The 144,179-nt window shown below is 44.8% G+C and overlaps 2 protein-coding genes across 2 annotated transcripts; one reads left to right on the top strand and one right to left on the bottom strand.

The window, feature by feature from the left end:
* The first annotated feature begins 9,363 nt into the window (after positions 1 to 9,363).
* Positions 9,364 to 10,919, top strand: LOC146208901 (uncharacterized). The gene is made up of 2 exons (XM_084587333.1): positions 9,364 to 9,563; positions 10,730 to 10,919. Exons 1-2 carry the CDS (start codon positions 9,364 to 9,366, stop codon positions 10,917 to 10,919), a joined length of 390 nt encoding a protein of 129 aa, XP_084443459.1.
* Positions 10,920 to 36,675: 25,756 nt separating this feature from the next.
* Positions 36,676 to 137,043, bottom strand: LOC146208900 (potassium voltage-gated channel subfamily KQT member 5-like). The gene is made up of 12 exons (XM_084596384.1): positions 136,960 to 137,043; positions 112,893 to 113,019; positions 110,646 to 110,821; positions 109,493 to 109,621; positions 96,934 to 97,044; positions 95,891 to 96,075; positions 90,893 to 90,967; positions 84,543 to 84,766; positions 47,440 to 47,513; positions 46,191 to 46,318; positions 44,251 to 44,347; positions 36,676 to 39,313 (listed from the first exon to the last, which is right to left on the bottom strand). The coding sequence occupies exons 1-12, from the start codon at positions 137,041 to 137,043 to the stop codon at positions 38,771 to 38,773; spliced, it is 1,953 nt and encodes a 650-aa protein (XP_084452510.1). The 3' UTR covers positions 36,676 to 38,770.
* Positions 137,044 to 144,179: the final 7,136 nt, after the last annotated feature.

Raw genomic sequence — 144,179 nt, 5'->3', positions numbered from 1 at the left:
TGTAAGCGTCCTCTAAATAAAACGGAGCCCATGAACGATAATAATAATAATTTGTTCGCAGCAAAGTAAAGGCGCTGTATCTGTCACACGTGCTGTGGACACCTGACCCGCGCCATAAGGGAAGGGAGGAAGGTGGAAGGGAAAGCGGGAAGGGTGAGAGGGTTGCCTTAGTGGAGTTCTGCCGAGTAATTACGGTCACCTGGGGATCTTTAATGCGATTCCAGTGCACGTTAAAAATCCCCAAGTGGTCGAAATTACGCCGGAGACCTTGAACGAACAATATTTTGTTTCATGCAGTGCCCTGCAAGCGGATGCGCACGTGCATTGCTTGGGTGCATGTGGCCCGTGTGGGTCAACCGGATGTTCAGCTCAACACTCTTGGTGTTCGCCTATGAGCAGCCCGGAGAAGGGAGAGTATGTGTTCCACAGGACCGTGCTCCGGTTTTTCTTTTCTTTTGTTTTTTTTCTTGGGGGGGGGGGGGGGGGGGGGAGAGGGTACTAGTACTAGTGCCTGAGCTTTTTCCATAGTGTCAGGGAATATTCGACTGGAAGTGGGTAATGAAGACAAAAAGATAAACTCTGATTGAATATTCCACCCTTAGTACTTATTACACATACCGGTGCTGAGTGATCGAACATTTATATAAATTCCTAGGTGTTCTACCTTTGCTGCCCTGATCCTTGTAACCTACGTCCTCCGTACCATATGAGTCCGGCTGTATTGCATCTGAAAAAAATTGCCGACGATTACGTCACTTCCTAATGCGAAATTTGAGCACAGCTTATCGGCTGTTTCACCCTTTCGATAGATTGAGGCAAAGATTTCGAGCAAGACATGTATGTACAATTACAGACACCTTTTTTAGAGCGCAGCTCTTTGGCGTCCGTTCCTGGGTTTCGCGTCGGCGTCGGCGTCGTCGTCAGCCTCGTAACCAGCTCCACCCCCCTTTCATCCCCCCAGCGCTAGCAGCGACCGACTGATACCGCTGGATGCCGCTGACGCCGCTAGAGAGTCAAGATAACGTGACTGCATAGAACACCGTCGCCGCCATGCAGAAAGAGGAGGGGAGGGTCCCCCCCCCCCCCCCCTCCCTGACTGGTGCTGCTGGCGTCAGCAGCATCAGTCAGTCGCTGCTATCTCTTCCCTCCTCCCTTTATCGCGTTGTCCGCTTGCTGCGCGCGCTTCTGCCCCCATCGTTTGCCGCTGGGTGTACACGCCGCCCCCCTCCCCCCTCTTCCTGCGAGTCTCCGGTTGTCAAAGCGCCGGCTCGAACTTAATTCCTTTCTTCGCTCCTCCTCCAATGCAACCCCTGTGCGGTGGCAATCAGAGAGCCAAAACGGTGGCGGCGGATTTGCCTCAATCTATCGAAAAGGTGAAACAGCTTATTTGCTGCGCTCAAATTTCGCATTAGGAAGTAACGTAATCGTCGGTAATTTTTAATTTTTCACACTCATTCCTTCGAAAAACACTCCAGTAGCAGTTCTTGACTGCCATGAAGGAAGCGCTGCTCCAGCTGCGGAGCTGGTTACAGGGACAAAGACGCCGACGCCGAAGCGAAACGCAGGAACGGGCGCCAAGCCAAAGTAGCCAAAGCCAAGGAGCTGCGCTCTAAACGCTAGATCATAGGACCGGTACAGTAGAGAATGCTGTCTGTCGCTGTAGGTGGCTCCTTGCCACGACCTACTGGTCGTACTCCTTGCGCGGGTAGAGTGACGGAGCGAAGAGAGAGGGCGCGCGCTGCTGATGGCTTCGCCGCGGCCCGTGCGAATGCAGCCGACTGCATTCGGCGCCGGCCGCCGTCGGACCCTGCCGGAACGTGCCAAGTGGGCTGGCGGCTGAGCGCCGCTTGACTGTAGAGGGCCGCGGTTTGTCCGTGTCGCCTTGTCGCGCGCGCGCGCTGCGTCAGTGCATAACAAGCTTAGTATTCGCTTAGCAGAAGAAAAGCTTGCACGGCTTGCTGAAATCACCAAAGTTAGGTAAATGCGACGCGCGGGATAAAGACCGGTGCTCCATATTTCCACCTGCCGTGAAGTTTTTAAAAACAATTCACATTCGAAAACCGCTATTCAGGCTAGCTCAAAAAGGAGTTTAACCGTATCAGTAAACTGAAGTATGATGGGACTGCGATCAGATTATGCTCAGCGATAGCACCGATGGTGTGGTCATGAACGCGACAGGGTAACTGACAAGGAAATGACAATAAAAAAATGTTATGTTTTCCTGCTAAGGCAAACAGCGTTCCTTTTTGAGTGGAGTCGAAACCAAAAGGCAATAACGATGTGTATACTGTACAAGACGAGCAGTTGGGTCATGCATCCAAAGGCCAAGTTATCCAACCTGCTTATCGTTGCATGAAATTGTTTTAAACCAAGAACATGGATAAATACGACGCGTTTTGGTACACCGTCGGCAAAGTTCTGGGTACCTTTGACCTAACGGGTATATTCCACGAACATAAACCTACTCATTTGTTATAGTTCCGTTTTTACTACATCGCAATGTGCATGGGTCAGTTTTGCACAGGTGAAACACAAGACAGCGAAAATATGACCGAAAAAGTCCCTTTTATTTTTAAATGTCACCACAGATCAATTCACCTGACTACTGTTATCTCTAAAACCTAGGAACTCGGGGAAAGTTACGTTTCCTCCAGCGGTGCGTGTCACCACGCGTCCGGTTGTCCATTTCATGGAAGGCCCCAAGAAGTTACCTTGCAGTTTCTCTGCTCTGGCTTGATGCGTTGCTCTAGTTGAGGTGTCAGTGCGAATGCATGCATAGGCTGACTACCACTGACCAAGAAACATGTCCCACCTCGTTTGTGCAGTTACACTGTTAGGCTAAGCTGTTTCGTGGGGTCGCAACCACGTGTCCTCGAGCAGGCAGTTCAAACTCGTCCCGGTATAGGGGCTCTGACTCGAGTCACCCCGACCGGTCTTTCAAGTTTGATGGTCTTTCAAGGCCAGCCAACAAAGAGAGCCGACCAGTGACTGATCATTACCTTCTGCAGTGTTTTCTCGCCAAAAACTATCGCAGGGGAATCGAACCAGTCGGATTCAAACCCGGATACTCGGGCTCAGTAACCGAACCTCTCAATCAATGAGCCACCGCGGCATGTGCTTTAGCTTGCTATAACCAGATTATAATGGTTGAACATCCTCCATTTGAGGCTGCAGCTCCTAGATGGCGCCACAAGGGCGGTGAACTTTTTGGTGGCTTAAAAGCAGAGAAGTGACATAAGGTTAGTAATGTAGGAACAAAAATTTAATAAATAGAATGATGGTTTAGTTAACCATTCTAAATCAATAATTAAGATATAGGGAGAAAAATGAGCATGATAGCTACTGCTACCACCGCGTTTCAAAGGGGACGCTCCTATATTCCATCCATTCCATCCATCCACTTCAGGAGAGAAGACGGTACGACAAAAGTGAAGCTGGATAGTTTATTGATATATGACTGCGATGGACCAATATAAAAAGAAAATATTCATAGCGCTAACAAAAAAAAAATGGCTGTGGCTCAACTTGGTTAAGCCGGGAAATTGCGAAAGCAATACCCATGGCTACGCCCTCGCTCACGTGATAGTCGTGCTGTTGTGGTGCTTGTGTGAAGCTTGTTGTATACCCTGTGCTGCTGTGGTGATCACTTGGCTATTCTATGTACAACTAGTAGTGAAACTATAATCGCTGCGGCTGTGAGGATATACTCGCATATACACGCATAACCGAATGGGTTGTTAGTGAAACGTCTGCGAAATTCGCGCGTGGCCGCTTCAAACACGTCGACTCTTCTTTTGTAGTCAGCACAACGCTCTTCACTAATGTCTCCATCGGTTTGAATCAGGCCAGCCCTGATGAGGGAACTTTCGCGCTGCTTCTTTAGACGCTGTTCTCGCTTTTCTGATGTTTCTTCAGCACGTCTTTTCCTCTTGCGTTCGTTATCCTTAATCCGCGATGGACGTTCCTTCTGAAGCCGCTCCCGTAGTTCTTCGTGGGTTTCATGGGCTCGTCGCAGCCGTTTAGTCAAGTTCCAACGTTCGTCACTGCTAAGAGCTGGCTCCATCTTCACTGTAGACAACACTGAGCGAATAAGTCTCATCATCAACTGAAGAGCTCGCACGTTCTCGCCGAGCCGCATACTGGGCACGTCGCTTAGCAAGTCTTGTTTCACGCTCTTCCTCTGCCTCTGTAGCTCGCCGCTCTCTTTTACGCGCATTACGACGAGCTTCCCTAGTGGTAGGCGGCATCGCTGCAAAGCAATGTTAAGCCACTGGTGTTTGGCACTTCTACTGCTTTCTAGCGACGTGAGTCGAGCCTAATCTCTTCAGCGGAACGCCAGAGTCGCGCTCCTAGCGGAGAGCGCAGGAGTTAGGCGCCGGTGGTGGCACCGCCGCGGCTTGCGACGGCGCGAGTCGGTCGCCCTTCCCTTCAGCGTGATGTCACACATGACGTCACACAGAGGTCAACTAAGGTCAATGGTGGCACCACCGCGCCAAGGCAAAGGCTGAAAGTGCAAGTAGTATTGCTTTCGCAATAATATACACTCACTAATAGGCACACAGGAATGGCGCTGTGTCTATTTTTGAGCGTCGATTTGTTAGAGCTGTGTATCTTTCCTCTTATGAGTAATGCACCAACTACCGCAGCAATTCGCTTTACTTGGCCAATAGTAAATCCTGATTCAGTTCAGTTCAGGCGTTCAGTCGTGTCCGACTCTTCGTGACCCTATGGACCATGTCACGCCACGCTTTCCGGTCTCTCACTATCTTCTTAACATCACATAGCTTCATCTGCAATGCCTCGAGAATGCCATCTAACCATCGCGTTCGCTGCCTACCCCTTCTCCGGCGACCCTGATTATTATCCTTATTTAGTGCTTGCGAATAACAGTTTACCTTTTCACTAGGATCTAAAGCCATATATATTAATATAGATTATGTCAGGCACTATTTCATTATAATAATTACCCGTACTAATAACTTATCTAAAGTGTTCAGTGTGAGTAAAGTAAAACATTATAATTCAACATCAAGCCATATATCGTTGAAATATTCTAGATGTGTTTAATCCAAAATCAAACTCTTATAAGCCACGAAGAAGCTATGTATAACCGAGCTGATACTCGTAACTTGGTTCAACCCTGATTAAACCGCCAACAATTTAGTTTACCTCGTGTTTTCGTGCTATTAGCGCACTACTAATATGTATTAAATGCTGTTTGTACAGTTAAAATGGCAAGTTGTCGCTTAAGCACCGTTGGCAACGCAGAAATAAGTGTCGCTGTTTTTCAGTGAAATTTCTTTGCTCCCAGATGGCATATGCCTGACTGCGAGTGAAGGATATGCATCCCCAAACGCATATCGGCACATGCACCCTTCCTAAGACGGCGCTTATCAGTAGGTGCGAATAAATTTTGGAACTGCTTTCGCGGCTGCAAGCTACGCGAGCTCCATTTGATGGAACAGAACAAACGTTCTGTAGTCCAACAAGCAACAACTGTTCGGAAGATTATGCTAGATAATCGCCGGTTACAAATCGATCCTTGGCACAATGTAAGATACGTAAAACTTAAAACCAGATCTCAAAATAAAAGGAGTATCAGTAGGCGTTGCCGTACCTTCTTGCTTTAACTTGCTAGTAATCAAATTCGGAGGCTTGAAACTGGGTCTGGCGTGCAACCTACTTTGCCGGCAAGTGGTTTAAAATAACCCCGCTTTCGTAAATGCTCCCGTCTCTCGTCAATCGATTGTAATTTCTCAAATTTGATTGTATCTTTACAGTCTCAAGTTTAACCTCGAGGCTCACGCTCTTTAATAACTATTAATAGGCAATGATGCATTGTAATTGTAAACATTAAAAGAAGATGAATACTATGTCCTTGAAGAGAAAGAGTAGATTAATTAAAAAGAAATTGGGATGCCTTTATCGGACCGTGTTTTTTTTAGTAAATATTCAAAAAGGTTATGTACCAATCACCCATTTTATTCTCATTCTAGGCTTCCCATGAACAAGCGACATGTGACCAATATATAAGCAATGATGATTGAAAACTATTAGTGATACCACTGTGAAAATTTATATCTGACTGTTTCCATGCTATATCAAACCATTCTATAAATTTCATCAGTCTAAGTCGAAAACTAAAAAGTTCCCTATCGAACCCCTATTTCTCCTTAACAGCCTGCAGCTTGGGTTACGGCGAGGTAGATGTCATTCGACAAGCCATGATTATCACCCGAGTTTTATATATTTGCACTCAGGTGTCTGCCGAAGAAAAGAGGTGATCTACTTAAAAAGGCAGCCAACACATAACCATCGACGTTGCGACTGGCTCGTGCTAGTTTGCAGTTTTTGCACCCACATCTGCCTTTTCTTCGGGCTATTGGCAATGCAAAATGATCGAAATGACACATTATGACTTTAATGTCGGTGTACAAAAAGACATGCAACAATCCTGCCAAGCTTTTGTTTTCATCATCACGCACTCCATGAATATCCGCAATGGGTTCTTACACTGCAAGAGCAGAGCGTTGCGCTATACAACCACCGAGTTCTTCGAGTAGGTTGGAGGCTACATCCAAGTCTCCAATATTTCCAGACTATAATTATAAAAACATCGTCTACATACGTCGACGAAGCATCTAAAAAACAGCCCGCAGGGTTTCGCTTTTTGGCTATCGTTCTTACACTTGCTAGTGACAGCGCCCAAGAGTTGCGTCGATTTCGTGATCATTTTTCATATGACTGGCAAATAAAAATAGACAACAGACGAGGGTGGGGTCAAACCTCGCGTAACAGTAGTTTTAAACCCTGAAGCCAGGCGTGGTGCCGATCTCCCAGCTAAGCGCGGCCACAAGTAAGCGTAGCAGCTCTAGCTGTACGGAAATGTACGACCGCATTGCCCGGATTCATTACCCGTCACTCTGGTGCCTTTTGTTTTCGGTTCTGCATCTCACCATCGCACATTTATGGCACTTCATTAAGGCGAAAGGTTACCTGGCTATGTTAGCGTAAAAATGGCCACAAAACGTGCAACTAGAAAGTGAAAGCAATACGTGGAAGCAAAATGTAACGTGTGATATGATGTCACATTATGATGAGACTGGTAGTCATGAATGTGTACGTAATGAGAAATGGTATATGAATGTAATGTCATACCTAATCGTGTCATATGACTCATTATAATTTAGTTATGAGTCATAGTCACTTGTCATTAGTCAGTCAGATCGGAGGTCCAATTTGCATAACAGTGGAGTCCATGACTTGTGTAAGCCAATCAAAGTCATGGTCATGACAACTGTCGTGAAACAAAAGTGCGGAGTCACGACACGCAAAAATGTTTAGTAATGACACTCAAATGTGCTTAGTTATGACAATATAGGAGCTACTAAAGAGCAGCCAAAGCGCATGCTTTCCCATTGTCAAGCTGCCTCTGCCAGCAGCTTTTTTCCCACGTCCTCCCATCCAAATGTACGATGGCAAAATAAAGGTTATTATTATTATTATTATTATTATTATTATTATTATTATTATTATTATTATTATTATTATTATTATTATTATTATTATTATTATTATTATTATTATTATTATTGATTGATTGATTGATTGATTATTATTATTATTATTATTATTATATCTCGAGTGCTCTAAATGTTTTTCAAGCTCCTTAGGGGTTTGGTGTTACATTGATCGGGCTATTAATGTTGTAAATGCATTGAAATGTTCGAATTTCGAAAGCGAAGCTACGACTTGTTTTTCATGCAGTCTGAATATACTTCTTCATAACCTAAATTACGGGCCATTGAAGGATCCTGTCTCACAGCACTCCATTAAGCCTATCTTGTGCCAACTGCATTTACCCAGTGAATGATTTAATTTGCTTGTATCTGCAGTGCATGTTGTTTTTATACTATAACGGCTCTATTATGAGTGATTTTGAAACATCGAGGAATATACATTCTACAGGTTGACATCAGTACTAATCTATAAAATGTTGCAAGCAACGTTATTTGTAATTGTGAGACAGTATAAAATAAGAGTATTTCAATATATATATTCACAATAATGGAACACACATTCTACAACATAATGTAATTCTGTCAGCGATTCAAATCACATACTGATAATTGGACAATCGACTCTAACTATGCAAAAAAATTTTAACTGTGCGTTCTATGGCACTCAAAATGCTTCCCATTATACAAAACCTATATTTTTATGCATAACAATATACGCAAATTTTCTAGTATTAAACAAATTGATTATTAAAAATTGATTTATTCCCGCATAATAAGTCACATAAAAGGTTTTGTAGTATGTAATACCTCTGCATCAAATAAATACACATCCAATCAGTGCATACCATGCCAGCGTACCGTCACCTAACATTATCCATTTTTGCTGGCTTCAAGAAAAAGGAAATAACATTCTCGGTGAGAAATGCAAGTAGTTTCGCCTTGAACCTAGGTACAACAGTTCATAAACTGAGTTTTCATTTCCCTGATAAAAGCAAACCCGCAACTTGCGCAGAAATGTGTGGCGTCCAACACGCGAACTTGAAACCGCTAATTTGCAAAACAAATAACAGCTGCAACGGCCAAACCCCACATGCATATGAGGCCTGCTACGAATAACGCGCAACCATAAAGCTTGCACAGCCATCAGAATGGGTGCGAATCTAGCCGATAGGCCCGTTGAAAGCCGGCAGCATAAAAATAATGGTCAGTAGCCAACATACAGCGCAGTGCAAAATTAATCGTCGACAGGCCATGCATGGTTGCAGGTCTAGCTCCTCATCGCGCGAAGTATGCCCCCCAATGTACTCGCAGCCTCAGTATGGCTGGAACTAGTGTGGTGAGACCGCATCCTCGTTACGGCTACTGCTTAACGTGGGAGCTAACATGCAAACGATGTTGTTTTTATTGTTCTTGCACGGCACGCGATTCTTAAATGGGCCGAGTAAGGCCAGAAAATGAAATTGGCGTCGTAAAACGTGCTTCGTTCCGGGCTCCGTCGAAGCTGCGGCTGGAAGATATTTCTCAGCGCGTAAAACGCACCCGGCTAGGCGGGGAGCTGCACCTAGCTATTTCGAGTCCTTCTTCGTTTTCGGCCCAACTCGGCTTCCTCTTCACATCTGCCTGCTCGGCGGCCGTGACAGGAGGCAGTGCTCCGCCGGTCGCCCTTGTTCCTGCTTCCTCCGCTCATCGTCTCCGGCTACGTTTGTTTCCCGCCGTTGTGGACGTTTCGGCGCCAGGCGGTTGCGCTCCAGCGACTGGAGCGAGGAAATGCGCGCGGGTCGCGGAAGGGCGGTGCCGCCTATAAAGCACCCTCCGGACCTTGTCGACGGCGGTCAGGGACGTGATGGCGAGACGAACGGGAGCGCTGCTGGTGGTGCTAGTCGCGCTGCTCCTGGTGGCACCCAGCTCCCAGAAGAAGCTACTCAAGCTAGCCATGCTCATGTCCGGTGGAACATCATTCATACCCATTCCGATTCCTCTCAGCAAGCAGGTGCAGCACACCAAGTTCGTTCCCATCAACATGCCGTACCCCGTTCCCGTGCCGTAAGTGGCCCGTACTTTCTTATTACTATGGCCGGCATTACTATGGCGGATGACGAGGTCTCCTTCATTTTCCGGCTTCTGAACTGGCTTCTTCCTTTTCTAAACCTAAAGTTGGAGAATGTAAACCTCGGTGGCGCTGGCCGCATTTTAGGGGAGGTGAACGACAAAAACGGCTGTGTATTGTGCGATGCTAGGGTATGCTAATGAACCATAGCTCGTGGATAGCCAAACAGCCTTCGGTGGTTGAATCTTCAAATTTAAAATAGAAAACCATGGTTGAATGTTTCTATTCGTGATGCTTTCGCCACAGATAAGAACGCAATGTGATTATGAGTTTGGTTTAAATTTCCTACCACGACTGTACCATGCCTACAATGCCTGTTGTCTTTGTCAACTATAATTGTGTCTGTCCTGTGCACTTTCACATTGAAGATGAATCCAAGTCGGTATACATCGAACACTAATTCTTACGTCTGTTCGCAAGCGGTTACATTGATCATCGTGAATTATGCTGATGCACGTATGAAGCATTGAGCAAATCAGACGCCATAACCGAAACCCGACACCATTCGGAGATTCTTTCTTTCCGTGCCACGAGCAGTGCCAGAGAGGTATCTAGTCCAAAGAGTTTTTGACAAAAAAATTTGATGACTGAAGCCTGTATGGGCTGGCATTTCTAATGGCCACAAGCCAGGCCTGATTCTATAAAAAAGAGCGTTTTACCCGTCTAAGCTGAGTGTCGACAAGGCCACTAGGACTGCGCTTATGTTGACTAGCAATTTGTGACCTTTCCGAGCACCTCTAAAAGTAGGCCAGCCATGTCTACGTGGTCACTTCAGTATGAGAGCATAGACATTTATTCGGGATTGATGAGGACGACAAATGCTCCATGTATCTGCCACCATCAAATTTGGTCTGAAGCAACCTTAGCCTGGCTGCCCAGGCAGGAGGTTACTTACTCTATGCTAGCAACGCGTCGGACAGTAATCTCTATTTGAACTGTATCAATACTGGCCTCTAGTAAAGAGTGTTGTCCCTCCATAGCACAGAAACAGGTTCTTATTGTTCTTCAGAAGTGCGGCTATGCTTCTGTGTTAATGAGGCTAAACAACGGAATGATGAGGGAGAGAAGGCGCTGTGATTGAAACGATGTCTCCTCTTTTCAGGGTGCACACACACGAGCACTTGAATCACGGCAGCAAGCACGCACACATCAACTACGACCACAAGCATGAAAGCTCCCGGAGCAATGTTGTCGTACTCGACGGCGATCACTACGGCGGGGGACACTACGGCGGGGGACACTACGGTGGAGGACACTACGGTGGAGGACACTACGGCGGTGGCTACTGGTGATGACGGCCTTCGGTTCCTCGAATTCCTGCTCTTGTAATTGCTCCATCTGCCCTTCACCACCGATGCCATATTCGCGACCCACTTGTCAGGGGCACCACCTTGCTCCAGGGTCAATGTCTTGGCAAAAAACGACAAGGTGAGGGCGTTGCCGGAATACAATTGCTGACCTCGGATGAGAAACGAATAGTTCCTAAAATAAAAAGATGATCCACTTCTTCTGACACAAAGAGCCGCAGAAGCAGAAAACATAATGGCGTCAGAAAGCATGTGCTTTAGTGCTAAATAGTGAAGCTCTCCTTAGCTTATTTATTGCGACGCGACCAAAACATCTGCAGCTAATTAAGAGAAGTTATTTACTAGCCATTTTTTTCTGTTGGAAACCACGAAACCTCGCCTCCCGTGGCGGTGTGATCTAAAGTCAAGAAAGGAGGCATGTATTGACCTGTTCGCACCCGGGACAAGCCTAATCGCTAGCACACATGCAATACGCAATGCATCGCATTATCGAACCATTACGCGTCTGATGACGCCTTCATGAAACACCGATGATGCCTCGCGCAGTTTGCAATGCATGGCACCAGTACCAGTACCTGAAGTGTGAAGGACGGGACAAAATATTTTGAAAGGTGTCACAAAAATTACAAGAAAGAAGGGACTTATACTCATGCGTATTTCTCCGGGTTTGGGAATATGTACAGGAGGATGGGGAGAAATGATGGATGTCGGATTTCATAACATGTCGCCCGAAATGTGCCTGTAATGTCTCTCTTTCATCACTGTCCATGATTTCGCCATTTTGCTGCCGATTTGTAAATAAATATTCATCAAACACTTGTCTAATTGTCTCCTGCTCATTATTATTCGCGCGGTAGTTGCAGCCGCGACAGGACTGCCTAGAACGCCTCCACTCTAAAATCACATGCAACAACACTTAAAATTACGTTTAAAGATGAGAGATGTCCACTGTACTTATATTGTAATAGAGACACAACGAAGTAGGTGCGTTCGCAATTCGTACTGAGATAGAATCTACGAAAAAAACAACAACAAAATAAACGGAAGAAAAGAAAACAAATGCGCTTAAAGTACACAGTCGTGGTCATTGTTTGCCTTAATACTGTGCTCTTCTGATAAACACTTTGTACCAGAAGAATTAAAAAAAAAGCAAATAAAAAGAAAGAAGCCCTGCAATTTTGTCAGGGTTCTGCCAGCATTGGCTCTATGAAGGTGTAGAAGGAAGTAGAGAGCACTCAAACCCAACTGCATGGTTCGGTTGTCTTTGTTGGTTTTGATCCAGCGGCATTTTGTGACTACTTCGGCGTACATTAACAAGGGTACTCTGAGCTGTTTGCAGTCCTCGCGGAGATAACACAGCGTGAAAATCATTCGCTGCCACAGCAATAGCAACTTCCGAATTTATAGAACAAGTAACGAAGACAATTTGTCAACAATTCGGAAAGCTTTATATGCTTAATAATGTTATATTTTGATAAAACTAATGCGCAGCTGCACATTCTCTGCCCCTGTCGGGATACACATCACGGTACGTCCTTGGCAGGGGAGATATCAGCTAGCGCAGTTAACTCAGTACAAAGTACTCCGATAACTCAGTACAAAGCTTGACTTACAGAACATGCACGCTCATGCCTCAGTGACAAAGGGCATCGCGGACAGCGTTGTGAAAAATTATGTCGACGTTTAAGTCAATTTGTGAACGAAATACAACAAAGTTTGGGGCAACGTTGCGTATTATTGGTGCAGGCTGATGAGCTCGTTGTCGATGTGGTAGTGTCGAGACTCAAACGATGACGACACAGTCACTGATCTTCCTAGCCGCCGATGCTGTAGAAGTACTTGGGAGCTAGTCTAGCTCCTCGCGGCTGAAGTCACATTCTGCCAGGTAGTGGCTCCAGCCCGGTGCCTTGGGGTTGTTTTAACGTGATAACCCGATAGCGATAAGAAAATCCGGTGTCGGCGTTGTGGTTGTAACACGGAAATAAAAAGTAAGTAAATAAATAATAAATGTTTTGCGAAAACCTGCGCAGCCGAACATGGTACCTTCGTCGGGCGAGGTGAGAACATAACCACTCCGCCACAGATCACATTCCTTCTCTCCGAACAAAGGGGGACCCATGATATGCATTGCCTTATGACTGTCAGCTATATTAGGTGCGTCGTTAGAAATAAAATAATTATGGCAGTAATAGTTAAGCGAGTATTAAAGAACATTTCCGCTTTGCTTATCTGCGATGCGGTGTCACTGGAACATTCCTTCGATGGTATGGCAATGCCGCATGAGATGGCGCGAGCCGCCGCCCGATTCAAAGCCTTATACATCCTACAATAGGGTGGAAAGTTGGGCTGGTTAGTGAATTATCGTGTGACTGAAAACAGTGCTAACACGACTTGTGTTGCTCTCCTTTGTCTTGTGTTAGCGCAGTTGTCACAAGACTTCACACATTCCCCCATTGTCTTCAAAGAATTTGGATTTAAAGACAGCGGAGAAAAAAAAAGACTACAGACTTTAAGCGAGAAGAAATAAACCAACGGAGGTTTTCTGATTCGGTTTGGCAGTTAAAATCAAAGCAGGAGTGAAATGTACCCCTAACTAAACACAAAAAATACAAATTACAGTTCTTGACGCGGCTGGGTGGCGCGAGCTGCCGTCATCCGTCTAGTCGTCGTATGTAAGCAAGCGAAGTGGACGTGCTTCTGTAACATTCTGGAACGTGTGTGCGAAAGCTATCGCGTTGAACTCATTAAGGCAAAGCTTAAACATCCTCCAATTTTTTTTTCAATTTTCAATGTTTGTGCCGTGCTCAAGTGACTTTGCGACGTTTAGTTGCGCTGGGCCATTTCACAGGGTCCCCGATGAGCCAAGCTGCGCATGCGCGAGGGGCGAGTGACGTCACACGGAGCACAGCTGGAGAGTCGCGTCGGAGCCGCCGCTGACTCCTCCGCTGCGCGGGTGACTCAGAGGTGCCGCCGTCGCCCCGCACCTGCGCATGCACCAGGAGAGAGAGATATCATAAGGTGGCTGCAGTGTCCCCATAGTTTTTTGTTACCACAAGAAGACCAGCCTCAAGACAGAACTTGTCCGGCGTGAGTGGCAGCATCTCCCGCAGCCCGTCTTTATGCCACTTTGATGGTTTGTTACCATAAGGCTGCATTTCCCGTAAGCTTACTTGCATGTCTCGTCGGCGAAGTTGAGTGAATTGTTTTGCTTCTTCATTCTCTTCAATGACTACAAATATGGAGCACTTTCGACTCTTTAACCTGGATGGTCAGAGCTTAGCAAAATGATTAATACTCGCGCCTTCACTCTATTTGCCTAAGCTATATCACGAGGTCACAGCGATACCTTGCGCCGCTAATTCAATGTGAATTCGAACCGGTAGAGTTTGAATCCGGGTCGTCAGCTTGAGTGGCCAAACGTTCTGATCACTCTGCCACCGAAGGGAGGGCGGCCTCCGTGACGGTGGGTGCCATTGCACCCGCGCTGATCTCGGAGGCCATGGTTGAATCTCCGCTATTTCTGGTGGCGGCTCTCAGGTGGCGCCACATGTGCAGCTGAAGTAGAGCGCTCCACGCCCATAGCCACAGAACGTTTACGACATTTTGCCTTCGCACGATATAAGAATTGTAGACAAGCAGTTTTGTTGTACATGAATAAACTGGTGCTCTATCTATTACTGTCCATTACACTCTTCTGGTAATACCACGGCTCTCGTACCCAGCTATAGAAGGCGTGTCCTTCATATTTATTAACGAGCCCTTGTTCCCCTATATTTACTTTCTGGTTTTACCGCGTACACGGGCAACTTCTTAAAACACCTTGAATCGGGGAGTGAACAGTGCCATCGGAGGAGCGCAAGTAACTAACCTGATGCATGTTTGCTTCATAATGTCATGAGGGGACTGGCCCACAAAAGAGCACAAAAAGTGTGTATTTTTCTGGTTTCACCTTTCTGTTAAACATTCTCCGCAATTCACCCAGCCTTGTTGCTACCGCGATACTCCGAAATCGTTGGCACGTGCGGTAGAGTGGACTGCCCTAAATATTTCACAAAGCTTTAAAAAAATTATCACCATCTACGCGAAGTAATTGTGGATCTGGGCTTCTTTAGTTTAACACTCATCTTTCCTTCGGAACATGAATTGAATATCCGTCTAGGAACCAGTATGATCTTCACGCACCTTCAGATGAAATTTTCCTCACCTTCGTCAAGTTGTTATTAAGTGTCCGTGCATCGCTTCTCAACGAGGTCTCTTTCACATCCTTCCAGACCAAATAGCTGCGTAGTTGTTCTCGTCCTAGGTATTTAGACAATTCCGACAGGTAATAAAAAAAAAACATCTTGGCAATCGCACATAGAAATAAATTGCACTTGAGTGTGTTTTCTCTCATAATTTATTTTTATAGGCGATACCAGAGGATCATCTTGTATCGCGCCCGTAGACCAACTTTAGATAATATATACCAACAGGAAATCACCGGCTTGTAGAAGAAACGAAACCACGTTTGCGCATTTAGACATTCGCCAGCTAGCCGCTTACGAGCTTTCATACTCTAAATAAATATATCTGGGGAGTTCCTGGTAGAGATTGGAAAGGCATTGTGACCTGGTGACCAATCACTCTGGAACTCAAATTGCCTCACTTATTCCTGGAAACAGGTAAAAGAATCTGTGCAATATTAAATGTAATGGCTGCGCTCTACTATAACTTTGCATCTTACGGGAAAAAACGGCTATACTGGAACGTTTACTGCACCGCAATAGGCCTGCCGTGTGTCGAACTGGACTGCAATAGGCCTGCCATGTGTCGAACTCTTTCTCAGCTAAGGCACTGCGGGTTTAGGAAAAATGAACCATGTTCCCAAATTTCGTCACAGTTGAAGTTTATTCCGATAATGTGCTCCGAAGCCTATATCAGGGAAGAACAATTTTTGTCGAGTTCTGTCATGTCTCTTGGTAGAAAATTGCAGGAACAGCGATTAGTTTTCAGAATACTAGATTTATGTTCATCCTGGATCTTGTGTTTGCCATAGCAGATTTGATACATGAATATTTTCATTGTGAAGTTGTAGGAGGTCTGTCCGATCACGATGCCATCTTTGGTAGATTTTCTGTTTGTTGTTCTCCTAAAAAGCTAGGGTACAAAGTTGTCAGAGATTTTTCACATGCTTACGACGATGGTATTCTTTCCATACTTGCCGATTCCTTTCATGATTTCCTGCTTTTTAACCAACTTTGTGGCGTGGAAGTGATAATGGAAAACTTTTACGTGATTGTGTCTGAGTGTATATCAAAGGTTGTACCGAGCAAGTGTGTGAAACGCAATCCAAAATATCCTTGGTATACCAGAGAGATAATACAGCTTATCTGTTGCATAAAGCGACTTCGTCGGCAATCCCGATTCAAGAAAGGTAACCAGGTTTCACTGCTGTGCACATTAAAGACAAAGCTGAAAAGTAAAATGCATGAGGCTAGAGACCTCTATTACAACAATACTTTGTCAATATTCATTAAAGAAAACCCGTCAAAATTTTGGAAGGTAATCAATTCACCTTCTCCAAACCGGTGTTCATTCATTATTGAAAACAAGCCCTGCTCTGACGCTCAAAATATTTCGAAAGCCTTCAGTATTTATTTTAAATCTGTCTTTTGCATTGATAACGACATTGACCTTTCCTTTTCCCAAAGTTTTTCACCAGTAGCTTTCCAAAATAATGAAATGTTCTGTTCTGGAATTCATAACCTCTTGAGTAATATAGACACTACCAAAAGTCCTGGTCCGGGTAATATCCCTGACATGTTTTTGAAAAGGTGTTCACGTTATCTAATAATTTCAGTGCTCACTCGACTCCAGCAAAGCACCGCGGATTTGGAAGGTCGCTAACATTGTTCCTATTCACAAATCAGGCAACAGATTTCTAACAATAGACCAATTTCATTTATATCTACCTGCTGTAAACTGCTGGAACATGTTACTCAGAAGCACATTATTGAATACTTAGCTAACAACGACATCCTTTCAAAGCATCAGCATGGCTTTCGTGCAGGGTTTTCTATACTGTTACTCAGTGAATTGAATTCACGCATGATATTGCCACCTCGCTTAACAATCGGGAGCAGGTTGATGTCATTTTCATTGACTATTCTAAAGCTTTCGATAAGGTAGGGCCCCAAAAATCTGTCTCCAAACTTCGTAATTTTCTTACAGGCTCTTACGGTGATAAATTAGTTGAATGAATTATAGATTGCTTGTACCTCAGAACTCAGTTTATTAGCTGCAATCAAGAAAAGTCATTACCAGTTCACATTTCCTCGGGCGTTCTACAGGGTTCCGTCCTGGGCCCCCTTTTATTCATAATATATATCAATGATGTCATTCAAATTTTTCTGACACTCTTGTTAAGCTACGTTTGTACGCTGATTATTGTGTTCTGTATGGCAATGTTTATAATGTTAATGATCGCTCTATTAAATAATGTGGTCTCTTCTTTTTATGACTGGAGTAAAACTTGGGAAATGCAGATTAATTTTCAGAAAACGGTGACAATGGCCTTAAAAAAAAAACAAAAAAAAAAACATTACATTTCAAGTACGGCAATGCAGAGCACACATAAGAAAGCGTCCACGAATTCAGGTACCTTGGCGTAGTATTCTCCCCGAACCTTATATGCTTAAGCATGTTGATAAGGTATGCGAAAAATCATTACAAAAATTAGGCTACCTAAGAAGAACTTCCGGTCAGGCTGGTTCTTGAATACGCGTCGGTAGTGTGGTCACCTCACTTTGTGCTAACAAAGATAAACTTGAGTCGATACAGAAAAAAAGCGATTAGATTAATTTTTAACCGGCATAATCACACTTTCCCCCCTCACAACATTACCATGTTTTATCATTGAATTCTCTCGAGCATCAACGAAAATGTGAACGGCTTTAATGCTACACAAAATTGTGCACAAATCGTATTTCTTTAACTGCCCCCATTTCATTGACCAGCCGTTCTGCCCGTGTGACCTGCTGGACGGATCTCATGAACATCACACCAATCCGATCTTTCCACGATTGTCATAAACTGTCTTTTTCCCCGCACACAGTTGAGATGTGGAATTCACTTGATGGTGTGTTGCGACAGCTTCCACCGGTGCAATTTGTCAAACAAGTACCTTTTAATGTGTTATGATTTTATTTTTGTATATGTAAATCACTCTTGCTATGTCTCGAACCTGAGACAGCAGTATCTGTAAATAAATAAATAAACCACAAACTCAGGCTGCAGCATGGCAAGCAGCAACTTCTCGAACAAAGATTTCAAAAGTGTCTCAGGCTGCAGGGTATTAATAAGGTCACTTGCCAAGTTTCGGTTTTTTTTTTTTTTGCAGTGTTTTAACGTCCCAAAGTGGCTTAGGCTAGCTATGAGGGCCATTGCAGTGCACCAAGCTATGAGGGCCATTCCAGTATAGGGTGCCAGAAATTCCGACCATCTGGCGTTCTTTAACGTGCAGTTGCATCACACAGAACACGGGCGTTTGCATTCGCCTCCATTGAAAATGGTCGCCGCAGTCGGAGTTTGGCCCCACGTTGTCGGGTTGAGTAGTCGAGTGCAGTAACAAACTCTGACACCACTGCGGGACAATCTCAATGCACTAAAGGCGTTGATTATGAAGTAATTGTGGTACTCGTGAAGTATTTCATTTTAGGAGTGTTTTGAATACTTTCACTTGTCTTCCCACTAGAGAATAAATCTAATTCGCCCGTGTATAATTCGTTTGTGTGTAGGAAAGGCGAAAGCCTTTTCTGTCTAATGGTCGAAATTTCGCGTGTGCGAGGGCTGTGCGCGAGATTCCGCGAGATGTGCTCTCCTTGTCTAGCGTTCTTGGCATCTCCATGGAAACGTAGGGTGCGTGACAAAGAGCTGCGGCTGCTTGCGATGTACCGTCAATCCGCCACATAGAACGGACAGTGCAAAGGAACGCCACGCGACAGGCGCGGTGGTATGCCGTCCAATCTCACGTTTGCAGGACTGCAGCGAACGCATGACAAGGAAAGAAAATTTCCGCTCTACGGCACCAGCCCGTACCTTACTAGAGAAATGCATACATGGGGCGGGGCGCGCGATGTATCATATGCAGCAGCAACGCTCAGGCTTTCGCGTTTTCCCAGCGCAGATTCTGCAGTGCTTTCATATTTTTTTTTGTAATAATATAGATGGTACTTTCGCTCAAAAATAGTAATTTTCATTCATTTCAATTTTTTCTTGAAATAAAGAAAAAAAAGTAATGATGTAATTCATTTCGTGTCCACTTAAAGTATAGAACACAATCATAAACATGCTCTGGGCATTTACACCGCGCTGCTGTAAGATCTCTCTTTGGGAAACGGAACACGGAGAGTTCAAAGTTGCAACTCGCTGAAGGGATGAGAAACTTTGCTTAAAGAAGCAAACGTGAGTGTCAGCCATACTGATCGCTGGACGGCTCTAGAATACAGATTCAGAAGTGGATGAGAGTGCGGTAACATGAATTGAGGTGTGAATATGCGTGTTTCTTCAGTAAAACTGCATCAGTTGCGGGTCAGCTAGCGCTCACGTCTGTCCGTATTCCATCTTCGCACTGTTCTACCCAAAATTAACGCGTTGCAAATTTAGTTTAACTGAGCGTTAAGCCGTTCTGGTGCGTTTCATGTGCATTCAGATCAGCTGCAGTGCCAATCTATCAGCAGCCAAGACACCAGTCACATTAAAACAGACACTGTGAAGGGAATGAAATGTTGTATTTTACAAAATCTCAGCAGATATTTCACATTCGCACAAGTTTGGAAGCTGCACTTGCATCATAAAAACAGGCACACAGCGACCTCCACATTCAGAAGGCGTACGCGGGCGTGTCCTGGGTAGCATACAATCTGGAGCTCGATCATTATTACGAACTTCCAAACAACCATCATTCACTATAACGAAGCGAGTTTCACTCAATAACATGGCAGCTGCAACACCATGGGTGTGTACTGCAAAACATATCTGTTGTAACATGGTACACTCATAAAGGTCAGTGCACCGCGGTTAGGATCCACGCAAAACAGAAATGGAGCATGCGAACAGTTTGTGGTTGTCAAATAAAAAGGAAGGACGGTAGAGACAGAGTACAACCACCGTGCGCACAGTCAGTAAAAGAATATTATGAGTCGTATATTATCTGTGCTGGTACTCTGCGATGAAAGCAGCACTGAACAATGATTCGTTCCCTTAAGTTTCTTTGCGAATCACCACAGGTGCGCGCACGCCCAAAAGATTCAAGATGCATTTATACGCTTCTTGAAATCCATGTCACACAGGCGTTTCTAAATATTATCAGTTATCGATATGAGTTTATCTCTTCAACTTCGGTGTGATAAGCCTATGAATGCATTTACTCATCTTGCTGCCGTGGCCACACAGGCTGCACAGGCCCCACAGAGTATTGCAGACAACTAAAACAGCAACAGGTAACCTTACACCATGTCATACAAAGTGTTTTAGCAAAACCTACTTAACCCTAATATAGTACTGAAATGTTTGGTCCAGTAGAAGCGTCGATTACATTCACAGCTTTGGGAAGAAATAGCACGAGCTTTCTTTACATGGCGTCTGGAAAATGCTGCAATATAGATCGCAAACCTGAGAAATTTTCGTGATAACATCAGCGTTCGTCCTTGCAGACTGCCAGAAGATACGCAAACCTTGTTGCAACTAGTAGTAATTATAAGTTAAGCGCATGCCACTGACCGGATACTTATGATATCATGACGAACTAGAAAGAAATGTCTTGTGGCTTTATTGGGATCTTCCAGAGAGGACGCGCTTCATGTATTACACCCTAGCTTCTGCACGGCGCACAGTGATAAGGCGAAAAAGAGCTTCTGCATCATGACTGATGGAGAAATAGAGGGCAGAGTTGGACGCTAAATCTTCAAAAAGGGTTTGACTGGTTGCGTTTCCACAGCCAGCGAAACGTGGTTTATTTGCACAGTTAATAACATTTACCACGGGTTCTTACGGCCGCTCTTTCTGGAGGGAAGTTAATGCCTCAGAAGAGCGCCTTTAGGTCACCTAAAGAGTTTTTGTCCTCGGCTTCAGGGGAAATAATGATAAAAAGCACCGTTGCTGTAGTTTAAGCGGACAACTTCAACGCCAAAAAAGTATGGTACAGTCACCCCCAAATACATTCAAGGGCTTTCAGATACGCTGCATGTTACCTAATTAGGATGATTTCAAAAAATGTGTGTGATAAGTTTGTGTTAGACACCCCAATATTTGCAACCGAACACGCTTACTTCATTAAACGAGCAGTTAGCATGAATGATACCTACGTAAGTCGCACATTGCGACGCAACTGTTCGTTAACATTAAGTAAATAAAAATTCTAAAATATTCATAAGCGAGTTTTTTGGTTCCTTGGACTATTCCCTCAGTGTAAATTGCTCACATTTCTAGTGAAGAAGTTCTAATTCTATTGCGCTCTACAATCCTCAGCTAATGTTTTTGTTCCAGTTACGCTCCTTTGTATTTACATTCTTCTCAACGCCTCCGCCGCTGTCTATCGGCGACCGAACAAAAAGGACTGTGCATGACAAAAATAACTTAAGCGCGCGTAGCAGGGCGAAGTGCAGGAGTGCCGAAGCACAAGCGCCCATTGCAGTTTGGAACCCTTCGGCCTTAATGATGGCACCTGAGTTATCTTCGTGAGCCGTCCACATCTTTATGCACTACTTTACAAAAAGTTACGCATAAATCTTTATTCGAAATTATACTAAAGTACTGATTTCAGGAAGGCTGCCTAAATAATTCTGCTCTGTATAACTGACGCCTTGATGCGAAAACATCCTAATTCAAGGGGCTCATCTCTTTGTGAGTGCCGCGGTCACTTTTACAAATGCCATTTTTGTTGGGTTTCTTCTCCAGCATTAAACTGCATTTCTTTAACTATTATAGGGGTTAGAAATGTATGTAGGGGTCGAACGGAGCATTGGATTAATGTTTTCTGGCCGAACAGACCCAACTCACGATTATCATGGCCAGTGGTATTCCTATTCACGAAGCGCTGTTGTATGGTGTGTATAGGGATATTACAGCAAGGACCAGATAACACAGGAACAGCTAAAGTGACATGGAGCCTAACCTGACAAACATAAACGACTTATGGGATGAATAAATAGTAGCATGGAAATGTAGTTCCACTAATAAAGCCTATGTTCAACTAGAGCTTTGATCCAGCTAAGTAAACTAAATGGAGCATTTTGCTTTGAACTAGTTCGAAGAATGGCACGGTTTGAACATGAAATAGCGCACGAAACTTCGTACAGGAAAGTGGAGGTAATACACCTAAACGGCGATGAATATATAAGATAAACTGGTGAACAACATTACGTCGACGTTGGACGGCTGCTATATGTGTAGTGTTCTACATATGAAAGCTCTTAGTTGCAGTTCTCTTAAATCTTGGGCTAAGTACAACAGAAGCAGAACGAACCGTGAGAGTATAGAAATAAGTTGACTAAATAAAAACCTAAGGTCAGCTCTCCATCGGAATGGCGCTCAGCGCAAGAAAACCTGTCAATGGACACAGACGGCTACTGAAGGGTTCATCATGCTGGCTCCGCTTTAAGTCACTAGAAACGTGCGTCCAGAGTGAATATTTAACGCACAGAACGCTGTACACTCTAACAATGCCGCTAGCAAGCTCACAGGTCAAGAGTGACATATGCCTGGCTACGAACGGCACAGTGAACGAAGTATCTTTGTTATGGGCGACAGGTAATGAGTGGATCACAGTGTGAGCGCGACGTAGGACTTCAGAGACAAAGTCCTAACCTCGCATGTAAACAGGCTGCACACGCAGCCGCTGTAGTCGGACATCGCCGCTGTCTCGCAAACCTTTGGAATACCGAAGAGGCGCCTTCTTTTTCAATTAATCAAGAGCGGGCCACGCGATCAATCATTTGTTTCCATGCCGGACTGCGGCATGAATTGATTTTGTTTCCTAGCCTCCAGTCCAATAAATGGACGACGTTTCGCAAAAACGTTGCCGTGGCGGACACGGTGGTCGCCTTTCATCTTTTCTTTGCCAACTCTCTCAATTCCGGTTGCCTTGCGCAGACACACATTTTCCATTTGCGGAGCACTCGAAATTCCTTGCAACTTCCTCACCTTCGCTATGGTTCGAACATTGTGACACTCAAAACAGTGAGTGGGCATAGCACGAAGCAGCACGACCAGAATCACCGGCTTTGAAAGTAATTCGTGATGATGTATTAGAAGGCGCAGATAAGCCCTACAAGATTAGCAGTTGAGACTACGTGATATCTGCAAACGTTCGAAGAAGGTTATCTTGTGGTTTTGCACTTCCTTCAGCAAAAATCGCTCGTTAACGTAGAGTATGCAAGGATCACCCATTATACACCACCAAACAGTCATACGACAACACGCACGGCCGTTTCTTCACAAGCAGGAAACCTGCGCAGTCGCCTAACTAGGACGACATCAACGTAAAACCGGTGGTCTTATGAACGCTACCTTGCAAATAGGGAGATGCACCTGTAATTTCACGCCGTGTGGTCGTTTTTCCTGCTCATACGTGTAAATTCGTCACTAAGAATTCCTGCATCCAGGTACGTTTATGTGTCATGTAAAGACACATAAACCAGAATGATTTCTCCTGTGTATTTTAGAAAAAATGGAGAAATGTATCCGCATCAAGTGCAGAAAGAGGAGAACTAAAACAGCCACAAAGAAATAAGAAATTGGCGATGGATGTCTTCAAGCTGCAAGATAAAATGAAAAAGCACAGGGATTAGTGATTGAACTGTGAGATCGTGATCAGCACCCACTGCTTTATGAACCGTCTAAAGGACTTCACCTACTGCAAATAAATTTATGTTGGACCAGCAAAGAGGTACACAGTGCTCGAATTCGCTCTGAAGTTGCAATAATAATCATGAAGTCAATTGAATTTGCTCACGAGGGTCAAAGCCAAGTGTGAGCGACAGTTGGGAAATTGCACGAATTGGTTAGGGCCCATTACGAGAGTAAGTTATTATGCCTTGTTAGAGCTATATAATGAAACATTAACTATTGGAACAGTTTGCGTATTTACTACATTCGTTTTGATGCATCACGCGGCAGATCTCACACCTTTGCTTTTGCCATAAACCGCATTGCATTCGCGAGGTGACGTCACCGGTGTTACTACGTTATAATTGCGAGTGCACGCTTAAGTCCCTTCGTATAGCTTGCTTGTGGTAACAACTTTCGTTGGCGTAGTCACGCCAAACGGAAGCTGAGCGATGGATCTCGATGCTGCTCCTCACAAAGCCCCCCAAGCAGCATCGAAGTTGTGGCGGGTTCTCTCTATTATCTGCTCTGTTAGTGATATGCGTCACGGATACTTAATAAAGAAGATGTTACAAAGTAAATGGACGCGGGAACAAAACCTACATTCATTATTCGACCAGACAACTGCGGTCAAAGCTTTATATGTCCTGAGTCATGATTGCATCCCCTTTTCTATCCCTTCTCTTTTAGTCGAGAAATGCGTAAGGGATTCACTTCCGCGCCTCTTCCTAAAGCCTGCATTTCGGTCTGCTATAGTTGACTGAACCTACATCTAACCCTATAGGCGTTCTTCCAGCCTTTATAAATGCAGTTTATTATGCACGCTGAAAACGAGTGATTGTGCTGAGTTGTATCGCAACTGGTTCGATTACTCGGTAGCCCGTGTAGTGGTCCGTTGGTCCCTTCGCAAATTGTTAATTTGCAACCCTGGTTAATTTTCGCACAGCAAAACATGGTCAGCAGAAAAAAGTCGGTGCGGCAAAACAGTTCTGAAGAGTTATTTCACAACCATCTTTCCTGCCTTCTTTGGCCGGCATAGAGTAATATTTCATTAAGGAAACTGCACTGCCCGTTTAACATGGCGCGCTCTATAGCCCTCGGGCAACACGTTATCACGCACGAACTGTGCGCAGTCATCAAATCAAAAGCGTGTGACGCATAATTGCATCGACTGCGATATGTTCCGCAGTCAACGCAATCGAGTTCATGACAATGACGGAAATAATCCACAGCAAACAAATATATAACATTGGACGCTTTCAAACTTTAAATGTACAAGTTGGTCAGTGTTTCTCTATTTAAAGGAGAGCAGTCCCGTAACAGTTACATAGCGCGTGCTTCCCAGCCTGGTTTATCTCCACTTTTTGCCATACGGGGACGCAATAGGAGGAGCACTGTAAAAGAGGGGAGAAACGCGAGTAGAAGCGGTGGTCAGCTCTGTTAATAACGGCAATGGTTGGCTCTCCTGATGACTTCATCAGGCACTTAATCGCTTCTTGTGAGCTTTGCTGGCACAAGCAAGCTCGATAAACCAAAATAGCTGATCTTAATTGAAGGGATAAAAAATATAACGGTCACCACGGCCGACGTTGATCGCGTCTTTACGTGGGTCGGGAGTGGAGAGAAGTGACGTTAGAGCCAAAGTAGTCACCTCAAAATGCACCTAGCGTTTCTTAGTACCTGAATAAACCAAAATAAACTGTCTGCCGTCACTTTCTTCTTCCTTCGCTCTGTTTACTTTCAGGTTAGTCATCAGGAAAATTGGTTACGGTGAATTTGGGGTAACCATTTAGACACGATAACAAACCGCGCATAGCTGCTACTTTGTCATTTGGCTCTAGCCTATCAGCCGAGTATTGCACTAGCGAGTGCTCTAACACCCTGTCTCTGTAAGCAATGAGGCTGATTTTCAGATGTCAGTGCAGTATTGCGCGAGTGCGGCCGCATATATTTCCTAATCGCTAGGTGAAAACTGCAACTTACAAGCTACATGCTACACTAGCAGCAGGTATTACAGTCTGTACAAGATAGACATTAGGTGAAGTAAGATTAACCGGCCAAGAAGACGCACACAGGAAAAATCGACACAGAAAGAAAGAGGAAAGAAAGATAGACATTAGGGTAAGTTGATTGCAGATTTTTCAAGATCTATTACCTTCCATACGCTAATCTGGACCCCACTGTCTAATTGCTTTGGCATACAACCCTAAAAATGTTTAAATCAAAAGTGCTTCACGAGGCGCACCTGTACGCCAAAAAGCAGCTAATGGGAAGCATATTCAGGAGAAGCCCATGCTTTCTACAAATTTTGGATCCGTTACATAAGTATGACGCATCATTTTTTTTTTTACATCTAAAGCGTGGAGAATATTGCTTTGTATCTCGGAAGAGCATCTACTGAGTTTTGTCCTGTGCAACTGTTGAAAATAGGCATTATCTATGCGGTTCCCAGCATATTTTAGATTTAGTTCATTTTCAGCAGGTAATGCGATTTCTGCAATGGAAGGAACCCCAATTTCTTAAACCTAGCTTTCACATGAACTTTTTCGGCCTAAAAAGTTGGTCTGGATGTAAAACACATCTATTTCAGTTAGCTTTTTTCATATTACCTCTTCTCTCATGAATGACGACTGGGACCCTGCTTCTCAGGCGGAAGTTTGAGAAGAGGTTAAGCAAGGCTAAGGCCGCTCTGTGTAGTTCCCGCACGAAGCGACCAGCAAGCTAAGCCGACCACATGGCTAAGCACTTCGCCTCTCATCATGTCTTCATTAAATCTTATCTGTGGTTTTTCTAGCAATAGCGGCTTTCGTTCGTGCAAGCTTTGTGTAGAGGCGTTATACAGCTTGCTGCTAACATAGAAAACAATTAGCACAACAGGATAAAAGGCCCAGAAGTATCGCCCTAGACAAACTAACGTAGCAAGGAGTGCAGAAGAGGGCAACGCGACTGGCAAACATATAAAGTGCTGCTAAGGCTTTCGTTCGTCGATTTCCTAAAATTGGCAGCCTCTGTGATAACATTCAAACACAGATCGGAGCCTTATTTTTATAAAAAGTTGAAACCAAGCATTGCAGGAAATTTACGTTAGATGAAATAAAGTACTTTCAGCTGCTCTACTTTAAAGCTCTAGTTATGTCAACTTGTACAAACAGATAGTTCACGATAGTTCCCATTTGTATGAAACTGAATCACGGAAAAATTATGAAATTATTGCTTTCATGGTTGTCTATTGCTCGCGCTAATATTAGAGGTCGGGCTGAGAGGTTAGTACATTTGTGTGGGCCAGTCGGTGAGGTATCATGCAAAGATACAGCGCAGAGGAAAAAAGGATGGCAAGGACAATAAGACACAAGGAAAACAGGACTAGCACCGACTGCCAGCTCAGTAGTGCAGTTGGTAGTCTGCGCTAGTACTCTTGCCCCTGTGTCCTGTCGTCCTTGTTTCCTTTTGCGCTGCCCCTCTCCATGATGGCGGGCTGAGAGGTTTGGCAGCTTGGCCGAGCTATGAGCTAAATGTCGCAAGGCTTGCAGTAGCTCCGTTGGGCATGAGTGTAGCGAGGTAACAATTTTGGACGAAAAATGGCGAACCTTCCTTTCCGCTGCCCGATTCCAGCTCTGGCGAATTGTCTTCTTTAAAACAGATTCAAGCATCAGACGCGGTATTACGCCCGACAAAGGAAAAAGAAAAGGTAAACCGTTGTCCATGATAGCACACGTTTTTATATTGGTACAGGTATAGGGTCAGTGCACCAAGATCCAGGCACTACTGCAACGCACACGTTTCCTTGTTCTCTTTTTCATACTGCGTCCCTTGCATCTTCGCCTGATATATCGTATCTGGTATGGGGTAGGCTAATATTTTCTGGCTTCATTTCGTATGCACCTATTTCAGAGGAAACATAAATTACTCTACGTCGAAACTGTTTCTTCAAGAACAGAAACAGAGGGCACGTAAGACTGTTTAAGTTCTGTGAAAGGGAAGGTATGAAAGCCTCATCGCGAGTTTGTATTCGAGCGACTGTCGTAAGCTAGCCTCCAAATTTACTAAAAGCTGTATATTCTAATTTCAACCAGAAATCGAATGACACAACGGAACAACGGAACATGGTACGACGGACGGTGGTCTGACAACTGTTAAATGAAAGTGAAGGAAAGGTTTAGCATGAATAGTACATACGTTACCGGTTAAAATTCCCGCAGGAAGCTAGCAAAACTACTCGACTAAGAGTTGCGTACCACGTGACACGAGAAATCAGGTGAAACCGATCGGAACGCTCCAACAGTCGCATCACATTGCCGATACAAAATTCCACTGCATGACGAATTTGGCTTCTCAGTTTGTGGTCCAAATGTCATCGTTCTTAAGCTAGCCTCCAACGTGGCTATCAGGCGAACGATAAATGGAATACAAAATGACAAACACCACCGTGAACACTGCACAAAGAACTGTTGCGCAACCATTTTGGTACGAAATCACGTTATATATTTGGTTACACTTCCTGCTGGCACTTCCTGCTGACACTTCTGTTCTGCTGACACTTCTGTCCCCACTTCCTGCATTAGACAATCAGGCTTTCGCCTTAAAAAGCATTTGGCTTAAAGTAGGAGAAGGGGCACTTGGAAGGCTTCAGACCGTTATTCTGCACTAGTTACGCACTGACACCGAAAACGGAGTGCTGACCCGTGGTGTCAAAAAGCCGAGTGGCTTTCTCGCCTGCTATTGCCATTAACATGTCTGCGTCTCCTGCGCGCGTATGTTTGTACCAAAACGAAATTAGGCGCATTCGCAACGCCAAGTAGTGCACTTATCGCCGTGCACGATTTCTCGCCAACGTTCACTGAAATCACTATGACCGTCTGCAACTGTCGCCGAGAAATACGTCTGATAGTTATAGCCGTATCGCCCACACTGCAGGCTCCGTCACTCTTTCTTCTTGTCCCCACCGCACTTTCTGCCTCTTGCATTCCTCTTTTCCTCCTAGCGGGAACTCTCTCCTTCTGTTGAGTGCAGCTCATTGTCTTTCCTGCTCCTGCTTCTCCTCAAACTCTCCGCTTTGAAGGGCCGTTAACTGTACCACATCCCTATTGAATAAGGCTTGGCAGCTACAGCGCTCCTTCAAGTCTGTCCTACAATTGATCGGCTACAGCAAGGGACTATTTAGGCACCGCATGTCGGATTTGTTAATAATCAGATGAGAAATCCCAAATTATATTTTCCGGCGATTCTTCGGACAAATGAGTGCGCGCTTTCAACCTATTATCACTTGCAAAAGCCTCTTTCACACAAAGGTGTAATAAAGCACCTCGATGTACGGCTACCTAACGACAAGACCCTCAACATGGCCGGGCTGGTCCCTCATACGCAAGCTCGAGTGACATTGGGGCCAGGCTCAAGTGGCTCCACCAGGACTCAGTAGTTTAAGCCTAGCGCGAGCAGTGAATCTACAAAATGGGGACGCAAGGGATCACTGTCATTGGGACGGTCTAAGGGACGGAGGTCTAGGTGAAGGATAGTAAGCTCGAAACTGAGACTGTATGCAGGGCCTCGAGTACGCCTTTCATGGAGCATTGTGCAAAGTTTTAGTATTGATGAAAATAAGAAATACTAGGAAGTACGAGGTCTAACGTAAGGCAGCTTCAGGCCGATCGTTTGGGCGGCGGCAATGGGTGTACGTTTTCTGCAGTCACTGAACCGGGCGCTTCAAGGGTAGTTGAGTACTAAATTACTGACAATTAAAAGTGACATACTTTTTAGATATTCGACAGAAAATTCAAAGAAGAAGTTGAGTCTTCACAAGGCTGTGTTGACTAGCGCATCCATAGGGTACTTCCGCCCCTGTTAGAAGTGGTAGAGTACGGTGATTTGGACTTATATGGTCTCTGAGAATGCAATACTAAACTTTTGTGCCCAAACCGCACAGGGTGCGAATACGCATCTTCGTACGGCAGAAAAACCAAATTTAAGGACCTTTAAAAAAAAAAAGCACACAAATTGCAGAGACTCAAAAACTGTTATCAAAATGCCCTTATGTCGTAGTTTCGAAACTTGTAACTGGCTTTCTGTAACAGTAAATTGTAGGCATATTTCTTAGTCCCCGGCGCTGCCGTACGAAACTTACTATTGAGCTTTTTTTCTTATAACGAGGATTTCTCACTGCTGAATCACTTCTTCAAGCCCGTCCTACAATTGGTCGGCTAACGCCAAGTAACTACATTAGGCACCGCATGTCTGAATTGTCAACAATCAGAAGAGAAATCCCGTAGAGAAAAAAGCGACGACTGCATAGAATGCAAAAACGAACTATCTGTGCTTCAAAGCCAACTCACGTACGTAGCGAACATTTTACTTTTTTTACAGCGCTACAATCAATCACCATTATGTTGGACCCAGTTAAATGATCAGACACTAGCCTACTAATCGCGATAATTGGACAGATTTAACGGTGCACGGTTCTCTAGTTTCTACAAAGGCCCATACGGTTAATCATCACTTTTTAGGCCGGTTAGCAACAGCAAAGCTTTCGTAGTAGATTAACACAACGCTACAACTCGAAACAAATATATATTCTGCCTGTCATCTCTTTCTTGGTTAAATTTTGTTTGTGCATGAGTACATGCCTTAACTTCAGAAAAGCAGTAGTTGTTGCCTAGGTGCTGGCGCCACGCCATCTGGTGACATGTACGCGAATGATCGGTGACGAAGAAGCCAACCAACGATGGTCAGCGGGAAGGTAAAATAACCTACGAACAGAAAATGCAGGTGTATAAAAACAACAAGAAAGTTCGAAGTATTTAGGTAGCGAGAGTGAAATCATAAATAGACTGCACTACGAAAAGCATTCGATGGAAGAGGGTACGGGGCGGAGTGTGTGTGTGGGGGAGGGGGGGGGGGGGGGTAACAGTTTTAAGAGCGGAGCTCTTTACACCGGCTGCTCAGTGCCAAAAACAAAATAGTGAGGGGTTTCGTGAAGAAAAGATACCGCAGTTGCAGCCAACAATCCAGAGTAAAGATTCATTACTGCGCAATTATATCATAGCACTAATTATACAAAGATGAATTGGCATTCAGTTTCGAATCATTCGTTGGTTCGTTTCGCGCTATTCTGGCTGCTGTCGTATTGAGGGTAGGATGTTTGAAAGCGCACTCTAACAGCAGAAAAAAAAACATTTTGACGGGTACAGAACTTGAATTGAAGTGCCCTAAAAGTGGCAACCTATTTACATCCCCCAGCACTGGGGCCTGATAGTGTGAAATCAGCCTCATGTGTGGAGATTGATCTGAAGGTGCTTCCAGACAACCCAGCATTGTTCTAGACTCCGTTAATTCCCCGTGATTTGATAATCGCTTCTGGTGGAATAAAATGCTTTGGGCGCCTTTTTTTTGTGTGTACAAATGCCAAACATGTGACATATACAGCGTTCCGTGGCCGAGCTGCAGCCTCGTTTTCAAATTGTTTATTTATTGTAACTTATCTGTCTCGATAATATCAAAAAGCATTTACCTTACCAGAAAATAAGATATTCAACTATTCTTAACTTCCTACTTCAATATTTTAAGAAACGTTTAGAAGTGTGCTACACTGATAGAACTCCAGAGCAATTCTGTTACGACTATAATGTATAAGCGATGATAACTAGCTTTGAACAAATGGTTTATATTTAACGTTTATCTTGCAATCGGCCGTGCGATTATGTGGTTCATTATGCTCGTGGCTATTCTGTCGCGACGCAGTCAGCGAAAGTTTCCTGCTCTTTGTTTTGGTTGTAAAGGAAGACAGGACAAAATCCAGTAATGTGATTGAAGTTCGCGCAGCCATTCGCTCAGTCACCTTGCCTTCCCTGCTGACACTAGACGACGGGTGCACGGCTATGCGCGTAGAGGTTTCCAGTAGCTAATTTCTTTTCCAGCAACAGAAGTGTACTAGTCCAACATGTATTAAGCACCTGGGGCCGGACTTACAAAGCTGCCCCTCGCGATGGGAAACACTGGCGCGCATATCGCTTCTGCCCACTTTCCTGACCGCCAGTTCTAGCAGCCGAGAATAGGTGCCACCATACATGAGCGCAGGTAACGTCGCTATAATTATTATCCTCCATATTTTCCTTGAGAGTCGCAATAAGTAATTCTGTAGGTTTCACGGCACTAGAAACGAAACCTAGCTGTATTTTTGTTTTCATTGCATTCTTGCGGTATTATGAAGGCGAAAGTTTTCAATCTTTTATTTTTTCAGGAAAAGAGGGTTTCCAGACTATTATTTCGTAATAAAAGTTGCATAATCAGGCAACTTAGTCTGCAAAATCTGAATATAACGTGACCAATATGTAACATATTTGCAGTGCATACAAAAGGGGCATGTATTGTGGCATCATACGGACAAACAAGCTGGACATTGTTTCAGTGAGGGCTAATATGGCGAGCAGCATTCAGGCATGTTGAGAAAAGCACGCGAGGAACTGGTAAAGTGGTGCGGAAAGAGTAGTCGTGGTGATGGGACAGTGCAAGAGCACCAGGCTTGTCCAGACGGGCGTTATTCCCGAGAAAAGATGACTAGCAGGTGCCCACGGACGGAAACACGACGGTACAAATATGGAGGCAAGCTCGCAAATATAATCTCAACTCTTCCTTGCCCCAAGTGCCTGTTGGGTGCACAGCAGCGCATATGACGCCGGTTGCAATTTCGCTATTCACAACTTGGTCCAATAGTGGAAGCAATACGCGTCCGTGCAAGACTCTTCTTTACTAACCGGTGTAGCTCACATACCTCTCCGAGCAGAAAGCACTGAAATGGGAAGCCATTTTGGCTCGAAAGTCGAACGAACTATTGAATACGTCTGAGTTGATGGCAATCAAATCTAGAAACATACACTGCAGGCATTTAATACACAGTAAAGTTCTGATTTTGGAACGCCAAGGAGAGAAAAAAAAGAGAGCGGCTTACGACAAAAGAGCGTGTCACAGTGTGCCACAATAGCACAGTTTCAATCTGCCTTTTACAGACGGTACAGAAGCAACCGACTTGCAAAACGAGCGAAGGAAAGGAAACGTCTCCGCAGACTCTCATTAAGTTTCATAATGAGGTCCGTGAACATACGACTGCAACTGGTTAAAGGCGATTTCAAATTTACGCGGCCAATTTTGAAAAGACCCATTCTTCCACCCTTTCTTATTGCGCGCGATCCTTACCTCCTTGCGCATCGAAGGACGATTAGGGAGTAGAAAAAGGGAGAAATGGAGAAGAGATATTTGTAATGTGGACCATTACGCATAACGATGACAACGACAGGTGATTAAGTGAAAACAATGAAGGCCAGCTCCACCTGTGCGCTGCAAACATTGTTGCAGAAAGTGCTTTCTTCAGGTACCATGTACGCGGCGTCAGCAGGTGCAGGAAATGGGATTGTGTTCCGGCTGCACGCTGCTAAGCTGTGGAGCCCTCAGAGCCTGACCCCTCCTCCTCCTCCTCCTCTTGACACTTTAATCTCACGACGATCCGGTCTTCAAGCAGCGCCATCTCTGAAGAAGCAAAAATGTATCTCCTTGCTTCCTCGTTTAAAGTAGCAACGCGAGATGATATTCCCAGTGGAAAGTCTCTGTGCAAAGTACTACCGCAGGGGCGTGTATGCGGATGCAGGGAAGATTTTACACGTGCTTCGGCTACTTTCGGTCCGTGCCGGCGACTAAAGATCGCCAAAGAGAGAGGGACGCCCGATTGTGTAGCCTGAGGCACAAAAACACAGGCTCGAGCTCTGCACTTCGTGGCCAGAGAGGTTGCTGCTAGCTTCTGCCCTAATGTTTCCTCATCGAACGTGTTTCGCGCCCTCAAAACAAGCCTGTTGCGTTCTGTGCTTCTTTGGCGATTCTATTCCTTAATTAGTTTCTCTCCCGTCTTGTCTCGACTCATTCGAGAAGCGTGCATCCGCGATCACTCCAAGACGTTTCTTTCTTGCAAGCCGGAACTAGGTCGCTCGAATGATGCACTGCGTGACGCAGTATCGGGGCCCTAATGTACTACCCATCTTGGTGAGTGTGTAGTTCACAATTAGGGCATTAGTCAGCTGAATTGAACTTCTTGCAGACGTCTATCATTTACAGCTCTCGTTTGAAGTGACATGTACGGTGTCCGTAAAGTAGTTGAAGCTAACGCGTTTTGAAACTTCCACCAAGGCTTGACTGCATCAACCGCAAAAAGTATAAGCAGCAGCGATTCTTTACAACAGTTCAGGCTGTTCCAAATGTCTCTGTGCAGAATAATGCGCTCTTTATCGTTTATTTCCTAGGCTAGCATAAAGTTTTAATAGAAATGTCAGAGACCAAATTCAGAGACATTCGTTGAGAGGTTCGGCCATGATATTAGTGCTCCGAGCATAGATCTCGTTCCAAGCTTCCACGCAACACTTGCTCATCGAATGCTTTGTTGCTGCCTCTTTCCGCATAAAAACGACATTGGATGTCTGCCACATAAGCACCAACGATCACCAAATCAGAATGAGATTTCATTATAGCACAGCCTATAAATAACTGCGCTAGGAACTGCACTTTTGAATGCTAGCAGTGCCTGTCGCTGCCTGGTTTGAACAAAAGAGTGCGTCCCTTGCGCTGTTCAGATAGCAGTGCAGTGTGATTAAGTTAGATACCGTAGCCTCCAGGAAAAAAACACTGCAAAGTCTCCGCAAACTCATGGCCGACTGCGGCTATCGAACTGGAGAAAGGCTGAAGCAGAACATACAATATCTACGTTTAAAGTGCTACCTTATTCGTAACGGGCTCATAAACTCTAAGAGTATACTTAAGAAGCGCACAAAGAATCAAAACGAAGAAGGGAAACAAAACTTCGTAACTTAGTTTACGCAAGTAGCTTCAAACACTATTTAACAGAGGCCCGATACTGCATTATTTAAGGCACGTTCCAATCATACTTTCCGAGCGAAATTGTGCAAAAGACCGCTAAAAAAAATTATTCGACAAGCAAATCACAAAGTAGCACCGCATAACATCTGCCAGGCTCACTACACCTCGAAATGTCGCATGGCCCTCCATATTGCACGGCCGTTGGTAAAACGTCTCGAAGGACTAGTGCAGTAACTGTGCTCGTTTTCTTCGGACCAGCAGGTATGACATCTGAGAGTCCCTGCGTATAATTAGATCACCGCGGCCGCGGCGCAAGAACTTTCTTACCCTCACGTCAGTGTCAGCACTAGGTTAGACGAGTGGCCTTGGCTAGATAGGAGGTCAGCAGCCCACAAGACCATCGACTCATCAAGAAGAAATTCCGTACAATGAATTAAAATTATTTCCGCAAATGAGGCGAAAGTAACTGGGTTGCTTATCTAACACTTGTGAAACGCCCAGCAGGCGCATAGAATCATATGCGTTCCTACGCTTACCCATCTCAAATAATTCTGACCTTGTGCGGTGCCCTCAGTTGTCAGCTTCCAGTCATTATGCACAATAATTCGGCGCCAGCACCATTGCTAGAATCGTGGAGGTGACGGAAAAGTTAACGTCATATAGTTATTGAAAATACGCTGATTACAGTGTCGTGCGTCTTGAGACGGTGCGATGGAATAAATAGAAGAGGATCTAACGAGCGAGTTACAGCCTACGACGTATCGGTAATTTCAGGCTCAGCGGGTCGCCACAGGCACTAGCGCAGATGTTTTTGAAGCGAAGCTGAAAGCTACAATAATAACGATGGTGATTTTATTTTATTTATTCCAATTACGCATCTCCGTCGTTATGTTCTGAAAAGAGTGAGAAATGTAAAAAGACAGCCTAATATTAAAGCTCATAGTTTCCACTTTGGGCGTGGGCTATCTCAACGCTGCTCATATTTTAGAAACGACAGTGTTCATTGCTTCTTTTCTGGTGTCGCTCAACAAAAATCACTATATTGTGATAGTGAAGATATCTGATACATATGCAATAGGAGGATATTTAGGTAGGGGGAGGATCACAGACGGACTTCTCCCGCAACAGTGCAAACGCTTAACATGTCTTAATCACTGCCATATTTTGGTCCATTGCGGAAACCAAGCCGTGTGTGTTATGATCCATGGCCAGCCAACGGATCCACGCAAACAAGCATCCCTTCAGTTCACTGCTGGCCTTAGGTTAGTAAGGCGACGAGGAACACTAGCAAGATTTCGACATTTTCGCTTTCAACGATGTGCAATTAGCAACTTGAAAAATGTTTCACAATTTCTAGGTCCTAGGCTTTTTCGGGGATACCCAAATTTTGTGAAACCCCTTGTTCGCACAGTTGGCGTGAGTGCTCCTTTGAACGAATTCCGCTGCAGTTGTTAGGAACAGACCGCTGCTGGCGCGAGATTGCGTGCGCAGGCGGGGTATTATTGCACGATACAGATCCAGCGTAATTATGGTAACGTTCGAGGAAACAAAGAAGAAACAATAAGCCTTTACAGACCGAATAAGCCATTCCAAGATAAATTAGACCGATGAGCTGAAGATTTGTGACTCAACGTTATACTGGAAGACACAGCCTGCCCACCTCGACGAGAACCATTCTGACCTACAACGCCGTGGTAGTGTGTCTATGAAGCGTGCAACCAATATATCGTACCTTCCTTCTAGTGCAATCTGGCGGCCAACGAGCGACGTCTGTGCCTATGGAGTTGTGTAGTCTTTCTGAAGTGCTCTCAGCGCTAGGACAATGTCAGTGCAGGATTCCATGCCATCGTGTTGCCTTGGCACTACTCAGCTTCATTTCGGCGGCGGACTTCGCGTGTTACGACACGCATGCGCAGATGCGCCCAAGAACACTGAGCTATTTTTTTCCTCTCTCTCAAAACAAAGGAACAGATGCTATGGAACTACCAATGAATCTGCCACATAAGGATTTTAAAGGTGGCATGGCGGTTCCATTTCAATCAAGCTTTACAAAAATAGCCAGTTCAAAACAGCTTAAGGTAGATGGCAAGAAAGCTTAGATGAAACAAATTGTTAAACAAGACACTTGTACAATGTGTATGGCTCCCGCCGTTCGTCCAGATTCCAACTTGCAGCATGCGGGGTCAGTCAACAGCACGCGCTTTGCCCAAGATACTAAAGTTAGGCGTAACACTGAGCCCTGGCAAAATCACTCCGTACTCTTCGTAAATTCATGGCGGAGCCAGTGATAAAGACACATGCCAGCAGCGAATAGGCACCACGCATAATGCCACACGATCGGCATACGCAGAACCATTGCTCTGCCTGCTTCGGCGGGGGGCTAAAGAAATATATGTGTATTCATATCTGGAAAACTATATACACGACGTGGGCTCATTGATACCACAAATAACAAACATACTGACCAAAAGGAGGGCGACTAGGTGTGGCACAAGCTTTTAAAATAAGGTGTCGGACTTCAAAGAATAATGCCTGAAATAAGACCTTCTGAAAGCGGCAACCAGTATCAATGTAGGCGTTTCTTTCTTCTAGCTGGACCCCAGCTTGTTCATAACCGAAATAAAAAATATGCGAATCACAACATAAACGCAACATTTCTCTGAAGAAGATCCCCGCGCTATGAGAATTGATGGTACATCAGAATAACCTTGTTTGCAAAACATCCTGCCCGCTGTTGAGTGCTAGCTCGGGGTCATATTTAAATTCGCACGGGACATTATTTTTAAAGTTCGGTAAACTGGTAAAATGCTTCAAATCAGGCATTTTGTCAAAGTGTGGTATTGCATTTTCATGATCCTGGCACTTCAAGAGCATCATTAACCACACTCCAGGAGGCACAGTGTCGAGTGAGGGGAGATGCTGAGCACACCGCTGGAGCTCATGGGTACATAGTGAAAGCACAATTAAAACCTGAGCACCGGCATGGTAAGTAATAAGAGAGTTGCACGAAAAACTGGAAAAAATGAAGCGCTGCCGATTCTTTTCGTTGTTCATCCTTTTGGTCTTTACCTATTCACATCAGGCGCTCGTGACATTAGGGCTTGCATTAGAAAGCGTCTTACCAGACCCACTCTGAAATTCAGGCTGCGATTGACCTACAGCGAAAGAATCACCAGAGAAAAGAACGCGTACATTATACGGCCTCAATGTATACCAATGTCTCCGTTAAACGAATTCAACTCAGCGATAAACGACAACCTAATTTTTAAGCCTGTTTTATAAATGGCGGAAATATTTCGGTTTCAGACATACTGAATAGGCACTGAACATAATACAGAGGAACGGAAAACAGCAGTTAGAAAAACAAATAGGTCGTCCTTATCACAAACACACATCTCTATAATTGAATATCTGTGCATTAGCTTTCGGCATTGACAAGCACCATCATCACAAACCATTCAGGCTATCGGAATGTTTGGCTGTGTGTAGTTCCGTGTAGCGCACCAACAAGGCTGCAACTACAGTGAGCATTGCTTCTGTGTTCTTGCGCGATTCGACGGTCCAGTCTTGACCACCATGATAAGAGCATCATTACGCGCGCAAGTAGCGCGTAAACATTCAGGACAATGAGGTGCAAAACAAAAAGTGCTGCTTGCACTAATGAATTACCGAGGACACACCTCGCTATATTCTAAATGTAAACTTTGAGAAATAGTATCCATAAATTTTACATAACAGCTGATTTCATCTAAACAGAACTCTTGAACGCTGATCATACTTTTTAGGAATCTATTGCAAGCTCTTTGTTTCCTATAGTGCACCTGAAAGTTGCGACATCTTCGCAGAAAATCAGGCTAGTTCCACGGAACAATCAGAATTGGCAAAGAAAGACATTGGGAATCACAATGCAATCTGCCCCGGACACGTCAGACTGGCGTCGCGGTCGAACAAGTGAAGGTGCTCATCTTAAATATCGCGTTGTCACGGGCCTCCCGTAAATCGCGTCTCAGGCAACAACGTGCGCTAGGATGCGTGCAGGGCTCGGTCGCCGGGTGGCGCGAGCGCCGACTTCCGATGGCGAAGATGGCCGCCGGGAGGCGACGTCCCGCGTCCCGGCCCGCAGATCAGGCGGAGGACACGTTGTGTAGCGTGGGCCTGAGGAGGGCGGCCGTCTCAGTCACAGACACGGTGACCACGCTCACGTCTTCCTCCTCGGCTCCGCTCGGCTCGTCGTCGCTGGCCGCCGCGCTCTCCGATGTGCTAGCCACCGACGAAGAGGCCGCCGCAGGTGGAGGCCGGGACTCCATCGCAGACCTCTGCTGATTGCGGCGCCGTAGCCGCGCGCCCAGGTCGGAGTTGCCGCGTTGCATGACGGTGGGCCGCTCGAACGTCTTCGTTACGGGCGTGTTCGGCTCGCTGCACTGCTTATCGACGAGCGCGGGCCGCGCCACCGCCTGCACACTCGCCGGCTGGGCAGGTTGAGTTGGCGGTGGCGGAGGCGGCGGCGAGGGCGCCATCGACGGCGCTGCCGACGGTGGCGGCGGTGGCGGCGGCTGGTGACGCAGGCTGAGCCCCGGTGGAGGCACCGCGGGCACCGCGAACAGTCGGGCCCGGTCCTCCACGTACATCTCCATCAGCTGGTCCAGCTTTGACTCGATGTCCTCCACCTGCAGGCCCATAATAGGGATCAGTGCTTGTGACTCGAGACTCCATGATGGGTGCTGGGACGAACGCGCTGATCTTTCTACGCGCATGCCTTTCCCGAAAGTAGACGCCCTGAACATGCTAGTGCTCGAATGGGTATTATGTATGTAAACAAGAGACAAGAAAGAAAACAGGACGAAGCTTTCCTGCATATTGCAAATTAGATTCTGCAAAAAGGTTAGTCTACCGGAGCACTACATAGAAGTGGGTAGATGGAAGTGGGATGGACAAGTGGCCGACGTTTGTCGCCGGTGCCATCGTTGCACACCTTGGTTCCGCGAAACAAGGCTTTTGGTTTGGACTGGTTTGGTTTGGTTTGTGGGGTTTAGCGTTCCAAAGCGACTCAGGCTATAAGGGTTACTTTAGTAGAGGGTTTCGAAAATTATCCCACCTGGGCTTCTACAACGGCCACTGAGGCCGCATAACATATGGACGTCTTACTTTTCGCCTCCTTCCAAAGCGGCCCCCGCTGCCGGGATTCGATCCCACATTCTTGGACACAACAGTCGAGCGCCCTATCCACGGTATCACCGCAGCGGGTTAGAAGACTTTTGAAAAGAGTTCGCTTCTTAGCCTAGCAGAGAACTGTATAAAGCTTACTACACAAAGACAGAATTTGGCTCATGCATCAACAAAGCCTCGGTCTCTTGAATCGACGCAATGTTCTCTTAATTCGATAGACATCTGATCCACACACGCCAACATGCCAATGTTATGTTCATGCTTCATCCTGTCTGTTTTCTTCCTTGCGCGCGGTTGCAGTATATATTCAAATACTAACCGTCAACTAGCCTGCCTTCCCCTGTTACATCCGAAAGTGCTAGCTGATCCCCACACGACTTTCTGGCCCAAAAAAGCAGCACTTCCACCATGTGTGGGCCCCATTTTCTCACCCGGAAGGTCCTGCTTAAACAGAGTTTAATCTCGTCGATTCCATGCATCAGTCACGGAGTTGCCATGAGGTTAACATAATCTATGTATCCACTCAGTCAGAAGTAAACACTGTACAGTGAAGTTTGTGCATTGAAAATGAAGCAGGCCAGTTATAGCCCCATTTACACCCTTAAAGAAATGACCGATGGAGGAATGTCGTTTTCTTTTAATTTAAAGACCTGATGCTTACGGTGGCTTTAAGGCTGCAGAGCACGGCAGAGGGCCAACCCAGTAGGTTAACCAATTCTAGCAAATACGGTGCGCATACACTGTTATGTTACGGCATTCTTTATTCCGAAAAACCCTGCATTTTTGTTTCTAGAGAATGCTAAGCATAAGTCGAGCGAACACAAACCACTCTTAGGGTTAAACTACATGGAACACATACGCTCCAAAACATAACTTTAAAAAGTCGCGGTGTTTCAGGCTGCAGAGAACCCTCCGCGACAAGTGAATAACAAGTCTTCGGTTCTCCCCAGCAGCAAATAACGGTTTCTTTTCCTACTTGCTCATTACACTTATTTCATCAAGTTAAAGATTGTTCTTACAAATTTCCCGCTTTCATTATCCTCATGCTTAAAAGAAACATTAGTTTATGCTTCCAACACTGCGGGGACTTCTAGTCGCCGGTACATAACTTTACAGTCTTATTAAGTGGCAGCACTTCGCTTAACCACGGTGTACACTTGACCTTTGCAGCTTTGCTGCTGCGGCGCATGGTACCCATCGAGTAAGAGCAGGTCACGCGAGCAATGACAGGTGCGGCTTATTCTTCAGGGCCCTCTTGTAATATGGCACCTTGCTACTCAAAAAGATCTAAACTGCGAGTGATAGCATCATTCGGCTTTTGGTGTTTAGTTTATCGTCTCAAAGGGTCTAATGCTAAAGAGGATTGCAGTACAGGAGGGCTCCGATAATCTCGACTACCCGGGGTACATGCACTGACATCGAACCGCACATGGACGCCCTACTTTTCACCTCCATCGAAAAGCGGATGCATCGGTCGGGATTTGTTCACACTTCCTTGCGTTCAGCAGTCGAGTGCCGTAACGACCCAGTCAGCGGCGAGGCGATGAGCAAAATATAGAAACCACTCAAGCGTATGACGGAACAGTGTTAACAGCGCCCGTCTGCCGGCTTCCCTTGTGGAACTTAGATCGCGTATACATAACTGCCATCTGATAATCGCTAGTCTGGTTTGTGCCTCTGTTATCCCACGCTTGCCACCCAGCTCGCTAATGAACTAAATGTGTTAATTACCGTTTTAGTTCTCATTCTAGGGAGCATGTTTTATTTGCGGAATTAAAGCTCGTCCTCCTAATAGTATAGAGAAGAAATAAATTACTTAAACACGGCAGCGCACGTTACAAGACCTACCGATGTCAGTCTGATTGGCGGCTTCACATTGCAACACTGCGAAAATTGAGTTCGGCGCAGATCACACGGCCAATTCTGAAAAACTTTTATTAGGGAGTAACGTCACATTTTGTTACACCATCTCACTCAATTCGCATAAAAAATCGCATACATGCCCCATATAATTGCATAAGATCTCATAATTTCTTGTTCATTACCATAAATTATGGGATAAACACCATATGAGAGTCTATGCGATTTGATGAGATTGTGTGAGGTTATTGCCCCGTAGAACTTTTAGTTTTGTCAGTAGGCCGACTTGCTAGCAAAATGAATGCTCGCATTGGGTACCGAGCGAAACTTACAGTGAAAAGTATCGCGCCCGTCTAGCTCACTGGTAATGCTAGCGGAGTGAGGAAAGCTCTCAGAGGAGATATCTACATCCCACGCGTTACGGTGTGAAACCGCCTATAAGGTTGGCACTTCTGGGCCTTGTAACCAGCACTAGAATGTTTTAAGACAATATTTTTTTCTCACCTATGCTATTTGGAAGAGACTTTCAATTATGCAAATACAACGTACACCCTAAAATGAAAATAAAAAAAATAATAACATAATTACTCAATTAGCGAAACAATTGAAGCAGCCTTCCCCTTATCTGATGTCCACCGCAGCCCTAAATAAAGCCGCAGGACTAAAATGAATTCAAAGCCAGTTATCTGTGTCTTAAAATTTTGGACCTTCTAAAAAAAGCACCTGGCATGTAAAGCTGCACTTCGACCAAACCGTATAAACCTGCCTGCGTGGTCTAGGTGCGTGGATGGGATCCAAGAGCTCTGGAGAAATGCATTCCAATCTCCCTTCCCTACACAAGGGGGAATTCGAATTCGGTAGCGCCTGACACAATGACCTTGTCATGAATTGCCGTGACGCCGCACAACCCAACGCCTATTTCACGTCCCTATCAATTGCCAACTAGCACTTGGGGAAGGCACAGCTGTGGTTGTTCGCCCGCTGCGCCAACGCTGCATTTTAAAATAAGGCTATCGTGCTAAAACAGGTACTTTCACAGTCTCGTTAGAAATGCTGCGGCTGCTTTCAACCTCGGTGATCGACACTTAAGGAGTTGGGAATAAATATTTGAGGTGCGGACGGGTGGCACCGTCTTCTTTAAGCTTCTCTCGTCGTCGTTGCCTTACATCTCTTCACCAGTCGGAGATCACTTCATCAATATTCCATCTAAGGAATAAAAAAAAAATTAAAGGGTCTCTTGGAGGTCTCCTAACAGGAGAATGATGAAAGCCTACCCTTCCTATCCTATAATTCGCCTCCCATCGTTATCCTCTTGTCGGCATTCGTTGCAGTGCTACATATAATTATAATTGGTTTACACGAAAGGAAAGGCGCAGTATCACACTTTCTCCGGCAAGTGTCAGTTTGGACGGTATTCCATCGCTCCTGTTGCGTGGCGTTCCTTGGCGCAAGTTGTTGTAGTGGTTATTTTATTTATATACAAAAGAAAGGAAGAGATGTTTGGCAGCCCCGGAATCTGCTATCTGATATTTGAAGCATCTGAACTGGGGCGGCGGAAATAAAGGGATAGCAAGTTCAAGTGTGGCATTGCAGATGGCAGGGACGCATCGCGCCTCGGCCAATCAGAACGCCGCGAAAGCGGGACATACTTAGTCGACGACAGCATGAGCCTAAAAGACTTTCGCTTAATTAATTGGGGAACATTGAAGCCCGCCTTTAGGGGCACGACGTGACTGATTTATCAGTGCCTCTATGGATCCCTTTTTTTTGGACATTTTTGCAACTCGCGTGATCGCTAATCTGTTATCCGTGACTTTGTAATATCTCACATAATCTTTAGCATAGAGGCGTAAGCTGCCATTATACATACCAGGCCATCCTAAATAAAAATAAAACCACACTTAACCAAAGCATACGCACGTCTCTGCGTGAACACAGCGGAAGCGCGTTTGACTTCTGGAGGATTGAATTCTCCTCGCACTCACATCTTAAAGCAAAAAGTTGAGTTGAAAACCTGCTGAATCGATTATGTAATGCAGCCGCGTGCCTCCGCGCAACCCTTCAAGCAATCAATGCCCGTCCATACCACCTGCCAACTGCCACCTGCCAAAGCCTTGGCCGTAAATTTTCGCTCATAACGCGAACGCTAACTAGGCTGGCGCCGTATTTCTGGTGAACAGTGTTTTTTTTTTTTTTTGCGATTTAGTGTTAAAGTTGTGCTCCGACAAAGACATGCACTATAGCAAAAAAAAAAAAAAAGGAAAAAAGACCGCACAGTTCGCAACGCACGTGATCATTGCGTTAACCCATAAACTTCAGGCAACAACATCGCTCAAGTTGTTGAACAACAGTGCGAAGTGCCTGCGTCTATGCAGTATGTGCACTTTGGAGCCTTGCAAAAGACATAAACGAGCACAGGCGCGAGCAGACCATGATCGCTGTAGAAAGGAGAGAAGCTGCTCCGATATGATCTCGTAGCATTTTGAACGCTTGGGCAGACAGCAGTTCGTGTAACCTTAGCTTAGGCGTATAACCAGTAAGCTACCAACAACGTGCAGACACCCAAAGTAATACTTACCGCCCTTTCGACTTTGACAATCCTAGATGCGAGACTAATCTTCGATTCGTAAACATCCTTCGCTTTGGAGCCAACTTTTCCGAGTATTTGGTCCAGTCTGTAGGTAAAGAAGGAAAATAAACCCACGGTACTCTTGCCAAGTCTCACAAAGCTAAAGCACACGGGAGTGGGCGCCAAGCACGATAAACTGTTTTGATAACTGCTTGGCGAGTAAATACCAGGAGCAATAAATAACGAGGAGTTCGCGCAATCACACTTTATTTCTCTCGTATTCTTTGTCATCTCAGTTAGCTCACAGAAGAAGCTATTGCACTCAACCGCGCCGACGCTCACCTTTCCACCTACCGCATTACCTATTGCACCACCATGGTCTCTTGGCCTCTTCTGACGACAATAGCTAACTCCACACAAAAGAAGAGACCTGCTGGTCCTGTCATGGCATTTAAACCTCTCTTCGCGGCTCTCCCTTCTCCATTCCCCGTTCCCACCGCACCATGTCTCGGCAGAAGTGGCGCTCCGTTCCGGAACTTTCATGCAGAAACACCATTCTTCAAAGATCGGTTGTGTTGTTTTTATCGCAACATTAAAATTATTTCACTTTCGCGAATCAAAAAAACCTGTTATTTGAGCAAAAGTTGTGATTTGCGCAGCTAGTATGCATAATCTTAGTGCAGCTGCCGGTGGTGAATGCGGCGCATTCCTGAAATATATCTAATTTCGGCGACATCAGTGCATCCATTCCTGCTAACTTTTTTCTTCTAGCACTTCATATTTACTCCTCAAGTGTTACAGCTTAGTCGCCTTAAGTCGCTAGCAAAATAAATTCTCGGTATGTGATATCTCGTAAAAGCATAGTCCGTATAGCACGGTGCTCGATATTGTAACTTGTTCGAACTATATGGAGAGTGTTTGTACGATTCATTACATGGGAGAAATTCATTATTAGCATCTTTGGAAAGCAGCACTGCAGTTAAGGAAGAAAGCTGTATGGCTTACACAGGATCTTCGTAGTGCAAGAAAACTTTGTTCGAGTCCGAGGATCGAACCCAGGACCACCATCCTAGTGGTTCTACCAAGTGACTTAACCACGGCTGCTAAGAAGCCCTTGTTTGCTAACTTGGCAGGGAGAAGTCGAACCGAGCAATATGAAGGGGAAGGAAGATTGTCTTACGCGTTTATGGAGACCTTCAAAGGAGATGTTAGGTTGTAAATAACAAATTATGGCGGTATCTACAAAGGAGAGCTGTGAAGCTTCCACAGAAACTTTGCTGTCGCCAATTCTGTCGTTCGCCAGAATTTCAAATCAGGTCTACAGTTAAAAGAAGGTGTTCATATAGCTTGGTTTTCGTGCACGTTATTGCATAATCTCTGATCTATTTCAAAACTTAGTCCACAGAGGAGACGTCCTCTGAACACCTTACACCAACATCGCTCACGCTTTGAGCTGTTCACGCCATACACCTTTCCCCTTTATCCAAAAAGAGGAAGTGCACTGTGAAGCTACTGAGCTGCTGCTGAGATCTTTGGCGCCGAGAGTGCCAAGTGACATACCGCTGAAAAAAAAACAACACAAAAAATGACTGGTTTAATCCTGATATATACTGGCACACATATCGCCCTCCCTTGTTGCTGATAGGGACAATAGTGCTGTGACAGCTGCTCCCTAAGCTTATTTTCAGGCTACTCCTGACATGCGTGTCCATTTTCCGGACGCAAGTTCGCTGCATATTCCAAGTAAAAGTTTCAAATATGCTTATCTGATTGTGAGATGCGGTGTGCCTTGGTTGTTAATAATTTCCGGCACTATATAAACTGACAATCCTAATAAGCAACATAGCTGTATGTGCTACGAAATATCTCGGATTGTAGTAAAAGTAATTAAGGATCATAGAAATGAAACATCAAGTTAGTTGCACTATAGCATGATGGTCGTACATTACCTGAATTGGATATTCTTAGTTCGTCCAAGGAGATCAACGTGACCCGCTGAGTATTGTTCGATGACGTCTTTCACATCATAAGGCTTCAGGGCCTCCTTAAATTTCCTCCGCGCTACAAAATATTTAATCTGAAATACAAGCAGGTAAAGAAGGGAATCAATTATGTTTGTAGAATTTTCCAAGAACCTTACTATAATAACCTCTAAACGTCCGTACGTGTAGAATGTAGCTGATCTTAAATATGAGCAATTGCTTGGGGCTCGGGTACTTAATTCATTTCGATTCTAATAAGTATCTGTAGTACCCGACGAACAAAAGAAAGCTGCACGAAAGCCAAAAGTCATTTGTGTCAGGCGGGTGTTCCTGCTATCTGTTGTAGTCTTCTGAAACACGAATATTCATGTCAGCCTGATGGGCGCGCATTGAACGTAACCGCAATTAGGGGATCACGCTTGCCCAAAGATGAGCCCGAAGATATTAGCAAAAGGGTATAATTTGGACAGTGGTTATAACTACAAGAAAGGCCCCAGCCCAAACCTAACCGGGCTTATATTAGGTAACTGTAATGAATGATGCCACTCGATACGTTTTAAGGGCTATCGACACATAACATACCTCTAAGCTAGGTTGCCGAGCCACACGTATTCACGTGTTAACCATTGAGACAAAAATGGTCACTATTACAGCCCACAATAGTGTTACCAAAGAGATCAGTTTCGAACGTCAGATTAACAGAGAGGTACCACTTCCCCTGCCATAACTGTCCGCCGTATTGTTTTCTCGCTTTTCTGCTAGGTACTACAAAAGCTGAAGCTTCTTAAATTACCTCTAAGAGTAAAACAGAGCGAACCTAAGTGCGCCACCCATCACTTGAAGCACTGGTAATTCTCAGCGCATCGCAGCTTTTTAGTGAAGCTAAGTGGCGGCATCGAGACACAGGACTTGGTTGGCTAAGCAAAAGCAGCAAGTGTTGTAAAAGAGAAACGGCATCACTCGCCTAAAATTGATGTCTCCTGAAATTATTTGTAAAAGGCCTGGGTTGGAATACACAAGCCACAAATGCACTGCAGACATACAAAGTCATCTGCCAAGACTTCTAGCTATTGAAACTATGCTAAAATTGCTAGTGTTCAGAAGATGTGACATTCTACATGGAGGGCCAGCATGGTCACAAGACTATTAACTCAAGTGGTATCACAAACTGAAGAAAGTTGATAATATCCAGCAGCCATAATATTTGTCTTCTTACCTTCCTGAGCGATCTGATGGCGTTTTTATGTTGTTTCGTGAGCACTGTAAGCCTGGGTTCTTCGGGCTCTTCGTCTGCAGTGGTACAATGAAAAGAACACTGGTCAGATGACTGTACTAAGTGGAGAAATGTCCATACATTCTATATTTTAACAAAAAAAAAAACCCCAAAACAATGTATAATTTTTATAATAACTACAAAATTTTTACAATATAGCTGCAAAAATTATTTTAAGCAATCTGTCCTCGCTAAAGTAGAACAGCTAGTATAGAAAGGCATAAACGCGATCAGTAAAGCATTGTGACCAATTAAGTTCTCATTGACAAAATGTTCTTGTATACTTTCCTGACACGGATATCATTAACTGGAAATCGAAGCGTCAACTGGAGTGACAAGAGAAATGAAAATAGTGCACGTAAAACGCTAGCATGTAATAAATGTGGGTGTCCTGTGAAGTTTAACACTAGCTCTATTGCTTGAGCTGATAGTTTGGATTTACCAGGCGACTTTATTTATCCCGCTGGCATCTGGAGGCTAGAGCGACTTTATCTTAACGGCTTCTATTTCTTGTGCAGAAATAATCTTGTCAAGGATCGTGCACGCTGTCAAAGACGGCCGCTAAGTGCCGATCGTCGACAAAAGGCCTTTAGTTCGTGCTTCATTTGTTTCATTGCTCTACCACAACCATGCCGTGAATACGTGCAAGGCTAAAGCAGACAATCTTTTGGTGTGATCCCCTAGCTGACGTACACATCAGTCAGAAAAACATCTGCCATGAGGATTTAGCGACTAGGTTTTTCGTTTAAAAGCTCTGTCAATAATAATTCGGCAGGCTTGCTCCTTTTGCACTGTTTTGAAATGAGGCCATCTAACAGAAAGAACAAATGTGGTATCACAGCGCAAAAATTGCTGCTCCTCTTTCAATAAATGGCAGCTGCCTATAGTTTCTGGCCGGTTTGTGCCTTACTACTTACATCTGAGCATGGGCATCATGTCAGTAGCCCTCATAATTGATAACAATAACATGTAGATATATCTCTATTCGTCAAATATATGGTGGGTGTTTTCACTTTCCCTACGGGTGTTATCACCTTTCAGGACACAAAGGGATGCACCCAAAATGCTGTCATCAAAGAAGTACGTTTCGGCCCGCTAGGTCATTTGCACGTCCACTGACAAACACTGGAGGAAAAGGCTCGGAAATGCATGGAGTTATATTTTAAACATGTGCGCCCTAGTGCCGTTCAAAACATTTCAGGTAACGCTAATGCGCTTCTGAAGAAGTTTGAAAAGTGGCAGGAAATAGCCGCAACTTCCTTCTTCACCCTTTTCCAAAGGCTTTGAAGCTATCTATGCAGGTAAACGAAAAAAAATTCACAAAAAAATCTCAGAGAACCAGAAGAAGTCAGGCTGAAATGTGACTATTTTTGCGAAGTTCATACTAGGTTTATACCACAAGCAGAAGCCGAGATGCTCATGTCATGAACGGCGGCAAAGCACCACAAGCACTTTTGCGAACGCTTCAGGAACGAAAGCCGCTTGAGAGAGAGGAGAATTTGCGCCGCATTTTCATGCAGGTGAAATGAGAAAGCAGCTGTGTGTGGGCCATGCCAGCGGATATTTAAGGATATGGTGCTCAAAGTAAATCCGAAGCCCCCGCTACGCCTTCGGTGACGGCCTGTGACATGGAAAAACCATCATGCTAAAATAGGCCCGTCATCAGAGTACCGGGCAGGGGTCAAATAGGAGATCAGCCGCACAAAAGGAACTGGCAGAATGCACTGGCCTCGTTCCATTAAAAACTAGAATAAATTGTCCAGCCCCGTTAAAAGCAAATTTTTTTTACGCATGCGCTTAAACAATGTTCATTTCTTCTCTTTTCTCGGGGTGTCGAACAAAGCATACGCAAATTAGTTCTCCCACTGACAGGTACGATATATAAGATATTTTTTTTTGTTGCAAAGTCGCATCCAAGCGAAAGGACCAGCTCATCGGCACCTTCTACTCTTCATGGAAATTGGTAGCTCTCTTGAAAATCGCACCTTGCAGGAACATTTTAAGACATCATATATATTCGGGTAACTTCGCAAACCTCCCTTTCCTTTATCGTCATCACGTGATCTCTGCCACAACGCCCCATCAAGGCAAGTCAACGAGAATACCTTACCTTTCCCACCTCTCAGTACGACGCAAATGAGCCTTCAGGGACGCCGACATCATCTACCATTGACAAAGTTAACTGCAGTAGCCCTTGCTTTAAAATTCTACAGAAAACACCTCATTCGAAGATTCTTCACGCTGCATGCAGGATTCTTGGATTATCTGGGTCTTCCTAGAGTGCTCCTATGGTTAATATACACGCTTTATGGTTTTCCATGCAGGCGTCTGATGTTTCCGTTTCCTCGAAGCATTACCGATTCCATGCTTGTTCGTGTTTTGCCATGTCATTCCATAAGCATCTCGCCTTCAAAAATGTTCTCAGCTCAAAGCAACATTGGCAAGGACAGCGAGCGAACGATCCCTAGACGCTGTCTTTCAGCTTCAGGTATCTACAAAGCGTCTAAGCAAAACCCATGAACACAGAATGAAATGAACTTTGACAGAAATCCCTGATAGTAGGTGCTTGAACAGTATGAGCAAGAAAAAGCGATCTGCGACCGCTGCTAAACATATCAAACCCGCTTTCGTGGTCTGCCTTTAATTCTGTAAGAACTTCGTCTATTGATTAACTCGCTAGCTGAAAGACGGGGTCTGTGTCGTGCACAACATTTCAGCGTTTTCTTCTTGCTTTGAAAAACAATAAACGCGTTAAATATTGGTCAGGTCATAGCATAACGCCTTCCTTGCCCTCAGAGGCACCCCTCTGAAAACGCGACAAGGTGAGAGGTGCACAGATATCTACAAAAAAGAATTTCCGGCAGCTTATAGGTTTTACACCTTAGTTCTTTGTTCATATTTAGATGTTGCTTTAGTCTGAGCAAAAAAACGAGATGCTGCTGGGTTACTTTGTTTCGAACGTGCATGTGCGCCAAGAATGAAGGCTGGAAATAACTGTCAAGAAAACATCTCCATCGGAGGTAATGCAGCAGGGAAACAAAATGCGAACTGGGTGCTTCGAGCAACATGCCGATGGTCAGATAAAAAGCATGCTCTTGTTGAAGCATCAAAGAGCCCACGATTCCAGAAAGTGATAAGTGCTCGGAAGCAGCAGAGCACATCAACACTGGTTGATATAGGCGCTGTTCAGACAGTGGAGCAAAGGATCTCGCACTGTTACGAAATAATTTCTGCATTCTCTTCGAGAGAGTCATTCGTCAACTTCTCTCTGCGACGAGCTTCTTATGTGAGTGGGGATCCGGGTAGGAAACACAAAGTCCCAATAAGGCGCTCGCACTATAAGGGTTTGTCTCATCTAGGAGCTCTGGCAGCGTATTGAGCTACTTGCGGTCAGGATTGCTTTAGAACATCATTATTGCAAAGCGTGCAATTAGTCTGCTGTGCTCTTGTTCCCGAAATGCATGTTTATAATGAGAAGTCCGAACTGCCCTAAATGCAGAGCATTCATTCTACGCTGTGCGGATATAGTTACCGCCAAGTCGACAGTGATCTGTTAGACAAACGCAGCACACAAGTCCGCAACTGATTATGAAGACCAGACTCTGTCTGCATTTCGTTTGCGTCTTAATCCACGAGGACGCCATGTAAGAAAAAAGAAAAACATCCTATTCACGTTTTGAATATCTAAAGGCCAGGACGTTTGCATCAAATATAAGACACACGTGATTACTTGAACCTGAATAACCCCACGCCAGTTTTATTTCTCCACACGGTTGCTATCACTTCAATCAGCAACCCTAAATTTACCCTTCAGAAGCCCCTGTCCTACAATCCGACACCGAGTGCTCCCTTAGCTGAAGAAATTGGAGTTTTGAACAAATTCAAGCCATGCAATTTCCGCAATTTTTCACAATACATGGTCACTGCATCATACATTGCGAAACGAAACAGCAGTAGTGCGTACATGAAAAGCGGAAGAATAGTCGTCTTGTAATAAATAAATCTCAGAAACTCACTTTTTCGGCAACTCAAGATAAGCGACTGGCTCTCCTCATTTTTATGGCGCATGGAATCAGACCTACCTACCAAACTGTATGTTTGTTTTTTCTAAAGATATCTTTGTAAGCTCCTAAGTTTCTTTTTGTTTACTTGAATTCCTATAAGAAAAAAAGTACCAGCACACATTATAAATTACAGGCTGAAGCGTATTTATTTTATAGTCCAGCACGTGTCAGCCTATGGATAGTATAAACTTTGTTGGCATTGGTATGCCAACACACAGTGATGTGTGTGACCGATTTGCCCATAAATATTAGCCTAACGTTGATATGCACCTATGATAAGAAATGGTCACGTAGACCAATGTGCACTAGTGTATGGATCGCTGATATATTTGGAACATTCTTTGAGACACAATGGGTCCCGGATAGCAGGACTAAAGGCACATGCCCTGTTCCTTCGAGGGCCGTCTCCCATACGCTGGACGGCAAGTGCAAATGATGTATTGCAATTTTATGCAAATTCTAATGAAAAGTAAACTGATAAAACACCAGCAAAACAATTACGCATATTTGAAATATATATATATATATATATATATATATATATATATATATATATATATATATATTTGTTCGCCATGAACGAGGACAAAATATGCTCATGGCGTTAAATAAGACTTCTTGAATCTCTTAAAAATCTCATGTGATCTAAGTCTGGATTCTTAAAGCTCCGAGGTTATCTAAATCGCTGCATGATAGCACGGAAAGATCGGTGGGTCTAGCAGAAAGTTAGGCTCTAGATACGCCAGAGTTTCGATACCATAACCAGCTCTTACAGCGGGTAATTTGTAGAAGCTACTACATGCACTGTTCTGAAGGCATGGGTTTTACCCTCTCCAAAGTGTTCATCTCCTGCATTTCAAAAGCACCGTTAGGTGCTTAAATTGACAAGCATTCTTTTCGTACCAGTTTTCAGGATGGGCTGCAAGAAAATTGAGTAAGCGTAGATGAATTAAGTCTATTCATTACTGCAAATGGCAGGGCATGAGAGCTGTACTGAATGCCGCGGAAGAAAGTTTGGGCCATAATGGCCGAGAAAGCTCCTCAATGTAAAGCCTTACCAGCTGGTGAGGATGTCCATCAAGAAAGAATACCGCGAAAGAAACAAAGGAGCGCAATTGTAGGCTAGCTCAAAAGCATCTTAAATATTTGAGAAGAAAGTTGGGAGTACGTGCCTGCAGCATTTTTTCTGAAAAGTTCACGATGTAGACTTACCCGTATAGGCCATTACGTGCACAATGAGGTTTTTGGCTACTTATTGTACATTTTGTCCGGACAATATTTAGTTCAGCGCATTTTCATATAATCTCACTCTGCTCAAGCTTGCCATTCTAGTGCGCCCTTTTTATGAAAAAAGTGATAATTTGGGTCTGGAAAACAAAACGAAAAGGTTGAAAAAAGAGCGTCACACACACGCAATAACAACACAGAGAATTTGTCGTGCCCTTCCTGGAAAAGTCGGGCACCAACATATTGCGTGAGCGCTACTAAGTGCAGCATGTTGTAATTACATCAGTAGATTGAACACACGCGCCCGCCAGCATCCCGCAATTCCCTTTGCCTTGTGCGTTTAATCAGTTCAGCTGAGATGACGCTTTCTTGCGGTGGATCAGGATCGAACTACAGCAGGAACTTGAGAACGTGACCATTGAATAGGTTGCACACTGCACTCTTTAGAGACATAGTTTGTTTTATATAGCAAATCATTACAACGACTAAAGAGACAGCCTCGAGAAACCAGATACAAACTACCCTTGGATCAGAATCGCGTCGGTTGTGAGCCTGTTTTAAAGTTCTTAGGCCATTGTAGAGTAGTGTGCCATGTATGTGAGGTCTAACAAAAAGTTCTCAATGATGAGAACGTGTGACGCCTTTATATGTGCATCTGCTGCACTGCAGATATGCGATGCCTGTCTGTCATCGCCTCACAACTGTGTCCACGTACAGGTAGGTGACAGCGAGGCTTTTCAAATTTATAGAGATATCGATAACAATTTCTTGTTTTATGCTAAAAGAGCCATGCTGATCCTGACTTTTACAACCCTACCACTACCGGTCTGCTTAACGTTATACATCGACATCTACATTTCACTAACGCTGGCCAAACATTGGTTGGATGTATGCCCACAGGCGCCTTTCGACAGCACCATTAAAAACTTAGACCGCAGGCATAGGCGGGTCCTGTACTGAAGCGCAATTGGTGGAGAGCTGCTGGCAGGTTCCAGCCTGCAGTCTCAAGAATCTCGTTTGCCGTAGTACGTCTACTGTGTAGTGCATCACTACGAAGTGAAAATAAAAATAAAAGCTTTCAACAGAAGTTATTACGCGAATTATACAACACGAATAATCAAATATATGAGTATATTTGACTACAAAAGAAAAAGTGTTCTTTACATAATGGTAATCAGCAGAAGTGTGTGTGGCCATTGGGCTCCAATAGAAAAAAAAAACAGGTATTACGCTCAAGAAAATCTGGGCACACTGCCTTACGGAAAGTACAACTCGCGTAAATCCCGAAGTGCTGTTGATGCGCGGATAAGTGACTGTTGCTGAGAAGTCTGTTCGATTCTTTCAGAAAGCAAGCACAGATTAAAAGCGGGAAACAATTTGGTGGACACCTAGCGAATAACTTTAAATGCTTAATTTTATCGACAACTACATGTTGTAAGTTGTATGGAATGATGTACAACCCTGCCACGAAGCTGTGTTTAACATAGTGACTATTTTGGATAGCTCGTGCAAGTCTAACATATTGGACCAACGAAAGACATGTCAGCACATGAAAAAGAAATACATGGCAGTGCGCTGTGTACCTTTTCATGTGCTTCCGCTTATTTTGCTGGTTCAACACATTTGTTTGTATCTTTGTTCTTGTTCAAAGTCGCCAACAGGCAGCTTTCGCACTTTCTGATGGAAGATGCGACCAGGTTTATCTCGTATGATCGTAGTCGCACGTAGCAGCTTTTAGATTGTGAGTTGACTTTCAAGTTGCTTTTGCCTCTTTTTCTCAAAGGTTTCCTTCCAGCTTTAAATTCACAGCAACCTACAGGGGCAAGGATTCTGCCCTTCGACGACAGCCGAGCCGGTACTGATATCGCCGCATCCATGCTATTGAGTTCTTCACGCGTAAAATGTAGCCTAAGCATTTTATTCGAAGCTTTCGCTGTCTTCGTGAGTCTCGGACTGCCGCCATCAGCACGTATTATGTAGTGGAGGTGCGCTACCACCCGGTTGCGTGTGGCCGCTCCCAAAAGATAGCAAATGAATGCTGAACTATTAGGCTACGAGTGCACCCACAACCTTCGCCGCAGACAGCTTCCGAGCATCATTTTTAGAGTAAAATAAATTTTGTACAATACGAAGACACTTCAGAACCACGGAATACAGACGGCGATTGCTGTCGTATTTTGGTTCACCATGCATACAGCACGACGCAGAACAACGATCAAGACAGCATACAACACAAAGGGCTTGTGGTGTGCGTGCTGCCTTTGTCGTTGCCCAAATTTCTTCGTCGCGCTTCATGTGTGAAAGCCTGATGTACAAACATGTCCACCAACTGGTTTTCAGTATTTCGGTGCGAACTGTTCAACGAAATCACTTTGTGCATGCATATAAGACGAACGACACCATAATATTACACAATGCAGACAAATTATCCACCCGCTCCGGAGCGCCTAATTTGAGCAACTGGCACACGGCACCTGTTTCAAGCAGTATACATGTTGACATGGCTTCCCAAGTAGCAAAAACAATCCGCCCAGTATAGCAAAGTGTTGTTAAAGTACTGGGCCTATGTAGTCCGCACATTCTCAGTGCACTCCCAATGTCCGGTCGATGGTTTTCGCTGCCTGCGCTTGTAGACCTTTATGCTTGTCAAGGCATAATCGAAACTCCTTTTAAATACAAAAAGACATGGCCGTCAGGACGTACAACAGTCGCTGCTGTGCTTGCGCCTAGGCGCTAGCATGCATAGGTTTCTGGACCGTGCTGACACCAACTGGCTGTTTTCTTTCTACCTATCTCATGCTCTAGACGCCAGTGGCACTGCGTCTGCGCGGCCTATTGGAAGCAAACATCGGTCCATGTACTAAGGAATACTCCGCCTAGAGTGCTGCGCCAAATGTTTAGCGTGTGAATTCATGATTGGAATAAGGTTGACGTTTTGATGCCGCATGATTTCTTTCCATCACAGATGGATTTAGCAACAAGCGCACTTAATGAAATTTTCCTCACAGTTCCATGAACCACCCGGTTTTCATGGAGCTGATAGGGTTGTAGGTATTTTGTCTATTGCTTGTAAGAGAAGGATGGGTGAAGCTAGTACAGTCACATCACATCACGTCACAGTCATATCACGTAACGTAACATCAAAATCATAGCCTTTCGATTAGGCCTGTGCTTTTCATAAAGCGGAGCAGTGCCTGGGAGGCCTTCACCGCAGACGGTCGTCGTGGCCAGGGACCTAAAATCTTAATTTCAGTCAATGGGCATCCATCTAGATGATCCAGCGCACGGCATAGACACTGTCTTTCCTCACTGTATATGGGGCACTAACAAAGAATGTGGCCTATAGTCTTGTCGCGTCCACAGTTTGTACATGCAGGGCTGTTTGCCATGCCTATCATAAAAGAATAACACCCCTTTCCCCCAGTGGAGGGAAGCAAACCGGTTTCTTCTTCTTCTCCCTCGTTGTAATGGCACATACCCACAGTGGGGGATTGGCCAGAATTCGTTGTAGGTGACATAATATTTTTGATAATGTCGATTTGACTGTATGATATAGATAACCTAATAATCCGGTAATAATAATAACCTAAATATTAATAATAATAATAACATAATAATAATAACATAATATTTTTGATAATGTCGATTTGACTGTATGATATAGATAACCTAATAATCCGGTAATAATAATAACCTAATAAGCCGGTTTGTTTTACGGGTTAACCTCCCTGCCTTTCTTCCTCATCTTCCTCCTCCTCCTGTCAATTGCTTATTAGTGTTCTATGATAGAGCTCACCCGGCCGCGTATTGCCATACCATATCCCGTAGGCGCACTGGAGCAGACGACGCTTTCAGTGAGTTAAACGGCGATTGTTGCTGGAAGATCTCTCTGAACGCAACCTAAAAGTAACATACACTCACTGTAAATGGTGATTGTTGCTGAAAGATGTCTCTGAACGCAACCTAAAGGTGACATACACTCACTGAGGCAGAAAATGATTGTGGGGAAGGTAATTGCTTAGTGTAACTCTTGTCGTACCGATTCTTATTTAAAGGTGTCATTAAACGCAACCTAAAGGTAACATACACTCACTGAAGGCAGGATATAATTACAGTGAGGGCAATTGCAAAAAAAAAATATTCCAAAAAAACATAGAGCACAGGAGTCGAACGCATGTTTAATGGCATCAGTTAAAAGAGGCGTGGTGTTCATCTATTGCGCCACCAAACCTTTTTTTTTTCTTTATTGCCGACTTGGACATTCAAAACAAGACGATGAACAATAAAACGTGCCGAAACTTGAGGAAGAAGTTGCGCCACCAAACCGACGAGAACGGTGGGCTTTAAATATGTTCTTATTTGTTTAGACAATATATCCACTATTTGTCGCCTGGTGGCGCTGCTCAGAGGAATCACGCGCCAGAGCGTCGTCTGCTCGAGTGCTGCTACGGGATATGGTTTGCTAATACGCTACACGACCGTGATTATGCCCCTGTTTGCGATGTCAGTAAGTGTAGACTTGCCAGCGTGACACATTGTGGTGACGTCATGCATGACTTCCCCGCACGGTAACCAATCACAGGAGAGCGGTGTGAGATTTCAGGCGCGAAACCTCGCAGCGTTTATCTATGTAAAAAGCCGACAAAGAAACACCGAAACTACAGTGACCGGCGCAGACTGTTTTAGTTCCTACTCGTCATACACAAATTTCTTCGCGCCATTCAGGCCTCAAACAAAATGTTTTGGCTCAGTTTAAACAGTACATTTTATGTAAAGTCAGGCGTATAGAAACGGTGAAATGGGAGAGAGACAAAGTATGCATTCACCTGAGGCAGAAGTAGGTATTAATCAGCCTTTCTACTGGAAGGCCAACGTACAGCCATGTGCAGACCTCTTGCAAGAGTGCTCGACTCAGCTCCCAGAGTGCGAAAGGAGACACGGGCAATGGCAGCCATGGCGCGAGGAGAAACTAAAGAATGAAGCTCTGCGTGGCAGTAATAAATGTGCGTCATGCACAAGGCAAGGAAAGTGCGGAAAGTCAAAAACAAGTTCAACTTGCTTCGTGAAGTGAGGCGAAAATTCAGTGCCCGCTATTCTGAGCCGCAGCGACTCAGCACGAATAGGGATGTGCATAAAGTCACAGATCTTTATTTTTCACTTATTGTTCGCTATTGCTTATATAATGTATCAACGTTGTAAGCGCGCTACGACACATGTGAACTTAGCAATGAATCGACTGATTTTAAAGAATTGCTGCATTCAACAGGTATTAGAACAATTTTTTTAGAATCACATCCCCAAGAAGCAGACCTCTCAATTGAATTTATGCTTTTATTTTGTTAAACTGACGAGTAAGTGCTTATTGCTCCTGATATTATGACATCATGAAGGCTCGTTAACTACAAGAGCGTACAAAGGCTGTCACATTTCAAGCCCAATGGTTTTAGAAGAAGCGTAAAAAGCAAGTGTGCGAGTGCTCTTAGCTTACCAATAAACATTTCTTGCTTCCCAAGCCTATGAAAAAAGCCTCCGCAAAGAGTTGTGGAGCGATGAGACCCTGTACTCGAAGAAAAGGCAAGTATATTTAGGAAATCGCACGCAGACGCTACTAAGTGGAGAGGACACAAAACGTAGTCGCTTTCCTGGAACTGACACTAAATTAGCTCGTATACAATATCCGCTTACGGTTTTGTTAAACCCATTGTTGCAAGAAAATGAGAAACTTAACATCATTTTGCCTCAGCTCGCGCTGTCTTCCGAGATAAGTCAACATTTTGGAATGTGACCTAAAGAAAGAAGAGGAGACTAGTTTGGCTCGAATATACTAAACATATCAAGAATAGGGGCATAAAATTTGTTTTCTGTTCTAATATGCTGCTGCATAGTCCCTTGGTGAGTATATTGCAATTGTGGTAGCCCATGACCTTTACTCGCAACAGCGTCTATTACGTTAGAGACGCGCCCTTTACACTAGGTACTCGTTATGAATTGATAAATATGATTGAAGCCAGAGTCTAGTTCAAGTTCCTTCAATGAAATCTTACCTCTTTCCAAATTACAGAAATCGTTTCCTGCACTCTAATGTAGCTTTCAGGAAGCAACGTAATTCAATACCATCACAAACACCTGAAACCGCATTTTTGGACAGCGCGCAGGCGTAGTATTTTCGTACTGTCCTCTTAGCTGCCTTCTGCGCTCGTTACAGTGGATTGGTTTGAAGCACTAAATATTCTGTGATGCGGCTACAAGAACTATTGGCTAACTCTTCTGGGCGCGTTTTTCGACGCTTTCTCAGTGGTACAATCTCAAACAGCATCCCATTTTGTTTATAGAATCTATTCATATTGGACAGAGTTGCACTTAATAGAAGATATATCTCGTGCTATTTTATTATTGCTGTGCGCCCAAGTTCTTCCGCGTATAGTTGTGGTTATTTAATCATTGTAATAAAATCAAATTTATCACCAAGCATCTTTTTCTTTGTTTCGGCCAACCTACGGCAACTAGAAGAATTGTCGTCCTGCGCTTGCACCTATTAGCTAAATGTACCAGAAAAAAGCAGTGCGAGGCGCTTCTCACAATACATCGCAGGAAGCTAGAAATCTCCTATGGGGTTGCTTGTGGTTATTTTGTTTTCGTGATGCAATCTTATATGCTAAATATTGTGGCTATATTTGGCGTCAGAAAGAAAAGATTTGTCAAGATTTTGCTGGCATAGCTACCGTTTTTCTTTGCTCACTCTTGCTTGTAAAGCTGGCGTCGCTAAAAGGAGCGACCAGCCAACTTGCGCCAATATGGCCATCGCCTAAACATGCGACCAAGATAAAGCGATTTCTCAGTGTTGTCTGCTTGCGATTGTACGTTTCATGCTGCTTTTTTGTTATTTTTCTCTGGCAGCACTGTTCCACGCTCCTCCTTGCTTCATTGGCCTGGTCCCATTGCTGCCACCGTAGAGATGGTATTCAACATACCATGCATAGCCTATATTAAACGCCCACTTACTACTGCGCGCTTCGAGCTAAGGAACATTGTCAGACCAAGAGATCATGTGTCCCTAAACACTAAACGCAACTACCATTACTTTCAGTTGCCAAGTATTTCACTAGCCACTGTCCACATTCGCGATATATTAGTACTGAAAACAATTCCTAATTCCTTGAATGAACGAACATTGGGGCTACATACTCAACCAGCCAAAGGACGAGACACAGGAAAGAAGAGGACAGGACAAGGCTGGACTAGCAACTGAATGTTTATTGATCAGAAGAAAACAACGAAGACTCCTTCCGAAAAGCACGCGCCCAACCCAACCGGTGGAATGGCAGGAAATTGGGAAGAAGATGAAAAAGAAAGTTCATAGCCAATTCAAAGTCAAGGCCTAACTAACGACTTTTCTAATGGATCAAATACCTTACAATGAAGGCTGACCGACGCCTTAGCCACACACTTGTCCTCGGCTTTAGCCTTGACTTTGAATTGGCTATGAATTTTCTTCTTCATCTCCTTCCCAATTTCCTGCCATTCCACCGGTTGGGTTGTGCGCGTGCTTTTCGGAAGGAGTCTTCGTTGTTTTCTTCTGATCAATAAACATTCAGTTGCTAGTCCAACCTTGTCCTGTCCTCTTCTTTCCTATGTCTCGTCCTTTGGCTGGTTAAGTAGGAACCCTTACCAACGTGCCCAGTCGTCAACCTTGTTGAATTGGGGCTAGAGATGGCATGGCAAGTCGTGCACCGTAGGCAATTCGGGGCACGCACTACTTCTAGAGTCCCAGGGCGCACCTTGTAGCCCAAGGCTGAGAGGCCATTTCATGCATATGCTGCATTCCACTGTGTGCAGGCTCGAGAAAAAGTGGTCGCACAAATATGTGGTACTGACTTTGACTGCTTGTACTCAGGTGCACAAGAGGCATTTTCGAGTCATTTCAGTGACAATAAGCACTTATACTCAATAAATTATATGATGCAGCGAAATTCATGCATAAAAGAAAGCTTGAAAGCACACCGCGACTGCAGTGCAGAACGGCCGGTCCGACGGAATGCAGTCTTTCACAGCTGCGTTGCCAATTAGGCAACCACGTTTTTCCCGTTAAGGCAAGAAGCGCTATTTAGAAAATTATTATTGGTAACGTGTTGAGCGGCTTAAAACGGCTGAGCATAAAGGTGCTTGGAAAAGTGCATCTGCAGTTCATGCGGATGAGATAATGCGAATATTTGCGGCTGTCGTGCTGGAAGTGCTTTTCATTCTGACGAGGTTCTTTTCATGCTTCAGTGAGTGATGAACTATGTAATTAGAGAAGGGCCCGTTGAATGTGTTCCAGTATTATTCGTGTCAGATAGCGACCATACTTCTAAAGTTCAACGTCCTCAGTTGACGCTATAGTCAATCAATGCCCAGAAAAAGAAAATGCACAAGGAGAATCGAAGAGGGGTCTCCAAGACGTTTTGCCCCAAATTGTATTTCATTGATTGAAATTGTATGCAGTTCACAAATAATGCACTCGAATAACTGAAGAACCTATGCTAGTTCTGATTGTAGTCTCCTTTGACTTAAATGGATTTGCGCCATGGTTGGAGAAGGGCATGCACACCATCTTTGTAGAAGCATTTTTCTTTATGGAGCCAGGAGAGGCGACAACGTCCGTCCTCAGACCAGCTTCAAACCAAAAGGCTCGGTTGCCAAAATTGACTGGTCTTTATAACCCTTTTTGTACCTTTGTGCTCCGATGGATCACATTTCAGAACGAAGAGGATGGCGCTCGCGCACTGAAGACACGGCTGCTCCAGAAGAAAAACTTCCGGTACTATGCGGGACCCGTCGCCCTTGCTCCACTGCGAAGCAAAGCCATGCAATTTGAGTGAGATTATTTAAAAATAGCACAGCTCCGGCAGATGTGCTCCTGTGGTTTTGTTACTTGCATAAAGTGTGAAGAGTGTTCAAAAAATAAAATGAGGGGCAATACTTATTGAATACTGCGAAATGAAAAAAAGAAAATGATACTGCGAAATGAAAATGATGAAAAGAACAATGCAGTGTGCTGAACGGTAGTATCCTGTCACAAAGGTACGATGAGCAACGGGTGAGTAGAGAGATTTCTCAGGTAAGCATGAATTTCCCATCCGGCGCGATGACAGCACTTGGCAGCGTTTGAGGGAAGCACAAAAAAAAAGAAAACTTCAAGCTCAGCTTGCGTTCAGTTGAAAGATTATTGACTTGATATGAAGAAAAGTGCTTTATCCATCAGTGAAAGGACGTGTTCATGTTTGACACTATCGACGAAGGCAACCCGCAAGGAAGCTGGTGCGTATGTTAGGTGTAAGCTGCATGAAGCATCTTGACAAGCGATTGGGTGACCACTTGGCAGTAAAACCCGAGAAGCCTTCCCGCACTTCGCAGCTACAGCAGCATCACGTTGTTCGGCACCATCTATAGTGCGAGTCCAAACGCCGTTTAGACCGTAGCACATCAGGACGCCGCTGAGAAAGTGGAATGTCCCGTTCACGATACTCGAGTTCCTGGTCGGAGGATTTATTTGGAGCATATTCCTAATTATGGTGATTGCTAGAATGACCATTCCATAAGGATCTCTCTCGAGGGAAAATGGTGTGTTGTTAAACGAACAGCGATTGGTAGCGATACACTGAAAGCTACACCTCTTGCTTCTGTCTGGTAGGTTAGCCATAAAAGTGTTTTATTAGTGCTATTTCGCAGTCACAATATACAAAGCCTTCTAGGTCATTCATTTTCTTTTACTGTGGTCTGAAACTCTAGACTAGAAAAATAAACCCTGTTCCTGAAATGACACAACCTATCACAGCGGCAAAGTTCAACCACCGGACAATATAAAATTGCTACGTTTGTGTAGGATATCTAAAGACAGCTGCTTCATGTCATATTACACCTTGCGAACTTGTAGCCGATGAAGAGACAATGCCAGAAGTTTCCGGCTTCTCAAGCCGGGCTTGAACCTGCATTTCTCATTTACGCACTATGCTATAAGCTCGACTCAATACCCGAAGCAATTTCTTAATTTCGAACGCTTTGGCACTGTTTATCAATTTTCATCATTTATTCGCAAAGAGAAAAAAATCCTTATGCTCTTTCAAAGGAAGCAGTTGGTGTACTCGCAGTGAGCTTTGTCTGTATGAAAATAAACCGGCGCCTTTCTTTTACTCCGAAGCGCAAATCTACCTAACCACATCATGAAACTTGCTCGAAACCTTACATATGTGTTTAGTTCACTAGAAAATTGTCTTCAGAAAATTCGCTAGAAAAATTGTGCTTTTATTTTTTCTCCAGAACCAAAGGTGCAAAATGCGAATGTTACAAAGTTCATGCGATAAAAGTTAAGTATATGCGCACCATTTTGTGTCATCGCTTCTAATATCTTATTTTTATATGGTATCCTAGCAGGGACCGACACGTCAACCACAGGCCTAAAGCGTTTTTTGTTTGCAATTCCATTGACAACTTGATCTGATGCTGGTATTGTCGACATAACTGAATATCTCCGGCTATAATCACCCTTTACTCAAAAATTTTCAGACTGAATCAATCCGTCACGCAAATCAGAAAATTCAACCTCAGTGTCTGCATAGTTGAAAACAGCGTAGTGCGCAGAGAGGTAGTCACAACCTAGAAATATTAGAATTAAGCCATAGCTGCACGACGACCGTACAACAAATTCAACTGTGTACAGAACGTCCTGACTGTAAACACGAGCTGTACACACGGTTAACGACTTGTGTGGCTGCGGTGTCACAGTACGGAGAAGAACATAGTGATAGAGGAGTGGTCACTTCACGTGGTGAACGGTAAATACGGGCAGAGATATCAGAAATGGCGGCCGTGGTTTCAACAGTTAAGGGCTCGTGTAGCAACGGTTTGGACATATATATCGATCACATTGGTAGGCGACGGAGAAACACTTGCAAATGTGTACGGACGCGCCCTTTTTGCCTCAGGGACTGTGCTTAATTGTTTTCTGTCGGAATAGGCTTACACCGGCGGCGCATCGGTGACAGCAGGCATCGACGAAGTCGAGACCAATGTGAGGTGTGGAGCGAGCGGTTAGGGATGGGTGCTGGCGGCGGTGAGTAGGATGTCTGGTAACAAAGGGTACAATGCCAAGGAGCACAAGAGGCTGCTCGTGGAAAATCACCAGGAGGAGTCGTGAGACGTTGGCGGTGGCAGGCGATATGGCCTGTGATGCCGCAGGGGCGGTTGTGTGGTGCGCGCCAGCGGGTAACGGCTGGAAATGATGGCACGACAAGTGGTACGTCAGACGTACCATCTGTCGAGACACTATTGAGACAGTAAGTGCATTGAGACTGGTAGGCAGCTTCGACATATGCGAGTGGCGTAGCCACGGGCTTGAGCTTGGGAACAGCTTCAGCAACTTGATGCGGTATGACATTGCGTAGCAGTAGTCAGCGGAGATGACGAAACCGGGATAATTCTTGGACCTTGTGCAGTGACGAGGAATCAAGGCCAGTAGGCTTGTAAACTTGACAAGGGCTCATCTGGTCGCCGAGCGAGGGTGCATTGTCGTCGTAGCTGGTCGAAGCATTGGCACTGAGAAGTCACATAGCTAGGTGACAGTGCGAAGACTATTAAAAACCTCGGAAATGCGCGCTCTTCTGTCTGTTCTCTTGAGTGTATGCCTAGTTTTGGGGCCTCAGGCATCACACTGGCAATGGTCAACTACATTCACTGTAAGACCTGTATATGTCTCACCCGGAGAGCTGCGCTCTCTAGCAAGCGTTGCTCGGCAAGAAACTTGCCTACCGTTGGGCGACCGAAAACATCCGTAAAGCATGCTTTGAATGTGGTCCAGTTAGGCAGGTCCATTTCGTGGTTTGTGTGCAACAACTTGACCACTTGAGTTAAATAGAAAATAGCGTTGTTGAGTTTTAGCACGTCGTCCCATCTGTTATGCGTACTGACATGCTCGTAGGATAGGACCCATTCTTCGTCATCCTGATCATCGGTGCCACGGTAGACGGGAGATCATGTTGACGCATGGGCCCAGCACAGATGACAGAACACACCAAGGCCGCTGGCACTTGGTCCCGCCTTGCTCATGATAAAGGTTTCTTGACGCTGGTAACTTGCCGGTACGAAGCAGGTTGCTCTCGCGTGTCCAGTTACCCAGCAACAATCACCAATTGTAAGAGGGGGTCTTTAGTTACAGGATTTGATGGTCCGGGCACACAGCGCGCTGTGTCCTAACCAACACACGCGCTCTCGGCTTCCAGCTCCTCGCCCCCTCTCTCCCGACTAGCCCCACAAAGCTTCCACATCGTCATTTTGGTGACTACAAAGCCAACAAATATCCGTTTACTGAACGGTTTCTGTTATTAGTCACGCACATACTTACCAGATGTACTACAAAGCATAGTGCAATGTGCGGCAGGTCGTTGCGGTGCACAAATCAGGTAACAAAAATTATTCTAAATATGACGAGTCTGCTGTTGTGCAATGTTCGTAGCATGTGTTTCGCAAGGTCGAGTGGTGGCAGACTCCAATGCTGCACCCTTTCTGTTTGGTTTGAAAGCAACCGCGATATTAACCCTGCAAAGTGGCATCTTTATTCACTTCGAGAAAAATGTTTACAAAGTCTCGGAAAAGCTTTTGCGTATCAGTCTGTAACGTGTGCTTGTATTCTAAGGTACTTGCTCTGATCAAACAGCGTCCTTGTAATCATCATGAGTTTCTATTAGCGGAATTGCATTAAAGCACTTACCAACAAGTCCCGATTCTAGTAAACGACTTGCTCCTACATGGTAATATTCGCTTATCTGCACATAACATATATGAGGGCAAATAAAAACTACCAAACTGTGCTTTGTATCATTTAGTTTCACAAAAATAGGTGTCAACGTGCGCATGACACTTTTATAGTTTCTCTATTTTCAATGCAGTTGGTTCATTCACCCACAGTCTTGCTCATTGCGTCTAAGCAGAAGGTTTTAAGATAGTCGGCAAGCAATGTCTGCGCTGATGCCTGCAGGTGTATGGCCTTGAAAAAAAGTATTATGATAAAATGCTATGGTAAGTTCTATCACTTCAAATCCCTTACGAAATGCGCTTTCACGCCTGCTGAAGTGCTCGCGATTCCTCTTCCTTTATCGATCGCCGCCTCATCAAAGCAATAATGGAATATTTCTTTATCCATGACCGCAATGCGCATTCGCACGCTGTGGTACTTTTGTACTTTTTGACAGCTTCGGAAGAGGAAGAAAATGCTAAGATTTTTACTGCCTCACTAGTTGGCAGCACAAGCACCAAATGCAGATGAGAAAACGCTTTCTACCGCACTAAGCACGGTTTCTTTCTTGGCGAATTTGCGATTCTGTTGTCCGGTATACTCTACGCACCTAAACACTGCTCGTATACACGATTCTCATCCAGACGAAAAAATTGAATACTCAGTTTGGCTAATGTGTTTACTAATATCTGTTATTCATAACCAACATTGTTTTCCCGTTCAAGCCGCCATTGGAGTCGGACACCACGCACTGAGCTTCCAACTTGATGTGCGAAAACGATTTTGACACACTTCATGTGGCCTTACGCGTGCTTGCAATGGGCTTCTTCACCTAGTCGATACCGATGATTATTTTTCGTTGAGTACCACTTGGTCACAGTAAAAGACAAGCCATTTTTAATGAGTGTTTTAGTTCGTTTATCGCTAGGCCACGTTGTTTGCAACGCGCGTCTCCAATTTTCAACACAATTTCATACTTGCTCCTGAAGAGTGCTCAACCAGATTTGCACAAACTTATTATAATGGCAGCTCAGATCAAATCCTTTCCTATTTTTCATAGATCCTGAAACCTTTGGATTGAACACCTCCAAGCTTGTCCAATGTGATATTTACGGTCACTCAAATGCCCTCTATTTATTTGCGTTTCATTTACATGACAATTCATAACTTTTTCCAAGCATAATGGGCAAAGGCGAAATACAAACGAATGATTATATGCTATGTACAAAAAGCATTCGATACTGAACTTTTTCGCAATCACGCAAGAGCAAATTTATTTTATTTATTCAAAATACTTTATACATTATTCAAAATACTTTAGTTCGGAGCACAGTGTAAGGAGGGTAAAAAATAAGAATGTGTAGGTACAATACATTTTAAAGACGTCGCCACGAAAAATAATTGGAAAGAGCTCGTTAAGTGGTTAAAAATATTCCCAATGGCCATTTTGAAACTTCGACCGCTAAAAAATCTCTTCTCGCAGCAAGTTTCATTGACAATCGTTTTTTGCTGGACAGTTAAAAATTAAGTTTTTTCTCCCTGAAGAGTTAAGCTATAGTTGTGTGTGGCTCACGTTTTTTGATTAAAGAATGGTGTGACAAACTGATAACGAGATGCCTAACATTCCATAAATCATACCGTGGTAAAAGTTTCACCCAGCTATCATTCATAGGGCATGGATGAGTTTTATTTGTTCCACATGCATGAGGATTGGCAAATGAGAATTCGTGTATTTACCGTAGATCAAGGGCGCCAAATCCCTTGGAACTTTTACCATGCTACAGTTTCCGCTTAGTAATAGATTCATAAGTTCTTTTATAATTTTTTTCCAGCCTGCCCGGATGACTCCGTGGTTAGGGCGCTCGAATGATATGCCCAAGGAGGCGGGATCGAATCCCGGCCGCGGCGGCCGCTTTTCGATGGAGATGAAAAGCAAGGCGCCCATGTGTTGTGCGATATCATTGTGCGTTAAAGAAGCCTAGTTGGTCGAAATTTCTGGAGCCCTCCCCTACGGCGTCTCACTTAGCCTGAGTAGCTTTGAGACATCAATTCAAACCACTAATTTCTTCACAGAGCTTGGTGCTCCTTTCAGCTTAAGTCTTAAAAATCCCAGTTGTTTCATTGCGATGACTTGTTCGTTTGATCGTTTATTGTTACGTTTAAGTACTATTAATTTATACCTTTAGTTACAGGTGTAGCATTGAGAATGTAGTCGATATTTATGGGCGTCCTCTTCCTGGAAGTACGCACAAATTCCCATCCCAACAGATTCACTGACATCACGCGTTGGTTACACCATGACGCAAAATCGTAAATAAATAATAAGCAGGTTTTGATTTCATCAAGAGCGAATTTCTTTAAATAGCATGCAATAATCGGCGAAGCGGGTACCCAGAACAACGTCAAAGTAGACCCAGTCAATTATGTACAGAAAAGCAACGGAGGACCCAGCTCACTCCATTGAGGAGCATCTCAGGAACCATTAGGTGGAGGGGAACGAAATCCGCCAATCTCCATGTGCTGCGCATTGGGCCTAAACTGTTCAGCAATAAAATATATGAGTGATGTATGCATTCCAATTGTTCGGATGTTATTTATTGTGACAAATCTTATCTAATATCTTACTAAAGTAGAGATATAAAGCGTGTGCATGTCCGGGCTTTGCTGATATTGTACTCTGCGTTGATTTTCAGAAGGGTTGAAAACCCTTCTCTGAAACCAGGCTAACATGTACTAAGACATGACTGTATATTTAAAGCTCACAGAGGGAACAAACTACGGATATAGGATGGTAGTTCTTCATCAAAAAGAAGTCTCCGTTTTTGCGGATAGGCACAATTATGAGTTTGAGAAAACTGAGGGCAATGAAACAAACAAACTTACTAATGTAAACTTTTTTCAGGAAACCAATGATTTTCCATCACTGAATAAGGCTTTAAAATATATTTAGCCATATCACCAATACCAGGAAATTCCACTTCGAGTCCAAAGAGCCACTTGACGATGCTTTCATTAGGCATCACACTAACAGGTTTCCAAAAATAATAGCAAAGTCAAAATATTAACATATCATCATTACTGAAAAACACGGAATAGCGAAGAGAATTAAAGAGTGCCGCCATTGCTTCTAAATACGAAATCCACAAATGCCTGCTGAGCATACTTTACAACATTATTCAGGTTTTCTCGCCTTGAGTTTTTTTTTTTCATAAACTTTTTAAAGCTTTCTTTGTGCATTTTTCAAACCCCAGTGTATTTTGACCATCCGAGAGCGCTTATTCTCATGCGAATCTGCAATGTTTGTGTATTTTTGTTTGTTTTTCGTTCTCAGATGCCCTCGGTACACAGTACAAATCTCATCTGATGCCTGCTGGTGCAAGCGACGTTACTTACCTTTTCTGAAATTCTTGTTCTGCATAGTAATATCTATATTTATTCGGGAAGGACAATGTGTATTTCAAATCCATGACCAATCCTAATAAAGTGCAGGGAAAGCTTATTACTGGTAATATCGTAAGACAGGTGATTTTGGTGGGAACGTGTTGAGAAAACCAGGCTAGGTTTGTTTTCCTTTCGAGGATCATCTGAAAATGGGTGCTGCCATAAATCCTATGATGCATCACAGAATTTAAGGGAGTCATGATATCTAATATGTGAGCATGAACTTAATATTGCAATCAATTCAACATAGGTCAATTATAACTTTTTGAAATGAGAGCTCATTTGGTGCAGAAGATATTTTTAATTATTTTTATTCTTTCGAAAGCAGATTGCTGGCCAGGCAACCATTGATCGCTGCTGATAATACAAGGGCATATCAGCGCCCTATCACCTGTTATTCGACGTTCACTGCGTTAAAGTGTCTGCGTGCACGCGGTGGATGGCGGCCGCTCATAAAACGTTTCTTTACAAAAAAAAAATCAAGAAAAAAACGTGTCTGCAACTTTTGTTCGGAAGCGTTCGGAGAAACGTGCGAGTTTAACGTCACTCGAGCCGTTTCTGTAAAGATTGTCGAGGAGACCAAAATCAGTGGGCCAATGCTGTATCATTTCAGCATGAAGCATATTATTCGCATATTGCAGGAGTTGCCTCGTTTTACTAGCCAGAACCCCCATGCATGAAAAGCGACACTTCCAGTATTTGCCCCACTATGCCTATGCTTGTCACAAAAGAAGGGGTGGTGGCGTTGCGTTGCTGACTGACGAGATATTGCCCGCTGCTCCATAAAAAAAAAAGAAAAAAAAACAACTTAAAGATAAATGAGCCCAAAGCGACGTTGCAGCACACTTTTAGGCATTGCAGAAGCATAGATAATTGTGGGATGGTGCGGCATCCTTGTTGATGCTTGAGTTGCTGGTGTATATGCATGTGCGTGTTGGTCGAACGTTAATTTTTTTCCACTGGCAAAACCTTTTTGCGAACCCACAGCCGGTCTGGCCAGAGTGCAAGACCGCCATTCCATGTCCAGTGAACGAATGTGCGTGCCGCCGCCACTGTTGCAGCACCGCCATGGAAAAATCCAACGTGGTTTAAATGCTTCTCTGTCGCACCTAGCAACAACTGCAGCCTTTATCGTTTTCTCTCACCCGCAGCCGCACGCGCGACTGGTGAGCTTTTTAAGGATCCATTTCTTTCAATGTTAAGAAGATGATTCGTCTAGACACTTAGAGTGCTTCAAGGTTAATATGTATAATTTAGAATTTAATCTCATAACACTCACAGATGATTGCTCTGATTCCGTGGATTCCGACTGTACTCAGTGTGTTTGTTTGCATAGCCTAATACTGCACAGCATAAAATACAAACTTAGCTCTCATTAATAGAAATATTCTGTTCTGTTTTGCACCATTTGCAGATTTATTTGTTACATGCACACCGTAGGTAAGATTCCAGAGTCGCCAATATGCGCAGACCTGCCTGCAGATATTTGCCGATTGTTAACACTGCGTAGGACCAGCGCTTCGAGCTAATTCTGCCCGATTTGCTCTCTTTGATATCATTAGTACCGGACTTAAATTTTTCAAATTGGAAAGCGTGCTCACTGACGATTGGCATTTATCACAGCGGCGAAATTTGTTGTCCACAAGCTGCGCAGAGACCTTCCGGCTGTCTTAAGCATTGCTCGTCCTACGTCATCACATCGGCAATTCCCGCTCGGCTAGCACGCGTCCAGTGATGTAGGTAGTTGTCTATTTAGGACCGCTAATGCCAGAACTACGCTTGGTGGTCCCATGCGAGTGCTAAATGCTTCTGAATGCGCTCTCCGCTACTGCCGATGTTGCAGGCTGAACATGCTAACTTGCCACAGAACGGACTGAAAAGCCGACGTCGAATGAACTTTCCCGTGGAGGTGCTTGCATGGAGTAGAACGCCATGCCCTTGAAAAAGGGAGTGAGAGTGCTGAGACCCTAGAGTTGCTTACCTGCATTAGAACCTCAAATCCTACATTAAAGCGGCGATTACACATTTGGGAAAGCACACCGCACAGCACTGGCAACCCACTGCAGATTTAGTGGCCTTAAGCCACGCTGCATGCATCCTCTCCTAAATACCTTATGGGCTATGACTTCCCCTTCACATAATAACTGGCTGTATTGCTGATAGCTAGAACGGCTATCTGGGCAAGACCGCAAACGACCAGTGTGCAACGACGTTCTGCTGCTAGCCCTGCACCAAAGACTGCAGTGCGCTATAAAACCCTTTCTAAGATTACGTGCTAAAAGATTTTCAAAGAACGTAGAAGAAGATGGGCACACTATGACTAGAGAGCACATGCGTATTGTATAAATATTCACAAAGCCAAATGTGATTCAATCCTACGACCGATTACTGAAAGCCTAAAGCTTCACACAAAGCAGGAAACGAGCTCCCATCTTTTGCAGAAGTGTTTAGTATTACTTCGTGGCAGTAGTTTTAACGAAGCCTTGACTGCTCCCATGGAACGTCCATGCAGGCAAACAGAATGTGCTTCAGTCGGATATGAGCTTTCAACATCAACTTCTAGACTAAAAGTTGCCCAAGTATCGCATTTTATGGTCGTGCTCATGACTTTCACTGAGCATATACTGCTCGACTATTACAGCACCCTCCTTGTTATTACTCTGGAGATGCAGAAAACATCGCAATTATTCACATTTAAGCCGAGAAGTTTGTTAGAAGAATCAGATACGCAACTCACAGATCAGCTTATATTCGAAGATTTATAAATATATTTCAAAATACATGACCGCAACTCGATACAACTGGAAAATATGTAACGTAGCTGTATGTGGGAACAGCAGCCGTCCATAACATGTGCCACTGACCGCGATACTAAGCTATCGTTAATGCTCGTCTGTGGTACAGCACGACAAAGTCACTGAGAATTTTAATCCACTTTGGGAGTGGTTTGACCAGCAGCACAATGTCCCTTCATGTCTAATTAAGGAAAACCACTTAAGGCTTTATTGTGAAAAAGCTCATGCATAGACTTAACATGCTAACTTGTTATATGAAGACAAGGGAGGAAGATATCTGGGCCCTGCACGCAGGACAGGATGCCTCTTAGGACAATTCACCCGTTGCGCGAGTTTTCTGCGTATGAGTCAAATGTCCCCTATCGACCCTTGCTAGGACTACTCGGTACGGCGTTGCTACACGCCGATACTATAAAAACGCACATAAAGCTCTGCTAAAATTTGGTCGCCGCTGCCATGTTTTCGTGTAAACTTAACAGGAGCCAACACGTGAGCGCCGTCAAATGTTTTGCGAAAAGCTGAGCCTGAGGAAAAAAATTTCACGAGTGTCCATTGCTGGGCAAAGCAATGCCAAGTAAGCAGCAGTGAAGAAGACAACGCTACTCGTTCCAGCCCTGTCTTTCGTCCTCCTCGTTACCCTGTACAGGGTCGTCCACCCTTACGGTATACACGCGAGGTAGTGGTCGCTCTCTTCGAACCGCTTCCACGTCCAACACAGACATACATCGAACATACACAGACATGCATCGAATGTTGGACGTACAGGTGCTCGAAGATAGTGGCCATGCATTCGCGTTTTCAACGTAACGCGCGACGAATGCATAAAATATACATTCCTTAGTCAGGCTGCTGTCTTCTTCCACTGTACTTTTTCTTCGCATCAATAAAGTGGTAGTCCTAGCGCGATGTGTTGTGTAAGTTGTCTTCTGGACACCTGTCCACCGTGTACTCTAGCGGCTCGTGCACAAGGCGGACAGATGAAGTGAGGCTGATCACCACAATGACGATAATTATTATATTACGTATTATTTTTCCTTGCAGTAAAACTTCGCTCTCACAGTCAAATAGAACCAGCCTTTAATTTCTGCACTAATGTCTGCGATTTGGTTCAGTGCACGAGAGAATTACTTTTCTCGATGCGCAGAATGTTTAAAAAGAGCGCCAGAAAGATCAAACCGGTGTTTGAAAAATTAACGTTTTACATCCCTTGTTACGTACACTCTAGGTATTTCATGCATGCGTCCGCCTGACTTCGTCACTGCATTCGGTAGTGCATGACCGGAGTGAAGATTGGACCGCGTGCAATTTTCGACTGCGTGCGCTCCCCTCGCAGAAAAAAAAAAGCGAGCGCGTTGCGAAACGCATAATTCGTGAAAACTAATGAGATGTTCAGTGGTGAAGGAGATATACGATCTCTATTTCGCATTAATTATCAGCCCTCCAGTTCCAATTAAGCTAGAAAACAGCAGAAGAGGCGAGCATATTCACTTGGTTTTTGGTGCTTTAAAAATGCTTGGCGACGGTAGTGACAACGTCAAGGGAAAGAAAACTAACAAATAAATGCAAGTTAAATGTTTTTAAAAAACAAATGTAAGTTAAATGCTTTGGGCATCACACCATTAAAACAGGAAAATGCATTTTAACTACGGAAGAACACCCAGAAGGTTAATCATCTTGCAGAGTTTCTCTGCCGAATCACATTTCTGGTAACGAAGACATACAATCCATTTCAAATTCGGCTGGCTATTATAGCGGTCTGTCGAAAAAAGAATACATTTGTCTTTCTTTTCAGTTATCTGATTTCCATTTAAGCCGCATCAGCGTTCTCTAGCCACGTCCCTTCAAATGTATAGTTACGCAAATGCCGTTCGTCTCCTTTCTGCGCATTTGTTTGTGAGCTTGCACATTAGATGGGGATTATTCTAAAGGCTTCTTGCGCTCAAAGGTTCATCTTAATCTACGTGTCATACGCTGTGCTGTGCAGTAAGTTTTTTATGTCCACATGCATTTTTTACAACGTAATTTCTGGTAGCACTTTGCTGGCAGCCGTCGCACATTCTCCGAATAAATTCGTACCATGTGCGTGACTAGAAATGTCAAGGCCAGTCAGCTTCGTTCATCTGAGTAGCTCACAAGATGATTAGAAAAAACAAGGCTGGGCGAGGCAGCTTCTCTTGTCCATATTCAACAGCGCGAGAGAAAAAAACGAGGACAGAGCAAGCACAACGAGCGCTCCGTGTTTGTACTGCCCCCTCTTTTTCGCGCTGTTTAAATATGGATAGCACAAGACATAGTTGTCCCATTTTTGCACTCTTTTACAGCCGAGCACACAGGTTGACATGTATCGTACACAAGTAATCTACCACTATTTATACTGACCCCGTTGTAGGCAAGTTCTTTGCCAAATATAGGTGAAGTGTGGTAAAATCGTTTTCTTCATTTAAATATTTTCTGATCGTGATGGCTTGATGCTCTAACATTCTTAAAAACATGAAGTTACCTGAGATAGCCACATGCTGATGTTTAACGAATGATTGTTTGTTGAATGCTGTGTGGTGTGAGCAAAGCTGGCCGTTAGGGAACTAAATTCCTGATATCAGACGTATGCGACATTTTCTGCCTGGAGGAAAGTGACTCGAGACAGCGAGGTTTAGGCTAAGGTTCTGCATAAACTTAATAGTGCAGGCAGATGGAGGCTAGGCTTCCTACAAGCTACTTAAAATACTAAATACCGAAGTGGCAGCCCTAGAGACTCCGCCTCATCTTCTACAGCTGCCGAGTTCGATCTCCGGTGCCAGCGAGTACCTATGAACCTTCTAGTGTGTAGAGTATTTCCTGCAGTCTGGCGCTCAGCATTTTTCGGGCAATATGATTGGGAAAAGGCTCTCGGAAAAATGCATTACCAGCCCAGCCAAAATATCAAAGCCAAGCTACTCGCACGACTCTGCTTGTGCCGTTAGCAAATATGTATCGTAAGTGCCGACCTCGTAACGTCACTTCTTGCTTTCTGCGGAGAGGAGTCTATAGCAGCATTACTCTCGTGATCATGGTCTCTGCACCGCATTTCACTGGTGACGCACGCTGGCATAGGCTGCCGAAACCAGGTCCCGGAAAGAGTACAAAAATTTACGCCTGTCACCCGGCCTGGTTGTTTCTTTAGCATGTAGGCTTGTAGGACACCAAATCCTCTTCTCCCCATGCAACAAACTTGTGTTTACGGCCTTCCTCCGCTCATTAAAGCAGGTGCGTGTCGGCAACGGCAGAAGGGCCGCTCGTTCCACTGTTTTCTTCCCCCAATAGTTTGCGCCACTCAATATATGCAAAAAGGCACGTTACTTAGCACTCACACGCAGACGCATGCAAATACACGTGAACAGTCAGGCATACTCAAAACCACAAAGCAGGCAGAAGGCAGTTGTTGTTCATGCGTCATGCATACGGTGCAAATGTCCAAGAAAAGTACTTGACGTAGACATGGTATGGACAAGCTTCATTCAGTACAGGAGCTGGCACCGCAATGCTAGCGACAAAGCGAGCAGATGGCCCTCGTCAGTGCCCCTTATGAGCCATGTACTTCATGCCCCTCCCACACTGGTCTTTAAAGGCGACACACTACACATTAACAGGTGCTCACTACTGGCATTAAATGACGCCATCTAATGTGCATCGAGAGCTCAGGCAAGACTCTAGCTCTTAAGACTGTTGATTTAAAGAGCTATTTCATTTCTTTTCTCTCCTCTGTGCTCACTACGCGCGCAATAACATGTTTGTCTGTTAAATCTCTCTTCAGCTGTTATGCGACAGAGTAATGAAATATTTAGAAAAATACTAAATAAAAACTGTCTCAGCGCAGCCCTAAGTTTAGAAAGAAAAACATTACGTTGCAATGTAAGCACAATTTTTTTCATTTAACGGCAAAACACCATTTCTCCAGAGCGGACAATGATGGGCATACAGCGTGAAACTCCGTTATATTATATAGGTCGCATAAGGCGATGATTTGAAGTGAAAACACCTCTGTGCACACAATTTTAGCACGCAAAGTTAGGCGCAATGCTAATGGCTTTAATTTTCGACAACATAGAAACATAACCTTCTGCAGATGTATTTTGCTCATTATAGCGTTACCAGCCTGTTTTCTTCATGCATTCTTGTAGCCAAACCTTGTTGAAAGACTGGTGAACATAGCAGTCAAATGCCGTAATAAGGTCACGCCAAAATAATAGCGAATGTAACTACAGCGGCTGCCTTATCCAATTGAATAAGCTGCACGGTCCTATGAAGACGGGATGAGGATACGCCGCAAAGCTAATAACTTCGACACCTTGGCAGTATCACACATTATAAACTTTTCGAGAGCGTTACATTCCTCATTATTGTTGAAAAGGGCCATTTACTTATTTTCAAAGACCTAGAATTAAATTTTACGAAGACAAATACGGGAGGCCGTACGCTAAGTTTCTCCCCAATGGGGTGAAATCACGAAGCAATACTATGATTTGAATACACATGTCATGTCTGTTCGGCTGCTTTAAATTAGTCGCATCTACGGGGTCAATAGCGCACCGAACACATGGGAATAAGTTTTTTTTTTTATAAAAGCCTCACTCCTCCTAACGCTGCCGAACATTCCAGTCATGTCTGCGTTCGTATACGCGGTTTATTACTTTAGAAGAGAACACCGATACCTGACTAAATGTTTGAAATAAGGAAGCGCTAAAGGAGACGTCTCTACCCTGTAAACCCCAAAATGCACATCAACACTGACGTATCACTTGCGCATGGTAGCGGCGCAAAGACGTGCGCTTGTAACACGGTTAGCTTTGTTGTGGTACGTGGTGGTAGTGTGCAACCTCAATGACACGAGTGGGTGAAATGTGCTTCTGGAAGAGTGTGCCTGTGTCCAACCTGTATCTGGAGCCGACCTAAAGCCAGGAGACAGGGCTAGGAACGGCGGGTTGGTGAATTCTTTCTGCAGCAACACGCAGAGGCCAAAAGGAGTGGTCCCGTCTTCGGCGCAGCAATCTGCTCAGAGCAGGGAACACGAAATGCACTCAGGAATCCGCAGCAGGAAGCACTGCAATAACACACTTGCCCCAAGCACCACGAACATGCACCACATACTCCTCGGCACCTGAACAATGAGGCACACAGAAACAGCGCAAGCACCAAGATACACCAAAGCGAGCACAAATAGGCGAACATGCAGCAGTCATGCCACAGTGAAAAGCCCGCAAAACACAGCATAAAAAGCACGCACAGCCATGTTATGCTGACCATCTCAGCTCACATTTGCACAAGATTTACACATTCTGGCCCGCTGTCCGAATAAGGCTGTAAAAAAAGATTAGCGGTGGCGACTAAATGGGCACCCAAAGAGTGATATTTTCATTCAGCACTCTTCTTTCAGCCTGTAGCAAGTGGCTTGATTTGGTAATAAAGTTTAACGCCTTAATGACGATCAGACTATGATGGTCTCCATAGGGTAGGGCTTCTGACCACTTGGGGTTCGTTAACGCCCACTAAAATAGCGCAGCAAACGGGCGCATTCCTTTTGACCTCCGTTGGAAAGTGGCCGCAGCGGCCATGGTCGAACCCGAGATCTTGGATTCAGCAGCCAAGCTTTCCAACCACTCAGCCGCCGCGGTGGGGCTCCTTGGAGCACTTACTGCGTCCCATCTGTATTATAGTTACACGCATAGATACGTGAATATTGAAGATGCTCTTGTTGTTTGAATAATTGGTAAGCCAACTAACCTCCGTGAAAGCAGGTGACGGTGTCAAATATCTTAATATTTAAGTGCAAGGACTTATGTCCTTGCACTTAAATATTAAGCGCCTCCCTGAAATGCAGCTTTCCGGCTTGTACATACAAATGTTTTTGCGTCCGAATATAAATTGCTCGCCGATAATAACATCACAGCTATGTTAATACAATTACAAGTATCTACTCTTAGCGAGCCTGTGATAATTAACTGCTGCAAATAGTTCTAAAGCATATCTTTAATAAAAACGCTATATTCCCGATGTTTGAAATACCCATATTACGATAAAAGCGGCGGCGTAACGAGATTAAAACAGAAGACCACGCAGCATAAAAAAAAAATGATTCTGTAAGCGACTGGGAACAATGGCCTTTACCCGTATCCTGCGACATACCTCTCCTTCACTGCAGAGAAAACGGTATCACTACCAGTAAGCACATATCTCGATCGTAATGGCCCTGCGAACGTGCCTGAAAGCCCACTTTTGTAATGATAACGGACTGCGCCGAAAGTAAGCCTACTTACGCTTCTCGTAGTCTGATCTCCTATTCATTTTTATTTAAGCTAGGCAACCGCTACGCTTGGAATTTCCGTAATTCAAACACCTGGTTGAAATGCATCAAGCTATGCTACCAGAATGGCGGCAAAATAAATCTAATACTCTGCATTCTAACTACACTAAGTGGGTGCCAGAATTGAGCTCGCGATTTGTAGTCAGCAGTCGACAAATCCACATCACTTCTGTAAATTGCGTAAAGTTGGCTGTGATCGCTGCATGAATGAACATGATTGTGGTTACCCCGGTCCGAATAAGAAAAAAAAAGAACCGGTCCATAACACACCAAGTAGTACCACTGCTAACACATGGTACTCAGTGTCCTCCTGTACATTGCTCCCTTCCGCTATCTGCTTCCTGGGAGCGATAAAGAAGCACGTGACACGCTCACCGCAGAGTGCCGCGCCTTAGCCAGTGCGGCGGCGTGCACCTGCTGAGAACGGGTTTCGCTTTTTGTTAGCGGACATACCAAATCTTTCGCACTGCAGCCTGGATAATACTGTTAATATTAATATCGTTCACAGCGCCGACAAACTCTAAAGAACTGCCACTTAAAGAAACAATAAATAAAAACGAAACGCTATTTTACAGTTTACCAGATAGCTAGCGGATATGAGATATTATAGTTTCTATATGCCTGCAAGCTGAAAGAGAATACTGAGCCGAAAGAAGTAGGTAATTTTAACGAATGAAATTGCGTAAATTTAAATGCTTATAACGGTTTTCGCGGAAACATTATGGGGGACGCTTAAGCTCCGCTTTTAAGGGTATAACGCGACAGTGTAGGCTGCCAACCCGCATTTAAAGCCCCGCTTTATATAAAGGTACAGTGTCGACTACTTCTAACTATAACACGGTCGCCGCTTTTAAAGTGCCATTGCGTCCGACCTAGCCGCGCAATGAAGCTATGTGGCCAGCCATTCGAAGCGCCTCTTCCGCGTCCCTCTGTGGTTGTATCGCTTTGTTTCGATATGAGCCCGAGCCGGACGCAGTGCTGGTCTAAAAGCAGCTAGAAATGGTTGACCCTGTACCTGCGTGGCTTAGGATTAACGTGAATGCAACTGTCCTGGCCAGCTGATTCGGATATCACCATCCCACATAAAAGGAGAGAACCCAGTTCGTAGCTTCTGGCAACTGTACGTCCAGCCACTCTACGTGCGCGTCCATGTTAACTGCTGTCTACCGCCCACCAGGGTCATGCTCGTGGTTTTTCGCTCACAACCCCAACGCCGCCACCTGATTTTCAGCCACCGGGGCCTTTAACGATGTCGCGTTAAAATGGGACCCCATGAAGCTCATCCCTCATCCCTTGGGTGAAAAGCCAAGTACGGTTTCCTTAACTGCTGGCTTGCACATAGCATGATTGCGACAGCGTCAAATTTTACCGAACGAAACATTAATCTCGTTTTCAAATGCTGAGACACTGTCACATTGCCCAGTCTCGTTACAGTAAGTACTACGACAGACTATAGATAGAAAGCGTGGTTTCTTCGCGCAATGAATGGCATTGTTTTGACACTTTCATTTTGTGCGACGAGGTAGATTCCTACGTACGTCTTCAGAGCGAGTCAACTAAAGCACATCTATAAATATTTCAAGGAGAAACCCTTGGTACAAAAAAAAAAAAAGAAATAGCATACACTTTACAATGTGACGTGAATGTAGAATAGGCTGATGAGCAATTACCGCATTTTTCATCAAACAGAATAGGCTGGCATGGACCATTTATTTAGAAAAGGCGCACTAGCGCCATGCTACAGCTACTACAGCCATGCTAACGCCACCCATGGGACGTCATTAGCGACGACGCAAGAGCCGGTGCACGCCAAATTCTAGGCGAGGCGGATGCGGGTCCGCAACCAGTTTTTTTTTTCTCGCATATCGTTGGAAGACACATGGCACGAAGTCTCCTGTAGGGTTCACGTACTGAAAGACTAGAATGATGTTCCTAACAGCGCTTTTTCTGAGAGAAAAATGAGCTGCGTCAAACGTGTCCAAATTTAGTCCAGGAACAAGGAGCTAATAAGGAACTGTCGCCAGTGTAGGACTAAAAAACGTGTAAAAAGTTCACGATGCTGGCTAGCTGGCTGGCTCGCACTTGAAATGAAACTTGCACATTCCCTCTCCTCATCACTGGTACAATAGTTAAAGGCCGCGCTCTCCAGGATATACTGGTGTCCTTTTATTGCCAAACCCACGTATCTTTAACAAATAATTGTACAGTACAAGGCATTAAGTATATACGGTGGCCGGTATTCCTAGCATCATCTCTACATCGTCCTTCACATACCTGTAGTTGTCTGGTGATCCCCAACTGATTTCTTAATTTTCATTGCTTCTGAGGCTCCCCTTACTTCGATGTTTGTTATAAGCGGAACGTTTGAATCATACGCACAACTGCCAATTTCATTATCACCCTGGTTACTTCGGCTGTTGTATAGCTCAATGCAGAACTTTCAGGCTACGTTTACTACCTTACCGATACTGGTAATGACATTGCCCGCTTTATCCCTAAGTGCATATATTTAATTTTAACTCTTTATACTCTCCTCAGGACCACTTTCAGGCTACGCTGTTCTCTACATCATGCTCCTTTTTTCCCAGCATGCTTTCTTACTCCCTCACGCTTACATTTGTTAACTTTGATAGCTTTGTCACCTCTGTCCTGTTTGTGTGGATAGAAGCTTTCATATTTTGAAATTTCTCAATTAGATGTTTCGCATCCTTTGTCATTTATTGGTTCTTTATGTAACCTTGACACCGGCTACCTGTAAAGCAAACATGTTAATGACAACTTAAATAATCGGTCACTGCTTCTGCACTAAGGTAGTTCTCCTCGGTTAAGCCCGGATATTTGTTCTACAGCAAGGCTCTGATTTCATTTGATTTACTTCTTATCGTCAATCCGTTAATGGACTTCTTTCTAGCTAATCGGTTCCCTTTCTTTAAATCTGAAGGAATTGGAGCTTATTATCCTATTGCAACCGTATCGCACTTTACATATACTTCTACATCCAACAGTGTTTAGAACACAATATGAAATATGTTTCGTTTTAGTTGCCACATTCGGCCTCTCCAATGTCTACTTTTTCCGTGCAAATAACTAGTGCTTGGTATTTCTAGAGCAGGTGCCATAGCTGCCAAATGCCTGGTCCCCACACGGTTTTTTGCCTACCTTGGCACTGACGTCTCCGATCAGTACAATATACTGTGCTTTTACTTCACTCACTGGCGATTTTACGTCTTCCTGGAAGCTTTCAACTACCTAGTTATCAACATTAGATGTAGGCTCTTAGGCCAGTATGACCTTCAGTTTAAATCTTTTATTAGACTTGATTGCAATGCTTGCAACTCTCCCGTTAATGCTAAACTCTCAGCATGTCACCAACGACATACTTATTAGCAAACCCGCGCCAGTTCCCATCTGCTCGCTAAATTTTGACAGCAGAATATATATGCTCTATCTTTAAGCAATTATGTTCCACGCAGCCTCGACCACAAATTAAAGACATCGGCGTACCGATAACTCACCGAAAATATGTTCGAACAACATTTCACGTTTACACAAAGGGAATCCATAGAAGCGGCCGGAACGTAATGTGGTTTAAGTGATGAAACGAGCTCCCTAAAGTACCAGTTCGTTTTTTATTTTTAAAGTAATGGGGATCTAGCATTCTCTAAGTCAAAAGCCATCTTCATTGTATCGAGCAAGAGAAATCTACATTATCTTTCATTTTCAGAAAACAAGTAATCCGGATTGGCGCTGTCGATATATAAGCAAATCTATTATAACACTTCCTGCGTTTTTAGCGGCTTAACCCTGCACCTCGTGGTAGCTTTCCACTGTCATGTAATTGACGGCAAAAAAAAGAGCTGGGAATAAGAGAGAGTGGGATTAAGCATAGTGAAAGTTTGCGACAGCTAGTAGCAAGTGGTTTCGCAATAGAAGCTTAGCGAGATGAAATGAGGGCAGTTGAGGGGCACAGCACAAAAAAAAAAAAAATTGCCCCTTATTCTGTCACACTCGGGCTCTTTTGAAATATCTTGAAACTGATTAATTCGCGAAGCTGATCGCTTACCACTATTTACAGTTACCAAATATGGTGCTTTTAAAAGAATGACAAGCGTTTCTCAGCCACCATGATAACGGCCCAAGCTTCCACTTGGACCTGCGCAATATCGCTGCCTGTAATTCCACGACACACTCCTTCAGATCTGCGTGGTCGAAACATTTGCTCTGTCGATCACGTGCGCAAAGTACAAGATTTTTATCAAACGGAATAACGCCGTTCTATTCATCGTTGAAATAGAATTACGCAAGCCACGCGGCAACAGCGCCATATAACAGCCTGGGACGTTACTAGCGAGATGGCGCGACCATGGCATACGTAGGGTGAGCACATCACCCCTCTCTTGGTCGTAACAGCAGCAGGACCATAGAAGTCGGTCCCCGAACATATCCCAGACACATTTAGCATACCTCTACAGCTCACTGCTACTGTCTAGCGCTAGCGCGCCATCAGCAGCGCACGCGGTAATTGGCCCCTCTGAACCGAATATGCCGGGCCATGACGGGAACTTGGCGCTATCTGGCGCCGTCGAGGTCATTTTCATACGCGTACTGATGAGGGCAGTAGCGGTAGACGGTACAGGTAAGCCGTAGCGCTAAGCCAAACGTCTCTATTGTGAAGTGGAGCGCGTGCGATGTTTCAGAGCGTAGTGTAACAGCTACCACAGTAAAAAAAAACATTGTCGGGAATAAAATAATGATCTCGGAGTGGATTTTTTATACGCCACACGCTCATTTAGAAACAAAAGCTGAGATATCCAGCTAAGGTAGAGTGTGTTATCTTCTATGCTCGCACGTCGGAGCCCTGTGCTGTAGCTGGGGGCACCGATTAAAGAAAACCCGTGATAACTGAAAATCACACTGTAAATACTACGTCGCCTCCGTAAACACAACTTTAGGGTACATTTGCGGCAGTATCCACAAGCCGTCTGACTAAATACGTTAACATTTTATTACCGCCTATCTCACTAAATTTCTTAGCAAGGAAATCCATGCTGCACTTTTCTCATCCTGCCATTCAATGACGCTTTACGGTTCGTTTCTTTCCTTCGTTCTCTTTCTCCTCCCTTTATGGGATTGTGTTCTGCGGTATGATATCTGCTCAGTATGGCGCATTCTGGCCATTTTTCTTATTTAAACTTCCCCTTCCAGCAATGCCCAAACTTGGCGGGCAAGTGCTGGTTTGAATGGGTAATTAAAGAAAGAAAAACAAATAATCAACAAACAATATTCAGTGAGGAGAAATGATACATCCGAATATTTCTGGATAGCAGTCGACTACCCATTAAACTCGGACTGTTAAATATTTCGTGTGAAAACGCATGCCAGTTTGATAAAGTAGGCAATTACTCGATATTATAAAGATTACACTTAGCTGGAAGGCTTCGTCTCCGCTTCTTAACTACCTATATCTGTAGAAACCAAACAAAATATTTAAATGTAGAAATATCACTCCGAAGAAGCCTGCGGAGGCTAGAAATCAAAATGTCTACTCATAGTCGGCAATGATGCTTCCCACATAAACTCTACCCACTCTAAAAATACATTTTTTTTTTTTTGGATACGGAAGTAGTTTCTCCATCCAGTAAATGGTAAGAGCTGAGAAGTAATGGCCAGTGCAGCTCTAGGTAGGACACTGAATTTTAAAATAAGTTTGTTTCTTATAGCAAGCTGTTGAGATTCACGACTACAAGGTACTAGCAGTCTTTTGGCCCATTTGACCAGCGAAACGAAGGTACGTTTTACACTCATTGTAATTGTGAAAATTACTGGCATGCATTGAAGCTTGTGCTTTAGCATTTTTGGCACTTTCCATTCTCATTTTAAATTGCATTCTCTTTTGCGGCTGAATAGCCACAGTAAGCAAGATTGTTTTGCCTTCTCTAAACTATGCCTGAGGTGCGAAGGAGTGACGCTCACCACTCCGGACAAGAGAACGGCGCAGCATTACTGCAAGTAACAGAAAAGATGCAGCGTCAGAGACACTGAGTGCTTTAGCAAACCATTGCATGATCAAGTATAACGATCACTTGACTGCATGTTGTTTAAAACGCCTTCGTTTTAAACTAAGGGAAGAAAACGTCCAAGGCTAGGAATTGCCTCGCGTCAACGACTGTTGTGCAATGCAATGGAAACAAAAACAGCCCCTGCGGGGGCCTTGTGTACCGGGGCTATAGAAGGCTGTGAGATAGGGCGTCCCCTGTTAGTAGTGCTGCTTTCCGTGTCACAAAAGGGAAAGAGAAAACAATGAAATTGCTTTTAAAGGGTTATTAATCAGCTGACAATACGCTTAACAACAATTTGTTTACGCACAGCATGATCCGCTCGACATTACTGTGAACGCCGCGGGAGGAGCCACTCACCGTCCGAATTTCGCTTCGAGGCATCGGAGATGTCTCTGGCGACGCTGTCCTCGCTGAAGCTGGCCGGAAGCCTCCCCGAGTGCATGACGTTGTCCGCGCTCGCGTTGGAGTCGCAGTGGTAGCGACTGCGGGACATCGGGGAATGCAGGTGCGAAGGAGTGGCGGGCTGTCGGTGCCGACGGATCGTGGACAGCCTGCTCACGAAAGACGTGTTGTGCTTGAACCTGCGCTTGCCACCCAGCAAGAACGAAATGTTAGCCATGTGTTGAAATAACAGAGCGGCTCACAGGGTGCGCCAGAATTGGTGGCCGCGTTTTATATATTTCACAAGTCCAAACGAAGAGTGCGACGCGCGCATGACATCAATATACGAAGTGTTATTGGTTCCCGCTCTGGGCAATCTTATTCGAGTAACGTTACAAAATCTATGGCAAGTTGACGCTGAAATGGAAGCAAATTACCATCAGAGGGGCATTCAAAAATAGGACAGAGCGACTTCAAGAAGCATCATTCGCGCTGACATGGGCTCGCAGCCTAGTTGATTAGACTTGCACATCTCGTCCATTGCGACTTTCACCAGCACCTCTAAATATGATTGGCGATAGGCAGGCACTTTTTAGCGGCCAGGATCATACATATTCTGGCGCGGTTCTGAGAAAGCTGATCAATGTAAATACGTAATACCAATGTGAAAGATCATGCAGGAGGATGATAAAAACTTCCCTGCAATAAGCCCCACCGGTTGCCTGTCTTTCTGTGTTCGTACTGCTCGGCCTTTTTATCGTCAGTATCTTGGCCAATCAACGAGCCCCCATACTCCTTAAGTAAACTCTCAAAATTGGAATCTTCGCTCTGCACCCATTTCAAAAGAAGTAAAAATTGGATTGTTTAATTCGCAAGGCATTTTATTAAAAGAATCAAGCGTTAAATATTCTTTCAACTGAAAACCTGGCCCAAGTGTAACACGGGTAGTTTCAATGCCCATTGCATACAATCGAAATTTAACGTAATGACAACACTGAGAACTCGTTGGTCACCGACTCACTTGGGAAAGAGGAGGAAAATAACTGGCCAATGAAATCGTCCGGACTATTGAGAACTGCTCCTTGCCGTTAAAAAAAAAGGACAAAACTCGAAGTAAGCTGATATGATTTACGATTCGTCACGAACATTTAGAATACATTAACCACTCCACAGACTCCTTTTTTTTTTTCGCTGTGAATATCACAGCCCCACTGAGCATCCGCTGGTTAAATGTAAAAATAGAAACGACGGCGCTCTGGCGTGTCCTGCATTGTGTTTCGCTCGCTTTCACCCATTTGCATGCTGTTTGGCCACCACGATCAAGAAGTGCCCCACCCGCATTAAAATGACACCAGCCGTGGACGACATACAGATTGCCACTGAGCTGTGGTAACTTACGACTGCGAGAAAGGAGGGCTTCTGAAGTGAAGAGACGAAGGTTACATCGTTGACCATCGTCGCTTCACCTCCACTCTTTCTGCATCGTGCCAAACTGTAATGTACCTAAATAAGCTTTCTGAATAAAGCTTCACCATCGCTCTCTCTGCATCGTGCGAAAATGTAAAGTATCTAAACAACGTTTCTGAATAAAGCTTCAGTCTTAAACAGTACGTACTCCAATATTCGGCTTCATCATCCCGAATATAACCCATCGCGAGGCAAAGGCCTCCAATATCCATACAATGTATCCCCCTCCCTGTGAAGGCTGCACTCAAATAATCCCAGCAGAATTCCTAATCTCATCTAGCCACCTAACCTTTTCCTGTCCCTAATATGCTTGCATTCTCTTGGAATCCGGTCTCTTAGCGCTATCGATCATCGGTTATCTCGCCTCCATACTACATGTCCCGCCCAGCCTTACTTCTAGGCAACGCATGCCCTCTAATACACCTTTTTTTTCTTGGTTTCCAATAGAATGTCAGTACTTTGTGTTCGTTTTCAAGCACTCTGCAGTTTTGTCGCTTAACGTTGCATTTATCATTTTTGATGCATAGCTCTGGACGCTGTCCTTTTAACGTCAACCTTCTTCGTTAGCCGCTACGTTTCTCCCTCATAGGTGAGTACGAGTAAGAGAGGTCTCTTATATTACGTTCGTCAAGGACGTAATCTGCCATTCATCACGTAGCCCATTTATTAAATGAGCTACATGTCGGCTTCGGTCTTCTAGATATGTTAGGATCTGCGGTCACCACTTGTCGTAAGATGAGGCATTTTATTACCATTCCCGGCGCCTCACCACCTATCGTAAACTGCTGATCCCATCCAATGCTTTTGAATATTACTTTAGTCATCAGCATGATCATGTTTAGGCGCACTACCTTGCTTTGCCTGTCTAGGCCATTAATCAACGTTTGCCATTCTCCCCCTCGATTTCGTAGAAAGGCAGAGAATCACACATTAATTAAATTTTATCTATTAGCTATTATCCTTCACCGTTACTAAACACGTCGAATAATTAGGCGATGGATACCACTAGTAAGATCGTCTACTTTCTTAATGTCCTTGCTTGTGCGGAATGACCTTCTTTAAGGAGGACAATGGTTGCCATGGACTATCTCAGATATCTTCCGGTACCTTCTTATGTGGCTCTACACCTGGTTTTGCAATCCGTGCACTAGTTCTCAAGTTTCAACTGAGTCATATGATTTCTCAAAAACCCATGAAACCAATGTAAACGTCTCACTACATTACTAGCATTCAGACAGTTCTAATCAATATTGCTAGCCGCATCACGCTCTGTCGCATCGCATACTAACTATTCAACAATTACTGAAAGTGACCGTATGGCAGCGGCGCATATCGATGGCCATCAAAATTTAATTCAGTGTAGCGTGCATTTGTTTTCTAGTTGACTGCGTGCTGTAAAAATGAATAAATTTACATATGGCGATCTCAAATATGAAATGCACTGCGAGTATATAATTTACTAGTTTAAGAGGGTGCATAAACAGCCAGCGAACGTATTCACGACGCCTTCAAGATGATGGCTTGCATCTTTTTTATCTATGGGTCATCGTAAGGTTTTAAATTACAAGAATGGGCTGTGCTGCGCTGCTTCGCTGTGTCTGTTGGCTCCGTCCCATTTTCTTTTCTTCTTTTGGGACCATTGCTGTTTTTTGGTGTCGAATATGAGCACAAATTAGAGTAATCGCTTTTTCACAGCACTCCCTGCTGGAGAGCAGACCACGTGCGTGCTTGACGATGTCAACGCCCGTAAACTGATCTACAGAGAGACGTCCCCTGAGCGTCAACGAAATGCGTACGATTCACGAAGCTGACAACGATCTCGCAAACGAGCTCACCCAACTAATAGTATTCAAAACTCGGTGAATTTCAGAGAGAAGAGTCGTGATTCGTCCGCATGTGCGCCAGCTTGCAGGCTCCTCTTTGTGAAACTGGTACGCTCTCTCGCTACAACTCCCCTCCCTTCTGTCCGTCGACAGCAACTGAACTGTCTCTATGAACCTTCGAATCAAAAGAAAATACTAAGCTAATATGGCCATGCTTTCTTACGAAAAATATGACCGTACAGCCTTTAAACATTGCACGAAATGCGTGCTGTCCATCACGGTTCACGCCTTCCCTGCTACACCAATGAGTAAAGTAATCAACAGAAATTCGTAGACAAGATACCGACCTGAGAGCCAACCAATGCTAAAACCAAAACGAAATAGGTAGCAGCCTGAGCCAGCGAACAACGGAGTTTGTTTTCGAAATCCGCAACTGCCTCTCTCAAAACAGCTTAACGCCGCATCTTCGCTATTCTCCTTTAGACTTTTTAGTGTTCTCGAAGCCCTTCTAGAGCCCCGTCCCACTTTGTTGTTGCGTGCCCCGCGCTGGAAGCCTAGTTCGAAGAACAGAACGGCAGTGCTGACGGGACGTCTGCTCGCCCTGATCACGGTGCTAGCATTGCATGCGATAATGTGATAAGACGCGTGATTAACCGTCGGGCTGCCTTCATGTCTGGCTTCAAAAAATTTGATTTAGCGGATTCTACTTAATTTTTCCTTCCTCCATGGCTCGCAGTCATACGTACAATAAGGCTAATTACAAATAGTTAAGTAATATTTAGAGAACGGAGTTTTCACACAAAGAAGTACGTTTAAGACCCCCAGGACAGGCTCTTAGAGTTCAGGCACCGATAGGAGAAACTCTAAATATAGATGGAGTGCAAGTGAATTTATATCCGGACATCTGCACACGATAAACGCTGCAATATACAAAATGAGGTCCACTAAAAATGTCAAAGTTTACGAGCACTTTTCTCAAGGCTACTCGCAACATATATATAAGGCCAGTAGTATGCTTCAACAGTGCAAAGGGAAAACTCCCTCTCTGCAACATATATATATATATATATATATATATATATATATATATATATATATATATATATCAAACCAGTCGTATGCTTCAACAGCGCAAGGGAAAACTTCATCTCTGCATCGAAACGTATTTGGAGTAAACAGTGTGATCGTACTTGTTGCAAACACTTCTGGTGGGACTGATGACGAACAGTCATGTTGAAATACAACGGCTGAAAACGCTTATCCATTTGTTCAAAAGGGAGCTCGTCAACTTAGACGCCAAAGAATAGGCCGGTCATGCTGAAATATTAACAGCGAGCATTGAATGTATTCAAGCAGACCCTTTAATCACTATAATACAGTTATCACTTCTTTAAAGAAATCAGGAATATGGCGTCTAAATTACAATTCGAACATGAAAAACATGAAAAACATGGTGTAATATGGTGTAGCTATTTTACGTATACACGATATCTAAAGAATTAATAAATACGCCCTGCAATGTAGACAGCGCTTTGCAGTTGGTGGCAAAAGCCACACTACGACCTCCTAATGGTGCTTGCATAGGTGGCTGTGAATAACAGAAATACCAGGCATGACAAAACTAGCCGCCCAGTGCTGCTCAACGTTGAATATCTTGGCATAAATTAAATTAAGTCTTAACCGCCATGCGTACAGCGTCCAAGATAGTTACCATACAAAGAACACTTCCATAGTGACGTGCTGCGGACTAAAGACGTCTGCGTTTTGGCTAACACTGACTGTAATTCTCGCGAAACAAAGTGCTGTTGGCTAGAATTTCGAAGCCTCTTAAGAGGCTGTCCTGCAAAGTAAAAGACGTAATCCGGCTTTTTTTTTTTTTTTCTGCTTTAGCAGCCTAATGCAGCAAGCTTACGCTCTGTAATGGTAGGGGACAGTGTCAGGAAAATGTAAAACGTTCGGCCGATGTGTTTCGATGCATCATTTTCCCATCCGGCATTGGTAGAGCGTTGACCACAACGAGTTAAAGTGGTTGTCTATTACTCTCACGTGTGAAAACTCCAGCTCGACTCAGTGCCGAAATGCATTTGAAAATGTGCGACATCCGAAAACCGAACAGCATTGTAATTTGAGGCCGCGTTTAAGCAATATACGGCATTTTTCAGCGTCAACGTCAAAAATAGTAGACACTGACACTAAAAACGCGCTTTTATACCCAGATGTAGCTGGCAGCGTGTTTCCTTGCACAATGTAACAAAATTGCGTGCCGGAAAGGGCGCACACCTGTAAATAGCTGTGCATAAATTAAAAGAAAACACATTTTCGCCCTCATGTACAGCCGGCCAAATATATAACTGGCATGCGTGACAGCTCCATTTTCTGCGATTCCGAGCGTTAGAGTAGCTAACCTGCAAAAGTTCTAGCATACGCAAGGGCTTACCATGCCCTTGCGTAACCTTGACTTTCTGCAAGTTTAGTTGTGCAGGAGCACAAAAAAAAGCGGCCGTCGCGCGCGCCAGTAAACGATTTGGGCGGCTGTACAGCACAGTCCACTGTTAAAGGGAACATGACATTGCGTGGCCTGAACGCTTTGCAATACGCTGCCGCCGACCACTGGCAAGAATGGACGGCACCAAGTGCATGGTCGGAAAGAGCAGTTGGCCGTGCTTACTGCGCATGCGCCTTGTACGATCGTTTATAGCTGGCTTTTTCCGAAGTGCTTTGTAAAGCGCAGCAGCAACGCGGCCTCATGTTGCTTTTAACAGTGGATCGTACTGTACATACTAGAAGAAATTATCACGGCTAGTATTGGGACGAGGATATAACACATGGTCGCTCAGGACAACAGAGTGGTTTGAAAGTGAAGCCAAGGGGAGCAGGGGGTGGCAGAGAGTGAGGTCACCGGGTGAGATAAGGAAGTTCGGTGTAACGAGGTGGTCGCACATATGGCACGACGGGATTAATAGGACGGATGTAGGACAGGTCTGTGATGACGACATTCACGGGCAGGGCGAAAAACCGATCGTGCCGTGTACTCACAGGATTCCAGCACCGGGGGCAGGCAGGTCCAGTCTGTCTCTGCGCTTTGTGCTTGTGAACGACCCTGAGGCATAGCTGGAGGTGGGGTGCAACAAGACAACACCACACTGTGCGGCTGTGCAGAACACCGTGAGGCGCCACCAGACAAGTGCTGTGAGCCAAAATCTAGTTCTCCTTAACTGATTACGCCGCCAGTGAAGAGAAGCTCTATGCAACCCTTTGTATATTTCGTGTTGAGAAGCAAACCACATTTCACACTCGATTTTTTTTTCACCCCAATCTTACGTTGCGTCCATAACCATGCAATTTAAAAATTATTTTATATTAAAGTGAGGTGAGAATAGATGGGAATAAAACATCGAAATATAACACAAACAGCAATAGGAGTAAGAGTTGGGCAGGAAATTAGACCACCTCTTTAATTGCTACAGGCATGCGATTTTATTTTACTACTTATGTTTTATTGATGGCGTCCTTTGCATTTGGCGTGCGTGTGTACAGTGCTATCAAATTGCGTCAGTGTGCGAGTGAAGAAGAAGAAGCATGCAAATACACAAACCAAATGTGCGAGTGTCATCTTCGGCGTTGTCAAAAATTCGCGTGCTTTCACGTTATATGCTCTAAGGTCTCGTCAATCTTCACCATAACATTTTTTTCAAATCTTGTGTGCAGGCTTCTGAGGATATGACTTTTAAAAAAATTTCCGCATTATTCGGTTGTCGATAGAATAACTAAATCTTTAAGTGAGCGCTTGCCCCTCGTGTTTTGCCTTAACCTACCCTTTTGATCTGTTTATTCTTGTCATTAGCGAAATTTTAGTTACGCAAGTATGTAAAAATACACATCAGTTAAAATGAACTGCTCATCGCTGGCTGTAAACGACAAACATTTGAATTGCAGGTTTCGTGGCGTCGACATCTTAGTTGTGGTTCTGAATAGTTTAAGTTTGCCTTGTTCCTATGTGTGCACTGAAAAGCATCGCCTTCACCCTAATACAAGCAGGCAAGTAATCAGACTATTCAGTGCACAGTGCTTCAAGAGAAAATATTCATCTCCTTGTGACAAAGCATCACCAGAATAACTTACATATCTATAAAAAATCTAGCCTTTAATTATCGTCATCTGAAGTCATAAGGAAATGCACTTAAACACGGTAAATATAAGGACTCATAGGCACTAATTTTATAATTGTCTTCACTGTACCCTCATGTGTAGACCGTAAAATAGCTACATCGTAGTCATTACCCCGCGTGCAAGGACAATCGATTACTGTCTGATAAACGTAATCGCACCGGTTTAAGTCCCCTCTTCATTACAGTTAAGGTCTGCAGTATACACTGTAAGAAAGTATGCGGAATACTAACATTTTAATTCGTGCTCTGGAACAATGTCTCATACTTTTGGAGGCAGGTTCACATATGGCAGCGTTGGCTGTGGGTTGTGTGTGTTAGCCACTGCTCAAAAGGGTTTGCAGAGCGTATGCTGCGCATTCATAGGCAAAATTCCGCATAGAATACGGAGGTGACGAGGATCAAGGCAAGACAGAGACAAAGAGCGGTTGCGCCTCTTTTCCTGCTGTTTTTGTACAGTTTATGTAGGTTTTTGTAGGTTTTATAGGACCGCCTTTGTAGGTTTCGGTAGTTTATTTTTTGTGCACAAGCTATTAGATTCGTTAATTTATAGAACGAAAGCTAAATAAATCTGCTTTTAAGCTTGAGAAAAGCAAAATCTAATAAAATAAATTGACAAAGCTTCAAAATGTACACTTGTACTTGAAAAGAAAAACTTCAAGGACACTTTGGCGACTAAAATGATGAAAGGCGAAAGCTTGAGTGCTGCATTCTGCTACGCGACTGTTGTGCATGTAGCGATGAATGCTGCTACGATCGTAAAGCGAGCGACTGCTCTTTCACATTCTGCGAGTGCATTTATGCTCCTTGTATCTTAGCAGTTGTTCGACGTTTACTGTTGTGTGGTTGATTTTACCGGGTACGCGGCATTAAATAGTATTGAATTGATCAATTACGCAACTGTTACTAATTAGTAATTATTATTTATTAGTCATTAATCAGTAATTGATCCTTGGCATACGGGCCGCGACATTCATTGGTAAAATTAATTAATTAATTACGCAACTGTAATTAATTAGTAGTTAATTATTAGGTAGTCAATATTAATAATTGCTTAATAATAATAATAATAATTCTTTATTATTCAGTAATTAGTCATTGCTCATTTATTGCCATATGACCATATAAGGCACGCACTCGAGCATACTGTGCTGGTGCTCTGTGATTAGTTTTGACCTCCATGACGTCAACCCGTCTCGACCAATCAGAGCCGCCGCAAAAGCGTGACACTTGCTGACGACAACGATGAGGCAATATCTCGCTTTAAAATAAGTGTTAAATATTTTCTCGAATATACGAAGAGCTTGGCCTCTTATTGGCTGCTATCTGTGTGAGAAAACAGAAGCTTTAAGATGAATAGTATTTTTGGCACAAAATAATAACTGGACACGCAAAGTTAAGCCAACGATGGAAACAAAACTAACCGTACCACGCGGATGATTATGTTCTATCCCGGTCTTCGTCGTCGTCACTATCTTAACTTAATTTTTATGGTAGAAGGAGCACGTTCAGATTATGTGCTGCTCGTGGTGTACATAAAATCAAGCGCAAGCAAGGCGAAATAACGATATTTGCGACGTTTGTTGAGCTGGTCATATTTGTTTCCGACTTGGATTCTACCGCGCTTTCGCAACGCGTTCCGAAAAATGGCGCCTCGAGGGAAACATCAGCATGGAGAACGAAACTTCAGTGGTTTTATTAGATTCGAGACAGCGCAGAGTGTCCATGAGAAACGTGGAAGGCGCCGAAATTGGCATGGAGGACATGTTTAACAGATTAATAGATCTAATAGATGTACGACCACTTTCATAGGAAACGAAGAAATGAGCGTGAATATCACTAACCATTACTAAGCTCTCAAGTGTTCACTACGGCTTCATGAGATAAAGAAACTCGGCAACGGGAGGAGTGCCGTTTCAAGTGATATTTTAGACGTATTTGTTATACAGAATACACACAACTGCGTTAGTGATACGTGAGTGAGATTGTGCAGGAGTGAAGTAGATTTTTTCATGCTTGTATTTTGGTGTATGGTGATGTAGGTACGCACGTGCTACCAGACCTGCCGAGAACGTATATTACGCACATGCCCCGCCATTTTTATATCTCGTGGTAACCGCCCCTTAATAAATCACATGCTAGCGTGCGATCGGCCCAGTTATGTCCTGCTGCCTGTCGTGTTATTCAGCGCATTTCCTCATGACTTCATAAAACCATAACTTACTTACTAACCCTAAATTACACAACAAATATTGCATTATCCCAAACTACCAGGGTATTTATAACTCGTTCTAATTCCCCAATGGACACCGCCAACATACGACAGCACTGGTTACGATGAAGTGAATGCAGATAGTATAATTTAATGCAACCAGACGGATGTAAAAAATCATATATCTGTAAGCAAACTTTATCGCTTCTTATGCGCAAATTTGATTAGTAAACACTCGGAACCATATGGCAAATTTCTTATTTTGGGGTGCAGATTCATTTCAGCCACTGATGAAAGAAAAGAAATGGCTATAAAAATATAATTCCCCTTTCAAAGCGTTAGGCCTGACGAAGTTCGCATAGCTCACGCGGTATCTTACGGCTCCTTACAGGAGGCCTCTCCCGTCATGCGGTTGTCATGCCGTTGCTCCTACTTACTGCCGAATAAACAGGTGCTTTAGCCGCAGATTGGACGGAAAGCTAGGAAGTTAGTGCTTGAGTTGTGAAAATATAGCCCTAGCGCGAAGCCACTAGAGCGAAGGTAGAGACACGAGAGCATTGTCTCCTCCCCTTTCGTAATTGTCGTTTAGCTATAGTGATATGTATTCTCAACCTAAAGTAGAACGAGAGAAAGAAGATGGCTACACAGTATGAGAGTCCTGAATAAGGGTAGAGGGGCCTTAGGTCGCAAGCCGAGCCAACATTTCCACAAATGAACTTGTCTTCGTCTGGGCAGCGCGATCATCACTGGTGGGTGGTTTCAATAAAGTCCCACAGCTCAAGCATATTTCACAAGGAAACGAGTAGTTTATAGGCGTATAGTTCAATATGAGTTAGATGTGACGTGTGAAATCAGACGTGATGGTCAGTTACATTCGCGATCATACGAAGCTTACGGCACTCCAAACATGCTTTATCGCAGCTGTGAGTTGCAGGCCATGCAACCGGGAAAAAATCGTTGTTTTCTTGCAGACCGCGCAAATCAGCAACATCGGCGTTTTGAGACACACAATCTATTTTCATCTAGCTACAGATCCTGAAACCGCTGCTTTCTTACGACAAACCTATAGAAAACTTCTCTGTGTTGTTATTTTCTTCAACACTGCGCCCATTTAATAACCTCTTTAATAATTACAACAAATTTCCAAGCTTAAACTACAAAAAGGCATAAACCAAGCCTCAGCCTATCGACCAAAGTCTTCAAAGGAGAACGTCTTCATCTGTTGTGCAGTTTAATATTAATGTTTCAAAACTTCGCAGAGAAAGAAAAGGGTATGACAGTATAGGCGCGGCCATTTTACGTGTCCCTGCGCAGACTGTAAGCTGAATGCAATGAAGTTCTAACAAGAGCTCAAACTGTACACTTTGGAACCTCCTAGTCGTCTGAGACAAACACAGGCTTGTACTTCGAAGAACCGTTCACCATTTATTATGAACACGCGATATACTTGAAGGCAGTGCACACTTCTGCGACAAGCTATACTGCCAGTACATAGATAATGCTAGTTGCCGCTTTTCCCTGACTAGACGTTAGCGCTCATAGTGCAGTAAGAACACATGCATCCCACACAAAATATTCAGTCGCATGGGACAGCCAACAGAAAATTAAGCACTGCCTCGATGGCTTCAGTGCAGCGCCTCAGGCGCCTCCGCTTACGTGGGTGGACTGGGCAGAGGGACCTGATGAATCTTCCACGTTGCAACGGACATGGAATTTTCATCGGCGGCGTAGCACCTCCATAGGCACTGGATTAGAGTAGCAGCCGGCACACGCCGTCGGATCATGTGCTTTTGTCGCTGCTGCTGTTGTACTTTGAGCGCAAATCCAGACCCCAGGATGCCCTGCAAGTAGTCAGGCCAGAAGTCTCATCCAGGGCCAACTTAAAAGAAAACAAATGACGTGCCAGTCCGAGACAACACACCAACTCCCAGAGACGCTCCAATGAAGACCCTACCTCCCACATCTTAACCGGGTAATCCGCAGGACCTCCCTTTTAGCTCACTTTCGGGACATGATGTAACTTTCAAAGGAGGATCTCCGCGGGAGGTTCTGTCGACTCCCCGTCTAGATCACAAAAATACCTTCCCGGTAGATTGTTGCCTGAGATAATGCACCATACAGCACGAAAGCGAGTGAACAAGAGCAGCACAAAATCGTTACGAATTCCAACAGTGGGAGGCATACAGTATATATTTAAGGGCAGATCCAGCAAGTTACGATCCATGCCGGCCATGCAATCGTAAGAAATGCCACATTTCCCACTCTTAAATCCGAGGCTATCGGCGTTGGGATATTTAGGCTGCAAGGTCGATCGTGAATAAAAAAAAAAGAGTAGGTGGAAACGACCATTCTGAGGCCGTTTTCTAATTATGCTGTTCTTGACCCGTACCACTGATCACGCACTTCTTATTCTTCTCACAACTATTGTCAACTTGTTTGCCGAGCATGGATTAAAGCCGATACAAAGAAAGCACGTTAAAATAGTAATCGCGCGCCGGCCGTGTGGTGTGTCCTCCATGGTGGCCTATGTACAGACTTTGGAGGAATTAAGGTTGCTAAGATGATAAATTGTCTAAAACAGACATGCAAATTGAATACCTGTGCGCCTTCTATCGTGCTAGAGCACCTACAACTATTTTATGACGAAAGAGCTCACAGAGTGATGCATATGCGCATCAGATAGCCGCGTAGTTACTTACAGCAGGGAGAGCGAAGAAGGAGATTCCCATGAGAGCACAGAAAGATGCAATCAACTTCCCGGGCCACGTGACGGGCACTGTGTCACCATAACCTACTGTACACAGGGTGATCTGTAGAAGATTGAGGAAAAACACGCAACACTTGTCAGCTACGTAACATGCACGTGCAATGTGGACACTGCGCATGCATACATGTCGCAGCTCCGTGAGACCCTTCACAGGCCTGGTGAGGACACCGGCGAAATAAGGTTCAGTGAGAGGTTTCAAACTAGACAGCAGTAAACATGGGAATTTCGCGCCATAGACAACCAGACGCAGAAAATAAGGAAGCAGCACACAAGCACTAGCGTAACAGTACAGTAGCGTGATAAGCTTACCGATTTGGTCTGTTCTGCAATGTGCTTAGTTAAGAAATATTCACTGAAGTGTGGCAATAAAAGTCAATGCTTCGTCAAAGACAGCCAAGAAAAATGCTTCCGATGCACGCTTTTGCTAAGCTTTAGTCAATGCACTGTGTCGCCTAGATCGCAACCAGGGGTCCAAAATGTCTCCCGGCCAATGGGGATATTGTGCTCATGCAGGTCGACTTCAAAGACATTCGGTCACAGATTTAAAGCACCGTTCTTATCAAAGAAGGATAGGGTGATATATATCCTGTTTTAATTACGACGAATCGCGTTTTGTCGTACATCTATGACGCTGACATAAGGACCACTGTTCCTTTTGTTGCCCCGTCTTAACACTTCATCGCCGATCCGTCTGTTCCGCGCGACATTTTTAGTGATCTATTGCATCAGACATTGTTGATACTTGTAAATCTAGTCACAACCTATCTGTCTGTTAAGTTCAAAATGGTGCAATGTCAACTAACTAGAGCCACAGTATTTTTTGCTGCGAAACCACTGCTGATATAACTTTCATTAATTGGAGAGCGAAACAAAAAGAGGCTGCCAAAAACATTGAGGACACTGAATCTCCACATTTATTGTTCGATACAATGAGGATATGATGAAACACGCAATGGTGTGACGCGGCGACAATATGTATATATTGTCGCCGACATGCAGGACATGCAGTGCGAAGAGAGGATAACCGATGGTCGCTTAGGGTAACAAACGGAATTCCAAGGGAAGGAAAACGTAGCAAGGAGCTGCAGAAAGTTAAGTGCGCGGATGAGGTTAAGCAGTTCGCACGAGTCAAGTGAATGCAGCTAGCACAGGACCAGGTTAATTGCAGGAATATGGAAGAGGCCTTCACCTTGCAGTGCAGTGGGTATATATTCCGGCTGATGATATATACATATATATATATATATATATATATATATATATATATATATATATATATATATAAGCAGATCAATCAAGGGGAAATGAGGGTGCTCGTTATAATACACGAAGGAAATAAGCCAACAGTCAGCGAGGCCAAGGAAAGCGTTGGGGATGGTACTTTGTCTTTTTTTTTTTTTTTAATGTTAGCCAGACCACCAAATTTTGATGCTGCATTTCCATTTCGGCAGATGAAAAAGAAATCACAAGAATTGCTAGCATTTTTTTCGCTGTTCATACGTTCTATCTAACTTCTCCTCCTTGCCCTGGTGTATCGCATACGTTGATGTGCCGAAAGCAAAGCAAATGTGATGTATTTGGTCGTACATAATCCTAGTAAACATTAAAAAAAAAAAAAAAAGACAAAGTACCATCCCCAACGCTTTCCTTGGCCTCGCTGACTGTTGGCTTATTTCCTTCGTGTATTATAACGAGCACCCTCATTTCCCCTTGATTGATCTGCTTGTAGCTTACGGGGGTCTCGGTTCTGGCAGTCTTGAAGCCATAGGTAGCGTAAGAGGGTTCTAGCACAGCTTTCGCCCTCGCTCTTGATCACGTTCTACGTGACGCTGGCGGTAACAAAGGACGTCCCACGTCCGCCGCTATGGCTGAGGGTGGCGCTGGTGAACACTCTCAAGGTTCGTATACAGACAACATAAATACCCAAGAAAGTAGCAGGGGGGACAGCGGCCGATGTAGCTCAGTTGGAAGAGCACCGGACGCGTTATTCGGAGGTCGTGGGTTCGGATCCCACCATCGGCACGTTGTTTTTTCTTCTACTTTGTGTCTAATTATCTTTCCCCTAAACAGATTACATTACTGATTATCCTAGTAAACATTAAAAAAAAAAAGACAAAGTACCATCCCCAACGCTTTCCTTGGCCTCGCTGACTGTTGGCTTATTTCCTTCGTATATATATATATATATATATATATATATATATATATATATATATATATATATATATATATATATATATATATATAACGATTTCCGCTAGTGGCTTTCATTGGGGATCGTCGTTTGCATTCATGTAATTTGCTGCTGCTCGTTTAATCAATACTGCACGCATTAGTGTCTCTCTATTTCACGCATACTCAGCAGCATGCAGTCGTAAGCTACCAAATTACAATAACCAAGCCCCAATTTAACCAAACCGTATCAACGTGGATAAAGCTCGAGCTTTACAAGAAGCGTGGTCCAGGAATAGCGTGTCTGATTCGGGATGCAAAGGTACGAGGCTGAATTCGCCCCAAACCCATATCGTAAATTTTCTTGTCAGTGCATATCATTTGCTTTATATAGTCCTGCCGCTTTTTGCATGGCCTCAAACACTTAGATCAATCCAGACTTTATCGAGATGCCGGTACCGCAGTATCCTCTGCTGAGTGATAATCTTAACGCTGTCGTGTTTAAAGTAAAGCACTAGGCGAGTATAGTTTGCCAGCTCGTTATGTCTCGGTCGCCACCGTTGGCCGAATAACAAACCAATATTGAGCACCAAGCGCACACCCGCGTCAGAACGGCGAGTCACAAGCTATTGCCTCTCACATCACTCGTATGCTCGGTAGTACCGATTCTGTGACCCTTGTTATACACTCTGAGGGCCACCTGATGCATGACTCCAAAAGAAAAAAAAAAGACGATGCACGAAACAGACACCACAGGAAGAACTTGGGCAGCAAGCTTGAGGCAGAGCATTCTCCCATTGTTGTCGACACAGACATCCCCTTTCATCGCCCACAGATTTCATACTTCTGCGGCGAAACAATCTAGCCTTCAGCATTTCAGGATCCGGTCGCGATTTGCCAGCAAGACCACCAAATTTTGATGCTGCATTTCCATTTCGGCAGATGAAAAAGAAATCACAAGAATTGCTAGCATTTTTTTCGCTGTTCATACGTTCTATCTAACTTCTCCTCCTTGCCCTGGTGTATCGCATACGTTGATGTGCCGAAAGCAAAGCAAATGTGATGTATTTGGTCGTACATCATATCCAATGAAAACATCCTTCTCATGTGGTGGAATGATAGTGAAATGAGGTTTCTTTGACAGAGGGTTTTGAGTGGTCAATGCAAATATATGCTGCCAGCTTTTTTTCCGCGAATATAAGGTGTTAGTGGAATTCTATTAGAACGCATCAGGACACGCAACCCTGGCTTCAATGCGACATCACGTTGTGATAACAGAACGATGATACAATCAAAATAACACTGCATTTACGTATTATTTTGGAAAACAAAGGTCAGAATACGAGTGCTTCATAAAATCAGCGTTTTTCTGACGCAAAAAAAAAAAAAAACTAGGCGCTACTCAACGCTTATAAATCACAACCCTAACAACAAGACGAGGCTGAAATGCCTCAGAAATATGCAAAAAAAAAATTATTTCAGATTAGAAAATAATCATTCTTGCTGTCCATCGTCGCAGCGCTTTTCGTGTGCCGGTAACACGGTCGTTTTAACACGCGTATTCTAGAGCAGCATAAGCAAGTAAGAAAGAAAATAAACTCTCCGAGCGCACTTTGTTCTAGGTGATGACCCGAAAGAGTACTTTTGCACTTAATTCTTATTTGTTTCTTCACTTCCTCTGCTTCTCCACCAATTTATACAAGCACAGTTTCCATGTTGGCCCACAACACTGGTTCTGTTGATGGGGGCTGTACCATGACAGCGTGTGACTTATTTATACGAACAGGAAAGAAAAAAAAAAAAAGAAGCAGAAACAAGCCCTCTTTCCGGGCTCTAATATCCTGGCTTCTGTCTTGGGTCGCGAGCTCGGTCGATACTCATAACAAGCACCAGCGCCAAAGAGGCAAACAGGCCCGCAATTAAGCCACGCGCTCATATTGATCCTAGTGAGAACAAGGCTGCCATGAAAGAAAGAATCAAAATCTTCTCGAAAGAAAAACATGACTTCCGACCTGATGAGAGTGCCTAGTAGAACGAACGCTTAAAAAAGCAATATGCAGAACACCATTATTATCACACTGGGGCGTTCTTCGAGTAAGGGCTTGCCAGCCGAGACGTGCGTAAGTGTGCGCAATGTATATTTATGCGCACGAAGTAATCATGTATTGCGGTGTGTGCGCAGGAGCCGTGGCTGTCGTAAGAAGGTCAACGTATTCCTCCAGTCTCTGTCCTGTCAAAACTCTCGCTACGCTCCATGTGCACCACTGGGAGCAAACTAGAAATAACATTTAACTTCTCAGTGAACTGACTTTCCCGTCGATAACTACTCACTATTATTTCTCCGGCTTGGCAGGTTCAATATCATCACGTATGTGTGAGAACTAACCGATAAGTAGCGGCAGGAGTGCTCCCCGGATCGTCGCCCTCTAAAGCTAATAACCTCGGGGACCAAGTTACTGACAAGCACCATCCGTTATCGTTGTAGTCACAGCAGTGGAGCCTTTCAAACATGCAGATTAATTTTAAATAGTAAACCCAGATGCTTGTCAACGCAAAATCTGGGAAACGTTGACCAGTGTTTGGCAAAACGAAAAAACCGGACATGAGGAGAAACTGACAGGCGCTTTCCGCTTGGCGATAGTCCGCTACGTGGTTGCTTGCATGCCAACGCTAAATGCTTGGTTAATATGTACAAGAACGGTTCCGTCATCATCTCTGTACAGAGGGCTATGGCCACATCTTGAAAAAAAAAAAAAACAAATTACTGCATTTAGACGCAGGAGGAAATGTTGACAAACTTAGTGCCTATGCTATTTCTTGCTTCCTGATTTGGCGTTCTTTCTGGTGCGTCGATGCTTGGACGCAAATACTACAGTGTATGCTCAGCTTCGAATCGAGGCACATGTTTCTTTATCTCACTCAAATCTGCAGTACTGATTTACATATCGGTGGCCTCTGATGCGACGTAGGCCAGACATTCTTGTGCTGGAGGATGCCGATGCTGAAGGGGCCACCAGGGATAACTAGTGAAACGCGATCGAAATCAGTAGGTCAGGATATAAAACATTTTTCGAGAATTCTTGAGTATTCGAAAGTACTTGACTCAGACAAACAGTGACAATTGAGAAGAAGAAAAAACAGGACCCAGCACAACTATCAAGTGAACCTTTCTCTCTTGCTTCCTTTCTTCTTTCTTTCTTTGAAGAACAGCTTTCATCGAAGAACAGAAATGCGTATTATGATGACGATGCGAAGCGGTCGCTACCACAGGACAACGCGCGCTTCTCTCTTTAAAGACATTTTTCCCACTCGTCACCGGTTAGCTGTCTGCAAACTATCTCACCAGAAGTAAACACTACCGATGGTGTAATAACCCAAACTTGTGCGCGCTTGCTATAAAACATGCGTCCAATATTTTCTGCCCACTGAATATTTTGTAGCTAGAAAATGCAAGTATTTTCCTCAGAGTCTGGCTTGCAGTTCTCGCAAACGTACATGTCGAGCTGATCTAATGTAGGTCTCTTTAATGTTCCTGCCAAATCCCATCGGGACGGCTGCCTGTATGTTCTACGAAACTTGCATCACACGAGAATCGCATACTGCAGATAACTTCTTTCAGCAACTCATAAACGGTCTTTTATGCTTTACACCGTACGAACCGCCACCCTATAAACTCATCATTGTGGTATTTCCTCAGTCTCAATGATTTTAGCTTCTTTTGAGTGGAGAAGACGAGCGCCAAGCTTTGCATGCTAGCCACACAATAGTGCGGTACAATATTAAAGGACGCGCAAAAATGCCGCCTGTTCTTAATCTCCCGTATACCCTACGGCGCCAGAAGGTGTTTTCCTTTCTTTTTAACTCTTCAAGCATTTCTCAGCTGCAGTTTTAATAAAATGAAGAGTAAAACAACCTCGAGCAGCACGCACGCCCAACTATATTGTCACGTCTCGGTAGAAGACCAAGGAGAACCTAGCGATAGATGGTTTGAATGGTCGACCAGAACAAGTCTTGTGTTCAAGCTTCTTTCACTTCCAGGCTCGCGCTTGTCGTCATCTTTTGCGTCGTCTTCTATGCGGCATTTGCCCCCCTCCTTAGGAAGCATCGTCCCGATGAGAACAAAAGGAAGTAGGAGGTTAAGGTCAGACTGAGTGGTATGGCTTCATACGCACGACGTGGACGACGTCAGCTTGGTGCTGGCGTCGCTTTGATGTCGACACCCCGTCTGGCATCACCTCATAAGTGACGTCGGTTAAACGTCGCTGAACAACATAGGGTCCAAAGTATCGTCGCAATAGTTTTTCGGAGAGTCCACGGCGGCGAATAGGTGTCCAGACCCACACTTTGTCGCCAGGTTCGTACATTACATGCCGGTGTCTCTGATTGTAGCGTTGTGCATCGTGCTCCTGCTGATTTTGAATCCGCACACGAGCTAGTTGGCGAGCTTCCTCTGCACGCTGAGCGAATTCCTCGGCGTCCTGGTCGAGATCATCGGTGTCGGCATTCGGGAGCAACATTGCATCCAGCATAGTTGTTACTGGTCGCCCGTGAAGGAGGCTGAATGGTGTCATGCGAGTGGTGTCTTGGCGGGCCGTATTGTAGGCGAACGTAACGTAGGGAAGTATTTCGTCCCAATTCTTGTGGTTTACGTCGACGTACATGCAAAGCATGTCTGCGAGGGTCTTATTGAGGCGTTCCGTCAACCCATTGGTTTGAGGGTGATAGGCAGTAGTTTTACGGTGACTGGTACCACTGAGGCGAAGAACGATTTCCAAAAGTTCGGCCGTAAATGTAGTTCCTCGGTCAGTTATAATAAGTGCCGGAGCGCCATGCCTCAGGACAATGTTCTCAACGAAGAACCTAGCTGCTTCGGCGGCGGTACCCCTTGGCAGAGCCTTGGTCTCCGCGTAGCGGGTCAGATAATCAGTGGCGACAATTATCCATTTATTCCCGGCTGTAGACGTCGGAAATGGTCCCAGGAGGTCCATGCCAATTTGCTTAAAAGGTGTCGCTGGCACTTGAAGAGGGTGGAGTAGGCCAGCTGGTTTTACAGGGGGTGATTTACGGCGCTGGCAGTCAATGCACGTACGTACATAGCGTTTCACTGTCGCCGGCAGTTTTGGCCAGTAGTATCCGTGCTGTACTCTAGCCAACGTGCGGGTGTAGCCTAGGTGACCGGCGGTTGGCTCGTCGTGGCACGCTTGCAAAACTTCAGTGCGGAGAACCGATGGGACGACGAGCAGAAAACTGTTTCCCCCAGGACGGAAGTTCTGCTTGTAAAGGACGTTGTTGCGAATAAAAAATGAAGAGATTACTCGGGCGAAAATCTTCGGCACAACCGTAGTTCGCTTCTCCAAGAAATCAATAAGAGGGAGCAATTCCTGATCCTCTCGCTGCTGTTGGGAAAGCGTTGCGTCATCTATGACACCTAAAAACGCAGTGTCTTCATCGGTCATAGTGGAAGGTTCGACCGGCGCTCGCGAAAGGCAATCTGCATCTGTGTGCTTCTTTCCAGATTTGTAAATAACTGCCATGTCAAATTCTTGCAATCGAAGGCTCCAACGCGCGAGTCTCCCTGAAGGGTCCTTTAAGTTCGTCAGCCAACAGAGAGAGTGATGGTCGCTGACGACTTGAAACTGTGTTGGGAACTTGGCGACTGCGGAGAGCTTTTCAGGATCCGGCCGAACACCTTCTTGGCTGACGACGTGGCCTAAGAACTGCAGCTCCTCGTAACCGAAGTGGCACTTCTCGGGTTTTAATGTGAGGCCCGCAGATTGTATGGCCTGAAACACAGCTAGCAAACGGAGTAGATGCTCTTCAAATGTAGCCGAAAACACTATCACGTCGTCAAGATACACCAAGCATGTTTGCCACTTAAGTCCCGAAAGCACAGTGTCCATCAGTCTCTGAAATGTTGCTGGCGCCGAGCATAAACCGAACGGAAGGACTTTAAACTCATACAATCCGTCGGGAGTGATGAATGCTGTCTTCTCCCGATCCCTCTCATCCACTTCGATTTGCCAATATCCACTTTTCAAGTCCATCGACGAGAAGTAACGTGCATTTCGTAGGCGATCTAAGGAGTCGTCGATGCGAGGGAGAGGGTACACGTCTTTTTTGGTCACTTGGTTGAGCTTGCGATAGTCTATGCAAAATCGTAAGCTGCCGTCTTTCTTTTTAACAAGTACCACGGGGGAAGCCCAGGGACTCTGTGACGGCTGGATAACGTCGTCTCTAAGCATTTCGGCCACCTGGCGCTGAATGGCTTCACGTTCTTTCGGAGCCACACGGTAAGGATTTTGTCGAATCGGGCGAATCGAGTCATCCGTGATAATTCGATGTTTTGTCAAAGGCGTTTGGCCGATCCGCGATTCTGAAGCAAAACAGTCTCGAAATTGATCTATGAGATCCAAAAGGCGGTCCCGCTCTGAAGAAGATAGATTTGGGCTCACATCAACGATGGTTACGGGTGTCTTGCACACTGATCCTCTCTGTTGCAGTAAGCAACAGTGCTGCGCATTTGGGAGGCTGTCGAAAAAGGCCACAGTTGTGCCTTTCGGAATTTGCTGACGCTCGTCGCTGAAGTTTGTCAGCAGCAGTTCGGTATGCCCATTGGTCAAGTTGACCAGCCCTCGAGCTATAGAAACACCTCGGCTGAGTACCAGGGTAACTGCCCGTTCGGCGACGCCATCGCCTGTATGCGCCACGTCGCATTTCACTTCAACAAGAGAACATGATCTCGGAGGTAATGTCACCGTCTCATTGGCGACGCGTAAGGGCAATAGTGGTACTTGCGCATAACCAAGGTCTTCATGGTTATTGGTGAAGGCAACGATGCTGTCACGGATGCTGATTACAGCCCCATGAAGACGCAGAAAGTCCATGCCCAAGATGAGGTCTTTGCAGCAGTCAGGGAGAATAACGAAGCTGCCAACAAACACCGCGTTTCCTATTCCTATCCGGGCAGTGCATTTCCCTGTCGGTGCCAGTAGCTGACCCCCAGCACTTCTTATTACTGGCCCAGTCCATTCAGTTTTTACTTTGCGCAGGGTGTCGGCCAGTTTCTGGCTAATAATTGAAAAATCTGCCCCGGTATCCACCAGAGCATGTACCGCCAGCCCATCAATGGAAACGGCGAGGTCAGCGCTAACAAAATTATCTGAGTTGATCGTCCCTTTCGGCATTTGCGGCGGAAGCGCGGCAAGGTCGGCGCTGTCAGCTTCGTCGTCATGGCTGATCATCTGGTACGGCATTTTCGGCGGTAGTGCGGAAATGTCAATGTTAGCGGCGGCGTCAGAAGCCCGGGTTGTCGGCAATTGCGGCGGTGGTGAGGGTTTCGACACTTTTAGACTGGTTGCAACCTCCCCTCGCGAGGTTGCAGCTCTTAGTTTCCCCGGTGAGGGCTAGGAGACCGCCGTCCTCTAACGCCAGTAGTGTTGCGACGTGTCGGCGAATAACGCTGTGGCGATGGGGAGGAGCGGCGGCGGAAACCCGGGGTTTCGGTTTCCCTGCTGACCGGAGGGTCGTCGTCGATTTGGGCAGAATTAGTGTCGAAGCGGCGGCGAGCAGAAGCAAGCGGAAAGGACTGCCCCTCTTCGCGGTGGCGGCAGTACCGATACACATGGCCAGGTTGTCCGCAGTAGAAACAAAGTGGTCGGCTGTCATAACTGCGCCACCTGTCAGTTCGGCGCAGTTGAGAGCGCCTGGGAGGCGCCCACTGAGGCCCCTGGAGGAACCGAATCTCCTGACGGTTCGGTGAGCTCGGTGGGGCGTGGTCTGGAGGTGGGCGACGAAGGACCGCAGCATAGCTCTCGGGCTGCGGCTCGAGGTAAGCTGCAGGAATGTTGGCGGTGCAGCTGATCGGTTTTGGAGCGTGGTATGGTTCGGAAAGGGGTGCCGCGTTGTAGACTGGATGAGACTCGTTGCATGGTGTAGACGGTGATAGGGCGTATCGAATTTCATTCCTCACTGTTTCCATGAGGGCCCCTGACGACTGAGCCTTCGTAGTCGTAATTCGCTGCAGCTCCTCAAGGACAATGCCTCTAATGATGTCTCGAAGAGTGGTCGTATCTGTTGCAGTCAGCGCCGCCGCAGTCGTCGGGGCACAGTTGACCGGTCGGTTGTACTGGCGGCACCGGTCTTGGAGGGCTCGTTCGATAGCCGTAGCGTCCTTAACGAACTCACTCACGGTTTTAGGGGGGTTGCGGACCAAGCCGGCAAACACCTGTTCTTTGACGCCATGCATGAGATGCCTTAGCTTCTTTGGTTCACTCATATCAGGGTCGGCACGGCGAAAAAGGCGAGCCATGTCTTCCGCAAACATAGCCACGCTCTCATTTGGCTTCTGGATGCGCACTTCAAGCAGGCGCAGCGCATTGTCCCGTCGGTCAGTTCTCGCGAAAGTGTCGACCAGCTGGCAGCGGAAGTCATCCCATGTGGATAAGCTGGCCTCATGGTTTTCAAACCACGTTCTAGCATTATCCTGAAGGGCAAAATAAACATTACAAAGCTTCTGGTCCACGCTCCACTGGTTGATCTTTGACACTCGCTCAAACTGGTCGAGCCAGTCTTCCACATCTTCAAACGCTTCCCCGCGAAAGCACTCTGGCACCTTGGTGTTCTGTAGAGTCACCGGTGTAGGATTGGTATGTGCCATGGCTTGAGAGGTCTTAGGAACTTGGGCGTTTGAGGAGTCGTTCGGCAGATGACTGTACTCCGGCGCTAGGCCTAGAAGGCGGCGGCTAGCACGATGGACAGGCGTGTCGATGTTTGGGATCCGCTGTGGACTGCCGGAAGGAGTCCTATGCATACCCAGCACCTCCACCAGTGTCACGTCTCGGTAGAAGACCAAGGAGAACCTAGCGATAGATGGTTTGAATGGTCGACCAGAACAAGTCTTGTGTTCAAGCTTCTTTCACTTCCAGGCTCGCGCTTGTCGTCATCTTTTGCGTCGTCTTCTATGCGGCAATATTAGCAGCCGGGAGTGCGTTGAATCATTCACGTCGTCTTTGCTGCCGCGTCAGTAAAGGAGACCACTGACAGTTAAGGATCTTCCTGGCACTGGCGCTCTCATCTTCCCGACGTCATTAGTGGCCAAAGTGCATTAGGGCCTCTCTTAAAGGAACCGTCCTAAGATACGATCTTTAGGTACTCACTCTTGGCTGCTCCTGAACTCAGACAGAGAGACGGAACGAATAGGTTTTCAGTGTCTTCTATCATCTTATAGGCCTATTAATCGCTCACTTCCGCTTGCTTTTAAACCTGGCGCCAACTGCTGTAAATTCAAGATATTGCACGCATTCCTGTTCTACCGAGTTGCACGATTATGGAGACGCGCCAGGTGCCCCCACATTTAATCTCTGGAAGCCTTTTATTTGGCTACAAATCCGTCCAGCAGGAGCATGACTGAAATAACGTTAATGAGCAACAACAGAGACAAACTCTAAATACGCAAGGAATATGTCATGGCAGCGGAGATGGCCGCATCCGACATGCACACCTCTGTAATCAAGATACAGTGCCACTGCTCTTGCAGTTTTCACACAGTGAATGCTGAATAGCAGATCTTGGATTGCCCTTCAAGTATAACGACTGTCGTTTTGCCTGCCTCACCCCGGAAGCCCGAAAAATTATCTAGCAAACTTTTCCCAGGCCTCCACATCCCGCAGAAGTTCCAGAATAACTGCAATACCTAATACTTTATGCCAGGATGAATGGTAACCAAAATAAACAAAAATTACCGAGTCCACTCATCACACAAAATCACACATATTCGGAGGCACTGCATCACCTAGCTTCAATTATTTTTGCAAGCGACTCTTTGTTCCTTAAAAAGAAAGCGCTTTGCATGAAACGATACGAAAACTCCAGCATTATCGGCTACGACGAGCATGTTATTCATGTTACAGCCAACGCGGCAAACTGCTCATTCGCAGCGAAAATTATTTTTGTGTTCTCTCTTACCGCAAAATACACAATTCCTCATTGTTTATATATTAAAACCTCAAATACTTATTTTTGTCGCTCCAGCCTTGCCGGCATCGACATGTCAAGACTGTCAATATTTGCTCAAAGCACAAACGCTTGAGAAACACCAGTCCCCGCTGCCAAAATACCAAAGAAATTAAAAACAGCAAATGGTGCTTTAGCATTGTGATTTCTCTTATGTCGAGTATTAGTGAGACCACGACGTATCCCGCATAGCGACCCGCTCATAAGAACACAACTTAGGAAGTCTGTTAAGTGAACATTTTCAAACGCCCAAATTTTCTGCTCTTAGAAGAGCAGCGGGATATTCTAGAGAAGTGAATGGTACTCACCACACCCCACCAAAGGGCATCGGCATAGTTGCCAAACTTTACAGGGTTGATATCTTTCTCGGCGAGAAATACAAGAAATGAAGAAAAGATGAGTCCTAGAAATCCAATGTACAATGTAGTGATGAGCTCCTGCAATGGAAACAAACCACTTGCGTTAGTTTACGTAGCTGACGTGCGTGTGCTTGCATGCTGAGTTCCTTTGAAGACAACAGGCTGAAACAGTCTTTACAAACAAGTACACAACATAATGTCTAAGCTAACCTCAATGAGCACAATATCGTGACTGCAAGAAAAACCCCACCTCAGTTCTTATTGCTGAAAACTGAAGTGAAAAGCGAAAACACAAATAGCGAATTGTACATCGCTACAGCACTCTGTATATCACTTCGTTGGGCGACTACACGCCAAAACGTGGAGCGAGTAGCTGAAATGCAGATGTAGTAAACTAACTACGATGGAGTAATGCTGAAAGCACTGTAAGGCTGTGAGTGTCAGGACCCAATCTAGTGAACGTCAGCCAACGGAAATACGAAAATACGACAATACAACGCTGTTATAATCGTGCTATACCAATCTCAGCTACCACTCCTAAATGCGCACTGCTTTCACTGACTGCAGTGTTGTAAGCGGAGCAGAAACACAGATTTACCGCAGACACATACGTATGCAGCGTCGCGAACCTTCTATTCTAGATTTTTGATAGGCTAAATCTCGTGCACATTGCAGAAACGCAGTATGTAGGCTCGAGTCATACATGACACTCAGCTTTTTCACACGACCAGTCTCATGCGAATAAACAAACCTCTGCATTAACTCATGCTGTGGTCAATATCGCCTAAACATGCATGCAGCCGAACTTAGTGTAAAGCAATAATGAATTCACATGTGAGCTGGCACTTTTAAAACTTGCTGCGCAAACAATGACATCGGGCGATATTGGTTTCATTTCTCTCCTGCCGTACTACAAGAGGATTTTATTCGGTCTGATATTTACCGCCCTGTCACAGAGAAGCTTCTCCACCTTACTCCGCACTTCTATCCGTATTCTGTTTTATTGCAATTCAATTTTTGATTCCTGGTCAAATAACTCAACACTAAACCCTGTCTTCAGAACAGTGACTGCGCCTTTCGTCGGGCCGTGGGGGCCTGTTACCTGACGGTGCGCGTAGACGACAGAGCCGAGCAACTTCCAGGTGCCCCCTCGCCTGTCCATGCGCACCATCCGAAGGATCTGGAAGAACCGGAGACCTCGGAGTGCCGAAGCCGCGAACATCTGGCCGCTGCTTCCCATGGCCAGCACCACCACCGAGGCCACGATCACGATGACGTCTGCGATTTTCATTCTGCTATCACGGCTGTACCGGCCTACCTCTGCCCTTCTGGCCAGACACCACAAGACCTGATCATATGCAGCCAATACTTCTTTGCTTATAGGCCAGTCCACTTATAGCAGTGACCACTATAAGCTAATCTCAAGTAGCGCTAAGGGTGAGGGGGCAACGTGCAGTGAGAAGGCCGACAGTCGCACGATGGGGCTCAGCGGCTGCAGAAATGTCGAAACACTCTGGTCTGAACCACATGAAGCGGTTTTAAGAGCTACAGCTCAACTCCTCTGGGTACAAACCTGGGGACCAATTGGTTACATCGTGATGACATTGAAACTGGGTCAAGGTCAAAGTAGAACTTAGCCTGTCTAAAGACAAATTTCGTAAAGAGGGTTATGTTATGGTAGGCTGCTGCTGACCGCATGCCTAACACACCACCATCGCTAATGACCTTTGCACTTCACACTTGACCTTGAAATGCGACTGATGCTCAGTAAGGTCAAAAAACACGTGTTAGGCGCATGATGATGTCAGCTGAACACGTGGTATCAGCAAAGCCAAGCAAAAACAGAACTATCGCTCGTTCAACCGCGTTTAACCACTGCAGTTTTTTTTCTCCGCGAATTTTCCTTTGCGTTTCAAGCACCAGCTTCTGGAGCGACAAACTTCTAACTTCTACTATCGCGGGCACTCACCGCGCCCGTTTTTACGGCCGGGTTGCAGTAACTGCAGAGTCGCGGCCACGTGCGTTTCAAAAACCGGTAAGAACGTCCCCGGAAAAAAATAGCCCCGGAGCAAACGTCCCCACAAAATTGGCCCCGGAAGAAGCGTCCCCGGAAGAAAAGTTGCCATTTGCGAAGTAGAAGAAAATGCCTCCGTATGTGTGCAATCAAACGTACTGTAACGTGCGGGTTCGCTTTCGCTAATGCCCGGCTAATCAGGGATGAATTCCTTTTACCATCACCGGTTCTTACTCATTTTACTTTACATCTTCCGTGGTTTCAGCTTGATCCTAGTCTATAGTTTGTTTCCACTGTTTTGTTTTTAATTTCTACGTTCTATAAGCTGAAGACTGTGCCTCCCTGTGGCGCGCAGTAAATTGTATGTTACAGCTGATGTATTCAAATGGCAAAGCATCATACTGATGCAGAACGTCCATAACAAAAATAATGATGCCAGAAGAAAATTATTGGCAGCGGGCAAGTGCCTTTCTGGATCCTTTTGTGCTTCAACGACACGACTGGTCGAAAGTGGTTTGTAGTGCGGTATTTCATGAAATGACCTGCGCTGCCCTGTCGTAGTGTGGTACGCAAAGAGCGGTCCCGACGACAGAACTCTCGTTTTCGCTTTTTGTTTTCATTTTTTGCAAGATATGTAGTGCGCAGACCACCGTTTTCGGTGGGCCAGAACCTGCGAACAGTGCTTGAGGTGGCCACGTTTAACGATTGGTTAGGGCTGGGCCTGCCATCTCTAGTACAGCATCGTCTGCACACTCTCATATTCTAATTAAATGTTTTTCACCACCACCACCATTACCGTCACCATCACCACCGGGAGTGTGGCCATCGTTCGCCATCGAAAGTGGTGACACCCGTCACCAGAACATCTGCGGGGATCTTTCAGTGATCCCTCCTGCCGTAGGTGGTTCCAAAAACTACGAGTTCGAGCAGCCGATAGTATGTTTCTTCATTATTAATATTCCAAGATGAGCCCTGTCTTTTTAGGTGCTTAAAAAACTAAGAAACTGGCGACCAGACAATGTTTTTTTGCGAACTCAGCTCCAAAATGATACGTTCTTGTGGCACATTTTTGGTTTGGGGACGTTCTTTCCTAGGGAACGCTTCCTGAAGGGCTGTTTCTTCCGGGGCCTTAACTTCCGGGGACATTTTTTCCAGGGACGTTTTAACCTACACCCGTGGGTGGGTGGGGGGAAGGATGAGGGTCAAGGCGTCTAATCTTGACCATTCAAACACGCAGAAGTCAAGTCACACACCACTTTTTTGTCCACAAGCGTATATATTTGAAACCCAGAGTCACAAACGGTACCGCAGCCCTTAGAAGAAAACGTTGCTCACCTATCACACAGAACGGGCTCCGGAGGAAGCGTAGCCTCCCCATCCACCCTTGGTACCTGGATCGGCACCCTGCCGACCATAGCCGGCAGAAGAACTCGATGGTGAACCAGATGACCATCACGATCTCCTGTGGATAGCGAAAAAAAATATATGGGGTTTCACTTGCTGCTTCGTTAAAAATGAGTCATCGCATCCCATTTCGAGTACGTAGATGCTACGGTTAAGCACTGCTGTTCTTTCATGACAGCACGAAGGAGGCACTCACAGTATGCACGCATATGCAGCGAACTTCAACTGTCTGGTGAATGAATCCATTTCTTGGCTTGGTTATAATCTCAACAGAATCGCTTAATCTCAACAAGGAGTATGCAACTAATTCATCAAACTACGAAGCGTAACGCCAATCCGCCCACGTCTTGTGAAATTATTGGAATTTCAATAATGTGCCCATTATCTCGAGCGGGTTTTTCAAGTGCAAATAGTGAGCTCTAAATTAAAACGGGGGAACCTACACGCCTCCTTTGCGAGGTGCCCATCTAAGTGCGAAGTGTGATGCCCAAGTGCGACTTTGCGCAAAAGAGCACGAGCCGAAACGCACGATAACCAAGTTGCATGGACGTCCGTGAAATGTGGGTGCGGACACCTCCAACTCCCACGTGTGCCAGCTCGCTGACACCACTGCTTACTCGATTAGCGCTGTCCCGTTTTTCTTTCTTTTCAAACTCCGCAAGCCGTGACAGAAACAACATCACTGAACAAAGAATAGGCAACATTGCGAAAACAAAAATAGGAACGACGCCAAAGCTTCGCCTTTACAGTAGAGGGATAGTGCTTTTCACATCGCCTCTTCGTCGCGCAATATTTAAATTTGTATTTTTAAATTATTTCAAATTAGAAATGATTAATATAACACCAGTACACATCCTAACCACGCCTTAGCGTTGTCATGAGCACAGCAAAGCGTTCAATGAGTGCCCCTCTAAGACGCTCGTTGTAAATAACCACGTGTAATATATATGAAAACAAGACCCCTCGTGGCGTATATGCGTTGCGTGCCCGCATGGTATGCAGAGCACCTTGGTTCGAACCCCATTGGTAATACGTTTATTTCAATGAATAACTTCTATAAATTATAAAACACTCCCAAGGAACCTGGTCACAAATTTTCACTTCGTTTGGGCCCTTTCCAAATTGGTTAGGTTTATTTGAGTCTTGGGGATTTCTTCTTGGACGGAGTCAAGACGACGGCAACACCAAGTTTTCACCGGAACAAAACCCTTACGTTATCACGTAAAATGGCAACGCGTAGGTCTACAATCTCTGTGCTCCGATCATTCAAAATCCTGTTAACTGTGCTACTGAAAACAATCATCGCACTTGCGTATTTGCTCTCAGTGCAGCAATAGGAGATATTGGTGAGATTCTGGTTTCCCGGAAGCCCTTCTACAGTTGCCACTGCGCCAAATATTCTGTCGAACAAAACGCACAATCGACTTCCTATTTGGGCTTTAATGGCAAAAGTACAATGCCATCAAATCTACACATACTTCAAAAATAATAGGGATATGTTTAGTGGTGAGTAAGTTTAATCAATCTTCCAAGCGCAAGATTCGTGCAAGCTTACTGTCCCTGCCATACAAGCCAGGAAAAGGTTCCTGAGCATTCAACCGGACCACAAGTTTGTTGTGCTTCCGTTTTTCAGCATGCTGTTTCTTCTTGTTTTGTGTAAAAGTGCGTGAGTGTTTTGTGAGTATTCCCCCAAAGGTGCAAATTTTATTCAATCGAAACAAAATATCGATAGGCATGAAATACATATTCATGACATAGGTAGACAGCTTGGTATAGTAATATATCAATATATCAATTGATGTTTTCATATTCCAGCAAGTGAAATATATGATAAGTTTGCATAGTCGGCAACCGCTTCCAGCCCTGCGGCACCTGGTATTCTAAATGGTCGTAAATATCAGGAGTTCAAAATGGCAAGCAGATTCCAGCATATCTTTAAGAGCAAACTCTCAGTCTCGATGGGCAAAATTTAGTGCAGAGGTTATAATTGTATACAACTAACTATTCCTCCATAACTATGTAATTGTCACAGTCCTGTTGTCAGTGCCAATGAGAAGTTCGAAACAATAGACAAGATGGCACTTCGGTCTTCGAAAAGTAAAAAAAAAAAAAAAAAAAATTTCCTCAAGCCATACAATATGAAGAATTCTCGTGTTTTTTTTTTTTTGTTTTTTTTTGCACTATACCTAAAGGAAGCGCATGAGACGTGCAGGAAGCTAGGTACTGACTCTACATCCGCTGGTGACGCGTTTGTTTGTTTTCTCAGTTTACTCGATCAAAAATTGAGCGGAAAAACTGTAGAAAAACTTAAACGTAGAAAAATAATGCCCCATCAGGGTGCCTGTCGCAGCAGGGTATAGACGATGCTAGCGTTCAAATTGTACGCTTTTGAAATAAACATCGGAAGTAGCCTCCCAGCACACACACCTGCCGTTTGGCGCGCTGCAGTCAACCGGACTGATGGGCCCACTTATCCCCATTATGTGGCTGTATGCCGCATTCCCAATTTTCGAGCCGAGCACCACTTACATCTAGCTACTATAGCCGAGTGAAGTCACCGGCACTGTACCACGAGAGCCGGAATTCGAGCATCTGCCGTGTATTTCAACGCCAAAACAAGCAAATTTCAGAATTTTTCTCGCAGTCTTTAGCGTTGTCCTCGTGAGATATTCATTCTCATATCAAATAAATAAGAAAGCTGAACGCGCGCGAAATGTGAGCATAGTCTGGAGATGCGCGTGATTAATAGAGCGAACAAAGAAAACAAGCTAGCATGCTTCACCCAGCCACGCAAGAGCAGTACGTAATTTTGTTACACCACCTTCTTGTCTGATTCTATTCTTGCGAGTGTACAATATCACCATGAAAGGAGATATATTATGGTGAGGCAGCCCAAAAATAATAAAAAATAATATGCCTCTGTCCGTGCCACTAAGTATAATGGGCTAGTATGAAAGGACATATATTGTGGTGAGGCTACGCAAAAAAAAAAAAAAAAAAAAAAAAAAAAACATAAAACATTGTGCCTCTGCCCGTGTCACTAAGTATAACGGGCTTAGTATGAAAGGACAATGAGGCTAAGTTCGTTTTAGAATCGAATTTTGGAGTAACAAACGGTGAGTAATGACGGAAGTCTGGACACCCGTCCTTCCAACGGCCGAAGCGGTGCGAGCTGCAGGCAGCCGATATGTCTTGTCGCGCCGAGGTTGGTGAGAATGGTTATTGCTCTATATCATCATTTACTTGACCAACACCTGCTTGTAACCTAACCTGATTTAACAGGCGCGTTTTTACAGCTGCACCTACAGTGCAGAAGAACTCAATATTGTAGGGCTGGTTTTCGTGAGCATAACGCGAGAGATTAGAAGAACGAAGGAAGAGAGATGTACTAAGTCCACTGCACCACTCAGGACAAATAAAAATTCTTGCTTTGTAATTTCTTTGATACAATACGAAAGAGTTACCGATAACCTGCGTCGACCAAGCAGCACAATATCATTTGGAGACATCCAAATGAATCACATCACGGACAGAACATTCAAGTACAGCAGCGTCCTCGCTCCGGCTGAACCGAAACATAACTAGATACAGCAATAGACTGCCTGGAGAAGGATATCGCCAAGGATAGAGTGAGGAAACGTGCATGCGTGCATCACAATTGAGCCCAGCATTGTCGACGCTAACGCGATGGGACGACGCATGGCAGAGAAGACGAGGCCCCGTGCGCGCCACCTACAGCGGCCTTCTGCCGTCTGCTGGTGATGTACCTTTGCATAGGGCCTATTTTCCTAAACTATTTATCATCCTTTACGTCGACGGCATTGCTGATATTTTAATGCTACTGACGGCGCAATAGGTAGGCATCGTTGTGCAGAAAGAAGAGAAGAATGAATCGACAAATTGTCGTGGTAAACGAAAACCGACCGGAAATCTATGCTGATGGCCCATTTCGTGCACATGTCATAGGATGACTCCAAGGTCAAGGCCGCTTACTCTCGGTCACGGTGTAAGTTGTCATCCAGCCTCGCAATAGAGACAAGTGGCGGGGCCCTATGAAGGTGCCCGCTCTTTACGAATTTATTTCTGTATGACTGAACGGACGGTGACTGCAAGCCAGCATTAGCACCAGTAATATCACGTTCAGCGAGGCTTTGTCGAGTGTAAAAAACAAGCGACGCATAAACAAAAGTCCAAGGCTTCGCATCGTTAGTCAGTACAGAGCCCACCGGAGGCCATATATTATAAGTCTATATGTTTATAAGAGTCAGATGTTGGGCAAGTTAGTGTAATGACTTCACATGCATGTTTTTCTTTAGCGCTAAAGGGCGGGACAAAGGAAACACAAGACGACCACGGGCGCTACTGAAAGCTGATTTATTGAAGACAGGTGGAGTCGTATAAATATGTAACAGGCCAGCGCTAGCGCAACCTAACGAGGAGCTTGGATCAGCTGCATAAATCAGAGTACACCTGATGTAAGGTTCACCTCGTCTTTATACATAAAATATATGCTTCACTAACACAGTTTGCTCGCCATTCCTGATAAAGTAAAGCTTCCAAGGTTTCACAACATTTATTTTAATACGGTACAGAAACGTGGCGCCCAGTTCGATGCAAGCAATGCAGTGGTCAACAAGGCTCTCGCGCTCCTTCTTGTTGTCCAGATCATTTGCATGCTCCCAGAGTCGGTCGTTCACACAGCGCCCTGGCTGGCCGATGTAAGTACACTTTGCCACAGGACAGGGGAATATGGTACACAACCGACGTTCGATAGCGCATTGCACAAAATGCTTTTCATGGTTATTTTGAGAGCCCCGTTTTTTATCTTCGCAAGTAATGCTACGGCTCAGCTGAGCACGTTTCTTCGGTGTTTAAGAATCCAAGGGCAGGCGAAACAAATTGACAGCCATTTTCAGGTTGTGGGAAACCTTGTTTAGGTAAGGGACGACGTGCGGTTTCTGCTGACCATCCAGGGCCTTCTCAGCAATTGTGCGCTTACCGGAATTCATTGTCTTCGCGGCGTTTCCGCCTTTACCGACACGACCAGCCTAGGAAGCCCGCTGAAACAACCTACCCAATTGATTCTCAGGACTTGCTTGCATCTCTTGGAATGATGATTGCCTTAGAACAAAATCGAAGCGGAGAGTTGCAATGCCCCTCTTTATTATTTTCGAATCAGAGAAGTCTTACGGCAAGCACTCTTTTTGTGCTCGGGGAGAATACGACCGGCAAACGGGTCTTTCCCCGAACTAGGCCTCAAATCTAAAAACTCAATAATCGTGTGGAAGTTCATAAGTAAACCTTAGCCCTTTGCCATGAAGCTTAAAATGTTTGAGAACATACCTTAGCGTTCGCTCATTGGAACTGGAGCAAAGTTTAAAACAATTAAAAAGTCATCCATAAAACCAAAATCCTTGAGGATTTTTTTTCATTGTTAAAATGATGAAAATGATCGTGTAAGCAGTGATCTACAGCTTTTCGTGCAATCACTGTGTCCTGTGGCTCTGAATGTGGTAATGACGAGCGGTCATAGCATGTCTCTAATTAAAAAACTAATGTACTGATACGAGCCTTTCTGGAGCACTCAAATCTTAAGATTGTTGCAGTGCTCGGGGAATACAGCAAAATTATGTTGTATTCCTCAGACAGGCATTCATTAGAGATATTTAGCTTGCCGGAGACGTACTAAAGCAGACGTACACAGCTTTGCCAGGGGTGAGAGGGGTCGGTGCAATCGCGGTATATATACTGCGCATACGTGGAAAGGGTCCGATAAAACGGTATACGTCAACAATAATACGTCTCCGCCAAACTAAATCTCACTATTAGCTTGTCCGTAATATTGATCTTCCGGAGGTCTTCCTCGCCGTCTTAACTTTTCGTGGCTACCTATTTCGCGTGCAGAAAACGGTACGCATCGAACGCTTTTGCGGATTAATACACGAGCACAAGCTGCAATTGCTCTGCGCTATGTGTAAAGACCCGCTAAGAAGCGCAATATTTCGGTGGCGCCTTTCTTGTGCGCAGTGAACGTTTAACGCGGCAAAAGGGAAGAGCGATTGCAAAAGAGTTCTGCCCGAGACTTTCGCTCTCGAAACACCAAGCTCCAGGAAGGATGCACCATTAACAGAGCGGTACTAGAACTTGTTCCCCTCCTCATGAACTCCCAATATAGTTTGGCCGCAGGCAGCGTGCTAAACCATGATAAGCGCAGGAGCACTATTTGTTAGTTAGGATGCCTGAAGCGCGCCATTTTGGAATGGAAGAATGGGGTGGAAGAAGCAAAACAAAAGGTTCGACACACAGAACGAATAATATGGGCGATTATAGGAAAGGCTCATTGATTTTACTCAATGTACAAATGGACGCAGATAGCGATGGCTGGAGTGGTGAAAACTATAACAGCTCTCTTTTGTACGGACAACTACGACAGTGAAAATTTTTAATTTATTGTGACTTCGATACACAATTTCCGGTAAGAGACGAGCCTCGTTGCCTCCATTTAACTTGACGAAATGTGGGTGCAAAGAATGAGCGTAGCGAGACTGAAAAAAGAATAAAATACTACAGAACCGTGTCAAAAATACGACAAAATATTATCTAGTTCTGTCGTAACGTCGAAATTCTCTGTTGCTCTATAGCACCAATTTGCAGTCCTGCAGTTTTTTTTATGTTCTTTTTCTGTGCTACCTTTCTGTTACTACACAAAGTTGGGATGCTACTGCACAAATTATTGTTGTCACAGTAAGTTCAGTGTTAAAAGCGCGCAGAAATTCCGTTTAGAAAACAGATACTCCTCTGTGCTTTTTTTCGACTGCGTACTAGTTCACTTATAAGGCGAGATAATATTCGCAGCTTCGCGTTGTGCTGTACTTTCTCGGATCTGCAGTAACATGCTCCCGCGAACTAAGAATACGCGTCCTTTAAGTCACAGCTAGTGCTTATAAATGGGCCCCTTTTCACCCAGGATGACAGCTTATTACACTCCTTGCTGCAGACGCGTCTCGCTCTGGGGCACCGGCTGGTATTGGCATTCCAGTCGCAAAACGATAGGCACGGAAAGGTAAACCGTGTACGCTCAGGAACAGCAGCGTACAAGAAACGCGTGCGCAGGCAAAAGTGTGTCTCTGTGCCCACTGACAGGTTGGCACTTCGCAATGGACAGTGCACCAGGCGCGCCCATTTGTGTTAGAAAAGGCGGTAGTTCGATAACTGACCGCGTCATCGTCATCGAGTACTGCTCATTCTTATAAATAAAGGTGAAATATCAAAACGCTTGCCTTACCCGTGAGATTTCCTTAACTATCACGACGAGCTTTACATGCTTCCACAGTTCAAAAAATCGTTGAAAGGAACCATCTAATTTTCAAGCCGGTCGTAGATGCTCGCTGGTTAAGGCGCCACTTCGTAGCGACGAGGGGCAGTCTGCACGCGTCTGGCATCGAGATTTGGCGCCTAATAATTTTGAATATATCGGTCAAAATTACAAAGCTAAGCAAGTAAGCCTACAACTTTGTTCTGTTCAGTTCAGTCGTTCAGTCGTGTCCGACTCTTCGTGACCCTATGGACCATGTCACGCCACGCTTTCCGGTCTCTCACTGTCTTCCTAACATGACATAACTTCCGCTGCAGCGCCTCAAGGATGCCATCTAATCATCGCGTTCGCTGCCCACCCCTTCTCCGGCGACCCTCAACCTTTCCCAACATCAAATCTTTCTCCAGCGACTCCTCTCTTCTCATCAGATGACCAAAGTAGCTGAGCTTTAACTTTAGAATTTGACCCTCCAATGAGCAGTCAGGGTTTATGGTCGACAATATCGACTGATTTGATCTTCTGGCAGTCCAAGGAACTCTCAAGAGTCTCCGCCAGCACCACAATTCAAATGCGTCAATTCTTCGGCGGTCAGCCTTCTTCACAGTCCAACTCTCGCATCCATACATCACAACTGGAAAAACCATAGCACGAGTTATACGGATCTTGGTTGGCAGACTAATACAACTTTGTACTTCTTTTGAAGTACGCTTCTATCGGTGCTCGTTTTGCATTATCCGCGCATTGTTACAATGATCCAGATAGCTTGACAAAAAACAAAAAACAAAGAAAAAACATAAAACATAATTGGTCTGGCAACTTGCAATTGATTACAGTACACTGGCTCTGTAGCGTAAAGGGCAGCAGCGAATGTTCGCTCTGCCCGCTCAACGACTTCAGACTCGAGGATCACCCGAGCCACCCGAGTGCACACCCTACTGCGCAAGAGCAAGACAAGTTGTGCAGTGAAGCATGCATTAGGGTCAAGGAGTAAGGTAAGGAAGCCAGCATGAAGGCAGCTTTGTGCATACATCAAGAATAGGACGTTAGAAGGGAAGTCTGATTAAGGGCTCCTTAGAAATACATGCTGAACAATAGTCCGAAAGAGCTCCATCACGGCTCTGAAGCCTGAGCTAAGGATCATTTTAAGATTTGTGCCTTAAAGAACTGCCCGTGAACGGCACTTGTGGGCGTCACTGCATAGGTGAGGTATGGTATGGTATGGTATGGTATGGTATGGTATGGTATGGTATGGTATGGTATGGTATGGTATGGTATGGTATGGTATGGTATGGTATGGTATGGTATGGTATGGTATGGTGTGGTATGGTATGGTATGGTATGGTATGACACGGTCAGGTATCATATGTTGTGTGGTGTTGAACAACAAAATCTGCTCAAGAGGCGCAGTGTAGGCGTGTTAATGTGTTCCGCATTATTTGTTTACGATCCGGCGTTCTTTGGCATGCACAAACATCACACAGACGAAAGATAATTTGAATATTTATTATCGCAATGCTACCGACGGGGCCAAATTAGATTCCTGATCCTTCGGCTCAGCTTCTGCATTCCACAGCCACCGTATGGGAGAACACAAGAAAGTGCTGAAGTGAAGCGCTTTCTTAAATACACATTTGAAAGACGCGCCATCAGTAATTGAACTTAACGAAAGAATATCTAAGTTTTTAACTGTGGTTGTAATCAAGAGAGATATTAATAATGTTATGCCAACTTGAAGGCAGAACTCTTTTCCACCAGCTCCTACCAGGGCATTTTACCGAATTAGCTCGAGGTTAGGGTGAAAACAGGTTAGTGCAAAAGAGGACTGTCCCAAGAGAGAAAGACAGGACAACGTACTGCAATAGCAGCCTGACGGCTGTTCAATATCTCACTTCCCAGCATGATGTTTTTAATGAGAGAATGCATCTAACAGCTAAACGTTCACTTTTCTTTCGACGCAGGTTTCTGATCCGCCCATCGTGCTGCCCTTTGCGTGATGTCCCGCGCTACAGGATGAAGCGTGGGAAAATCGGGCTTCCCGACAGCGCATCGCGTGAGTGAACTTTCGCCTCCATACACGTGGGCGGCCCCCAAGCGTCTCTGCTGAATTTTAATTTTGCCTTTTAAGAGTTAAAATAAATGTGCGTGATTAGAAGAAACGGCGTTAGAAAGCCGCGTTTGTATTCTTGCGATCGAACCCTCTTAAGGACTGCTGCAGGCCCAAAGGAATCTTGAATAAAATAAAAAATAAAAGGCCGACGGTCGGCATCGGGTGACTTAACTTAGTTTAAGCCCTTGTTTTTTCACTTGCACAGCACTCCAACACGTCGACGCCAAGCCGAGTCAGCAAAGCGAATCGTGAAAAAACGAAAGAGAAGAAAAAGAAAGGAGAAGAGAAATGGGGAGTGAAGAGGAACCAGAGAAAACATGGGAGAAATGGAAACACGATAGCTTTCCCCTAACGTTTTAACTAAGTCGTGGCCTATAGTTTAGCGAATAATTATTCAAAGGAGAGCGTTAACGTTCCCCCGTCACAGAAAAGCCGGCGCCGTCATTTGTTGGTCGTGAGCGAAACTCTTATCCACCGAGACGATCATTACTTTACAGCCGCATTAACTAGTTTGAAACATAACCACAGACATCAAGTTAAACGGGACGTCACGCATAAAACGAAAGTAATTAAAACGTGCCATATAATGTGAATTAGCGGTTGCCACATGTTTGAAGTGATTTAACTTTATAGCGTACCCGTCCACCGTAGCGCCTTCGGCGCAAAAAAAAAGTGGAATAAACGTGTTTTCAATCAATCAATCATTATAGCGTAATCGATTTCTTGCAGAGAAAACTTTCAACAAATTTACATTTCAAGCATCGTCCGAACTCACGACCCTTGGGTTACGCGCGAGATGCTCTACCGACTAGGACACTCAACGCAGGTTTGTACGGCTTTCAAGCTATAGCGAGGTTTCCAAATATATATTGTATGGTCGTTCACGTAAAGACGGTGCGTGCAAAAATAAATGTGCATTTGTGTAATTAAGGGGAGCACGGCCCGCTATTGTGCCGTACCCTTAAGGAGCAGTTTATGTATACGTCTATATTTTCTTATCTGCCGATGCTGCAATCCCGTTTTTTTTCTACATTTTACAAGGGTGGACGAGGAAGGAGATATGCAAACAGAATACAGTAGCCAGAAGGTATGAACTCAGCGTACTGTTGGAAAGGAGAAATACATCTCGTAATTCCGTTATATGTGTTGATAGAACTGGCTGAAAAGCGAAATTGTTGCCAAGATTTTCCAGACATTCAGGTTTGAAGCCTTACGCAGGCACACCTGCAGAATCTCTGGGTCCGTACTGTGAGTTAGCGTCGTTTTGGCGAATGTCGCTTTCTCCCTGACCTCAAGTCACTTGATCGGGCGAAACTCCGAAACTGAGTGTCTGTTCGACTACCGCTTCTAGCGTTTCCACCAATCAGACGGCATAAATTCAGAGAGAAAAGGACGCTTCTGATAGCGATGCAAACTCGGAATTCGGACTCAGGCAAGACACAGCACAGATTTTTCTACTCCACTTTTCTTTTCTTTTTTTCGCATCGAACAGCGGCATGTAAATCATGCCTGCTGACCAACCGACATAAGTCCGTTCTTTCCTTGTTTTCTTGAAGAGTGGAGCCCGACCATATTTGGCGTCGTGATGTGAACATACCTATCAAATGATGTAATCCGACAGAAAGATAAGGCCGATTGTTGGCCTCTCTGTTCCAACACAGGCTTTCGAACAGGTGCACTCGAATCAAAACACGACGGACTGATTAAGGGAGCTGAACACCGGTATAAAGAACTGCAATAATACAATTGCGTTTCGGATATGTCAGGTGGAACCTCGCGATGTATAAGTTACATAGCAAACCATTTTGAACGACGGTCGAAATTGCATACTCCGGGCATGTCTAAAATGACCACAGCCTGGAAGCGGGAACGAAGGAGAAGAAGCGTATAGTACTTAGCTAGTTTCTTTTACAACTCGAGGAGGGCAACTTGTCGATCTCCGAGGAGCAATGAATAAAAGAGTAGCCCGAAGACTCTTTCCTATCCCTTCAGCAAATGCGCGGGTGCCACGGAAAGTTCAGAAGCAGGGATTCTGCGTTGACTGACGTATCCTGTTTCAAACTCCCGCGCACTGGGACAACGCCGGACATGGATGCTTTGACAACAAATGGTCCCTTGCAACCTACGGACGACATCGACTACGTTACGACAGACCCAAGATGAGTGTCATCTGTCAGCGTAACACGTATTATGCGACGACTTATATTCTAAGAACGTTTCTCCTAAGGAAGATTAAAGCACCTGCCATCTCATGACACAGTGATTTTAGCATTGTTCGCGGAATTTTGCGCAAGAAGCCACATTTTCTTGTCAGTAATATCGTGCTTGTGGCATTGCGTCTGAACAACAGACTGATGATAATGGGACTACTTTTACTCTGTGATTGCATTTCAAACATAGAAGCTGGTAACGAATGAAATCCGCCTGATAACTTCAGATGCTTACTTCAAGCCCCCAAATAGCTAGCTCGCCAAACGCTGTTGTCCTTCGAAGAGCTTTTATGGGATGATTCAGGACATGAGTACCTATCAAAGTAGTATTGCCATGTTTCTTTACAAATATATTTTATTTCATTTCATTTCTTTATTTGCCCAGAAAACATCCTGGACGGGTCCCGCGACTAAAAGCTGTTATAATAGCTTGATGAGGCCGTGGAACCCTATATAACGCTAGATTCTCTCTTGGATAATCTGTAAGTGGGCGAATTTTTTTTCTTTCGCACTTAGCGACATACTCAGAGCGAATCCATTCACGAGTTCCTCGCCGTTCGAGTCCATTAAAGCTTAATAATCAAGCGGCTTCGACATCACATCTAATGCTATTGCAGACAAATGCCGGATGAGTGATTTAAACCAGATACTAAACGAGAAAGCAAAGTGTTACCACATCCAGCGCCACCGAAACCGGATCCTCGATTGGCAAGTTGATGATGACCGTCGCCTACTAGACGCGGCCGTGGAAAACCGCGTAAAGTCGATGTACCCGCAGTGGCACTACTAACGGATTTGCACAGCTGATACGCGTACGAATGGCCGGTTTCGCAGAGGGCGTGCCCATTCTAATCACCACGGAAGCAATGGGAGCTTATCTCCTTGAATTACCCTCTCCGATCGCTGCAAGGGCGCGACTAACCCATTGCTCGCTGCCTGCCTTCATCCACGGCAGCAGGTGGTACGTGTTCGTCTTGTTTCGCGCTGTCGTCTGTTGGTTACTAGGGGAGTGCAGTCCCGAAATGAAAGAAAATAGAATTTGATTGCTTTAGTTGCATGTCACCAGCGTATTTCCTATCAGAACGATACCTTTACAACAAAATTTGCCCGTTGGAGCCATCAAAAAGAGGACTCACTCCTGTTCGCAATATGCTATTGTGGGCGTGTTTATGGGGTTTAACGCCCCGAAGCGACTCAGGTTATGAGAGTAGCCGTAGTGGAGGACTCCGGAAATATTCAACCGCCGAGAGTCTCTAGCCTCCACTGACAAAGTAGAGTATACTGGTTTCTTGCTTTTTGCTTACACAGAAATGCGGCCGCCGCGGCCGAGATTAGATCCGAAAGAAATGAAAACTGAAAACTTTGAAAATTCTGGATCCTAGATATCGCCACGCATAACGTCGAGGCTGTATATTGCCGGAAAATTCGAGTTTGCATCACGCTCAGGAGATCTTATTTTATATTATAAATAGGGGTTGGTAGCTGCTATCGAAACTGAGCCAGTTTGCGCGGGCATCAAAATTTTCCCTTTTTTGTGAGTTGCATAGCTTACGAAAACATTACTCTTGGGAGTAACCTGAGAAAATAGTGATTTAGAATTCAGTGGATAAAGTTCCCCTGGAATCGCCACACTATTCTCGTTTAGAAAAAAAATAATTGAAGTGACCTCTTCCCGCAGCGATTGTATCTTCAAAGAATTTAGGTTCCAAAACGCCCATTATTTCGCGACACTATCGGCACTTCCTAAGCTCCCCACTGTGGACGAGTGCTCCGCGCCAAGACTCTTGCCGGCGCTTCTTTCGAAACGCGCTAACATAAATGGCTCTTTAACGACTGAACGACAACGGCTGCGATTGATATTGAATTTCAAAATCACTATACTCCTCAAAACTTCGCAATGGGAACACTTCAGGTTGCGTATTATTTTGCACGGTGGCGTAGCCTATAGCATAGCGATAGCTTGCACACTAAATCCATTGGTGTGGTAGTAGTAGTTTGGACCGCGTGTCGAAAATATTCGGGGGCTGCGTAGAAAAGTCGTATCACAGCAATTTGTGGTTCTAGTGATAGAAGATTGATTGGTGTCTGATAGGCGTTGATTGGATGACGAAACCACTGTAGTTAAATAATGATTTGAGGAAATAAAAAATAAAAATAAATGAAGAAAGGGGTTCAAAGGCGCTAAACGCTCAGAATGAAAAGAGCTTCGCGTTATTATGCCTATGAAGAATTAAAGTGTAATTGATCAATTAAGTCAATGAATTATCGATTGGGAAAATTGAAAAAAGAGATGCTAATGTGCCAAAATGCTCAAAATTAAAAGTCAACGCTTGATTATGCTAATTAGAAAAATTTTGAGTATGTAAATATTTAATTAATATTTGAAATATTGAAAAAAAAATGAAAAATGACAAAAGGAGGTTTCAAAGGTGTCAGAATGATCAGACTGAAACGCAAATGTTTGGTGATTCTCAATAAGAAACTTTAGAATGTGTAATTGATCAACTAATTAGTTAAAATAATTTAACGATGAAAATGCATTAAAACATGTGTCAAAATGCTGAACATGAAAAGCCAATGTTTGCTGATGCTCAGTATCAGTGTATAAAAATTAAACATAAAGAGAGATAAAAGCAAACAAATTGAAATTTTAAATTTATAAAGGTGACAAACTTCTTTTGTATGTGTGAAACGCTGTCGCGCCATGCCCATAAAGGCGGAGCTTATCTGTCCCACTATTTTTAATGCAAAATTTAAATGTAGAAAGAGTTGAAGTGATCATATCCTAAGACTAATGCGACCGTGCAGACAGACTGAGGCATGAGAGTGTGCGCGCAACATTATCTGCGTTTTTTACTTCACAGATGGCAAATATCAGACGCTGATTATGTGATATTTCGTCAAACCATAATGGGTGAATATTACGATTTGGATGTTGTAGCTCAGTTGGAGCTGATGGCAGTTGGGCGAGGCTTGAGCTCGCGCTCACGAGTGAGTGAGTGAGTGAGTGAGTGAGTGAGTGAGTGAGTGAGTGAGTGAGTGAGTGAGTGAGTGAGTGAGTGAGTGAGTGAGTGAGTGAGTGAGTGAGTGAGTGAGTGAGTGAGTGAGTGAGTGAGTGAGTGAGTGAGTGAGTGAGTGAGTGAGTGAGTGAGTGAGTGAGTGAGTGAGTGAGCGAGCGAGCGAGCTTTACTGTCCAACAGAAAGGCTTCTTTCCTACCCCAGGGCCTGCACCCTAGAGGAGAGGTGGCTTTATGCAGGTGGGAATCCTCTTCAGATGCTGGCCGAAATCCCTTGGATCTTGGCAGCCTTTTCAGCCAGTCGAACCGAAGCTGGTGTTCCGGGGTTAGGCTTTCCAGCAAAGCCTCCCAGGCTTCTCTACTATCAATCTTGTTTTCCCTGCCTGAGGAATGGAGACACTCCCATAATATGCGGTTGAAGGTACCCCTCTCCCTGCAAACCCTGCGGCTCCCTCGCACGGGATCCCCCAGTGGGTTTCGCTGCCGCCATTGCTCGTTTGGCCAACGCCTTTTGTGCATTCAGGTAGGGAGCATGAGAGTAGGGTCACCTCCCAGTCCTCTCGGGTGGGATTTGGGTTTGGACTAAGGGCAGGTTCGGAGGGGCACGCCCCCACCATGTGGAAGAGGTCCGAGGACATTTCCCCACAGTGCGGGCACTCCTCAGAGAAAGCAGTGTGAAAGTGTTTAAATACATGACGCCGAGCACATCATGGTGTTCGTAAGGATGCGAAGAAGCACGCGTTCCTCCGTTCTCGTTGATCTTTTACACGGGTGAAGGTAAAGATTGCGTCTGTTTTGGTGTTGTTGAGTTATTTGCCTGAACGTGTATGCCGGTGTGAATTCCTCTTCTTCTGAAGAGGGGGACGAGGTTGCCTGGTTAGACAGTGCACGGGCCGCGGCATTTGCCGCTTCGTTTCCTCCTAGCCCCGAGCGCGGCTGAGCCCAGACTATGAAGCGGCAGGATGGACTTCTTGCAATGGGAGATATCCTCCCGCTACCAAAATATTGAATTGCAGTTTTACTAGCCCGTTATACTAAGTGGCACGGGCCGAGGCTCTTTATTTTTCTTTCCTTTTCTGCCTCAACATAATATATGTCCCTCAACACAGAGCCTGTTATACTTAGTGTGACACGGGAAGAGGCATATTATTTTATTCTCTTTTCGGCTGCTTCACCATATTATATGTCCCTCAACACATACGCGGCCTCTGTGCCGAAGCAAGCAAGAGCTATTGCAACCTCCTCTGCCACATCAATATCATAGCTTTTAACCGATAGTGCCGATATCGGGCCCTCTCCACCGTCCACCACTACCGCTAAGCTGCGTTTCCCCCTTTTCTACTCGCCGCATCCAAAATTGCGACCTGCTTCCTTGGCTTCTTGGAATATGCGCGTTCCAGAGCCTTCGCTCTTTTCTGAATTCTCTCTTTAATCATTCCGGGTTCATGTTTCTCGGCAAAGGGGGACTCGAATACACTCCCGTGCCTTCCATCCTGTGGTGGCCTGCCTGCCCCTTCCCCTATCCAGATTATGCCCCGCTTTTTTTTTCCAAAATTACCCTCCCCCCCCCCCCCCCCCTCCCTTGTATGCTGAGCCTTACTAACTGCGAGACATTTACCGCCTCAATCAGTCCCGCCAAAGTATTATGTATTCCCATAAACAACATTCTCTCCGTGGACTGGACGCCGGCATAGGCAGCCCCAGAGCCCTCTTTATGTACTCTGATAAGCCCATCAGTTTTCTCCCTTTCTATCGTCTTTAAGTCCAAGTAAAGCGTCGCATAGTTCACTCTACTCGTAATAAAGGCCTGAAGCAATTTAATAAAAAAATTTCTATCTATCACCCCATTTCTTAATTGAGATTCTCCTAAAGAGACCAAAAGTCTGAATGGCATAGCCTTCCAGCTTTTTGATGGTAAAAGTATTGCCGCCATTCACCTGCAGATGCAAGCCCAGGACCCTAATTACCTCCACCTCCAGAACCTTCACCCCACCTACCAGAATTTGAATTTTTGAAGACGGTTAAATTCTAAGCGCCCTGTGCTTGTATAGGAATAATTCAAACTTTTCTGCAGAGCCCTCCAGCCCTTCCGCTGCGCATGCTATAACACAGTCAGCTGCCGCCTGGAGAGTTTGCTCAATCTGCCCATCACTGCCCTTATCTATCCACAAATTAATGTCGTCTGCATAGATACTGAATTTAGGATTCGGGTTACCCAGCGCTTTTAGCTGCCCTGGGAACTTCCTCATGACCATATTAAACAGTAGTGGCTCACGCTCTCCAGATCTTGCTCCACGTGAACAGCAGTAACATAGCCGGGGCAGTGGGGAGGTGGCGACCCCACCGATGTGCGGAAGGAGATGGAAACAGTTCCCGTAGGGAAGGCCGTCGAAAGCTCGCGCTCCCACTGAGACCAGCCATGGAAACACCTAATTATCAGAGCACTCAAGGAACCCTGTTTCGCCGTCTCAGTGGGGAACCGCCGTCCAAATACAACCACATTAAAGCGACAAGCATAATCAATAATGAGGTCGGCGGAGAGAAAGGCTGGACGGAAACGCTAGCATTGAATCTTTCGGCGTGTAGCCGGCGCATGCAGCAAGTCCAGAACAAGACGGTCTCAATGGTCTTCGCGCTCTGTGATGCTTTCCAGGCACCAGCGAAGTGGATTTGCTATCACTTCAGCCCTTTATCCAGCTACTTCGTGCAGGCTTCGGGCGAGATAAAATCACTAAAATGGCAAGGTGCTCCTACGTATTGTTTTTTTTTTTCTTTAGTAAGTGCTCATGAAGGCACGCGAATGCATGCTCGTCTTCAAAGGGCGAAGCGCAATGCGAGCGCATGGTCGTCGATCCCGATACTTTAGCGGACTGGAAAGAAAATATGCTTTGAAATATGCGAGACATAGTACATATATCTAGCATAGCTCTTCTTGTTTCTGTTATCAAAAGGTAATACCAAGCATAAGTGCCCAGCATGCAAGCACGCTATAGCATCGTCACGCTAGGCAGGATTTTCCGCGTGAAAAATAATCAGTCAGCTGATAAGTGTTCGTCAGGACTATAAAGGCGTGCATTTACGACGAACAGCTATATCAAAAGATGGCTGACCACAGTGGGTGAAACAATATCCTGACTTCTTTGCCCTTACAAACCATATAGTGTAGGAGCAATGAATGATAATTCCAGAGATATTATTAACTGTGCGGTAGATATAGGCGATAGAGTAGTTGGAGAGCATACTGGTGAGCTATCTAAGCAGTCTAAGAGCCTCCAATCCAACAGACCAGATAGAACTGGCGCATCTGTCAAAGCTAATCAATAGGCATAAAGTATCGGACATAAAGAAGCATCATATGGTGAAAATAAAACATGTTCTAAATAACGGTAATAGGCTGAAAGCAGTGAAGAGGAAATTAAGCATAGGCAAATACCAGATGTACACGCTAAGGGACAGGCGGGCAGTGTCATTAATGATATGAACAAGATAGTCAAAGTAGCTGAGTACCTAGCTATACAGTAACCGAAGTAGGCAGAACAATTATAAGATTGGCAGTAGCGAAGAACAATCAGATAATAAGAACAATCAGAATTTAGTGCCCACTAGCGAAGGATGAGGTTAAGAAAGCTCTAGAAGCTACAAAAAAGGAAAAGCAGCTGGGGAGGATCAGGTAACTATATTTGTAAAAGGACGGTAGGGATGTCATTCTTGAAAACATGGCCACTCCGTTTGCACAATGCCTCATCACATCGAGGGTGCCGAAATCTTGGAAGAAGGATAACATTATCGTAATCCATAAGCAAAGGTATGCTAATCACATGAAAAAGTAAAGAGCAAGCAGCTTACTGTTTGTTACATACAAGATATTTATTAATGTGATTGCTAATAGAGTCAAGGCAACCTTAACCATCGATCATAACCATAATATCAACCAGGTGATAGAGAAATGCTCGGAATATAACCACCCCTATACGTAGTGTTCATTGATTACAATGAAACCTTTGACTGGGACCTCATGCAGGCATTGCGAAATCAGGGCGTATATGATCCATATGCGAAAGTACTGGAAGATGTCTATAGTGGCTGCACAACAAGCATAGTTTTCTATAGAGAAAGTAAAAAAAAAACGTCCGTAAAGAAAGGTGTTAGGCAAAGATACATGATCTTTTAAATACTATTCACCGCTTTCTTACAGAATGTGTTCAAGAAACTTGGAAAGGGAGCAGTTCGGAGGTCTGATGTAGTTTACCGCAGTAATCTGCAATTCGCTGACGACATTCCCTTGCTAAGTAGCTCAGGGTCCATACTGAAACAAAACATTAATAGACTAGAAAAGAAAAGCAGGCAGGTAGCCATAAAATTCATATGCAGCAGATGAAGGTACTGTTCAATAGCCTCAGAAAGGAGCAGCTTTTTCCAAGGTAGCGAAGCACTGAAAATGGTAGGTGAATATCTCTACTTACGATAGTTAGTAACCACAGATCAAGACCACGAAAGGGAAACAACTAGGAAAGGAAGACGGCGGTGGAGCGTGTTTGAAAAATACTCGCAGATCGTGACTTGCAGCTTACTGGTATAGCTCATAAGGAAAGTATATAACAGTTGCGTCTTACTGGTACTCACCGTGGAGGCTGAAACAGAGGCCAATGAAAAGGGTTCTACCCATATAAAGGACAACGCACAGACCTATGGAATGAAAAATGGCAGGTGTAGTGTAACGTTAAGAGAAAGGAACCGAGCAGAGAGGGTCAGAGAAATAACTGGAATTAATGACATTGTAGTCAAAACAAAGAAGAAGAAATCTGCATGAGCAGGACACGTCGCACGAAGAGCGGCAGGATTGATTGGTCGGCGGGTTGTGTAACGTCACGGTACCACACGGCATGGCCAACTCGGCAGACGCTTTAGTACAGGTCACGTCACAGATGACGTTGCCGGGCACTGTAGGTCGTCGCTGTGTGTGACTAAATGATAAGGACAAATTCGCAGGTGCGAAAGCATCCTGTGGTACGCGTCTGTCTTCGTAAAACAATGAAAATTTTCTTTTTTTAGTATAGTTGTCAGTTCGTGCTTCGTCTTGTCAGTGTACCAGACAGTCTTTTCCATACATTCTAAGAATTTATCATGTCGAAAGCAGCATGTAAAACCAACTAGCCCCAGTCATCGCTATCTTAAGTTGAGCTTTTTTTTCTTTGACCTCTATGATTCTACCCAACCGGTGATTAGCGGTAATATACAACTGTTCTAAAATTTTCTCTCAACATTAAGCTGTCATTCATATTCTGAGAGCACTTGCCAAATGCGCCCTACTCAATTGTTCCAGTTATTTCATTCTCTTAATGCTGATCTGTGGACACTACATTTCATAAATAAACCTAGTCCCTTTCCACCTCCATCATCTTGCTACCTATCGTAAACTGCTGTTCCCTTCCCAGGCTGTTGAATATTAGTGTACACTCATGTATATTATTATTAGACCTACCATTCTGCTTTCCAGTCAAATGGCATTATTAACTATTTATATATCGTTGCATGATCTTCTTAGGAAGGCAACGCCATCAACGAATATCAGACACTGAGGTATTCTCCTTTAACCCACTGCCCAAACAGTTATTAATCCCGGTATCTGAATACTTCCTGTAAGCAAGCGGTGAACCCCACTGGAGAGATCATGCCTTTTTGCCTAACACTTATGGGAGTTTTATCATTTTCTCTGTGGTGGGCTACGGTTGCTGTACAGTCCCTATTTGATATTTTATTTGTGAAGCTAACTATTCGCACTTGCTTCGTGCACAGAAATTTCGATATTCGCGCACCCTTGGCATGCATAGTGCAGTTTAACTATCGGTTTCTTCCAGCGTACATTTGGAGAAGTCTTACGATGTAACTGCCTCGAAAGAGAAAAACAAAAATAGTTTTGCCACCATTCCCCGAACTAAACCCCTCCCTACCTGCGGTACAAAGGACTCTCCCATGGCCATCCAATTGGAAATAAATTTTAAGAATAATGCCTCCGGCCTTGTTTCCGGAATTTGCTTACAGTAAACAACCCAGCCTTAAATAAGGACAAGCATCGAATAAACGACGAAGCGACAAACCAGCTCTTCCCTCAATAACAACATGCACTGATGTTTTTCCTAATAGAGACATTCTCACGTGGCCTATAAAAACTAGCAAGAAAATATCGCTTGGAGTGCCGAAGATCTCTCGTGTCCCTTTGACATAGTCCTTCAAAATATTCTAACACCTTCCTCTGAATTGGCTAAACCACGAGCTAATGCTGGGTTCCACTGGCTAGGCTAGCACATAAGTCTTCATCGAGACCCCATTACTGCACTCTGCGGTGTGTTCACTTCGGCAGGCTTCGCTTGACGCCGAAGCTCCGTTCTCGGTCGGGCGGAGATCGGCTTCCCACTAAGCTGCACGGGCGTTATCTCCGGAGAGGACGACTTTCACCCGGTTAAGCTTCTTCATCAGCGCTAAGTTCAGGCACATCAGCCAAAGTTCAGATGGCGCGCCTCCCACGTCTGTTATTGATAGCATGTACCTGGCGTCGTGGCCCACCTGCCCTTTTAGCAGCAACACAGGCCGCGTGATGGCTCTAGCATCGCAGAAGCTCTGTGATCAATTTAAAATTGCACTGAAACTTGGCTTAAGGAGGGGTGTAGGCGGAAGGCTTCGTGGTACTGCTCTAGCTACAAAAAAGAAAAATCCACGAACAAACTCCTTCTGTGAGCCTAGAATTAAGACGAGCAACCACCTTATAGACAACATAATTACCTGTCGGCGAACAACGTTGCACTTTACGTAAAGCTTTACTTGAGCTGTGCGCAGTCTAATAATTTTTAAATAGGTACAGCGGTGACAGCGCAAAAATCTTCCTAAAATTAATTTCTGCCCATTACAAGCAACCATTTTAGCCATAACATATATGAACTGTCATTCTTTGGCCAGCCATAAAGTGCGCTACAGATGAAAACTGCCGCCAGTGCTCTTTGTTCAGAAAAGTTACAAGAAAACAGACCATCAATTAAATCCCATTTTCTTATTAAAGATAACTTCTCATGAAAATGATTACCGAAAATGTGTATAGCGCCTCCCTCTGCTGGCTGAACGCATTGAGCGTCAGTGGCAATAGACCAGGAGCCGTGCGCTAGCGCTGGCTCGTGTGCGCAACAATAAGTTGCGCCAGGGAGAGTTTAGCTGCTGTAGTTACTAGCGCTTACATTGGGCGTGTACACGAGCAAATCTCAATTAGAGTCACTTCCATACAGGCCAGCGAGCGTGGTAGCTTTCGAGCATTTAGAGAAAGTATTCCAGCAATGAACGCAATGCTATACACTACCTCTGGAGCCAGCGGTATCTTCGTCGTCACTCAAGAACATATGAAGGCCGCCCCGTACGATACGCTTACCGTTCGCAGTGCTCCAGTTCATATTATGTGCGCTGTGTTCGATATCATTACTACCGATATTTTCGGATTTGTAGGCTTCACGTTCAACCTGTTGTTCCTCGCGATTTCAGGACGCTGTTTTTGTGAATTTGGAGGGAAGAAAAGCAAAATCATCTAACTTTCGGAAGCATTGAAACAAAATGCTTTTCAGGCATATGTCAGCACAGACGTCCCCTTCTTACGAGGTTTTTTAACTGTGCGCACATCTGCATCCTTCAAGCCTTCTGGCACTGGCTTCCTCTCGCTTTATATTTTCTCTTATCTCCTTTCTTCTGCATTTTCCCCTTGTACATGTGTCTTTTTTCACCTGCCTCCTCAATTTGTTCTTCTCTGGCGGTATTTTTCTAAATATATGTGCATTTTGTTTCGTCTCTTCTAAGCGAAGCGAACACAGCTCGTTCGGTCGAAAAGACGTTGCTCTCATCGCAAACTAGATTCAGAAAAACGGCGTCGGAGAAAATACGCGCATAATTTCGTATCAAAAACGTGATGCAAGCGTTCTGTGCGCAGAGTTTTGATGACGTCATACCATTTGGCTATCCATTTGCTAATTAAGTTGGAAGCTAGTTTGAGACAAGGTTTTTAACCGACGATAGAGGCACCTCAGTAAAGTGTACGTGTCCGCTGAGAAGGAGGACAGTTACTGCGCTTTGCTATCCCCCCAAAAAACACCTTAAATTTATATAAAATATCCGCGAAATAAAAAGGCGGTGTTAAACGTAGCCGCTGTGTGTCTACTAATAAGGCGACCACAAGTCGACGTTCTCCCAAAAATTGGACGTTTTCAATGCAGGTTTTATTAGTTCAGATTAATTAGTGTTACTGATTGCGAAGGCATGAGGAGTGTTAGGGAGGTCAGTGCTTTGTGGCGTTAATGTCCAGCTTCGGCGTCTGTGCGAAGCCTTGGGGTAAACAACAAGCTAAAAAAAACACAAGCAGGAATGAAACATTGCTTACAATAAAACACCGACTTCATCAACCTGGTAATGGTACTTTAATGACGGGCGATAGTTATTGGTTATAGTGACTGCAGTCGCTTAGCGAAGCTACAAGTGCCGGCAGCGATACTTGGAACCCATGCCGAAACATTGTCGAAAAGATTTTTTTTCAATGGTTAACTGCTTATGCATGTAATTGTTTCGCATATTTTACATTTTTTTTTTTGTAACAGTCAATACATCCGCACATCTCCCCCCAGAAAGAAGAACCCGCTGGCCATGATAATAAAATTCACTAAGGTAATTTGCGGAGCTAATTGTTTTGAATGTTTAAATTGAAAAAATTTACATGGTACTACATATTCACGCACGTAAAAGACAGATTTCCTCGGAGAAAATACGCGCGTGATTTCATGACAAACCGGTGACGCAACTGTACTTTATACAGAGTGTAGAAGCATCCCATCATTTCGGTTTCCATTTAGAATTAATCTTGTGACCAAGTTGGAGGCTAATTTGCGAGAGGGATTCGAACCCACGGCGCTGAACCTCTGACAAGCATAGGCATCCCCTTAGAAGTGATTATTACCCCCCCCCCCAAAAAAAAAAGAAAGTTAAACAAAGAATATTTCAAAGTGTTCGCTGAAAGAAATTGCGCTCTAAAATGTGAAGCCTGAGCGCCATCATTTTGGTTTTACTGCGTAATGTGTTACGTGGACCGTTATATAATAGCCGAGCGATAGCATCGACCGTAGCGAATCACTATGACCCTCTGTATTGGCATCACCACCGGCAAAGCTGGCACAGGCGCACAGACGAGTAGCCTACTCCTGTATTGGGAACACAGTATGCACGCCGCTTTGAAAGCATCCAATGCCAGCCCTATATGAGATAGGCGGCGGAGCGCAGCGCAGGCTCTGCGTGGAGTGCACGTAATAAAGAAAGCCTCCAAACTCACCATTCGCAGCAATATGGCACCGGCTAAATCTTCGAAGTCTTTGATTGTTGAAAAAACACTTAGCACCAGACACGTGAAAACCATTAAAAATCTGAAAAGAGACAAAAAGAACAAACAGCAATCGTCAGTCGACGCTTGTTCGTAAAAAGGTTGCAAGCATGCATGGCCACGCAACGCCAGCTGACTCGTGATTTTATTGCTTGTATTAGTCCTCACTCAATGCTGTGCTTAACGCTCTATGAGTACTTGAGTGCATATAAATGTTACATTTTTCGTGTATTTATTATTAATTTATCACTTTTCTGAAACGCTAGCGCTGCCGGTTGTCCGATTATTTCTTCTGTAGTCGATTACTGGTAATCACCTTTTTCTTTTAAAAAACGCCTAATCAAAGGCGCACATTTGAGCACCTCATCTTGGTGACAAAAACATGTGACCATAGAAGAGAAGCTTCATTCGTGACAGCGCGGAACCGGGCCGGCTGAAGCATGCTTTCATGTTTCGTGCAGCACCGACAAATGTCGAGCGTCAGCGCTCTCTGGTGACTAGAAGCCGTATTGTTAGATAATACGTAAAGCAAATTTAGGCGTCACAAGCTGGTCGTTAATGCTTCGTTTTAGGCGTCGAACGTAGGAAAGAGAGCCACTACAGATTTTAGCACGGTAATAACGACTTCAACTCTGAAACATGTGCGCACCATATCTGCCACAGCATAAAGAAAAAGCCCGGTGTGGAACAGCAGAAAAAGAAGCAAACCTTATGCCCAGCCTTTTGCAACGTGATCTGCATGTGGGTCTAAATGGCCTCTCTTGGGGAAGCAAATGGGGCACTGAGGCCCCCTTAACTTTCGCCGGAGCGTGATTTTGTGTTTCGCGCACACACGGCAGTATATGTTCACCAGCTTCCACGCCTCGCCAACATTCGTGTCTGACATTATGACTCGAAACAATCTCTGAATGAAATTTAAAACAGAGCTACAGAAACTGGAAGGTTTTGTGACGCTCGTACCCATTAACATAAATATTCTCGTACTGTCGCGCACGCGCAGAACGAAAACTCGCGCGACAACGAATATCTAATATGAAACCATCAGGCACTGATGCCACTCTAACGTCGTCACAGTGTGACGTCACATATCACATGATTGCCGTGTAATAAATAAAACATATAAAAGAAAAATGGCATACGACCGTGGACTTGGTCCGAACCCGAGACGAATAAGCGCACCGGGCAACTTCCCTGGCCGCTGCATTAGGCAACTAATACATCGCCGCAGCCTGGTGTTGATTGTGTCAAATAGCCACTTTATCGCGCTGCGCATCGCTCTAATCAACTTCCGTCCGTGAACAAGATATTCATATATCAAAACTACGCAGGCACTTTCTCCTACTAAGGCAGTCATACCGAGTCGACGCGTTAACGACTTCTTTTCGAACTAACCTACGTGACTACTGTGGACGAAAGCAGGAACCAGAGAGCAAACCCTGTCATCTACACAACCGGCCAAGATCCAGAGCTATGTAACTGTGTACCAATGCACACATTTCGGTGAAAAATGCCCATCAGATCACGCAAATTTGCGCGTTAAGCCGCTAAGCCAACATCTGCAATTTTGTTTGCTGTCCCGGTGTATACAAACAATTAGAAATGTTAACACGCTTTAGCACGGCAAAGGGAGAGTTCGCTTTCTGCCGCGAGAAGCCTTGATATACGAAGTGGTGTTACCATACATTTTAATAAGCACTTCTGAAACGCCTGCGACAAACAATAAAATGCTGATATGATTGGTCAAAATTCTTATGGTGCATAATAAAAGAGGAGTGGCTTAGGCTTATAAAAATAGGCCTGACTGCACACAAAACTACAAGTAAACACTAAACTCACTGAGGGGACTGCTTCTCTTTGAAGATTGTCCTCATGGCAGAATGAGCCCTGCTACCGAATTCACGGATGCGTTTTTCGAAACCCACCGCCATCCGATCATATCTTTATTAGCCAAAAGCCGCAATGTACCGCTGTGATTCAGGCTATGAGAGAAGCCGCAACGCAGGGCTCCAGAAATTTAAACCACTTCGGGATCTCTAACATGCGCTGACAACGCACAGCACTCGGACGCCTTGCTTTTCGCCTCCGCCGAAAAGCGGCCGCCGCGGCAGGGATTCAATCCCAGATCCTTTGGCACAGTAGTCGAGTGCCCTAATCACTGAGCTACCGCGGCGAGGCGGAAAATGGTAGTTTCACAAAGGGGTTGGATGTCCTCTTTGTATAGCCGGTGTTGCTACAGTGTTCACTGATGCCAATCGACGAGGTCGTAAAATTAATAATCATATTATATAGCGCTAGGAAAATATTTTTAAGGGCAATGCAAAAAAAAAAAAAGAAAAATTTATTTACCATCGCTAAAACGCCGCATGCGTTTCAAGTGGCGCAAAAGAACACAGCCTGTTTATGCACAGTGAGTGCTGGAATGCAGTTGTTTTTGTGGACGCATTCCTAACGAAGTTTTGGGCTCATGCAGTGAATGCTCAATGATGCACTATTATTTACAAACACTCATTTGGAGAGTAAATGGGATAATAATTAACCAAGCAGCAGAATAAAGCGAGCAGCATATATAAAAATCAAAGCCGCACAGTCTAAGCATGCAGTTTCCGCGATGCTCTTTTGACTCGGAACTCATCTGAAGCGCATTCTGTCGAAGACCTTTATTCAGAACCGCCAGCTCGGCAGTCGGGTCGGATGACGTTCGGGTCGCAGACATTGGAAACGCCCCCGTTGTTGCATGCTGCAGCTTGGAAACGACTCCATCCCCTTTTTGTAACATGTTGCACACATTCCAAAACTTCTGTGAGGTGCCAATAATTTTGTGCCCTTGTTTCTCACCCCACGCACTTCGTTTCGACAGCGTTCCGTGAAAATTCTTTTCTACTCGCAAATACGCGTTACGCCACTCAGTTCGGGAAACCCATCAGCTGCCGCGTTTCCTCGCGAGGCACGCGAGCGAAGGCGTTTTCGTTCCGTCTTATTGAATTTCCTTTCCGTCACAAAATTCATATCGGAGCAAAACCACCGTTTTCTATTGATTATTTGCTGCACATATTCTTTTATGATTCCGCCGTTCGTAGCTTCCGCCTTTTGATGCCCGCCAAGCAATATCGGTGATCCGTTTCGGTACAAAACGCGCAGCGCCGCGACCGCGGAAAGATAAGGAAATGAATTTGGAGAAGGAGCCTCACAAAACACGTGGCTCCACGAATCTTGCTCGCGCTAAGCTGACGTCTGGGTTTACGGTTGTGAATCCAAGAAGGTCACCTGCTTCGGTTATAAAATGTAGAAATCAGCGTGAATTCCGCTCCATCAGCGGCATAGCGCTTTCTCTGCTCCCAGGCGGATGCATCTCTGCTTGGAAGACGTCTCTGGATGTTCTGACTGTCATCGGCTCACTTTGGCGGCACTCAAAGTAGTTAGGTAGATTTCGAAAGCCGTGAGCCAACATCTGAATAATTTTTCTAAACAATCTATGAATAGTACTGGGGAGATCGTGTCTCCGTGCCTAACACCTTTCTTTATGGCAATTTTAATACTTTCTTTATGGAGAATAGTCGCTGTGCGGCCACTATATACAGCTTCAATTTCTTTTTTTACATATGGCTCATGTACAGCCGCTGAGGTTTCCATGTCAAAGGCTTTCTCCTAATCAATGAATGTTTGTATGGGGACTGGTGTCATTCCGAGCATTTTTCTGTAACCGGGTTGATAGTATGGATATTACAAGTTTCTACAAGTATACTTCTCATAAGCGAGCACTTGTAGTTGTGTATTCTGTGTTTATGTCTTACGCGAGTGCATCAATTGTAGTCGTACATTTTGCCCTTACACTGGATTTCTACTAGTAGACTGGAATTTCGTACATCTTGCCAATTTGAACCAGGTTTGCGTTTCTTTGTCATGTGCTTATTTTTCACATTCCTTCCTTTTCCTTTCCTCTTTTTCTCTTGCTCGAAATGGCCGTCATGTTGGTATGCGGAGATCTGAATAAGAAGAAATGAATAAACAGACATGGGCTGCACAAGCGACACCATGCACGCCGCTGCCTGTTCCGCGTCGCCGAGCATTGCGCCAGAGTGTCGCAAATAGAATTGCGCGTGTCCCGGCCAGAGCCAACAATAAGCCCGTTGTTGACACTCGTAGCCCAGCGCGAGCAGCGGCGCTAATTTATTTTTTCCGCACAGGAATAGAGGTTCCAAAAGAGGAGCCTGGCTTTACTCTCCACTCGATGTAAACACACAAAGCCTGGGCGCATCCCACCTCGACGAAAGCTGGCCGCAGGATTTGATAAGTATGCTGGCCACACTCAGTGCGCTCTAATGTGGAACGGCGAGGGAAAGAACACGAAAATAAATTCGGCAACCCTGTGTCTCTGTAGTGTCCACCTCTGTCGTACTGCGCTGCATTTCTCTATCTCGTGCTAGAGAAGGGCATGGTGTTATCAATGTGCGCACTGCTGCCCTTGTGATCTAAAAGGCAAGAATTCTGGCCTCCACAGTCAGGTTCAGTAATAGAAGGAGGGAGCGTGGGACTCTACGATTTTTCGTAGTTAGCGAGTAACAAAGACAGCTTCTCCGACAGCGGCTAGCGTAAATGGCCGGCATACTGTCTCACTCTCTTCCGTAGCACATTCTGACTGCAATCCTTCTCACTGAACACATCAAGAACCAGAAAGGCAAATTAAGGAGCAACACTCATGAATATGTCGCACTTTCTTCTGGTTACGCTACGAGACACAGAAATCATTTTACTTTGCTTCCTTTTCAGACAAAAATAATGTTTTTAGGTATTCATTGTTCCATCGTACGGTTGTGGAGTGGAACGGTCTTGATGGTGCGTGGTTTGAGGTGGAAGACATCAGCAAAATCAGGCGTTCATTGAATGTAGTGTGTGAAATTTAGTCATTGTCATTTACAGTCCCTTTTTTGTCTTGTAATTAAATTCATCTGTGTACGGTGTCATGTATTTCATCCTTTTCGACATTATTGTATTATTGTTTTTGCTATATTGATGTTCACTGTTGTCATTCCCACCCTGCCACGGCTCATACCTTGAGGCTAGGAGTATTGCAAATAAAAATAAATAAAGAATGGAAATGTATAACGGTGATATCTGGCGATGGTGTGATTCAGTACTTTGTCGCTCAAATTACGACTATTGAGTCGGAGACTCCAAAAGAAATGTCCTCTTCAGGGTGTTATTCATGCAGAAAGTGTGGCTTTTCGAAAACTCTTGAAAAAGGCTCCGTGATTCTGAAGCATGAAAAACATATTCCCTTGTACGCAACGGGAATGAATTCGTAATGAAACCGATCTCGAGCAGCAACTTTGCAGAAAGACATTGAAACAACTCCGGGAACACCCCAGCTGTTGCAACTCCCTCGCTATTTGCTGCTTGCATTTCTAACGCCATCCCGGGTATTCTGACAGTGAAGGCGGAAATCCCCCCGCACTTAGTGACATAGCTGGCTGAAGAAGCTCCCGTACCTGAACACATTCGCATACGGCCCCATATATTTATTTTATTCGCATCCCCCTTTTTGTGAGAAAAACTGTTAATTTTACGTTCTCGACTCTTAAGGGTTTTCGACACTTTATCATTTTTCAGTTTTTCGTTTCTTTACGACAACCGGTGGTGAACACATTTGCTGCACCTCGTTCACAAACCTCAGCAATTTATTTATTTATTTATTTGAAATTCCTTACAGGCCCATTAGGCGTTGTGTAAGGGGCACGGAAAAATCTATACAGTGCTATATGTACATAAAAATGTGTATAAAACATTAAGATGTTTAAGGAAGCGGGGTCCCATGCCTATACAGCCTGGATCCGTCGTGCATAAGGAACCCTACGCCGTCCACGCCGGCCAGTGGTCCCGGCAGTGCATTTAGGCAGGCCCCGTGCGCGTCTGTTCCGAGCCTCCGCCCACGGTGACTATTTTAAACTACGATCACGCAACGCTGCCACGCTCAATACAAACATCGCGTCAGTGCAGTACTGCGCCGGCAAAGACTGTATCTGGCACACTGCCCTGTACCTCTAGATCAGATGTTGGTGAAGCAAAGTTCAAGCTACAAGGTCGGTGCTATTTTTCCTTTTAAAGGACATCACACTGCCTTCGCCACGTCATCGGAAATGAGGCAGGTTTTCAAACCTCTAGTACTGAGGCTTTGCTTTAAAGCATGTTCTTCCAGATTGTGGAAGAATATACTTGAACTGTGTTTAATCAAAGGTTAAACACAATGTCAGACCAACTAGCCCAGCAAGATATACTTGAATATACGGAAAGTATACCTTAATTGGGATGGGAAATTCTAGGTCGCTTAATACGACAAAAATTCCTCGACGAAAATAAAAATGAATGAAGTAAGCAGAATGTTACGTTTAGGGGTGCCGTTTTCATATGTCAGGCTGCGATGAGTCATATCTATTCAAAGCATAAAGTAAAATTGCAGATGTCTCGTAAACCACACGCCCCGGTTGACTACCTCATTCGAATTAGCGGCTGCCTTAACTGAACATCAAGCTTTTACAGAAGGAAGATACAAAAGGGAGGCATCGTCTCTACCGTCGGGTTTCACAACACAACTCCGATGAAATCGACACCAATATTAGCCCACTGATCTCCGAGGTTAAGCTTCACCGCCATTGGACCTGAACTGAGCTCGACTTCAGAGCCGGGAGGATGTTATCACTTTTTAACTACAATTTATTTCATTGATTTTGTTCAATGCGCGTTTTGTTGCCGCAGAAACGTAGCTGCAAATAGCAAGAGAGAGCAATATCGGCGGTGTGTATTTGCTCGCTGGGCTCGTTTCCCGAACGGAAAGTAGCAGTACGGCCCTAAGTCCCCCCGAGTTGCTCGCAAATGCGCTCAGTGAATCCTCCGAAAGGGAAACATTTCGCATACATATGACTCGGGGCAGCGTTGACAGTTGGAGCTATGAGAGACGCGTGCGATAGCTGTGCTGCGGCTTGCGCAGCGCTGAAGAAAGACGCGGCGGAAGGAAGCTGCGTCCTTTTCTCTCGGCGATCCGGAAATCCAGCACGACTCGCGCGCAGTAAGCCGCTGCTGCCCGAGTCAGAACTACTATGCTGACGACCCAACTCGCGCCACTGCGGAGCGGCTTTGGCTCAAATGGAAGGGAGCGGCGTTCCCGCAGAATCGCAAAC

The sequence above is a fragment of the Amblyomma maculatum genome, chromosome 1 (assembly GCF_055883805.1).
Source record: "Amblyomma maculatum isolate TAMU_Amacu chromosome 1, ASM5588380v1, whole genome shotgun sequence".
NCBI classification, from domain to species: Eukaryota; Metazoa; Arthropoda; class Arachnida; order Ixodida; family Ixodidae; genus Amblyomma; species Amblyomma maculatum.
The sequence above is the reverse complement of the archived record's forward strand: the minus strand, read 5'-3'. Positions and strand labels throughout refer to the sequence as shown.

Bases quoted from the DNA above. Each gene is read 5' to 3' on its own strand.
- LOC146208901 (XM_084587333.1), top strand. From the start codon at position 9,364: ATGGCGAGACGAACGGGAGCGCTGCTGGTGGTGCTAGTCGCGCTGCTC. The intron at 9,564-10,729 runs GTAAGTGGCCCG...TCCTCTTTTCAG, and splicing joins CCGTACCCCGTTCCCGTGCC to GGTGCACACACACGAGCACT.
- LOC146208900 (XM_084596384.1), bottom strand. From the start codon at position 137,043: ATGGTTTTCACGTGTCTGGTGCTAAGTGTTTTTTCAACAATCAAAGAC. The intron at 96,076-96,933 runs GTAAGTAACTAC...GACTACTTGCAG, and splicing joins CCTTCTTCGCTCTCCCTGCT to GGCATCCTGGGGTCTGGATT. The intron at 84,767-90,892 runs GTGAGTACACGG...TGGCAAGCGCAG, and splicing joins GCCCCCGGTGCTGGAATCCT to GTTCAAGCACAACACGTCTT.